The sequence below is a fragment of the Aythya ferina genome (genome assembly GCF_964211825.1).
Source record: "Aythya ferina genome assembly, chromosome: 11".
Classification (NCBI taxonomy): domain Eukaryota; kingdom Metazoa; phylum Chordata; class Aves; order Anseriformes; family Anatidae; genus Aythya; species Aythya ferina.
In genome coordinates, this window is record NC_140307.1 from 18,355,239 (window position 1) to 18,479,608 (window position 124,370).

At 41.3% G+C, this 124,370-nt stretch overlaps 4 protein-coding genes across 13 annotated transcripts; 3 read left to right on the forward strand and 1 right to left on the reverse strand.

The window, feature by feature from the left end:
- The first annotated feature begins 6,471 nt into the window (after positions 1-6,471).
- On the forward strand, positions 6,472-15,181 carry MNS1 (meiosis specific nuclear structural 1). Of its 2 annotated transcripts, XM_084532367.1 has the most exons (9): positions 6,472-6,662; positions 6,760-6,887; positions 8,330-8,432; positions 9,325-9,554; positions 10,349-10,565; positions 10,644-10,751; positions 12,588-12,845; positions 13,768-13,893; positions 14,881-15,181. In XM_084532367.1, exons 1-9 carry the CDS (start codon positions 6,489-6,491, stop codon positions 14,977-14,979), a joined length of 1,443 nt encoding a protein of 480 aa, XP_084388493.1. In that variant the 5' UTR covers positions 6,472-6,488; the 3' UTR covers positions 14,980-15,181. The 2 variants fall into 2 exon arrangements, with proteins under 2 accessions (XP_084388493.1, XP_084388494.1); XM_084532368.1 differs by lacking the exons at positions 6,472-6,662; positions 6,760-6,887 and adding an exon at positions 6,945-7,096.
- A 1,083-nt stretch (positions 15,182-16,264) lies between these two features.
- Positions 16,265-37,073, reverse strand: TEX9 (testis expressed 9). 3 transcript variants are annotated; one of them, XM_084532369.1, is made up of 12 exons: positions 36,218-36,397; positions 36,011-36,096; positions 34,988-35,051; positions 33,405-33,475; positions 29,742-29,790; positions 28,631-28,716; positions 26,969-27,144; positions 26,030-26,112; positions 23,508-23,681; positions 20,706-20,840; positions 20,136-20,270; positions 16,265-16,441 (listed from the first exon to the last, which is right to left on the reverse strand). In XM_084532369.1, exons 1-12 carry the CDS (start codon positions 36,272-36,274, stop codon positions 16,364-16,366), a joined length of 1,194 nt encoding a protein of 397 aa, XP_084388495.1. In that variant the 5' UTR covers positions 36,275-36,397; the 3' UTR covers positions 16,265-16,363. The 3 variants fall into 3 exon arrangements, with proteins under 3 accessions (XP_084388495.1, XP_084388496.1, XP_084388497.1); XM_084532370.1 differs by lacking the exons at positions 36,011-36,096; positions 36,218-36,397 and adding an exon at positions 37,000-37,073; XM_084532371.1 differs by lacking the exons at positions 36,011-36,096; positions 36,218-36,397 and adding an exon at positions 35,880-35,977.
- LOC311442764 (uncharacterized protein) lies at positions 16,448-59,388 on the forward strand. Of its 7 annotated transcripts, none has more exons than XR_014696828.1 (7): positions 16,448-18,011; positions 37,037-37,173; positions 52,293-52,423; positions 53,015-53,218; positions 53,451-53,533; positions 55,136-55,214; positions 59,165-59,388. XR_014696828.1 is itself a non-coding variant. In XM_084532373.1 (7 exons), the coding sequence occupies exons 1-2, from the start codon at positions 36,225-36,227 to the stop codon at positions 37,078-37,080; spliced, it is 462 nt and encodes a 153-aa protein (XP_084388499.1). In that variant the 5' UTR covers positions 36,086-36,224; the 3' UTR covers positions 37,081-37,173; positions 52,293-52,423; positions 53,015-53,218; positions 53,451-53,533; positions 55,136-55,214; positions 59,165-59,388. The 7 variants fall into 7 exon arrangements, 2 of the variants coding, with proteins under 2 accessions (XP_084388499.1, XP_084388498.1); XM_084532373.1 differs by lacking the exon at positions 16,448-18,011 and adding an exon at positions 36,086-36,642; XR_014696831.1 differs by lacking the exon at positions 16,448-18,011 and having other exon boundaries at positions 53,015-53,533.
- A 2,451-nt stretch (positions 59,389-61,839) lies between these two features.
- On the forward strand, positions 61,840-116,339 carry RFX7 (regulatory factor X7). The gene is made up of 9 exons (XM_084532374.1): positions 61,840-62,312; positions 85,658-85,691; positions 93,642-93,724; positions 94,503-94,625; positions 101,722-101,838; positions 104,000-104,084; positions 104,771-104,978; positions 107,843-108,138; positions 109,095-116,339. The coding sequence occupies exons 1-9, from the start codon at positions 62,167-62,169 to the stop codon at positions 112,398-112,400; spliced, it is 4,398 nt and encodes a 1,465-aa protein (XP_084388500.1). The 5' UTR covers positions 61,840-62,166; the 3' UTR covers positions 112,401-116,339.
- Positions 116,340-124,370: the final 8,031 nt, after the last annotated feature.

Genomic DNA, 124,370 nt, shown 5'->3' on the forward strand with positions numbered 1-124,370 from the left:
CCCTTTCCCCATCTTGGCAGATGAGCTGGTTGCAGGATGGTCACTCAAATGTTTCTTCTGAACCCCATGCAGAAAAGACAATGAAAGATAAGAAAATGTAGCATAAATGCAAGTTTGTTACTTAATCTCTGTTTCCAAATTAAATGCTACAAATGGATCTTGTTATCCTGAAGGGCATTTCTTAACAGATAAACAGATCAAAGCGCTCACATAGAAGTCTGAGTAAGCTTCATAAAACTTTCTTGATGAGCTTTTGTAAGCAGAATTGTCATACCATAAACATTTAGATTCTCAACTAAACATCACTGCTCATTGTCATTAAAAAGAAATTGGTCCTTTTGCTTGAACTCGTGATCTCAATTCTTTTTCAGTTTAACTGGGGGAACAAAAGTTTGAATTGAAGTGGATAAAGCTCTTGCTGCACAAACAAGAATGTCATAGTGGTTTTATGATCATCTTGACACAGAACTCTGTTCTGCCTAGGACATTTGCTTAAAAAAAAATATGATTACAGGTAAAGCAGAAAGCCTGGAAATTGCATCTTGTATTTTCCCCTGCGTTTGCTAGTTGGATTAAAAAGAGTGTGGTGGACATGGCTTTCAAATTATTTTTTAATCACTGAATGCTGGGAAAGTTGTGCCAAATACACTTGAGAAATTCTCTGCTCCATAACCTGAGCAGATCTACTAGCCAGGCAGCCAGTTGGCAGGAAAGTTCAGACTGTTGTGTGCTGTAAAAGCTCATTTCCCAGCTCACTGAATGGAACACAATCCTGTTGGCTGTTGTACAAAACTTGGCTGACGTTGATGGTATAGGTAGCCTGAAAAAAGACAGCTATTATAAGAAGCAGTTGAACTCTGTAGTATAGATTAAAATAATAAGAAACTATAGAATATATAGGACACTTACAAAACTACTAAGCAATGTAAATAATGTTGATTGAATGAAGGGTTGCAGAAAGCCACAAACTTAGTTTGGTAGGAGTAATAGGAATAGGACAGAAACTGCAGAGACAGAGGCACCCAGAGAAGATACAAAAGAAAACAGCCAGTGAGTCTAAGGCAGCCTCCCGTCGTAACCCTGAACAAAGCCTGACGGGTTGAATGAAGTTTGGAAAGAGACTTGAAACTTAGTGAAGAAATAGTGTCTTGATTCCCTGCTTTTGTTCACAGCGTCCAAATGAGTTTGGTCTGCATGTTTCAAGAAGCACTTGCGTTTTATGGCACTGCTGATGTGGAAACAAAGAATTGACAAGGATATTATGGAGGTAAGACACCGTGGGATGAAGAATGGTTTTGTCAACATGTAAGCCTGGAAGGGACTATCTGATCATCTACCTGTGTGAAAGCAGGATCAAGTGTCGTTGCACTACCTTACTGGTTTTATTTTTAAAGGTCCTCTCTACAAAATAGCTAATGACTCTGTTTTAATGTAAGTCTGCCCTTTTAATTAAAATAATAATTATTTTGTGTCCAACCAGCAAAAATCCCCTTTATAAGAAACATTGGAGTGCAATGTTATCACTGTGGAGTAAAATTCATCTGTAGTCTTCGGAATTTATGTATTCAGTTTTTTAGAAACTCTGTGCTTCCTCAGAAGAGCAGGTGGGTGCTTTAAGAACTTAAATAAGCCAGTAATAAATATTAATAGGAAATATTAAGAACTCCGAGTTTACTTGGCAATATATGCTGTGTATGATGCTGTGGATATACATTCTAATTGGCTTTGCTACATCAGCCTTTAGATGCTCGCAACATTTACTTTTGACTAATACAGCTGAGCAGAGATGGAGACCTGAAACTGAAGCAAAGAGCATACTGCCCCTGTAAGACTAATTGCTGTTCATGTCCTTTTCACAAACATCCTTTCTGGCCTGAGACTCCGTTTATTCTCTTTATTCTTTGAAAATTATATAGCTAAATATTTATTAAAACCACATTTTCTCAACAGGAGCAGCTGTATTTTTGCTGAACAAATTTGAAGCACAGAATATTTTTGTTCCTTGTAATATTTTTGTTTACAATCTATAATGTCATAAGTAAAAGATCACTTCTGCCTGCTGCTGCCCTGGGACATATTTTCCCTTCTACTGCAGAATAATCCTCCCCCCCAAAAAAAAAATAATTAAAAAAAAAAAAATTGTAGTATTAGTGCTCAGATTTTCGTGACAGTGATAGCCCCTTAGCTGCTAAATCTGCTATCCCATCCATCACTAACATCAAGGAGAGCAAGCATTAGTTTCTCTGTGACTTATCTAGGTCTTTAGTAGATCAATACCACTGCTCAGATGTTTCAGACTCTTCCCTGTTAATTCACATTTATCTTTTCATCTGAAGAAGGTAAATTGTCTCACAGAGACACCATGTTATCCCCAGTAGTGGCTTATACCGTTGCAAAGTCAGCATGACCCACATATCTTATCTCAGCTGGAATGCATTTGTCACTGTCACGTGGTATGATCATCTGGTAAAATGCCCTAGAAAAGAGGTAAACCTGCAAAATGGCATCACTTTTTTCATTTAATGACCTTATCTGCTTTGTGCTCCTGCATAACCTTTGGTTTAAACCCCTAAAGTAAAGGAAACCTTCTCTTTCCCTCTAGTGCTCCATTTTGTTATTTTTATCATGAGCAAAATTGTTGTTCCTCAGCAGTCTTCCTTTCTGCAGTGGTAGGTTGATCAGTAGGTGGTGATACTGAGGCTGAGAACTGAATGGTTTATTAATATGCTCTGTTAACCCTGAGAAAGGGCTGCTGAATTTAACGCTTCACTTGTACAGTTGGCTGCTGGTTTACCTGATGCTTTTCAGGCCCTGGGAGTTTTTAGTGGTGTTAGGGAAAAGGAATGAGAAGCAGGTTGCTGACCAGTAAGCTATAAACAGACTACTGCAAGAAGAAATGCTGTATGAAACAAGGGTTTGATGGTAATTACACAGCTGGGACTCCTTCCTTTCCAAACTGTAGTGAAGTAGACATTTCACTATCTGTTATTCTAAAAACTTGGTAATTTATATTATGGAAAGAAAACATAAGTATAAACACACTTGACAGTAAGGAGTCTGATGTAGCCGGCTGCAAAATGACTATGTTTTCACTCTGTTCTTTCAGATGTGTTGAGCAACTCTGTCCAAGACTACCAGTGTGGCCTTTAACTGAGAAATTAGCTGGTGCCATCCATCAAGGAGGGCTGCTTTTTGACATAAGGAAAAGGTAGGTCCACTTTAAACACAGGGCTAGACTTGTTTGCAAATAAGAATCTACCACAGAGGCCTCTGCTAGGAGCAGTGACCTGCTGTGACCGCACAGCTGGGAGGAGCAGCAAAAGCAGATGCTTCCCGCAGGTGGAAATGGATCATCCAACGGAGACAACCTTCCTGGGGAGAAGGAGAAGTGCTAGGGCAGAGGAGAGAAGTGCTTGCTCAGATGCAGGTGTGCTATCCACATGCCTGCATGGCCAGCAAGTTTGTAGATGACCACAATGAGGGGTGCAGTCAGTTCTTTGGTTGGGGGGGGACAAGACGACTGAGCAGCAGCCTCCCAGAAGCTACAGGGAACGTATAGTGGGAGACTGAGACACTAATGAATCACAGAATCACAGAATCACAGAATTTCTAGGTTGGAAGAGACCTCAAGGTCATCGAGTCCAACCTCCAACCTAACGCTAACAGCCCTCCACTAAACCATATCCCTAAGCTCTACATCTAAGCGTCTTTTGAAGACTTCCAGGGATGGTGACTCCACCACTTCCCTGGGCAGCCTGTTCCAATGCCTCACAACCCTTTCTGTAAAGAAGTTCTTCCTAACATCTAACCTAAAACTCCCCTGGCTCAACTTAAGCCCATTCCCCCTCGTCCTGTCACCAGGCACGTGGGAGAACAGGCCAACCCCCACCTCGCTACAGCCTCCCTTGAGGTACCTAAAAAGAGCGATAAGGTCACCCCTGAGCCTCCTCTTCTCCAGGCTGAACAAGCCCAGCTCCCTCAGCCGCTCCTCGTAGGACTTGTTCTCCAGGCCCCTCACCAGCTTCGTCGCCCTTCTCTGCACCCGCTCAAGCACCTCGATGTCCTTCTTGTAGCGAGGGGCCCAAAACTGAACACAGTACTCGAGGTACGGCCTCACCAGAGCTGAGTACAGGGGGACGATCACCTCCCTAGCCCTGCTGGTCACGCTGTTCCTAATACAAGCCAGGATGCCGTTGGCCTTCTTGGCCACCTGAGCACACTGCTGGCTCATATTCAGCCGACTGTCCACCATCACTCCCAGGTCCTTCTCTGCCTGGCAGCTTTCCAACCATTCCTCTCCCAGCCTGTAGCTCTGCTTGGGGTTATTGCGCCCCAGGTGCAGGACCCGGCACTTGGCCTTGTTAAACTTCATGCAGTTGACCTCAGCCCATCGGTCCAGCCTATCCAGATCCTCCTGCAGAGCTTTCCTACCCTCAAGCAGATCGACACACGCACCTAACTTGGTGTCATCTGCGAACTTACTGAGGGTGCACTCGATGCCCTCGTCCAGATCATCGATGAAGATATTAAAGAGGACCGGCCCCAGCACCGAGCCCTGGGGGACGCCACTAGTGACTGGCCTCCAACTGGACTTGGCTCCATTCACCACGACTCTTTGGGCCCGGCTATCCAGCCAGTTTCTAACCCAACGAAGCGTGCGCCAGTCCAAGCCAAGAGCAGCCAGTTTCTTGAGGAGAATGCTGTGGGAGACGGGGAAAGAAGGGGAAGTTCTGGATATAAAGGGGGAAAAAAAAAAAAAAAACAACACAGACAACCAAGCTTTAGGACAGGAGCCTAAGTATTCTCTAAGTATTTAATTTAATAAAAGGAGTAGGGTAAGGGTTGTTTTTGTGGGGCTTCTAGAGTATTTTCCCCTCACCAATACACTATGTGATTGTAATGGCTGAAAGGTTGCTTTCTGTTTGGAGATCTGTGCACACAGTATGTTTTTTGAACTTCACCATGCTTAAGTTATGTTGGAGAAAACTATGATGGCATTAAAGATAAGAGTTTCTGAACACAAGCTGCCATAAGATTTGAGGATAAAAGAAGTCTCTGGTTGGATTTCTTTTTTTTCTTTACATTATAAAGTCACTGGAGCAAATCTAAAATGTATGGGAAATCAAAGAAAAATGAGGCACTGAGGACTGTAAACCTTCAAGTATTTTCCATACTAGATGTTAGTGCTGTGGTCTGTCCCTTCTGTGAAAGAAACACTGCTCATGAATACTGTTGATACACAAATGCAAGCCACCTCTTAATTTTAAGAAGGACTCTGTGAACTGACTTGCTGGTTTCATGTATGTTTTTCAAACACTTTCAATCCCAGTTTTCTCTCCGAATGCCTTGCTCTCCTGGAGACTGAACCTAGGTATACTTAATGTGCTTTTCTTTAGTGTTGCTGTTCCAAATTAAGGACATGTGTGCAAAAATTAAATTTTACATCTGAAGGCTATTTACTGTTGTTTCCAGAAGTAAGGTGAGGGGAGCTGGTTTTATTTTCTTTGGCAAGAAAGAAAATTCCATTTAACTGAGGCATACAGCTGTTCACTCAGGGAGCAGCAGCGAATGCTCATGGTGTTTCTTGCTGCCCCAGCTCAAGCCCCTGCTCGCAGCAGTTCGGTTCAAGGTGGCCTACAGCTTTTGGGGCAGCTTGTTCTTCTCAAGCGTTGTGGGAGAACGTTTTTCTCTTGAAAGTGTGAAGAATACCCATAGCTTCAGAACGTATTACACTAATCTTGGGCATTCTAATAAAATATTGAAAATTGATTTAAAATAATGAGCATTCCCATCCCACGTATATACAGATTGAAGCATACCTAGTACAGAGTCAATAGAAACAGGCAAACTTTTTGTTTTACCTGTTTCTGAAAGGTTTTTGTCTTAAGGTTAATTGTTTTAATTATCAAATAGGTGACAATGAATTTTAAATACTATTTTAAATGAGCTTAAATGCCTTTAATCTCTCACTCTGTAGAAAGGAGAATAAAGATGAGAGAAGTGGCAAGAGGTAGTTAAGTAGAGTCTGGGTTGATTTCCCTCCAGCAGCAAAGCCATTCGGGAGAAATTCACGGAGTGAGCAGCTGTGTGCTGCATAAGGTGTCTGTGGAGGAGTTAGGGTCAGATTCTCCTTCCTTTTTGCCTGTCGGGTTGGAGCGAGGCGCACTGAGGAGCCTTGCCGGGACTCCCCTCTTGTGGCGAGGGCCATGGCTAACGCTCCGCCACTGCTTCCCCTTGGGCAATCGCCACGAAGGACAGAAATTCCTAATTAAATGCTGCCATCTAGTTCGTGTGCCTAGAGATGCGTGAAGCGAAGTGGTGCTTCAAGTAACACTTTGGGGGGGGAATCGCTCTGGGAGCCCTTCTGGAAGCCCCCCCGCGGCCACCATTTTCCCGAGGCCGCCCCGGAAGGCGAGGCCGGTGCCGCCGGTTGCCATGGCGGCGCGGGCGGCCGCGGGCGGGCCCGGCGGGAGGGATGGTGAGCGGGGATGGCGGGCGGCCGGCGGGCTCCGTCAGGGCTGTGTCGGGGCGGCCCGGCGCCACCGCCTGTCTCTTGTCGCCCGCAGGACGCGGCGGCCGAGGAGCGCGGCGGGCGGCGGCGGGCGGCCCGGCTGTGGGCTGCGGTGGAGCAGGAGCGGCGGCTGGACGAGGCCGTGCGGAGGGTGAGGCCGCGGGGCCGGGGCGGGCGTCGCCTGAGGTGGCTGTGGCAGCGCGCCCCGGGGTGGGGACGAGGTGTGACGGGAGCTCTGCCCCGGCCAGGGCGAGGAGAGGCAGCAGCAGAGGGAGCGGCAGCTGCAGCAGGAGGAGCGGCTGGCGGCTGAGCTGGCCCGGCTCAAGCACGAGAAGCTGAAGGACGAAAAGATGCGGCAGCAAGTGCGGGAGAACAGGTAAACGGGAGAACAACAGGTAATGCCGCCTGGGAAACCCCCACCCATCAGCTGTGCCTGTAAATCAGCCTCAGCCTTGACAACGGTACTGTAGCGTTCAGCCTGTTGCATCTCCCAGGTTTGTTTTTCCTCCTTTAAGTTTGGACTGAGCCTCAGATGCAGCAGGGTTACACTGTGGGATGGTTTCTAGCAATGGAGAGGAGCTCTCAGTACGTTCAAATCCAATACACACAATTTACTATTTTAGAACAGGCTTTAACTTTTTGAACTTCAAAACTTTTCTTTTTCTGGTCTCATATTTGACCAATTTTTTTTTTAATCTAAAGTCAGGCTTTTCCCCTGAGAAATAAAACAAATGTTTTGTTATATATTCCTTTTATTGTTTGTATCACTGGCTTTCCATGTTCTGTATCTGTTAAATTCCCGGTGTATCCTTGTAATATTACTGAAAGAACAGTAAATACAGTATCGTGCTCAGATTTCTTATTTGTACAGATGTCATGGGTGAAAATGTTTATGAAGATAAAAGAAAACCTAAACCTAAACAAAACTAAAACCATTTTCTTTTTCTGTAATACATTCTGAAGAAACTTTCCCAAGGAATTACTTATTTAAGCTTATTTTAAAAGGTATTACCTTGACTTGTTTCAGAATAGTTAGGAGTCTAAGGTAATCCTTGAATGTATCAGTGGAAGAAAGAAGTTCTGTGACTCTTGCAGTGATTACTCTGGGTTATGGGCAGGTTATATATGCCATTAAAATGTTTTGGGAACATTCTGGTAACAGTCCTTGTGTCTTTCCTGACTACTGTAGCTTTTGTCTCTGGGCTCTGCAGATTTCAGCTTCCTGAGTTGCTGCACGTGCAGACACCGATGTTCTCCAGTGGTTTGGCTGGCTGGTTCATATCAACACTCATTTTAACTTTGTTTTGTGTTACTGTGGGCTGAGACTTCACACAAGAAATTTTGTTCTTGACCTCAACAGGATGAGAGATTTAACATGTATATTTAGAAATCTTTCATGAAAATCCTTCTTTTTCCTTCCCTTTGTTGTACGTATGCATGATATGCAATAACATATCTCTAATTTATTTGCACAGCTGAAGAGCATTATCTAATTTCTAGTGAGCTGTTGTGTTACTTAACCTTTATTGTGGATAACATAACAATGATCTACAGTATGAAACAATAATATTCAGTAGCAAATGTTCATCAGTTTATAATTCTTATTGTAGTATTATTTCAAACCAGTTGGTATTTGTGGTTTAGTTTTATTGCCTGTTCAGTGGTTGTCTCATTGTTTCTTTCTGTTTGACAATTTGCGTCATTTCAACTCCTGTAAAGAGATTTGATCTCTCCATATGCTTTCAGTGGTGGAAGTTTCTTTTTTTTTTTCCTATAGATACCTTGTAATAGGATAAACTTCTTTTTTTTTCCCCCTAGTCTTGAACTTCGAGAGTTAGAAAAAAAACTGAAATCTGCTTATATGAATAAGGAGCGAGCTGCACAGATTGCTGAAAAAGAAGCTATACAGTATGAGAAAATGGTAATTAGTTTCAGTGTATCCTAGCATGTGGTTTTCAACTAGTTTCTGAGTCCTATTTTGTTCTCAGAAGCCACCAGAGTGCTTTAACTTTTTGTGTAGATTGTATTAAAAATTCTCTTTGAGACTGGCCTTTTTGTCTAGGTTATTGCTAAGTTTAAGAATTCAGTGTATACTGAAATCTGTTTTTTGCTGTGGAGAACTAACTAGCCATAAGGAAAAGGCTTGCTTTGCCACGACAGCTGAAGTAGTAGTGAATTAAGCTGTGTGAAGGGATATAGTTTTCATTTCACTGTTTTTGTAATGTTTACTGAAGTTGAAACTATTATACACAGTTTTGTGGTGAATCCTTATCTCAGAAGCAGATGGTTGAAAATGCTTTTTACTATTATTAAACATAAACACGTCTGAGTAACTTCAAAAAAGAACTGTTAGCTTTTATATACATACAGGGTAATGTTGGTGATCAGGCAGGTGATTCTAATTAAATTTTGCATCAAACATTAATGTAAGTAAATTGAGTAATTAAGTAAATCCTCACTTTATTGAGGATGTTCTGCATAGTTCTATTACATACTGGTCAATATGCCATTGTGAGCTAGTTTCACTCATATTGTGAATGCTCTACTTGGTCTTAGTAAAATATATGGCTTCCTTGAAGTATTGTTAGTTCTTCTCAAGTTGTTTCAATAATGGGGATTCACTTCAAGGGTTCTACTTAAGGCATGAAGCATGTTAAGGCACTATATGTGTTTGTGTAGAGGGAGAGAGAAAGATTAAGGTGGAAAACATTCTATATCTGTAATGCAATATAATTCTTTTTATATGTGATGTAATTTTTCACTGCAAGTGGAAGCAAAAATGAATCTTAATTGCTTTTTTTTTCCCCTTGTAGAAACGTGATGCTGAAATAGCCCAAAAGATGAAGGAAGAGTATGAAAGGGTAGCAAAAGAAGAAAGTTCTGCAGAACTAAGGCGAAACAAGGAGAAAATAATGTATCAGCAAGAACTGGAGAAACAGCTTGAGGAACAAGAGAGGAAGAGGCAGGATGCTTATGAAGAGTTTCTAAAAGAGAAACTCATGATTGATGAAATCGTAAGGAAGATCTATGAGGAAGACCAAATGTTAGTTACTTTGAATTTTTATTATTTTTTAATTTAAACTTAAAACTGTGTATAATTCTATGCAGAAAAATTAACTTGTATATGCCTATTTCACAGGCCAAGGGCCACTTCAACAAATTACTCCTATTCAAGAAAGATTCTCTTGGTCCCACTTTAGTAACAAGAGAGACACTTGCATAGATTTTGCGATTTTGCTGTGTAAGATTCTTGTCATTTCAGTCAATCTTGTCTTGTTCCCCAGATACAAATTTTTTTTTTTTTTTTTTTCAAGGAGCGCTTCCATTAGGCCTGTCATGCTGGAAATGGCTGCGTATCACAGATTTCTACCTTGCCTTGTGTCCTGACCTTTTCGTGATACCTGTTAAAAATGAAATATGTTGTGTGCCATGTCTTAGGGCCATGGATAAGAAAGGAGTTTTCTGAGGGCATGATGGTAGTGGGGTGAGAGTTTAGTATAAATGAATAAAAAGGTTCAGGGCTTCTGAGGCATTTGGGCTATTGGGCTTCCTTCTCTCTGTTGTTTGGATGGAGCATGTATAAAATAAAGTAGTAGTGAGCACCTGTGTGTTCAGTCTGTCCTGAAGGAAAGGTATTAAACATGAAATTCCCTTTCTGGGGTTCATTAATTAGCATTTATAATTCAGGCATCTGATTTCCTGCTGAATGGGTAAGGAGAGTCATCTAAATCTTCATCTCTGGAATATATTGTTAATGATGAGCATACGGTGTGTTTAATGTCACTGCGGTATGTTAGATGGCTATTTATGCACTTTCACTTTTTTTACCTTATACAGGGAAAAACAACTAAAGTTAGAAAAAATGAGAGCAACTCAGATGTATATTGATGAATTTAAAAAAGAACAAGCTATCTGGAGGCAGAAGAAACGGGAAGAAATGGAAGAAGAAAATAAGAAAATCATGGAGTTTGCCAACCGTCAGCAACAAAGAGAAGAAGATCGGATGGCTAAAGTTCGAGACACAGAGGAGAAAAAGCAAAGACTTCAAGCCATGGTATTGAAATTTGATATTATAAAAGAGTACTTTGTATATTCTTGTCTTCTGTTGAGAAGTCCTTCCTTCTTGTAATAGATTGCCCAGAATCTACAGAGAGAACAACAGAAGCGTGAAGAACTGGAACAACTACGACAAGAGCTGTATATGGAAGAACAAGCTGAGACAGAGAGGAAGAAGGAGATGGTAAGTGTTGGCAGGTAGCTGCAGTAGTACCTCTGTACTGCGTGGGGGGAGATTTGCTTTGCCTGGACTTCTGCAGATACTTGTATGGATGTTTGGCACTTGGCAGGTAACACTTTTTTACATGTAGTACATGTCCTCTGTGCATAAACTGTTTAAGGGAGAATGCAAGTGGAGAGGAGTACTGCAACTTTGCCGTTATTCCTGTAGAAGATTCAGGTTAGTAGAGCTGGTCTGGATGAAACTTCAATAAAATAAAAACATAAGTGTATATGCAGAAAAATATAAAATGTATGTATTACTTACGGGTAAACTAACCTAATTTAAACAGACAGGGTATAGAAATTTTAAGAGAAAGTGAAACCACTTGAATTGCTGATCTGAAAAATAAGTAATAAGGTGAAAGCTGGGGGACAGTATTTTACCCAGTATTTCTCTGTCTGTTCATTTCTGATGTCTGTGTGATGGAGCAGCTCTCCTTTAGTCTCCACGAATTGTCACTACAGCCACAACGCTTACAGAAACATTTTTGTGAGAGTATATCCCATATGCAGTTCCTTCTGCATCTGAGGATGCTCTTCAAAGGCCAAGTAACTCCTGTTTCCAAAACTTTTCTTCTAACAATGCTGGCAGGGTAATTCATGTTTTTTTTTTAATTTATTTTTTTTACACTTTGGATTTTGCAATGTCTCCTGTGTTCATTGTGACTTTGGGATGGTTTTGAGGGACTTCCTTAGGCCCATTTTAGTATGTGAGCTGCCTCAACGCAAAAGCTCAGTTCTGACAGGTTTATTAAATTAACTGAATTTTATAGAATCATAGAATGCTTTGGGTTGGAAGAGACCTTAAGGATCATCTGGTACCACCTCCCTGCCATGGACAGGGACATCTCCCACCAAACCAGGCTGCTCAAAGCCTGTCCAGCCTGGTTTTGGGCACTGCCAGGGTTGGGGCAGCCACAGCTTCTCTGGGCAGCCTGTGCCAGTGCCTCACCACCCTCACAGAAAAAGAGTTTCTTCCTTATAGCTGATCTAAATCTCCCCTCTTTTAGTTTAGGGCTGCCACCCCTTGTCCTGTCACTACACCTCCTGACAGAGTCCCCCTGTAGGTACTGGCAGGTTGCGGTAAGGTCTCCCCGGAGCCTTCTTTTCTCCAGGCTGAATGACCTCAGCTCTCATTCTGTTGTTTCTTCTTTCTGTTCTGGCACAAAGTGTTTCTCTCCAGCAGACTGTATTTCCTAAATGTACCGTGCCAGACAAGCAGTTTGTATGTAAACTCTAGTTTTTGGAGGAAAAATTTCATCTTTTGAATTTCCTTTGCCATCCCTAAGGTTTTTGTTTTTCTTTGAACCAGGAAGACAACTGAAGGTTTAGGATACTCTCATGGTCCCCTTTATACATTGATTTTATCTTAAGAAGAAGCATGACAGTAACTTGCAAGTTCAGGTTTAAGCGAAGCAGCTTAACTGCTTGCTTTTTACACATCTGTTTGCTTTTTCCTGCCTACTCTGACTCTCATCAGATTGTAGATAAAATCCAACACAGATAATACGTGACGCTGTTATTCCCAGGGAGCTTGCAGGAGGAATGTCTTGTTGACCCACTTCATGCTTGTGGAAATTTTTTTTTTTTTTGACTTAATTTTGACAGTCTTAAGACACTTGCCAAACTGGTTAATACTGGAGACCACTGTTAAATATGGAATGCTTGCTCCACTCACGTATGCTAGAAGGTAGCAGCTACAGTAATTTTTATCTGAGACAAATCAGGTAGATTGGCTGAAGTTTAAATTTTCCAAAGTATTTTCAATAAAAAGCATTTTATTGAATTTCCTTTATAGGCAGAAATTGAAAAGAAAATAAGGCAACGTCTAGACTTAAAGCAAACATATGAAGAGCAATTTGCTCTAAAGAAGATAGCGCGACAAGCTATGCAAGAAGAGGAAGAAGCCTTCAGACAACAGATGTTGGCCAAGCTTGCAGAGGATGATCGCATTGAACAGATGAATGCTCAGAAACGAAGAATGAAACAGCTTGAACACAAAAGGGCTGTGGAAAAACTTATTGAAGACCGTCGCAGGCAATTTATTGCAGATAAAGTAAGTGAAATGTTCAGTTTTGCTGTTGGTCTGAGCCAAAACATCTTAATATGAGAATACTTTCTCTATCCTATCTTTCTCTATCCTATGTAACAAGGCTGTTGTTACAATGGAAAGGTGACAAGGGAATTACAGAGAAATGGCTGAGGGCAGAAGGTGGAAAGCAGGCCTTTGTTTTAGTTTGCTGACAAGAAAGAAGTCTTTAGAGACAACTTATTACAGCTGAAAAGGTTAAAGCCTTTAACAGCTGTAGATCCTGGTGTACTTGACATGCTCTGCAAATAGCTCTTCAAGAGCCATATGATCAGTGACACAACTGTTGCCCATTTCAGCCTCCTTCATCAGGCAGTACTGCTCATGATATGTAAGAAGGGGAAAACTCAGCCTTGATTTCAGATTAAGTATTTCCAGGTAGCATCTGAGGAAGAAAAAGCTTGGCATAAACTAAAAACCACGCATGGAATGCTACGCTGTAGTTTTCAGACTGCACGCACAGTATGAACTGCAATTTCTAGTCATCGTCATAAGAACACAGGCCTGGTTTTCCTTTTCCTGGACTAGAGCAGTGAGACAGGAACGGACTAAATCAGCTGAGAGTCCACAAGGAACCAGACCTTGACTTATCAAACTTTTTCAAAGGACTTTTAAATAATTTAATTATAGCCCAAATCTTGGTATTCACTCTTCTATTTTGTCTGAGACTTTTCTTGTAGTTATCACTTATTGTTTAAATAGTCCCTTTTTACGTATGCTTTTTCATCACTTTCAAACTAGTTTTCCCATGATCAGGAGTTAAAATTAATTAAAAGAACTAAATTTACTTCATAAAAAAAGTCTCCATAAGTATAGTATATATTGGTGGGAAATAAATGTTGACAGAGCTGACACTCAGTGGTTAAGAAAATTTACTTCTTTATTGTAGGAACGTGAACTCGAAGAAAGGCAGTTAGAGGAGAAAAGACAAGAAAACATTCGTCTAATTGTTGAAGAAGAGAGACAGAAACTCTTGAAAGAGCACGCATCTAAATTACTGGGTTATCTTCCTAGAGTAAGTAAACTGTATCTGAAACGCTTTAAATGATTTTTTTCTATAAATCACTTTTCTCTGGGCTAGTTCAAGGTAAGGTTGTACAACTGTATAAATTACCTGGAGTCAGTGGGTGTCCTTCTTGTGTCAGCTCTCACGTGTTCACCTTTTCTGAATTAGGCAGCAATGAAAAATACTCCTTATTGCCGTATCACTGCTTGCCATATTGATGCATACGGAGTTTGTTGAAAGCTTCCCCAGCCCTTTTTGCACATACAAAGCTTTTGGGATATGGAATGTAAGTTTTTAAGTAGGGCTCTTCCAGCTAGAAAGGTGTCCACTGTATCTAAAAGCTGGTATGATTCAAAATGCCCGTTTCACTCAAAATGGATAAACACCAAAGTTCTGCCTCATTTTGAAGCCTCTGATACAGCTGTAATTTGTAATGTTTTTTGAAATACTGCAAGATACATTCTGTGGGTCATGTGCATTTTGAGAAAAGGAAAAAGCTGCTTTTTTAGAAAAAAACAATTTTATCAAAAACTTCAATAAGATTTAATTAATGTTTCATGTACTGGTGTTAACTTTTTTTCTTCAGTATGACCACTAGAATTAGGGTTAGAGATTTTAATTTCTGGGTTCCAGTCCGTCCCTTCCCCAAAACACACTTAGTCTTCCAAAGTATAATTCCTGTTCAAGTTGTTCAAGTATCACCTGATTTCCGAAATAATTTCTTTGTGCAGGCTAATTTCAACACAACGTGATAAAGACACGTCTTACCCAGTGCCTCTTTTCAATGTAGTTGCTCGGCAGCTCCAGGTTAGCACCGAGTGCAGCAATTAGAAACTCATCCAGTGAAGTTTGTTGATGGTTTTCAGAGCTGTTTGTTTTTAAAGAGAGTACTGGCACTATGGATAGATAAAAGCTTTACAATTTACACAAAAAGATTTATAATCATCTTTTGAATTTATTTTATCTTCTATGTGTGTTTCTTTCCCCTTATTGCAGGGAATACTCCAAGGTGAAGATGACATTAACATGCTTGGTGAGGAATTCAGGCTGGCTTACCAAAAGAGAAGAGATAATGCATTTTCTGAAGAGGGATGAAATTTCCACCATCTCCTCTCCTGGTTTGCCACTAGATGTCATCTGACTTCTAATGAAAATTTCTGTTGATGTTAACAGCGAGGAGCTCCTTTTTATTGTCAAAAAGCCTCCATTTTAAGACTGGAAGATCTGAGGGACAGCGACTTTCATTTAAATATGTATTTTAGTTGCATTTTTCACCAATAAACTGTTAGGAAGTTGAGTTGTCAGTTACATCGGACAATTGAGTTTGGGGTTGAAGCAATGTTTAAAGATGTTTTCTCTAGCAACTGAACAGAAACTTAAGACCCTGTAAATTCAGATGGATATTTCATAATAGACTATAACATCCTGATGCACTATTTTTGGTTTTAATTTAAATATTTATATTTGCATATAACACTATTAAAACACTACTCTAAATGTTTCTCCTTAGAAATGGTACATCTGAATTACATGTTCAGTGCTAGCTCATTTTACTTTGCTAGTACAATCTAAGGAGAGAGAAGTCTCATTGTGAGGTCAGAATCACCTTATACTATTACTCGTGCACATAAACTTACTGTTTGTTTGTTGTGTTCCTATTAGGTTGCTGTGTGGGAGGAATACATTGAAATAGCTGAGGTTTGACAAAGATTCATGCAGCCAGGAGTGACCTTTATTGCTCCCATTCATTAAGGCACACAGCTCATCTACACTCACATTTTTATCTAGTTCTTGATTATAATGATGACATAATAAAATCTTCAAGGAGATAATGCCAGTAGGGCGCCTGTGAGTATGGAGCCATCACTCCTGACGGTATCCATAAGCAGCAGCTGATGGCCAGGGAAAGAGGCAACTTTTTTTACTTTGACTAAATCAAGTAGAAATTTTGAACAATTCTTCCAGATCTATAGAATCACTCTGGATATCGAGGGGCAATTCTCAGGTATGTTTTTGCCACTCAGGCTGTAAGATGAACAACTAAAACAAGTTACGAATGGTTTTCACAGAAGAGCTGTTAATACTTGAAAAGGATGTGACATTTTTGTTAACTTGTTTCTATTACAATAAGGAATTTTATAAGACTGAACGCTGACTTCTCTTTGGACTGAGCATTACCTTATCTAACAAACATTTCTGAATACTAAAACAAACAAAAATGATAACAGTTCCCTTGTTGGAATCTTGCTTGCATTCCCAGTGCCTCTGCTCACCACAGAATGGACAGTTTGACTTGAAGCTTAGCAATTTGTATTTCAAGTGATACTGCAATATAAGCTAGCAGGCTTCTAAGAGTTAAATAATTGCAACATAAGCAGAATCAACAAAAAACAAATCACTGTGATTTATTAACAAACATTTTTAGTGCCAAAAAGTTGTCTCATCTGACTTGTATTTCAAACTTTTTTTTTTTATTGAATCAGTAATTTCCCCACTCAAGAGCTTTCATGAATTCCTCTTCAGTAAAAGAAAGCATCTTAGCAGCTTCAATGTGCATCTCGAAAGAAATAAAAGAAATCAGGATCAGAAGACATGCTAGTGCGAATGACAAATATAAAGTCCTGTGTAATTGAGATAGCTGAAAGGGGCTTCAAATTTGTTCATATGTCCTGCAAAATTCTCAGTTTTTAGTGTAAGGATATAATTTTATGCTAAATAATGCAACCTCAACTCTAGTCAAGTGGGATCAGTAGTTTTTCTTAGTTCTTTGTATTACTTTAAAAATACGTTTTAACAGGGCATGGAAATTACCAGAAAATTGACACCTCCCATGACCCCCAAAAAAACATCTGAGAAACTGTGTATTCATTCTTTCAAGCTGATCAATATTCAGCTAACTTTAAAGCTAAACACATCATTGATTCATTCACAGTACTAATGCTTCTACTAATGCTTCTAAAATGCATGATTTAATGTTGAGTATTTTAGCAAAGGAATACAGTACCAGTAACAAAGAGCATAATCAGCATAAAACAAAGCATAACATTAATACACCTTGAGAGATATCTGGAGCAGACTACTCTGTTATATTGCCCTGTATCTGGGGTTCATTATGGCATGTCTATATAGGATATAGCATATTATATAGGATACTTTAAACAGAACCTTGAGTGGAACAAACAGAACTTTAAAACTTATTACAAGGCTATTTTCTGTTTAAAAAAAAAAATGTAATTGCTTGGAAGAACATCATCCAGGTGATTGCGGAGAGAACAAGTACTCAATGGCTCGCACATTTGCACAGAGCTGCCAATCAGAAAGGCACAGCAGCCAGGAAGCCCTGCAAGCTCACTGGGTTGCAGCTGCTGTCACAGCATCTAGCACAAATATGCCACATCCCCACACTGCAATAGCCTCTCTTTACTTACCAACACTGCAAGTGGCAAGGACCATGTCCTATCTAAGCAGTTCCCATTCAGAATGCACTTTTTAATAGAATGGCTATGTTTTAAAGAACAGGAAACAGGTCTGGGCTACAAGGTATCTGATCTTTTTCTCACTATACAGACACATTGTCAGTTCCAAACAACAACAAAGAAGCCTAAGCAATTCCCACTGATAGTGTAGCGCCCTCCAGCTCTGTAAAACCCAGATGAACTCCCTAATTTCCTTTTAGAACTAGGATTTTCTATGAGTTTCTCTCTTTCGAGGCAAGCAGAGAATGGTCTAAAGAGTCCAGTTTGGACACCAACACCTCCTTGCTGCCAGCTGCAACTCATCCTACTACTCTGTGTTTTTTTTCCTTTATTTTTCTTCATGTGGTAGCAGCATATCGTAGCATATCCTCACCTCCAGACTATCTGTACCTGCTTTGTGCATCTCACTACACATGAATACTACACCAATGACCCAAACTAGGTTTTCCTCATTAATTCAACAAGAGGTTGATGTAAAATCAACCTGAAGGTCTTCTGGTGATTATGCATATCGGCCTCAGGTGAGTGTTAGTGCACTTCCCAGCTCCTTCTGCTGCCAGGTATAAAAGGCAGTGTCAGCACCATTTTCATTCAGGTTTTTCTACTTGTTGCCTGTTCAGAAAGGTCAACAATTAACAACATCCTTTTTCTGTGAGTACATAATGTTTTTAATAACAGAAGATAAGTTGCTTTCTCTACTATCTGCAGTTCTCTTATGGTATTCAGATTTTTTTAAAAATGTGTTAAGTTTTGTTTCTTAAGTATTTTAAACTATTTTTTTTAAATGTATGGTTTATCTGATACTATGTTTCTGGCTCAGTCAAACAGAAACACTGTCCCTGGACACACGTTTCAGTGAGACACGCATTTCATGTTCCAGAGGACAGTGAGCTAGCTCATGGAAATGATCTTTTGAGTGAATGCTACATTTTGTTGTTGTTGTTCTCAAAATAACATTAAAGAGCTAGAAAGGCCAGACAAGGCTAAGCTAGTAGTATTTCTGTTAGATGAACTCCCAAGATTTCCTCTTAATTCTGCCAGAAAAACTCTTCTACTGGAAGTACATGAGCAGTCCCAGTTGTTCTTATTCCAACTCTCTATTCTCCTTTGTCCCGTGTTGGAGATGTATTCCAAATTCAAGGGTGTATTTCCCCACTGCAGTTCTCCGTTCTTGGGATAAGTATGTGCCTGTTGTTTTATGAAGTTGCCACTTCATACAGGGCTGTTCTTTCTCTCTGGAGGCTCAACAGCTTCACAAGTGTTTACAAAGTGCCTGGTGATCACTGCAGCACTCTGAAGGGCACATGTTCTACTTTCTTACCGTAAAGGCTAGTCCTTCTAAGATCCTTCTGCTCAACAAGTCGCCATTACTTGCTTTCTTTAGCTGACAGCTGTGGTTTGAGTGCAAAAAGCAGAGCCTTAACTCTATCACTGATACTTTCTTCCTACTACACTCTGCAGTTACTGGGATTGATAAAGATTCAGCAGTGAGCAGGAGTGAACCGCTCTACCAGGTTAAGAGCCTATCTAGAGAACTCTGAAGTACAGAGCTCTGCAAACCTTCCATGCAACATCAAAAGGAAAACCGATACAAGTAACAGCACGTGAACCTAACCCAGTCCTTTGAGGGAGAAGTGCGACAGAACTCAGACCTACATGCATTGACAGTAAGGGGAGAGACTTTCTGATTTGGGCAACATCTCTTAATGTATCTTCCTTTCCCTGTAATTCGCTTTCATGAAAACCTACAGGTTCTTTCAATTTGCTCCATGAAAGCTCATTTGATAGGTGTATGCTGAAAATGTATTTGGTATTTGGACACTGCAGAGTAGGTAAACGCATTTTTCAAAGTGTTTCAGGAACAGTCTTCACCAGTGATTCCATTCAAAATGAATTTTTAGCAAGTATTCTACTACCTACTCTATATTCAATTTCAGCTTCACATACTAAAGAAAGCTGAAAGCAGAAGCCCGTCCTTCTTTCTATGCCCTCAGAGAGGAAGTGAAGGAGATATTAAACGAATATACAAACAAATGACTTTCAAAATAAGGCTAGGTGCCAGTGCCATGTAGATAGGGAACCCACGCGGCCATGTAGATGTCATTGTGACTCCAAGAATGCATGACATTCCAGGAGTTAGAAAAGGACGTAGATCAACTCCCATCCTTGACTCTAGTAAATTCACACCTAGGCTAAATACTCTTCCCCTCACCCACTCCTTTTTTTTTTTCCATGACACAAAGGGAGATCTGCACTTAGGCAGATTTGTACATGTGTACAAAGAAGCAGGATTAATTGCAAAGGATGCACTTTGAGAATCCAGGAACAATGCAAGTCTGAAATGTAATGCCTTAATCCTGGGAGGGTGCTATATTATAGCTGATGATATACAAGTAATATGCTGGAGGAAAAAACAAAACAAAAAAACCTCACATGCTAAAATGGATTCTATTGATACAGCACTGCAGGGAGCTGCTGTTACAACCTGAACAATATTTATTCTTGAACATATATTCTTTGTCTCGAAGCTCGTCAGTAGTAATCTTTTACCATAACAGGATATGTTCCAAATTAGGAATGGAGTCAATTCAAAAGAGGACCAGCTTTTACTTTAAAGAAAAACATTAGCAACATGTGCTAATAAAAGCTGCTGTTCCTTTGTATTCCAACTTCCTGGTCTTGGGGCTCTAGCTTACATGTATGTGAGTACGTAACTTGACAACAGACAAATTCAGTTAAGAGTTATCTGAAATACAACAGCATTTGTGTCCTTACCTTTTGTCTCTTTAAAATATCAATTAACTTGAGCTGCTTTTTGAAACCTGCAATTAGCTCTCCTTTTTCTTTCTGCAGTTTCTTGTTTTCTGTTTTTAATTCTTCAATTGCTTTGAGTTCTTGGTTAACTACATCCTACCATGGGAAAAAAATGAGAAATAGATTAGTCAAGTGAAGCTTTAAACAGAGAAACTTGGCATAACATAACAAAATGACAAATAGTAGCCACAAATGACATTTCAGACAAGCAAATGGATGCATCAAAATTAATAATGTGGTTTGCCTGTGTTTTTATTAGTTGTGTATGTGTACTTTCCCCCCTTTCTAGGGACGTCTATTATCCAAAAAAAAAAAAAAAAAAAAGGCAAAAAAAATGAGAGGCTATCATTTTCTTCTATGCATTTCTTCCTCCAGCAGTATCATCAGAGATAAGTTATCAAGCCCCTTGATGACTTGCTGTTAGTAACTTCTGGGACAGTCTGTAAAGGACACCGTACTTCCAAAGCTATTTGTCTCACATCAGCAATATTGAGTAATCACAAATTGAAACTTTCTTCTGAACCACTGTACCTTGTTACTTTGCTTCAGTTTATTAAGCTCCACTTTATATCTTTCTGCTTCTTCCAAGGCCCTATTTAAGCGAACCTCTGTTGCACTCTGACTGGTTGCAGCCTGCTTTTGTACACGCTTTAAATGCTCTAGTTCCTATGTAGGAAGAAAAGGTTAAAAACAAACGTTATGAATCATGGTACTTTAATGAATACCATACAACCAAGACATTTGCAGCAATGCTCATCCCTGAGAACTTAACAGACTTCTGTGGCCTGTGAATAGAATCCAAGACCATTAATACCACTGTTATCCCCTTTTTCCCTCCTCCTTTTAAATCCTGAAAAGTCTTTCTAAGCTCTCTTTTAGCATTCTCTTAGAGTATTGTGGAGCTGATCATGGAAGTCCACAGGATTGATACAGGAGACCACTGCTATGCCCAGTCTGAAAAACGGGGAAAAGTGCTGCCATGTTCAGGCTGTGGCAGACTTCAGAGCAGTGGCTAGTATTCGCAACTGCTTCTTTACCTCTTTTTCTCACAGCTTATCACATGTAATTACAAACTAGAAGTTAAAACAACCTACCCTAATGCCTCAGGGTAGTAACTATTTCATCTAGCAGAAAATAGTTCATCCAGTGTTTATGGCAACAATCAAAACAGTTCCCTCTTATCTCTGATGAGGGTATTTCATAGTGCTGTAAGTGGGGAAATAAGAAAAAGAGACCAAGCTGAGAAACAGAGTAATGAGATTAAAGATCAGAGCATACAGATAAAAGACAAAGTAGAAGAAATAAACAATTCTGGCAGAAAGAGCACATCTTGTCATTTGTGAAAAAGAAAGACTTTTTTTTAAAAAAAAAAAAAAAAAGTGTATCAAATTTTGTGTACAGAAAGATTATTTTAAACAAACTGAGGTTGGGGGAGCATCTTATTTTTAACCCTTTACTCTTAGGCTCTCATGTTCTGAGCAGTTGTTCCATTTCCTTAATTCCACACAAGCTCTTGTGGTGGTTACTTTAAGTAACCATCAGTTATCCAAGAAATACACTTTAGTATGCTTATATTGCACCCAGGTACACATCTAATTGACAAGTATAACCACAAAAAAAAAAAAAAAAAGGTAAATTATGACTGGACTGGGTCTTTCTGGGAAGCTGGAAATCTTCTCCAAAATGGATGAAGAGGAGAGCAAGCTGCATCTCACTAACTCTTCAAAATGGTATTGGTCAATCTACCTCCCCAGCAGCTGGCAAAGATGTTGCTTCAACTTTTTTTTTTTTTTGGTGCTACCCCCATCCCCCATAAAACACTTGAGAGAAGATGTTTAACATTGATTTTCTTCAAGACAAGCCATAAAATCCCTGCACAAAGTCTTGAAAGGATTAAGAGCAAAAGTTTGATGTTTCCCTAAACTTTATATGACATTATAACTAATTTGAGTTAACAAGTGGGAGAGAACATAGAGGAAATAATATTCTTCCAACCAGGCAGCAAACAGAAAATGGTGATAACGCTTATTAGATCACCTAGATGAGGGCAGATGCTTAGAAGACGATAAGAGTCAGGGAGACCAAAAAGCAGAAGAATGAAACATAGAAATAAATTAATTACGATGTTTCAGGTAAATTGTGAAAACTTGGTGAAACTCTTTGCCTAGGTGCGTACAAAAAACCAACTGGGAGATTAATAAAGTTGCTTAAATTGCTGAGAATCTAAGTAAACTTGGTATAGAGACCATATTTTGGATATGGTAGCTGTACAGCAGATGTGAATCAAATTTTAATTGCAATGGATGCATCTTAAATGGTGGGATAAATTTTCTAATTGTGAATATGCAAGAACCAACATATATTTTCCTGACAGAATCAACAATCAAGGTACGTACCTGAGTGAACTCAAAATCTCCAAGTATCTGCGCAGAAACTACACACAAGCTTAGCACATTTTAGTTTTAAAATGCCAGGACTTCGTAACACTAAGATGAAAGAACACCTATACAGTTGCATAGTACAATACAGTGGAGGTATAATGAGGCTTTGTTAAGCTACAGGTTGCGTTCTGCTTTCCCCACGTTCCTGACTAACATTCCTGGTTACATTACATCCATTATACACTACTATATGTAGTGCAGGATTTTGATGTCAACCTCTCTAGCTCTCAGTAATTAAAGAAAAACACATGCTGCTCTTCGATGAAGTTCCAAACAAACAAAGCTGGGTATACAGGCCATCTGCTGTAACTAGGCACGTATACAATTCTGCACATGCGGCCTGCAGGAGGAGCCAGGTTAATTTTGATACATCCAAATTGGAGTGGCTGATTTTCAGATAGTCCATTTCAAAGAATAAAGAGACATCCTTTCCTCTACCTGCAGAGGATACTAAAATGACCTGCAGTTTTTTTTGTTTGTTTGTTTGTTTTTTTAAAAACTTCCACCAGGTTCTGCAATTTACCACAAAAGCATCATTAATTTTTAGCAACTACAATTAAAACCAGAAAAATACAATTTCCCTGTATTTTCAAGATTTCTTTATGGCTTTGACAGCAGTCACAAAAGGTGGCTTTGTCTCCTGCAGATCTTTCACACAATTTTAAAATACAGAATATACGATAGTAGAAACAGAAGAAAAACAATTAACAAAATGTCATTTCTTCTTTCTACAAAGTGATTAGACCATATTAAGATACATTTTCTAAGACTGTTACCAAAGATTGAAATGCTAATGAGATCGTTGGATACTAATCTGCAAAACTAGCCTGAAGAGGGTGATTTGATGCTTTTTTCCCTTTCATGAGATAAATTCGACTAATATTTGCAATACCTTTCCTAGTGCAATGACCTCTTGTTGTAATCCTTCACTTTTTTTGTTTGCTTCTTGTGACAACATTTTGTACTTTTCATTCTGTGACTGTTGCACACTGATTGTTCGTTGCAGCCTAGTCTTTTCTTCCTCAGTATCCTTAAGCTGAGACTTTAAACTCTGATTTTCATCATCCTGTTTGACAGCAATTAGCAAAAAACAAAAAAAAACAAATTAAAATGTTGCAAGGAAGCAGTAGACTATTGTGATAGTAATATTTCGTAAATAAAACTACAAGTCTATATATTGTAGATATAATCATTTTTTAAATGCTGTTATTTTAAAATTTTTAGATGGTGATAGATTTCACAATGCTTTGTAGACAAACTAAAGAAACAGATCATGAGTTTACCAGAGCAGTACTTCAAAAAATATTTTTCTGCTCATCTAATTTTCTGCAGTCTTTAAGTTGGGACTGCCTTGTAGTAATACCTAAAACATATAGTTTCCTGTAACACAAAGGCTGTGAGAACCATCAGAATGTTAAGGAATTATACGAATAACAATGGCACATAGATATTTCGTGACATTTTTGTGAGAATAGCTAAATGCACACAATTAGGAAAAAAATCTAGCAAAAAGAAGGGCATATAATTACTGATAATCCATCCTTTATGTTTTAAAGGATTACCTGGTTTTGACTTAAAAGCAAGCTAATGTTCCAGGATGCATCAAGTATTCAAATCCAGGTTTCTCTCAACATAAAGTGAATCCTGTACTAGCTTCATGACCTACTGGCAATTATATCCCACATTAAGCCTTATAATTTAAAGGCATTTTACATTTATAACCTTTTAAACACTGCAAGTGAATACTAATGTAGGTTATTTCAGAGCTACATTATGCCCTTCATTTCTTTATCAAAAACTAAGAAGGCATGCACAGAAAGTGGAGTTTCTATTAAAAAAAAAAAAAAAAACAAAACACAACAGGAGTCTCTCCTACCCTCCCAGCCCACAGCAATACATGCTTCTCACACAGGAAATGGGTTCTTAATATTGAGTGCTTGGTGAACATATGCACCTCAGATATTCCCATTCTTTATATTTAAAACAGGTTTCTTTATAATAATTGTACTGTGAATTGAAGCAAAACTCACAGTCTGTCTCGAGGCTTTGCAAGTATGTTCTTCCTGAGGCCTTCAGAATGTAATAAAGTTATTTTCACACCACAGAAACTACATACAGAGTCGTATGGAAGCAGAAGTAGGTATGAGGTTTTCTCCTGTCATCTGCTAGAGTAACTGAACTCCATAGTATTTTTGTCACGGAATGCTGAAGTTCTATAGCTACTGACAAAATGGTGTTTAATCTGAAAGTGAAAGTGTCTTGAAAAGCTGATGTTACAGCCTTTTTCTGATCACAGCATAGATATATAGAAATGCAGAAGTAACCACATTGATAAATATTAAATACGGTCTCAAGTACAGATATAAAATATCAAAATCTAATTCCTTCTACAGATTTTCTCTAGGTACCTATCTCCAAAACAATTTTAATATTGTCCTGCTTCTTAACTCTCAATCAAAACTTTGAGAGAAAAAAACATGGGTGGTTTAGCATATGTTCTGAATGTCATCATAAATTTGGGCCTGGGGAAAAGGAGGAAAAAAAAACATTCTGAAGTTAAGAGACCACAGTCAACAATAACGTAATTATATAAAAAAAAAAAAAAGGCAAGTTAGTTCAAAATCCTTGCTTGGTTCCAAATGCATGAAAAAGAAGTGATCCCTCTGGCAGACAGACAAGAACTATTTCAGGTTTTACCTTTCTAGAGGTGTTTTGAGCATCACCTGAAAGTATATTGCCAGACAGTGTAGATCAAAAAACTCTTTTGTAGTACACTGTAGCAGAAGGATACCAGCACAGTCTCCCCTTTCCTTAAATTCATAACGTGATTCACTAAACTTGTAGCCCCAAATGCAGTCCTTCTCAGCAAGAATGGTGTCCTGGGAATGGGAAAGCCTGATTTCCATTTTGTTTACAATATTCCACTGAAAGTGGATCACAAATGAGCTGTTTCCACTTTTTTTTTTTTTTTTTTGTTCCTACCAAGGACCCCCAGAGTACCTGACTAAATTTCACAAACTTGATTTACTTCTCATTCCATCCCTCTCCTTCTATTACCCATCTCTGGGTACTACTCATCTTCCCTCTGTATATATCATGGGTCTGTATTTTGACTCCTCCTCACTGCAGCACCGCAGTGTCCCTACAGCAGGGGCACATCTTCAGTACTAATCATTCATTTCTGTCTCAAATTCTTTTTCATGAAGTATGCTTTAAAAGCTTATAGTTTAAGATTATGTTTATACAGAAATTACTACTCTTGATTTTTTTTTTAATAGAACCTTAGTTCTTTACTAACTGAAGAGAAAAAAAGGAAAAATAGAAAGCCTAATTAAAGATAAAGGGATTCTATTCTGATTATTTGTAAAAGGGGGATATACTCTATTTCTACGGATAAGAAAACTCACATCTTACCTTTTTCCTGCATTCACTCGCTAAGCTGTCCAGCTCTTCCTGCATAACATGTAGCTTGGCCTTAAGAAACCTGATTTGAGCTTCTGTGAACATAAAAATTTATTATTTAATACCCACAAGTACTCATGACTCAATGCAGAGAAGAGGCAAGACCAACACAAGAACAATTCAGTTTCATCATCTTGTTTTCAAAAACACACAATATTGACTGTTTATTAAGAGAAATAGGCAAGATAAAAGTAAGGTTTATAGATAAATGTTTCAAGTTTCTCATTCTTAGAGTTGCTTTAGATAGATTTTTCTTTTTTAATGACTGAACACAGCATATTCAAACTGCAAGAGGCTCTTCTCAAAACAGAAAATTACTGGAAGCTCTTGTCATACTGTACATTATAGTATGTTTTGAGTTTAAAATCAAGGAAACTATATTGCAGGGCATGCCTACATTGCAATCAATCTGTAGCTGTAATTTGTGTAGTTACACAAAAAGTAATTTCATGCTGCTCACAACAAGGAATTACATGTAGACTGCACAACCCTCCTAATAGATTAATACCACTCCTACGCACTAGTGCACTTTCTGTGTACACATAAACACAAGTTTAGCATCATAGGATCATGTATTTTCATTTCCTGAGTGAAATGAATCAAGTTGTATCCACAAATCAACATATGTAAACATTCAAATGTCAACTCAGAAAGGAGGAGATGAGGATAAAAAAAATAAATCAGTTTTTCCCGTGGTTATTCCTATGTGATCTCATCTTTCTTTAGGACTGTATGAGAAGACAAACCTTTTTGTTTTACCATAATATAAATTAAGGACTTCAGAACTTTCCCTGTAATGTCTACTACCCCACCCCACCCCACCCCCTAAAGAAACCATTACTAACAGTCAGGAAGTAAGAATAAAGTATGAAACCATATGAAGAAACCTACCTGCTCCGATTTCGTTTCCAATGTTTGGAATAATGTCATCATCTAGACAATCTGGCAAGCATCCTTTATCTAGTTTTTCTTCAATTTCACTTATTGTTTTTGCTAAAGAAAAATCTATGCAATCCTCCAGTACTGCAACATGATCAGCATTTTGTGCTTCCAGACTTATTTCTGCACTAAAAAAAAATAAAAAAATACACAAGCCCTAGATGTTAAATTTATAATTTAAAAAAATACAAAAATATGAAGTATTTGCTATACCTACAGCAACTTTGTTGCCATTGATGCATCTTAATATGAAAGAAAGCAACTTGCCATTTTCATTATGTAAAATACCTTTATTGTATTCCACATAATTATATCAGTTCATGTATTACACCATGGGGGGCAGAGAACAATACCACTTTCTGCTAAGCTTTTAGTATGGTGTTTTTCTCTGACAATTTCAAAGCTAAATCAGAGTAAGAGAAATAAACAGAAGAATGTTCTTTTGGTCTAAACTACTATCTTCAGCCTTAAATTTGACTATATCTTCTCCATGCTGTTAAACTTCTCCAACTTGGTTCTCTCTACCTACATTCCCACCTTACTGCCACAACTCATATATCATTATGCCTGGGTAGGAAACTTCGTTAATCCTTACAGTTGGATTTACAGTTGGATCCAGAGCCTGTAATGACACTGATGAACACAACATACATGACAGCTGCTACAGAGGCCATCTCCTCAGCTTTCTTTTATAAAACAATGACATTAGTTCCCGCATCATCTGAAGCTCCTAAATCTTACTCAAATGTATCCTTATTACAACGCAGCCTCAAAACCCATGCCAGTTCACTTCTCCCACAACTTTGCGTTCATCTTAAAGGTTCTCCCTGCACAGCTCTGTTTCTAAACCTCATGAGATGGTGCCATCACAACAGCCTCACCTGAGCCAAAGAGGAACAAACGATCCACAAGTGACTTCTAAATCCTAAAAGATAATACTGGCCTGTGCTAAGTTCACATTGTGCCATCTTGTAGACAGTTTCCATCCTATTTTCTAAGTCTGTATGTTCTCTTGTAGCTGCTTTCATTTGCCCCCAAGATTTCTGTCATGACTTTTCTACTCTTCTTTTGTCCAGATCTCGAATTTTTGGTTATATGACCTCAAATTTGCTGTCTACAGAGCTGAAGCTTTTCAGCACTAGGCGAAAACCCCTGAAAGCTGTGATACTATTACCAACTCTTGTCCCGTAAGCCCATGATTCACAAAAATAGCAGGGACCCTAGATAGCATCAGGTATCTGATCACTAATCAGCCTGCAGCACCAAAGTGTGCTCTCTCTCTAGTTGCCCCAGATCTATCTCCCACAAGCATGCTCATTAGGCATCCATTCGCTGAAGGAGTTAGCAGCTTAACTGTTAGCCTTGAGAAGTGCTTGGGCAGAAAGCAACAGTTCAATTGTCATAATCAGCTGTTTGGGAATGATTTCAGGTGCTCCATGCAAGTAAACAGAGACAGCTACACGGTGGAGCTGACTACAGAGGAAACAGTTTGGTGCCTCTGTGTGATAAACCTATACACAGCAGCATATATGAATAAAAATAACCTGCAAGAAAAAAACAGCAATTAAATATTTTATTATAAGCAAAAAAAAAAAAAAGAGATACATAATATACCTTGAAGTTGTTCTGTTCCCCTTACTTCCAGAATATGGTCTATTGTGAGCCATGGGCGCGGAAGCACATTTCTTCTTGTTTAGTGGCTACAAAATTTTCCAGAAAGCAGTGATTTTAATCAGAAATTACTACTTGCTAGTATGTTTTTGTTTGTTTTCCCCTCCTTTTTCATATAGAAAAGTATCCCTGAATTTGAGTAAGAACGATTTTCAAAGCCTCACAATCTCAGGAGAGCACCAAATCTCTTCAGTTTTATTTGTACTAGTGCTTATCTTGCATGTTTTATGTCCATATGCCCAAATTATAACACGTCCAATAGTTACTTGCCTGTGGGACCTCTTTCAGACATACTCATAATAAATGAATGCATAAGCAAGGCTTTCAAATATTATTGAGACATTATTTGTCAACAGACTGCATTTCTTTGGACAGTGCTTATTATGGTTTCAATTTTTTTTTTAGAAGTGTTATTTTAATGTTATAAATTCCCTGTAGAAAAAAACAAACAAAAAAAAAACAACACAATATTTTCTTACTTTCGTCCAAGCAATTAATCTTCCAAAATTAGTTTTCTCTACTGTATTCTGATAAATGACGAAAAACAACGTTTTGGAAACTTTAGCTCACCTCCTAAAAGACTCAATGTAAATTGGAGGCTTTTGAGTTTTTACAGTTTGTTCCTAATCTCAATCCCCTTTTTCCACTTTATTTCCCTTGCTTTAAGTTATTTTGACTATTAGTTTATTAGTACAACTAGAAAACTGCAGCACTGCCTCTAATACTATCCTGAGCAAGGAAGACATGAAATTAGGTTCTAATATTTTGCACTTAGAATTGTTAAATTGATGTTCAAAGCACTGAACACTTCCATGAAGTGACAGATATGCTTTACAGAAGAGAAACTTAAAGAAATTAAATGTGATAGAAGTCCACCTAGCTACAAGTGGCACTGCAGAAAAAAAATACTGGTCCATCTGTCCCTGCAGCACTCAGGTTTGAACACCATTTTTCTTTGGCTTCCCACCCATTTAAGTCCCCTGTGTTGCACAATCTCAAAAACATAACTGATATGTGGAAGAGAAATTAACCAGCATAATTTTGACATTGATACCTTGGCATGTGAGTGTGTAAGACGCGAAACTTCAGGAAAGAGTGGATCTCTGCAGGAACAAAAAAAGAAAATACACTGAATGCGTATATAAAACCATTTTAGGATAAAACTCCACCACCACCTGAATGAGGAGAGTAATGTTTTATATACCTACAATCAGCAATACGTAGGAACATCTACCAAGTTCAATCATCAGCTCACTCGCATTCTGTCATTCCATTCTGTCTCACTCGCCACGTAAATCACCTGGCGAGCCTGAGATGTTTATTCCAGTATGGTCTCCAACATAACAGTTCATTTATGTACTGCAATCTGAATCTCATCTCTTGCCATTCAGGTGACTGCAGCAAACACCGGGTTGTTTGATCCATGATTCCCTGCACCAGGGAGTACTTTGCCAGCTTGTGGAGTGTTAACAGCTTCAACAGCTGGACTGACAAACCATTATCAAAGATCACCAACAGTTCAGTGACTCACACACTTACCTGACATTCAAGCTTCTGAATTAAAGCAAAGAAAATGATGATATAAATCAGTGTCCTCTACGTCCTAGGAGAGAGTGCCATAGTATGCTTAGATTGACTGTTGTTAAGTCAATGGACAGCAACTGTCAAGTGAATACGAGATGGGAGTAATTTATACCAAAAAAAAAAAAAAAAAAAAAAGCCTCAGAATTTTGTCTGAAATGCATATTACAAATACTGTATCCATTTTACAGATAAAAAACAGGAATGAAAGAGCAGCTTTCTTATCTGCTTATTTGGCTGGAAACCATACTTCTTAGCAACTAAACTTCAGGTTAAATGATTATTTTAAAATCTCTTGGAAGCAAGAAGAAAGTATTAGCACGCTATATGCTATTAACTTCAAGTTTCTTGTCATACATATGATTTATTTTTAGCATCTGAGTTCTGTAGATCTGTATTAATGTACAGAAAGATGACTTTTTAACCACCTTTTACAACTTCTAGCTATTCAATTAACATGCAAGCTTATAAAAGGATAAATAAAAATATATGTAACAAAACTTAAAATCTAGGCACATCAAGTCACCTCAATGATTTGGCTCAGCAGATTTGAGCAAATATTTACGTCTTGTCTTTACAAATTTTAGACACCCATCAGTCATCAGCAAGAATTATCTGCACAAAGCTCCAGATTAATCAAAAAATCATCTGTGCGGTTGGCAACAGACTTCAAGAATAGGCTGATTAGTTTTTGTCTGTTTACCCTATTTTCCTCATGCCTCCCTCCTATTGGCTAGTTTCAGGAGCGTGTGGAAGGTGAGGATTTTCTGCCACAGAAATAAGTTGCATATTATTCTGAAAAATATGAAAATCCAGCACTTGATGCTGAGGAAAACAATATTCTTCTTTCCATCCGTAGACTAATTTGATCCTACCATTTCTGCTGTCTCACGGCTGCCTTCACAAGACAAAAATGTAAAACAAAAGCCTCATTGTTCACTGAATTCCTCAAACTCATTTAATATTTTTTTTCTTTTTGCACACAGATGACAATACATTTTTAAAGCCTTGTAATACACTTCTATAGTTGGTAAGTGAAATTAATTGGTTTAAAACCTGAAAAGATATACTAGTAAACAGCCGGGCGATTGTGGTGACACTGAAACAGAAGCTAATGGTTAACAATTCCATCTCGGCATGTAAATACGAGGTGCATGTGCATGAGCAAACCCTTTGTTTGCTAATCCTATTCCAAGCCTATAGCGTGCCTGCCCATGCGCATACAGATCCCAGCGCCATGAGCCTGGCAATGCGCTGAAGAGTGAAAGTGTAAACAAGAGCTGATTTCAATGCAGTGTCACTGGAGCGGCTTTGTCTCCATGTTATTCGAGTTTCTCTGCAAAAAATTAAACTATAAAATCCTGAATGACTTATTTTTAAAACACATGCTGACTTAGAGAGTGGCTTAAATATTTTTACCTTTTCTTTTTAACTTTTCTTACTATTTTTTTTTTTTGCACTTAACCTGTCTTTTTTTTTTCTGATTCTATCTCCTTCTTTGCTTCAACGTTTGCCCCTCTTTCCAGTTGCTTTATCGTTCATTCTCCATAAAGCAAACAATGAAACTGGTTTCAAAATCATCTTAAGTGCTTCCTTTAGATTTGTGGCATATTTGCTTGCATAATTTTGGAAAAAAAAATATTAAATACTTGGAGCTAATCTAATTGAATGGCCTCAATGTTCAGTCATGGATGATCAGCATGCCCAATTCTTTGCACACATTTCTATTATTTTTTTCCCCACTACACCATGGGATTTCAATTCTTCTCTTACATAAATGTTTACTAGAACACAGACTGTGGTTGTTTTAAGACCTATTAATTTACGTAAGTAATTGGTAGATTAGCTGCTACTCTGATGTGCTAATTGCCAACATTTTCCTAATTATTTCAGCACTTCCATTTATTTCAAATGCATACAATCATAGCTGTTAACTCTCTTTGTCAGGCTGATTCCTCTGATCACATTACCTTGTAAAACAGCCCTATAACCAAACTCTGGTTTGAAGTTCCTAAAAATCTTCTGTCCAGTAGTCAAAATCCATCCAGCAGAACACAAAACTAAAGAAAGATCTAGAGTAAATTTGCAAAGCACAGCTCTACTGATAATACATGTGGTTTTTGTTTTCTTCCTCACCTCCACAACTGACGCACACAGCCTCAAAACGGCTCAGGAATAATCATAATTACAGCAGTGAAGTTTTTTGCTGGTGTAGTCAGGCTTCCATCACAGACTCGTAGTCATTCATTTTTTGTGTACTGAAAAGCTTTTTTATGGTCATTGAAAACTTTTTTTCACTTTTACTTTGCACAAAAGTAATTACTTGATCATCTCTAGAAGACTTTCATATACACTACTTCAAAACCATTTCCCAACTGCAGCTTAACATTTGAAACAGCTTGTAATCTGACCCTTGTATCTTTTTAGGAATCTGCCAGCTCAGATCTTTGATTAAACTGCGTATTAGTGTATCTCAAATCCACCCACTTTGTGTGTTATCAATATACAGTCCCTTGAACAACTGAGTAAATAATAATGCCCCTGAACGTCTAAGTAAATATTGTCGGGTATCCAGTCTAGAGGTAACAAATTTGAACATACAGGCCAAAACCTCCAGCTGTGCCCAATTCATACAGACCAAAGGCATGTGGGCCTCAGAAGTGTAATGATATCCAAATACCAGAGGGTGGCAGCTGAAGGTTTGTCTATTTTCATTTTTTGTGTTGTTTGTTATCACACACTTCCTGTCCCATAAGCATTTAAGCCAAGTTAAATTAGAACGAAGAGAACCAGCATTTCTTTGTTTTATCAGCTGAACTGGTTACAAAATATCTACTGCTCAGTGTCTACTGGTTTGTATTGTAAAGAAAACTGCTACTTTTGCTCCTACTTTTACAGATGTCAGAGCTACTTAGCCTCCTAGATAGAGTATTTCAGCAAAATTAAGACTTCCTTGAAAACACAACAAATAGTTGTTTAGTATCAATTATTTCAAATAGCATAAAATCCAGAATCCACTAATACAGTATGCTGCAAAAATAAGACAAAACTGGAGCACAAATAGGGCAAGTCAAGGTGTGCAGATCATGGCCAAAGATTCGCCATGAATTATACAAAGCAATTGTAAAGCACATACCTCTGTCTGTCATCTTCATGTAACTGAGTTTGTACTGAAATTGGTCTAGATAGTGTCTCCTGTTGGCTTTTCTTTATTAAAAAGAAAAGAAAAAAAAAAGAACAGTATAAATCATTAAAGATTAATTGTATATTCTTAAATCATAGATCACAATTATAGTCTATGGAAAAAATGGAAACTTTAATCTACCATAGAAATTAATTTTTCAAACATAGGAAAAGATAGCTAGAAATTAAAATACCGCTGATATCCCCAAGCATTTATTTCTGCTCCACAACATGTAATTACTGCCTTTTTACCATAAAACTTTTGCCCAACTTATCATCTGAGATGCTGTTACCCTTTCTTATTTTTTTCTGAAATGGAAAAGCAAATGCAGAGCAGGTGAAACAAATTTTCAATTTTATTTATTTTAGAGTAACCCTTAAAAATAAATCTTTGTTTTATTTTATGCAATACAGCCATAATTTGGACACTGATATGCTTTATGTACTTAAGGAAACAATTTAGTCTATCTAACACTGCACATTCAGCTAGCTTATGTTTCTAAGTTACAGTTAGAAAACATAACTAAATGCAGTTGTCCTGTTTAGTTTTTCTTTTTTAAACTTAGACTTGTTTTTCTTTTGTTGTTATATCTGTGCAGTCGGGCAGTGCTATGTGGTATATTAAGTGTCCCAAGAATATCTGATCTGCTGCTGCATTTAGAGGAGGGGAAAAAAGTGGTTTTGTTGTTGCTGTTTTTCTAAATGGAAGAAACTAGATGCTATTTTGGATGTTTCACCTGCTTCTGCTCAAATGCCAAGCAGTTACCCTCAGTTTATCAGAACTCAAGAGGGCAACATGTTTTCATAGGACACAAAAACGAAGTTTCAACAGTAGACAAACTACATGTACCTTTCCAGAATATTTAAGGATTTGGGTTCTAGGCCTTTTCTGAAGTGTGACATTATAATAAATATTTCTAATATTCAGAGCACCTTCTCTGAACTGTTTTGGGTATAAACCAGACCACCCCTGCTCCCTTTTTCATAGTTTGCCCAATTTTAATATAAAAATTGGTATACAGCCAAAACAATTTTAAAAGATACTACCAACAAACAGGAAATTTTTCTGTTTTAAGAAAGCTTCCTTTTAACTAACTACATATTTTCTCTTTGTTATTCTTTATATTCCTTTCAGCTTGAACAATGTAGATCTTATTTCACTAGGATTATTGTAGAAGTATCTGGTTTTCAAATACTAAAATAACATTTTATTTAAGACACGGAAACATCTGCAGACACTTTACTTAAACTTCATAAAATGTTTTTATGTGATTTTATGTATAAATCTGCGCAAGTGCTCTATGCATCTGTGAACATCTACCTACCTGATGAACTTACACAGAAATTATTCCTGCATGTGTCTTTAGTAGACGTTCACAATTTTGAAGGAAGAAGAGAATAGGAAGTAAAGTGTAGACTGAATTTGAAACCAAAATACCTTTAGTTGTCATGGTCTAAATAATTTCTTTTGAAACTTGAACCTGTGCGCATGTGAACCAAGGCTAAGTTATGTAACAGTCTGCATAGCATACTCACCATTACTTCTTCAGCCTGACGCACAAGTTTTTCTGTTTTTGCTTCTAATTCTGCATTCAGTCGCCTGAAAGTACAAATGCTTGTCAATGACTTTCTGAAAGATTTGAGATATAAATGTAATTATGACAGTATCCGTCTTAACTAAATGAAATTGTAATAACTCCTACAAATGAACTACCAAATATACTTCAGGATATTATTAAAATTGATTCAGTTTCCTGGGTTTCTGTCAAATCTATAATAAAATACCATATACATATTCAACAGTAAGGTTTAGACTATGATTCTGAGAGGGAGAGGGAGCCCCTTACTTTCTGTTATGTCATTGCTTAATACACATTTAGGTCTTCAATTCCTCAACACTTTTGTTTTTACTTATAATGCTTATCTTACGTGTACTTAGCAGCAGGGGTTGGGTCAGGAGTCACATACCTTTTAATTCATTTAATTGTATCACCATACATATACACAGATTAAAATATGCTCATGTTTTTGCATGTGTCATTTTATGGCTTTTCACGTAGTGTAATGGGACACTGGATCACCTCCCTGCTTACAGGAGCTGGGCACTGAGGGGAAGGAGTGCGCGTGCTTTTACACCAGGGCAGCAAGGTGTTTACTGGTCTAATTGGGGCTGCCTTTCGGGATCCTCGCGTCTCTCTGAAGCTTCAGAACTTTTAAGCCTTTTTTAAAACAGTCTTAAGCACTTAGATCTTCCTAACTTAAAAGTAATACCTCTTTTATTACTATTTTTAAGCAGAAAAATCTAATGCCCATGAGTGATTTAAGGCCTAGCGCAGCACGCAGTCAACCCCGATGCTCCTGTGCAAAACGGCGGTAGGAAGGCTGCACTGCAGCAGCAGGAGGAAAAAAAAAAAAGTTCCAACCCCACTTTTAGTACTCTCATCCGTGCATTTGGTAAAAGCGGTTGAGAGATTCCGACGCCGGGGATGAACCGCAAGCCCCGCTGAGCGAGCGGGGTCCGGCGAGGCGCTGAGGGACCGCCGCCCCCCGCCTCCTTACTTGTACTCCGCCTCCTTGGCCAGCAGCGCGCCGCTCAGCACGCTGCTCCCAGCGGGCGGCGAGGGGCCGCCGGGCGCTCTCCGCACCTGCAGCGAGGATGAGTCAGAAAACGGGACGGGACGGGACGGGGCCCGGCTGAGGCCGCCTGCCCCTCGCCGTGCCCGCCGCCCCGCGCCCGAGCCCGAGCCCGAGCCGCCACCGCCTCACCCCGGGCATGCCGCTGCCGCTGCCCCGCCGGACCCCGCTCTTGCCGCCCGCCGCCATTTTGTTCGCGCGGCGGCTGCTGCGCGGCGTCGCCCTCGCCCGGGCAACCGGCGGGCGCCGCTTCTTCTCCGGCCGCGCCGCCGGTGTGTTTGTCGTCCCCACCGCGGGCCGTAGCCCTTGGCGAGTCTCCTCTGGCGCCGCTGGGTCCCGGGGGCGGGGGCAGTGCCCGTTGCGGCACGTTAGGGCACTGCTGCAGCCAGGTTTCGGCCCCGGCTGCCAGGCGGCTGGGAGCGCTTGGTCGGCCGTTTCCTCACACACACCGTGTCCGGAGCCCCCTGACAGAACCTGCGGCCTAAGGGGGACCGGCTCCCTGAGCAGAGGACAGGGATCAAGCGGCTCCCAGCATCGCTGGGCTGCCAAGAGTTTGGGTGAGGGAGAAGTGGTGAGGTCTGAGGTGGCATTACACCCGTCGTTGCACTAAATAGTTATTAGAACTCTCCCCTTAAGCCTTTTGGCCTCACGTATCATCCGTCATCACCTTTTCAATATGGCAATTGTTCCACTCCTACCCCATTTACTGCACTCGTGCTCTCTCATCTGTGCATTTTCTGTTCTTAGTTTTCTGTGATTGTTGTCTCTTTTTAGCCTTGTCCTCTGCTATGTTTTTGAATCTTTCCATTATTTTTGTCCCTCACACCCACGCTGTTTGATTTTGATGCATTTCTCCCTCCCAGTCAGCTACTGGCTCGTTCCCCTTTTCACACGTGGTTTGTACTCCCACTCACCTGCTCATTCAGCTGTTTTCCTTTCACACGTTTCTAGATGATGATGCCCTACTGTTGATTTCCCTCCCTGGCAGTTTCTGAACCCTGCACCTCTGAGGAAGGATCAGAAAAGCAACAGTCTGAGCTGCATTGAGCCTAAGGGTCAGAGATCTGGATCTGGATGGCCTTGATGGGGTTAGTTCATTAACATTTCTGTCTCTGCAACACATGTACAGTCACATACGTATACCTGGATGTCTATACAGTAACAATAGTATACCCTGAATTATATAGACTATGCTTTTAATGAAGAGATATGCACAGAAGAAATCACAGGGACTTAACTGACTAAACACAGAGGGTCCATATAGTTGAAGAATACTTCTGATTTCTGATATATAATACTTCTGAATACTTCTGATTTCTGCAGAAGTATTAGTTGCAAAACAGAAGAAATGCTTGGAGATTAACTTTGAGCACCAAGACATGAATTGTAATGGGATAAATGGCGATGAAATGAAAGACGGGACAAATGTGATTAGCGGAAGGCAAAAAATACAAATATCAATATAGAAAATGAAAGTACTTAATGTTAACATTGGTATTGATACAAAGGGGAAAGGGATGAGCCTATGAAAAAGAAATTGCAGAGCTTTTGGAAAAAACAATCAGACAAGAATTCAGTCCGTTACAGGCTTTTTTTTTTTTTTTTTTTGGTCAGTGAGAATGGCAAGAGGTTAATGGGTGGTGGCCTTTGAAAAACAAGATGCAGAATTTAATGGTTAGGCTTTTGATTTGGAGAAACAAGGAAGAGAGAGGTCAGTAGACGAAACTGGAGCTACACCAAGGGAAAGACAGGTTTTGTTAAGTAATAAATTGTCAATTCCAAGAGAGATTAAAGCATCATAACCAAAATGAGGTTTTGGGGGACTTTAAGAGAAACAGAAAAGCTAGAGAATACCAACAAGGTGAAAGCTATAATGCCAGTATGAAAGCTATAAGGTTGAACATGCTCGTTCCAAATGGTAACAATTTATTTTTTTTTTTCAAAAGAAAAGTATTTTTTATTCTTTTTGCAGACAAATATTTTGGTAATATACCCACTGTTTTTGAAGTTTTCATCCAATATAACTGTAAAAGATCATGACGTTAAAAATGGCATAAACATTAGCTAGAGGATCTCTGCTAGTTAGGTATGCAGGCAACAAGATCACTGGTTGAGATTAGAGAGATTAGAGCCACTTTTTTTAGCCAGCTTTTAGCTAACTTGATAAACAAAAGTGGGGTAATTGTATCATAAATGATTAAATATGTTAACAAACACAGCAACACAGTTCTTTTTGTGTAGAGCCCTCTGGGAATGATAACATACATACGTATTAGGATTGCAGATTTGCACATTTCTCTATGATCCACAACATGATTTATTTAATACGATTTATTTTATTGAAATATTTAAATCCAGTTGTACTGGATTTAAAATTCAAGTACCTATATTTAAAATAATATGAAAAGATGAATATGTTTAGATAAGTATTTCTTGGTGAACTATAAAGTATTTCTCCAGAGATGCAGAAAACAGAAATAAAGAGATTGTTATATTCTTTATCCCTTACTCCATTAAGGTTTTACCACTTTGATGTTGACTTGATGTGACCTTAACAGTTGTGGTTAATTCTATAATACTTAGTTGGTAACTGGGTAGAGAATAGGCTTATATTAGAAGGGACAACCAATAGCGAGATACTTACAGAGCTAGCAGAATTTATTTAATTTATCTGAAAAAAGCACTTGAAAACAAAACATTGGTATGGTCTGAGATTTATCTGACATTATTTGTTAGCAGATTCCCAGTTTCCCTTTAATCATTTCTAAAACGTTAACCTAAAAATCATGATTATAATACCACGTTTTTGTCATTTTGAAACAGAGTGCAGATTTCAAATGGATCAATATTTGTGATCATTTTGAGCAATAGTTGAGATCTATTGCTAGTATCCCTCCATGATTAGTGGCTGTAAATCTTCATTCTTCTGTAGCTTCCAAGTACTGCATTATTTTTAATTTTATAAGGTTTCTTCAGGATGATGTTGTTCTCATAACCCAATGGCTCTAACAAAAATGCATGCATTCCAAGTTAAGTGGTTCACTGCATTGCCATTGTTGATCTTTCAGCAAAGGAGGAGGCAGATCATAGAACAAAAGAGCTCGATCAGTATAGCTGGTAGGAGTGGTTCAGGACAGAAGGGTATGTGTTGCTGATATGCTGTTAGAATAGTTTATTGCAGAAGACAGCTGAGGATCAATATACAGTGTTTGCTTTTGATTAGATCAAAGAACATGCATTATTTGTTACCTATGGCCTTCTTCTTTCTGCAGGCACAAGTGTGGACTACTTTCCTTTTCAAAATAAAAATATAAAAACTTGAGTTTTATATATTAACCTGTTCTTTTTACAAGTTTAGATTTATTTTTTTTTTTCCTCCTAGTATATTCTTATTGGCTTAGTGTCTTCAACATTCATTATATAGAATTTTCCATGCCTCTCATAAAAGTTGTGACATTTAGTAGAGACTTGAATACCATCCATAGCTAACAGTGTAGGAAAGCACAGGATTTCCATGCATGTGCATACTACTTGTCAGAAACAGAGGAACAATAGTGTTTAGGAGAAGATGTTCCTCCATAAAAATCCTTGCAAATGCATCAGGTCAAAGAGACAGCAACTGATACCATTGCTGAGGATGTGTTTTGTTTATTTTTAGGCCCGTGATAAACAAATAGCCTAAATAGCATCACATATATGCAAAAGGCTTACCATTTTTAGATCAACAATCATATTAAGGGTTGTATATTGTCCTTGGTAATGTGGTAGAGCTAAATTCAATTGAACTCGCATATATGAGAGAGGCCTGTGATAAAATATTACCTGAGTACAACTCTAGAAGGAAATGGCTTTTACAGGACTTACTGCAGCCTGTTGAACCCTCCATACTAGGAAAGAGGGATGCTTTACAGAGGCAAACTGTGTCATTCTTACATGTACGCAAGTTTCTTTGACCAGTACAGTCTGTACTGCTTAGATTACCCAGCTCTGGGTTGAGCAGTCATGAATAGACTGTTTACTGCACTATGTTTACATTCTCAGCTCTGAATACTGGTACTTTTCTCAGTCAACACCCACGTTTTTAGGCAAGTGAATCCAAAGCAATCCAATCCACTCTCAAAGGAGGTCTGTGTTACTGGGGCTGCCTCTGTTGCAGCAGTGTGCCACACAACGCTGCCATATCTCGTGGTCCACGTGACATAAGCTGCCGTTCACACCATGCCTCTTATCTGCTTGCTTCACAAGCAGGGCATGCACAGGGAGCCTCACACAGAACAAAAACCACAGCCTGTGCAGGCTGAACCAAGCAACGAGGAAGTAAACTAGAGACAGGCTGACTGTAGCACATGCAGACAGGCAAGGAATGTAAAGCTAACAGGCAATGTTCATCTATCTGTCTATCTATCTATCTATCTATCTATCTACCTACCTATCTATCTATCATTCTATCCTAAACGTACCACAGAGGATGTCAAACTTGCATCCAATCACATCATTGTAACATTAGCCACTGCAACACTTGCACCCACCCACTTCACACTAGAATAGTTTCCCTACCTTAAATTTTTGTTTCATTTTTTCTAGTTCCAATTTCCTGGAGGGGCAAGGAGGAAGAGCAGAATTTTGGAATGAGTTGTATGTGAAATTTCGTATTTAGCAGTTTTCTGAAAAGTCAGGGGGGTTGGCTGCACTGACCCGTCTTAGTTTTTACTTTAAAAGATAGAATTGGTATTTTGTACATACTGTGTGGAGTACTTTAGGAGTAGTAACAGCCAATCTCACCCCCAAATCAGGCTAATTTTAATAAAATACGTAATTTTGTGCAATTACAGAGAAAATAGTACAAACTTGTTTACCAACAATCATTTTCAAACATTAGTGGAGTGGTAGGATCTAGACAACGTTAAGCTATTTAATCAATAATCCAGACACTGAGGGAATTCCCAGACAGCTGTTGGATTTTTCTCCCAAAATCAGTAACAATAATCCAGTGGTGTTTGAAATGGCATGATTGCATATTGTAATGTATTAAAATACCTTTTGTAATGTATAAAAATACATGCTGATATTTCCTCGTGGCTCTCTAATTCCTCCACAAGTATTATTAATAGCCACGTATTTCTTATGGAAAAGCTGCTAACTGCTTGGGCATAGGAAGTCTGCAAAAAAATCTTTTGATTTTACCAGCAAATACCCTAAAACGGTTTACTGTCAGTATAGACTGTTATCACATGTTTTTTAGTGTACTGACACTGATGGATGTTAGTTGTTATGCATCAAGTTTGTGTGGCAGAAGCAGAGGAGGTGTGCGTGAACCGACCACATGGATTTCGAGGGACAACAGGCCTGGGGGATGGGCAAGCTGACCTAGTAAGTCTTTTCCATATCCAGTGCCTCCAGTTCTGCTTTCGTATGGGTTTCGGTTTGATGGAAATACTTGTCTTGTTTCCAGTAGCTACGTAGACACATACAACATCTAGTTGCTATGTTGTTCTAGATGATGATTATATAGCTGTAACTAGCTCGCTTAGGGTGTTCAGAATGCTGTTTACAAATACAAACATTTTTCTTCTTCTCTGCTTTGCTATTGGAGCTTACGTATTTCTGTGTCATCCTTTCTAACCTAATCCAAACAATAACCTTGGCTCAACAATTTAAACATATTGAATCCCCAAACAGAGTAGTTTTTCCTAGTAATACTCTGATTACAGCAGCTTTTATGTCTGAACAGGAAAGGACCTTAAACACTAAATCTCATCAGAACTGTAAAAAATAAGTGGTGAGCATCAGTCACATTTTCTTGAAATACCACAAGTCTTTCTTGAGGCCTAATCCTTTAATCTCTGGATTTTGGGCACTTCTGTTCTGATTACTAGGGATCAAAAGGTTTGGCAAATACTCTTCAGACCGTTCTTCAAAGTGGCCACTGTAATGTTACCAGGTTATGACAAGTTTATGATTTTTTTGTTGTAGTAGTAGCTGGTGGATTTTTTATTTTTTGGGGGGGGGGGGGGGGGGGACAAAAACAAGCAAACCAAAGCCAAGAAAAACAAGATAATCAGTCTGTCTCACTGAAAATTAATAATAATTAAAAAGCACGTGGTCCTCCAGTGTGGTGGTTCAGAAGATTCCAGAAGACAGCAACATTAAAGTAAGAGAACTATCTTTCACTGATGATGGCAATTCCTCCTACTGCGTAAGACATAACATTTTCTAGTTGATGGTACCCCTAAAGAGCTGCCAGGATGTATACAAACATTTTTCCTAGCTTGTTCCCAAAGCAACAATTCATTTTACTTAAATTAGAAATCTTACACTATTTCCTATCTGAAATGCTGTCATGTGTGAAGTTGCATTTAAAAAAAAGTGTTTTGCAACCTTAGGCCGCAATCAGTCCCTTAGACCTGGCCCTTAGATAATTCTGTCGAATGTTCTCTGGAAAAGTACACCTTTTTTTTTTTTTTCTCTCCAAATCAGGTTATTTCTTCATCCTATTTCAAACAAAGGCTACATAAGTTGAAATAAATCAGTGATTCCTTCTTCCAAAATTTAATTTTCATTATAGAAAACCAGAAGTAACATAGGGCTAAATATTTTTCCAAATATTTCTTACTTAATCATTGGAACTAAGACTGCCAGTTTATATGTTCGTTTCTCTGTCTAAAGAACACAATTCCATCTCCCTTAATTTTAAGGGAGGCAACAAGCTGCTATGAAGCAGAAATCACCTTTCAAAAGAATGGCATGCTACTGACATGGTAAACTTTGAAAAAGAAACCATCTTGTCACCCAGTGCAGAGCCCTGCAGTCACTACAGGAGCAAATGCAAATCTGGCCATGCTGTTCCTGCTGATCCCATTAATCATCATTAACCTGCATTTATTTTACTGTCCATGCTGTTGTCAGTGAGAAATATAATCATGTATTTAGTACCAACAACCATATAATCTGAAAGAGCCAAATACTCTTCTGTTCTTTTAATGCGTATTTTATTTGCATAGGTGTGTTGTGACTTGTATCCAATTCTTTTCCACTTGGAAGAGTATGTTCTGCGCATGCTATGCGGCATAAAAGTTATTTAGAAAACACATTTTTTTTATCGTTGCTTTTATGAGACTTGCCACGTTGTATATTTGAGTGTGCATATCAAGGATGAATGCAGATGAAGTCTTAAAATCGCTATGCCATGTTGACAACAGCAAACCAGGTCTGCCTTTTACTACTAACTTGCGTATTTTTATTAACTTTTCATTTGGTGCAGAGTAAGATGTAATCTAAAATATTTGGTGACTATAGTGTGGCATCACCGAGCAAATTAGTATTATCTAACAAGTACAAACAAGTTCTAACGTTTTAAAAGTGTCAGTGTTAGCATTCACAAATAATATATTCTCAGTGTAGCCTTAAACTAGAATAACACGTTTTGGTATTTGCTCATTCTACGTTGCTCGATAAAAGAAATGCTAATTCAGTCTGCATTGTCAGTTCAGCCCTTGGCTCCTCTGTTAATTCCCTCTCTGCGATAGAAAACCCATAACAGTGTAATAAAATGAAGTGAAAGTCCACCTGCATGCTCCTGTGTAAAACTGCCAGTGTGAATGCATGTGACTCGTTAGTGCACTAAACTGCTTTGGGAAATTATTTCAGCTTAGGTGAGGCACAAACGTTTTCACTGAATATAACTATATGTATAGTTCAGTGTGGGGCAGAGCAGAGAATATTCGTTTGTTATTTTTTTTACCTGTTTTCATAAACAAATGCCAACAGTGATTGTTATTATTTGCAGAGCCAGCAAAAATTCATTTGATTTTTTTCTTCTTCTGCCACACGAAAAAGAGATGTTATTTTAACAACACAGTGTTTGATAGCTTTTAAAAATACATGGCCTAATTTTTAGGCATGCTGAGCACCCACAATTGCAATTGAAGTCAGCTCTAGCTGAAGATGCCCCACAGCACTCTGAGGCAGTCCCTCAGATTTGAGATCCAAGTACAACATTAATGAACGTCTCTGATGTGAGGGTAGCTTCCAGGAAAAGCACAAGGGGGTTTGTTTTCAGTTCATGGACTAAACTTCGGCTGAGTCTTTTGAGAAATACATATATTGAGCACGTCCAAAAGCTTGGCCAAGGTATCATCGCAGCAATCTAACTTAGCAGCAATTTGTAAGTTAGCTTAAACTGAATCAGGACTTCACTAATGGGAATTACTTTGTGAGGGAAAATGCATAGATCAGGATCTGGACATCTACTGTGGGACAGTAAGGCACAGCTAAGCATCTGTCTTTCAAAGAAACTACCTTGCCATGGCAAAAATAACCTTGGACTGAATACTGTACTGAATTTGCAGGCTAGGACCATTTGGCAGGGATTTAAAGGTTTTTGTTGTATAGTCACAACTTTTTTTTTCCTTAGAGCAGCTACGATTTTCCCAGGATTCATGCTTCAGCAGGCAACAGCAGATAACTGGGAAGGCCTCCCAGAAAAATAAATGACACAAAAAAATTCAAATCCCTGACAAAAACAAATACATAAATACAAACTTTCCTAGATGTAAATGCAACAAAGTGGAAAAACGTCCTCGCTTCTGTCTCATCACTCCTTACAGTCCTCTTTTCCAAGCGGAGTTGAATCCCTGCTGTCATTTAGGTATTGTACATGTATTGAGTGCCACAGGACAGATGTACAAGCAGTATAGTGGCAAGTGAAAGGCTGTATGTTCCTTTAAAATTTATTGTCAAATAACTTATTAGCATTATTAAATGAACTGCTGTGTTCACATGCTCTGAACTTTTGGTTAACAGAGTAGTGGGAGAGGAGAAAAACTGGCTAACGTTAATTTTGAATGAATCAGCTTTTATGCCTTTGGCTGTCCTGAGTAAAAAGAGCACTCCAAAGGCATTTAAGTTCAAAGGCTGCATTGTGGGTTCTTTTCCCTAAAACCTGATCAAAAGAAAAAGATCCATTGGAACAGCTATTTTGTTTACTTAGATTTAAACAATCTTCTCCAGTGTTTGCAACTCAGATTTTGCAAGATCGTGCCACTGCATAAGGAACACAAAGGGGAATGTAGAGATGAAAGCGATTGTTATCAAAGAAAAGTTGAATCCTCACTGTAAACATATAGCTCGAATAGTGAAAATATTCATTGTAAAATTATTTCTGGTTTCAATAAATTAAGCAGTTCACACTTAAACATTAGGTGTAAAGTTAAACTTAATCCATTTTAAATTATATAAATCAACATATTAAGTGTCTGTGGTTATAACCATGTAGTGCTGCCTTTCACTTACATTGAGTCTTAAAATGTATTTAAATAGAATTAAAAGTCAAAATAATAAAATTCTGCTCTGAGATGGACATAAGCTTTTGTCATACCTCCCGCATGGTGACCTCACTTCTGTGAAGATCACTTGCCTGTCATTGCGTAAACAGAACTAACAGCTGTATTGTAAATGATAGTTTTAGAACAAAAAGAAAGTCCAAAATTGCACTAAGCCAAAATAACGGATACTGTTCACCATGAAAACTTTCTGTATTCATTGTGAAAACACTGTTTGTAGAGGAGGCCATTATCACTGGCATGAGCTTTAATGTATTCCGTCACAAATGTATTTGAGATTCCTCACTTAGGGACGCTCTCATTAAAAGTAATGTGTCACGCTGGTCATGTAAAGTTGCTGAGGTCTCTTTATTAATCTTTCAGACCTCAGAAGAGAACTTTATAGTTTAAATTTGAAATCTTATTAAGAAGATATTGAATACAGTAAAATCATCTTAATAGTTTTTAATAAACTAACTCTTGTCAGAGGATTTGAGCAAACCCCCAAATAACCAGGTGTTTGCTCTCGTACAACATTGCATGTGAAAGAGAAAAAAAGCAGCTTATGACAATGAAAAATAAGTTATTTTTTCCTTTATCTTTGAAGTCAGTACTGCATGAACAATCATGGGTCCTTTCCCTGTGTTGCTCTGGCGCCATGACTAAGTGTTGGCCTGTGTTAGAGAAACCACCTCCACAAAGGTTGTGCTTTATTTTCCATGCAGCTTTTCCAACGGTGTTGACATTAGCAGTAAAGCTGCAAATGATGTTATTCCATGCCATGGATAGCTGTGTTCCTTATGCAGTCAGCAGGCCAATAGGAAACGAACATAAACTGCCCCTTTCCTGGGTCGTGTTGAACAACCATGAGATAACTGCTGGCCTCTTGTGTCTGCACATTGAGCGCTTTGTGGAGGAGTGTCCAGGTTTGTGCCAGCGGAATTCTACAAAGCTACCTATGTGACAATGATGGTTGGTGCTCTGCTAGAGCTACAGGAGGCTCTGCTCAGGGAACAACTGAAAACATATTCTTCCCTACCTGCCTACCATTTTTGTAGATCTCCTCTGAAAAGATCTGAGTTTTGTTGGAGATTTATGTCAAACTGGAATACTTTTTCAGGAAAGTGGTTAAGCTCATATATAGTGTTAAGCATGTGAGCTGTTATCTAACTGCAGTACTGAATCAGATTTCTAAATTTGTTTCATCTCCTTTTGAATGGAAATTGATCCATCTTCTGAAATATTGCTCATGCTAACCAAAACATATCTTTGTTTCCAGAAAGACATGCTAGTTGAGTTAATATTTGCCTTTAAAGTTTGGTTTGTCCAACCAAACTTTGGGGAATAGTTTAAATTATGTCTGGGTTACAGTAGAACAAATTTCATAATGAATACATAAGAAATGGGGAGAACCAAATCTAGCATTCCTGCAAGAAATATGAAGTGCCCTATTTTATTGTTTGATCTATAGTTGTGCAATGCTGTTTGAGATTAATAAATTTACTTCTTTCACTTCAAATCTTTTCTTAATGTTTTAATCCCACAAAGTATTTATTCTTTAAATTAGTAATATAGTATGAAACCCAAATGTCTCTTTCCAAATTCTTTTAGAATTTAATTTCATATGTTTAGCTCATTTTTAAGACCTCATGTAAGCCCATTGCAACCTGTACTCTTGCATTTGCTGCATCCGTTTTTCACGTTTTTCTATCCTGTATGTTATCTTTATGGCAGAGACCACCTTTCGTACTGATCCTGTGTAGACTGGAGTCTTTGCAATGTGTTTTGAAGGAGTTGTAGACACAGAGTAGACCCGAGCTCATTACCTCAGCTTTCCACCCTTGCAGTGATACTTGTGGCTAGGTGGCTTTAACCTTAATCTGAAAATACCTCGATGTTACTGCTGCTGGTTCAGCTCCCTGAGACCCCTACTCTGGAGACAGTTCATGTGAAAGCTTTTGTGTTTTAGGTCAGCTAGTACCCAGACATTCATCACAAAAGCAGGTAGAGTAGTGGGAGAAATTGTAAGAAATGACTCCTTTGGTTGAGGGAGAACAGCTGAAGAGCAGAACCCACATTTCCTTGTCAAACACCAAAGAAGGCTGACAATGCAAATCTCTTCCCACATAAGCACTGTTTGAGAGTAACAGCTATCATGCCCAAATGTCAATGGCATGTATTCAGGATAGCCTCTCCTCAGCAGAAAAGCAACATTTTGGTGCTCTTTCTAAATTTGATACCTGCTGCAAATGTTGGATCTTAAAAGCCGGATGTGGCTGAACTCTCTGGCTAAGGCCTATTCTTTTATTTGTTCGTACTTTGACCAAAGGATTACACTGACAGTTTCACAGGATCCAAAATTGCATTTAATCTGTTTACAGAGCTACATACCTGATTTGAATGTGAAAGAAGGAAATGAAAGTGACTATTTCTATGTCATCTGATATCTGTTCACAGGGAGCAGAAATTACTGTCTAGCCTTCTTCCCCAGGAAAGCCTACCCGACTGTGCCGTGTAACTGTGTGGTGCTTGAACATGCAGTATAGCCACACAAAATACCAAAAAAAGCACTAGCGAGCAGTAAAAGGACTAATGCACACAAGTAGAGTTACAGGAATTAGAATAATCCCTGCATGACCATAACTGAAGGTAATTTCACTTGCAGTTGTCAAACTGAGCTAAACTGGCAACCAAAGGAATGTGTATTTGTAATCCCTAGCGGTGCACTTGCAGTAAAAGAGACTCAGGCATGGCACACTCAGACAATATCACCTCTTCCAAATTCACTCAGCCTGTGCAGTACCCTGCACTTTTTCTCTTTGCTTTTTTTGGTCGCAGCTCACACATCTGTGAATCATTCAAGGGGAAATTTTGAGAGATGCTATGTGTCAGGTCAATCCAGGTTCATTCACTGTATGTCCTTAGAAAGCCAGAAATTCTGGTGTGTAAACAACGGGGGAGGGGAGAGGAAGGTTTAATAAGACAGCCAGAGTTGACTTTTTCTCTACATATTGCGTAGAGATATTTGGTTTTCTGATTTGCACTAAACTACAGTTGTATTTTCTTTAATTCAGTTATACAAATGCAGAAGTCAATTAATATTCCTGCACTGTGTGTTATGAAGATTGCACAGAGAAAACCTTTGTTATTTTTCTGCTGCTAAAGGAGCTGTTCAAGTTAAACCGTATTCCTCTACACAGCAACAGCAAAGTAAATGACAGCATTAATTCAATCCAGAGTGCTTGATAAATTGAGAGGGGTTGTTTACCTAGTGTATTAAAAAGTCTCTTGGGATGGATTTTATTGTGATCTGCATAGTCATCCATCTTCCTATACTGTCTGTGCTCATGTTTGTGAGTAAAACATATACAGTAATTTAGCATTCAGATAATCCCACAGCTATAATCCAGACAGAGTTAGCTCAAATTTTTCCAGGATTTCTATTATCTAGATTTAGCTGCGTGGTGTTGACTGGATATTTTAAATTGCCGCAAATGCTTTTTTCTGCAATAAACAACATATTTTGATGATCTCATAATTGAAGCTGTGGATTCTTCCTGGCATTAACCACATTGAAAAAAAAAAAAAGAAAAAAAAAAAAAAAGTATCTTTGTGAGGACTCTGATTGCACAGCTGGAGCATGGTTTTAATGGATTCCAGCTATTTGACTACATACTATATAAGATCATACAATGTTTATGCGAAAATCAATGTAAAATGTTCCTTCCCTGTAGTAGTGCAGGTAATCTGAAGAATGTTCATCTCCACAGATCATCTATTTGAAAATGAACTCAACTGCTTCAATTTTAATAATGTTTTGCTACACTATATTTTACAACATAATAATACAGAGCCTGGCTCTTTTATAGCACTTTCAATAAACAGATTGGAGAGCTTTTATTGTTTTCAGTTTCCTCAGACAGAACTTCTACTTTTTCTCATTCAGCAGTTCCTAGGAAACAAGGGAGTCCAGGAGGAGGGAAAGCATCATTATCTGAATGAAATAAGGGTATATTGAAGTCCAAGTGCACTGGATACCTTTCGCAGTAGACCACCCTTTGTAGTAGGTTCCTCTGATTAATTGCAAATGTATTCAAGGGAGCAGAGCAGACATTGTTGAGAGAGTCCAAATATGCTTGTACCAAAAATGCCAGACCTCCCACACTTGCTAGCATTGGTGGAGCTGCAGGAGTAAGAATGCTTACTTATGTGGGAGATTTTGGGGAGGGAAGTGTACTGTGGAGAAAATTTTAACGCTGCTGTTTTTACCAGAGTGGAGCATCTGAACTGAGGCAAACAGCAGGACAGGGCAGTGCATGCAGTGTGCTGTGCCTAGCAATTCTGTTGTAAATGTGAAAAGTACATTATTAACCCTAAGGACAGATCTTTTGGGAAGCGGCTTGTGCGCACCTGGCAATACTTTGATGCTAAGATTGTCTATAAGTGTCTGAGAAATTCAAAAGAAGCAAACTATATGAAACCCTTTGTGAGATTCGGGATGCCCTGAGTCATACTATTGCTCCCCAGACTGGAGGATTCAGATGCAAGTTCACTGGGTAAATTCAGGTATGCTCCTCCTGAAACCATTGTGCTGTGTTTCAGATACCTTCTCTGACCGTACACTATTGCCAGTCCTAAAAACTTTAAAAATCTTAAAAGGGGTTTTAAATGTGAAAAGAGAGAGAGGATGCTCATGTAATTGCTTGTGATAAAGCTGTTGAAGATACAATACTTTGCTTAGTCCCCAGACTTCAGGTTTGCCAAAACTATGGAAAAAAAAGAAAAAAAAAAAGAGAGAGAGAGAGAAATACACCACATATATGTGGCAATACTTTTGGTTTCGTACTTGCTGTGAGTTATTCTTTGCTGTAAATGCTATAGTAATTGGGTTTCAGATGCAGCAGTGCTTACGTACTTGCAACGAAAAAGAAACTAACAGACCATTCACTCACCTCACCCATCTGCTGCCCCTGGTAAAGCAGTGGGACTTCTGCTGTTGCGCTAAAGAGAAAGCCCCGACTTCTGGTGAGAGAAATATTTATGCTCAAATATCTATCGATATCCAAGTTGCATCCCCAGTAAGTCAGAACTATGAAGCTGTAAAGCCAGTAAGATGGAAAAGCAACCCGATAGCTCTTAAACTGCTCTTTCTTCCTGACAGTGCCTGGGACACCAGTTGCTGTCCCAGTTGAAACAGTGGTTGGGAGTTTTCAAGCCCCAATTCCTTCCTGAAAATAATTTCCTTAGACCCCTAAAAAGTGGTGTCAAAACCATAGATGAGCAGATTTAAAAATAGCTCTGATATTCTTATGTCATAACTGCATCTTGATTTGAACAGAAATTCAAAACGATCTTAAATTTTACAATCAGAGTCTAAGGAAGTTGCAGATGTACCCACAGGCCTTCTTGTTGCTACACATAGGGGATTTTTTTTCTACCCTATTATATCCTGATCCCTCTTTCAGCAATTACTTTGAACCATGCTAAGGACACTTTTTCTTACTCCATTTAGATTCTCACTTGCTAACGCAAATGCATCTTAAAATATCATCTTCCCAAGTTATTAGATCTAGAGCTTGATGCTGCATACTGGACTAAGTTGAAGCATCAGACTAGCAAAGAAAGACCAAGACATGAAAGAACATCATGTAAATATTGACATATTGTTTTTATGACTAACCTATGATTATTCTTTAACTTGCCTATGCTTTCAGAACTAAAGGGAGGAAATTTGTATAGCAGAGCAATGTTTTTCTACAAATAGTGACTAAATAGTATGAGTATAAAACTTTCTGTTCAAGCAATCCTTCAAAAAAAAAGTTTAGAACAACAAAAAAAAAATCTTAGAGTGGGGTGGATCTGGTATGTTTAAATGTCACATCACTATTTTCTGTCTGCATATGCCATTTGAGATTAAGTGCATTGTGAACAAAATTTAAAACATCGTATTTTCTAATTATCTACCAAGCCTTTTATAGTATTTTGTTTCCTTTTTAACAGATTGGTAGTAACGAAGCTCTGTATCTCTGCTTTGATGGTGTTTGTCCTCAGAGATGGTTGTGCCACTATATCATACGCTATAAGCTGCAGCAGCACAAATAGGGCAGAATTTGGGCCTGTAGCATCTAGTTAATTGCTCTGCGTGCCTTCAGCTGAACTGATACCGTTCTGCCCCCTCCCCTACCTCAGTGCCGGAAGAATAAAGCAACTCAAAGTCAAACTAGTCAGTTGCTGTAATTCTGGAAAGATTTTTTGTGCAAGAAGTTGCCAATTGCACAATCATCCATTTTCTCATCAAGTTGCAAACAGCCAGAAGGTACCAAGCCCCTCTCCCTGCATTGCAGAGTGAGGAATCTCAAACATCGCTTTGGTAGCTGTGCCCTGCTGTTTTAACCCATTGAGGTATTTTCTAAAGATGCTCTTATTTCCATGTGCTTGGCTGGTGTTATGGTGACCATGAGTGCATAGATCAAGTTACTGGTATGGGAGCAGCCTTGCCAGGAAGCCAGAGGGCATATTCAGTGCAAACTGTTTTTAGAAGCCTAAATAGGCACAGCTCTAAGTTGGGTGCCTGCTATGTTAATAAAAGGACTAGACATTATTTCTGGCCAACCTACCTCCTGAATGTGGATAAAACACAGCCTGTATCTGGGAAAAGGATTGGTCCTGGGCTGATATCACATTTAGCTATCTGGCCCTCACAGGACTGTGTAAATGGCAGTATCTTAAACTTGGCTTAAATGGTTGGATTCCTCAGCTTGAGTTCTGCCAGAATTCAGGGAGAGGACTTTGTTAAAACCTGAAAGGAGAAGTAAGCAAACCTCAACCAAACAAAACTGCCTAACGTGAAATTTTAATTAACAGAATGTGATCAACTCACTCTACAGGTTAAAGTGAAAATGAAGAGCAGAGGGAAAGCTGCCCCTGCTCCCTCTCTTACTGATGTTGAAAGAGATCTCTATTCCTTACTTCCTAAAGGAAAGAAAATGATCTGCCGCAGGAAAATGAAGTTAGCAAGGTGACCTGATTTATTTATTTTCTCCTTCTTGTTTGTAATGGTAGTGGTAATAAAACACCCAGATCTGAAATGCGCTGGTTTGTAAACTGAGCTGCTCCCGTAGAGCTTATTCAGATTAAAACTGCTGAAAATCTCTGAGTGCTATCCCAAAGAGTAAAATCCATGATTTTATCCATTTTAATCCCCACACTTTGCTCCTATGCTCAAATTATATCAGTTGTAAACTGGGAGCTTTTATCTGAATTTCTATAATTTCACACATAACGTTAATTAAAAAGCTATTTAAATATATCAGCCGTCTCTTGGGTTCACTTTAAAAATAACAGAGGACATGAAGTCCTCTCTCATATTGATGTTTATACTTTGGTCTATTTTTCTTTTGAATTGTTAGAGAAATGTTAGAAGCCTGAGAGTCTGAGAACGGCTGTTTCTTGGCTGTATGTGGTATTGATTTGTAAGAGCAGTGACATTGTAACTGTTAAACTAATTAGAAGTTTTGGCAATAAACTGTTAAGACATTGATAAAGCATCTTGATAAAGGATGCCATTCTTCTCCTATCTAAACTGATTTGCTATTGATTTTTTTGCTAGGTTGAGGATCCAACCCAAACACATTGGTTACGACCGCAAAGATTGTTGAGTACCGAGAAGTCTGTGACCACCGCTGCTGACTCATTCACTGCCACACTCATCTGACATGGGAGCCCATGCCTCCCCTCCCACCTCCATTCACAAATTATCTGCTCATGGACTGGGTTCCCTCAAAAGTTATCTGGCTTCATCCCCATCTCAGTGGTACCTTTCTGATACCTTGATTTTGACTCTGAGCTAAACCCATTGCCTAGGAAGGATAAGTGTGAGTTCAGCCAGATGAATTATGAGCAACATTTTCTTTTCAATTTTCTTGTCTCCAATCCCACAGAAGATTATTTTAGTCCAACAGAATACGATCCTGTCCTTCAGGTAGATGAGCCAGTCATTTTACATCAGCATGCAGTGTAATTATCCTGTGTGTTCCCTATAACAGGTATTCTACTCAGAGTTTTTTTCCACCTGAAATCTGGATGTGCTGCTGACTTCAGGATCACATAGTGTGAACTTTCTGCAAAAGTAGGTGAAGGCATTAAGAATCTAGACCTCTGTATAATGTCATAAACAGAATTAAACAGTCTCTCATTTCTTACATTGCACCCTGATAAGAAAAAATAATGTGCATGCTCCATTGAGCTCTATGCTGGTGAGGAGAACTCCGTGTGAAGTTTATAAACACATTCAATCCAAGTAGATAACATGACTATTTTTTCCCAACTTGATTCAGATTATTAGTCCCCAAGTCCTCACTGAGTAATACGGCATTTTTAATTTATGCTGAGGAAGACTTTTCAGTGGGATTATTTGCAAAATAAGACTTTGTCAGCTATTAGAGATGGGATCATTGCAGAGTTACTAACGTTTTGTTGCTACTTACCACAGGCAGCACAAATCTGCCTAGCATCTCTGCTAATTATTTAGATTGTAGCAGACAGAAAGTTAATAGAATTGCTATTGGAAGAATTTGTCGTCTATTATGTAGTGAAAGTGATTTTGATCTATGAGCAGTGTTGGAAGGAATCATCAGTGCAAAAACTCAACCCAGATCTGTGTGCACAATATTCTTGTCTTGCAGGAAGTAGTGGGAGTTCACATGTGAAAAAGAACTGTTCACAAACCAGTATCCCTGGGAGCTCTCTGAATGACTTTCCCTGCACTTTGTGGTATTCTGCAAAGAGAAATATCCCCTTTCTTCTTCATGTGCCTTTTTATGGCACAAACCATTCACAGAAAGCCACATGTGTAGCAGTTCACACTGGTTCATCTGCAGAGGATGCAGATTAGGATCAGGTACAAAACACAGGTTCTAGTCCATAGCGGTGACTACAACTACTATCCTTAAAGCAAAGGTATTCTCAAAACAGTCTTCATTGTTAAGTGATAGGACATGAGGAAACGGTCTCAAGTTGTGCCAAGGGAGCTTTAGATCAGGAAGAATTGTTCACAGAGAGGGTGATCAAGTGTTGGAACAGTCTGCCTAGGAAAGTGGTGAAATCCCCATCCTTGGAGATGTTTAAGAGGTGTGTGGACATGGCACTAAGTGACATGGTTTAGCATTGAGACTTAGTAGGTCAGGCTAATGGTTGGATTTAAAGATCTTGAAGGTCTTTTCCAACCTAAATGGTTCTATGATTCTATGATTAAAGTCTTTCCAAATTATAGTGTGATGAATGCTTGGGAAGCTTTTGCCTTGCCTTTAATCACAGCTTAACTGGAATCATGAACAGTTTTCATAATGAAGTCCACAGCTTGCAAAAGATTTGTATACCAAGTGTATGTGTAGACCTTGTTGTTCCAGATAGTACTTCTTCCTTGAAGCATGCAGTGACAAGCTCTTGAGTATGTTTATTACTGTACAACACCGTGAGCCAACTAGTGTTTATTACGGGCTGTGCATTGGGTCAGTGCAGAGTTTCACCACAAGAAGGTACATTCTAGATGGATTGTGCCTGAAGGGCACTATCCCTTATGGATCAACCCAGTGGGGTGAAGAACCTCTATCTTAATAACGATGCACCGAGCTCCCACCTCTGCCTCAGGGGAGAGTAGGTAGAGTGACAAGTCCTGTCTGTGTACTTCCCAAGCACAACCAGTCTTGATTTGTACTTGGTCTTTTTCCAGAGCTCTGGGATGGAGAAAATCCTACTCATGTCATGTCTTACTCCATATGGCTGCGCTAAAGCCAACTTCAATTACTGCTGTGAGTATTACGTTGAGTAATTAAGTCTATGTAATGCCATTATATATGCGTGCATTGCACCTATGTTCTCAGAGCAAAGGTGCATCCATAAATATAGGTACCAGACTGCTACATACGTAGAAGAGAAATGGTATTTATTCTACATTAATTAATGTTGCATGCAGAATTTCCCACCTTTTTAAACATCTTGAATGCCCATTTTTAGACTCTAAATGTACACATTGCTTTGACAACTGACCATTGTAATCTATCTTCTTTCAACATATGTAGCCATACTTTGTTCATTTAAGTACTATCTTGTGCATCCTCAATCTAAGTGCCATTATTGTATTTCTGTTTCTACTTAAATAAAAATAATCAATTGATTTAATCAATTTCAATATGGAAAGCAAGTAGTGGTACTCCCAGGACTCCAGGGAGTTAATAGGTCAAGTTTGACAGGAGTCAGGTGTGCAGGTGTTGGCTTTATTGGTCATCGCCTTCATTTATAGTTTGTTTTTTCTTAGCTGCTTGTTTCAGATTAACATTACACATTAAGGATAAAATGTGGCCACCGCTGGGATTTTACTGTTCAGAGTAACTTGTTCAGAAACATTGCTTGAGATACGCAGTCTTTGCCATTGTATTCTTCTGCTTGAACATTTCTGCCTTAAGACTACAGTTATACACAGACATAGCTAAAAACAAAAATGCAATGGCACTATCATGGATATTAAACCCTGTTGCTTTAAGGGGCACCCTCAACAAAACTAGGCCAAAAACTTGACCTATTTTAAAATACATGGCAATCTGTTCTTTTAAAAAATCATTCACACTTCATTGAGTCCTTCTCTCTCTCTTATGCCATGAAAAATACCATACAGGAGCAACATTCAGAACTCTTCTGTCTGTACAGTTTCCCAAACATGTATTGCAAGCTTAATTCTCCAGTTTGACAATTTAATTTTTCTCCATCACTGATCTTGAGAAAGAAACCATCTTAAATACTGGCAAATGCGTAAATTGAACTAATTAGCCGAGCAAAATGGCTACATCAGTACACTCTCTCCCTGTTATTTACTGTGATGAACCCATTTGGCAACCAAGGTCTTAGGATCCATACAAGATTTTTGCTTCTAGGGGCTTCCATGTCTTGAATTTGAAAACTGGGAGCAGCGAGCCATATTTCTCAGTTATTTTGTAGTTTGAAATCTGGCTGTGAAACTCTATTTACTTTGTGTTGGACTCCTGCCAGAGGAGGCCTGGTTTTAGCAGATGGTCGTGGAGTGGATGCCAGACGTTTCCTGCTGCATCCTGACCAGGCACCGACAGCAACGCTCCTGGGCCCAGGCAGTGCTGCCTTCAGCAGCCACCGATGCTGAAGTTACAGTGACTGCTGGCACAAATGCTGTGAAGAGTTGCATGATGCAGGCCTTCGGGCTAAAGGCTGTGTGGAGGAGAGGGTCCTGACAGCTTGGAGTGTGCGCACGAATAGACATGGTGCTTGGAGGTGGTGGAGCTGTGCGCCAGAAGACAAGCAGGAGGAGAGCTGAAGTTTTGACCAAAAAGAACCGAAGTGTTAAAAACAGATGGACAGGAACCAGTAGCGATGAGATGGGTACTTAGATCTTAGGCAAGACACATTACTGTCTTGTTGGGAACTTGAAGAAGAAAGAGATGAGATGAAACACGAGGCTATGGCATCACAGCGATGTGTGAGGTTATCTGTCTGCTCTGTAAGCACAATGTGCAGGTAGTAGTTTCCTTTCCCTTAGTTTCTGGGGAGCAACTTCTCTGAGAACAAAAATCTTGAATGTGTCCTCAGGCTGGTGTTTGATCTTTGAAGACACTTCCTGCTCACCAGATGGGGAATCAAAGGACAACTGTTGTAATCACAAGCACTTGGGTCTCGCTGGATCACTGTCTTGTCCATTTACATACAGGAGAAAATGCAAACAAATTTCTCAGGAGGCTGTAGGACTTGGAAATCCTCCAGAATTCCTTCAGGCAGCAATTAAGGACATCCATCATTTATTTATTATTGCAGCTCTTGGCCCAACATAACTGAAATTGATGGTTTCTTGGGCTAGGGCCTGTGCCACATGGCTCTGAGTCTGGGGATTTGGTGCTCTCCCATCCTCTCCTATCCCGTCTGGAATTACTGTATTACCATGTTATGCAGTGAGCTTCTCTGGGTCACGTTTCTGTGCAGGTGGCCACCACTGCATGCAGCAAGGCAATTCGCAGGAGGTGCTGAGCCCCCGCAGACAGGGGCCGACCCAGTCCTTGCAGTCAAGCCATTTCAGGCAGGCAACATTTACTTTTGAATCCTCCTGCCTTTCCAGAATACTACTGAATCTCAAGAGGAAAAGAATTAAAGACTGAGGTGTTGTTTGCTTTGTTGCATGAAACTTGCATGCATTTCTCTCTCCTTGTCTTTGATTTTGTTAGTCTCCCTAAAACTGAGCTTCTGGGTCAGCATGAAAGACAGCTGACAAGGTCAGGCATTTGCATAGGGGTCTGACTAAAAATATTTTCACCCCTAACTTTTACCAGCAAGGTTATCAAATATTCAACATAACTGAAAATGGAAAGATGTCAGTGCAGAACCTGATTCAGTTAAGTATCAAACTCTGGTATTTCTGTCAGTGACAACCTTCCTTCCTACTTACCAGCCTTGCTGTAAAGGACAGTCCGAATCATTACTTTCATGACCCACTGTCCCTTTTTAAGTAGTTTTCTTAGGCTGCAGTAGTTAGTGCCTATTTCTTCTTTATTGATGCCTCGCAGCCTGAAGACAGCTATGTGATACATAGGAACACCATACTCATAACTTTCTCAAACTCAGCACCTGATCCCATTTGAAATTAAATTGAGACAAAGATTTGCCCCAGAAAACTTTACAGATGAGGCAGTCTATGGAAACAAAAAGTTTCAAACTGTCTGTATCATTGAAGAACTTGGACGGACCTTGGGAATTTCATCAGGTTATCGTGACTTCCAGGATGTGAGTGATCTGTATGGTATCCCAGCAAGACACCACACTCCTTGTCTGGCCTGTCATGGTAAGCTATAGCCAGGCCTGTGTGAACCTAGACCCTCGGTATCTTGCTTCTGATGATCATCTTAATCTGCATGGAGTAAGGGCTGCACAACCGTTCCATTAACATCTTACACACACTGCTCAGATGCTGCAAGAACCAGGACAGTTTGGCAAACTCCTGGCCAAGCGGGCTATCCTTCAAATTCAGATAGCCCCTTTGTCACGGTGAGGTTTGAGCGCAGCCCAGTTTCTCCTGTCAGTTGATGTGACAAGAGTTTGAAGATTTTCTAGGTAAATTAGATTTTTTAAAATAATTGAAAACATAAAAGCTAAATTACAGATGAAAATTGGTTAGGTGTACTATTAGTTATTGCACTCTCATTTTACTAGTGCTACACATGAATAGAGATAAGAAAACAGTCAGAACTGGGGGGAGATGTCTTGGGCATAGCTCAGGAGACCTGGAGACAGACAACTTTAGGGAGGAAGAGTTGCAAAGAAGGCATCAAAATGAGGTTCAGTTGAACCAGTGTTTAAAGCTTTTAGGAAGTGCCTTTTTTAGCAAGGTTTTAAAGGCAGTTATCCTCGCAGAATTTGTTTTATGCTTGTCTTGAGGATGAAGATAGCAATATTCCATTATTTATCTGCCTCTTACCCTCAGTGTAGTCTCTGAATGTGCAGGCCTCTCCTTGGCCCTGCGTTGGACACAGGATGGCAGATCTGTTGCTATTGACAGGAAACGGGGAAGAGCACTCGCCCCTCGGTCCTGGCTGCTCAGCAAGGACAGCAAGACGTTACTCCTTGAGAGCATGAGACAGTACATTCCCCAGCTGGCAGAGACAATAGGCTCCAGCGCAATAAGCTTCCAGCACTTCTGAGTTAGAAAAGACAGGAATTTTAGCACTAATACAAAAACATCCCTTTCTAGATGAGCAAAAACTGTCTGCAGAAAGGGAATGTCTGGAAACAGAGGCACAAGACCAGAAGGCCCCTATCCTACCTTGTCTGAGTTCAGCTGCTGCACTCCTTGAAAGACATTTGGGAAATGGGAAAGTAAAAGTAAGATTCCAGTCCTGCAAATACTGGTCAGGTTTCTGACATGCTTAAACTTAACCACGTGCTTTTGTTTACAATAAAGGGACCTAAAATTAACCTCTTTATGTTTTTATTATTATTTATTTTTATTTTTTATTGTACTGACCAGGAGCCTCAATCTACATGTCCAACAAAACTATTCAAAGCCAGAAAGTACAAGGGCTGCAGTAGAGGGTTGCAGTGGTCCTAGGTGGATATTCCTGGAAGGTCTTCAGTGCTCTGTCAGCTCATCTGAGAACAGGTTAGTCTCTTAGCAGTTAAATAATCCTCCTCAGCGTCTTCAAGTTAATTGTGTCAGCACAAGCTCCTCTTTGTTTAAACAATTATTCTGGATCTATTTCTTCTTTGTTTTAGTTGTATATTACCATGTAAACTGCATATAAGAAGCTGCCATTTTTCTTTCATGCATTTTGCAGAGGTACAAAGGCCGTATGAAATACAAGGCAAGTTCAGCTGGTTGTGCAGGAGCCAGCTAAGTGGCCTCCATTTATTGGCCTACCTAATACATAAAGGGAAGAAGCCCTCATCCAGTGTTAATACAGGTGTATAAAAAACCTGGGGCAAACCTTGTGCTTTATGGGAATGTGAGAAAAACACTGCAGTAGAGTTACTCCTAACATAAAAAAAAAGCTTTTGAAGAGCAGAGCACAGCCCTCTGTGCTGATGCTATTCTATTCTATAACAGACCTCTCTGGATTTTGTCCTTTAAATCTTTAGCAGCAGTAACTCCCATCGGCTGAATCAGTCATGGGGGAGGCTCCAAGCAGGCCAAACAACCTGAAAGATAGTTTATGCTCAGGTAGCACAGGGGGCAGTTTGGTGTGGCCGTGTGCCCCGGGCAGCTCTCTGGGGCACCTCTCCTACCCAATGTGTGCTGTGCAGTCCCTCTGGTCATGCCACCAGCCACCGGTGACCTTGCTGGAGCTGGAGCATGCCCCCTTTCTTTCAAGATCTGGCTGAAAAAAACTGTTACATTTTTCTTTACTGCTAGGTCTAAAAAGGAAGTATTTTCTTTACACCCAATTTTATTTGGGGCCTCTGCGTGTTCCATCAGAACTACTCAAACCCAGCAAGCAACAGAAATGGACTTACAGCTGAAAGGCTTCACATCAAAAAAGCACAGGAAAAAGTATTAAAAAAAAAGGTGAACTGATGGTGAGATATGGGAGTACAGAAGTAGCTTTTGAAGCCTAGTGACCACTTCCACCACAAAAATGCAAGCTGGGAGTCTGGCCCACTTAATTAATTTGGTGCCAATTTAATCACATTCTGCCCTAAAACACCAGGTGTGATTACAGGGTGGCAGTGGTGGTGCTGTGGTGCCTGTGTGTGTCCAGCGCAGCAGATTTTACAGAGTAGATGTGACTAATTTCTTTTTTGGTCATCTGACGCCAATACAGCTATAAATAAGTATGATCACAATTTGACGTTGCTGGGAACTAAATTCTCAAGGAACTAAATAATAAATATGTCCTCCAACTGTTGGTTTAGGCTGAAAGCAACACTGAAATTACATATATTTTTTTCGGTTTATTGTAATAGTCTCTGGTCCTGCAACCATGATGCACATCTGTTGAACCTTATTCTGATGTGTGGGCCCATCGATTTCAATTAAGGGGAGATATGCATTTGCTCGAATCTTTTTAGGGCTGGGATCCAAGTAGGTTAAGCTCCGGCTCAGATTTCACGGGGTCAAACAAAAGATCTCAACAGAGGCAACCCTGACCCTGTTGATACAATTTGTATTAAGTGGAAACCAAACTAGAAAACATCACCAGGAACACCTTTGTTTCATTTTACCAGCTTAGAAGTGTGTTGATGTAGTTTTCCTTGCAAAAAGCATAATAGGTAGGGATTTTGAATCGATTGCCTTTTTGTTTACTTCTGATTACAATTTTTATCTTTCTTCTCTTCTTGGATGCCCTTCAGAAATTTCCAATTAAAGTTAAAAAAAAAATGCTTTTAGTAGAAGAGAGGAACAAGAGAAAGCCGTTTTCGTAATTCTGAGGAGAGGTTTTACGAGGAGCAGAAAATCACCATCCTTGGCACAGCCGCTAATGACCTTACTTCGCAGCAGTGGGAATGGGAGCGGAGATGCACTTTTTGAAACACTTGCTTTGGGTGGTGACACCGGCATTTTCCAATACCGGCCTCCTAAATCGCACAATGCCGTGTGTAGGTAGCGCTTTACCAGCTGCGTTCAGGCCTGCATTTTCTGGGAGCGGCGTGAGCCGGGCAGTCACCCGCTCACCCTCAGGGGCAGGGAGCGCGAGCACCCATCCCTCAGCCCCGGGCCGAGCACCCGCACCCGTCCGGCGCTCCCTGGGGACGGCACCGGGGCTCCCCTGGGGCCCCCCCGAGCCCCGTCCCCGTCCCCGTCCCAGCCCCCCCGGCCGCGGCCCGCCCGCTGAGGCAGCGCCGAGCCTGCGCACTGCGCGCCCGGCCGGGCAGGGCGGCCGCGGGGCGAGGAGCGGCGGCGGCGGCGGCGCGGGGCGGGTCGGGCCAGGTGCTGCGGGGCGGGGGAAGCGCCCGGGCACCCTGCGCCGAGCGGCAGCGGGAGGAGGAACGGCAGCGGGAGGAGGAGGAGGAGGAGGAGGAGGAGGAGGAGGCCGGGCCGCCATGCGCCGTGCCGCGGGCCGGGCTCGCCATCCTGCGGCGTAGCGGCGGGACGCGGCTCGGCTCCCCGCCCGTGATGTCCCCCGGGCGGCGGGGGAAGGCGACTGACGCGAGGGCTGCGGCAGAGGCCTAGTGCCCGCAGCGGGCAGCGCCGCGCCGCCACCCCGCCCGCCCGGCCCGGCCCGGCCCGGCCCCCGCCGCCGCCGCCGCCTCGCCCCCATGGCGGAGGAGCAGCAGGCGGAGGGGCAGCCCCCGCGGCGGCCGCCCGGCACCCCCGCGCCCCCCGGGGCCCTGCCGGCCCTGGTGCCCGGGCTGCAGGGCGGCGAGGCCAGCGCGCTGCAGCACAAGATCCGCAGCTCCATCTGGTAAGGGAAGGGCCGGGGGGCGCCGCGATGGGGGCGAGGGGAGGGGAAGGGGAAGGGGAAGGGAAGGGGGGGGGCCGCGGCCGCTTTGTGCTCCCCCCCCCAAAACACAGGTGTGCCCCTGCCCGGCTGCCAGCCCCGCGCCTCGTCACGTTTTGGTGGTGTTTATTTCTTCGATTTCTGCCCCCCCACCCCCCCACGGACGGCCCCGTGCGCTGAGGGGCTGCCGGGCTCTGGGCTCACCTGCTGAAGGCGTTTCGCTGAGGCGGCGCCTGGCGCAGCCCCTGTGCTCGCACGGCCACCGCTCGCTTTGGGGCTCGCCCCCCGGCGCGGCGCGGTGCTGCATTCCTCGCTGCAGAGCCTTGCAGCACGAGGGCATTTTTCCAGCCTCCTCGTGCACCCCTGCTCGCTGAGTTTTTCCAGGCTGGCGATCGAAATGCAGTTTTGGCCGAAACTTGTCACGATGGCTCGCACGTTACTGCCCGGTAACCCGTCCCTCCCACCCCCCAATTAAATAAAAACTCACAGAAAACCAGCGTTTCGCTTAAAAATATTAATTCTGCATGCGTTTGGGGTGAAGAGATGAATTGAGTTTAACTTGCTCTGCAGAGGAAATATTTTGTCATTCCCCCCCCAGCCCCAATCCATAAGAGGCTACCACCTGCAGTATTTACATTTTCTGTATGCTTTTAAAAGCTGCTTTTGGCTGAGGGGGCTGATACAGTATTGTGAAACTGGGGAATTGTAAATATAGGTTACTCATCATAGATCATACTTTCCATATATACGCACCGTGTATATAATATGGCTAAATACGTGTGTTCGTCCTAATAAAAACATACTGATGTAGCGTGCATCTCAATTGATACTATAGTTAGCTTTTATGTTTTGAATCCGTGTGGCTGTCAAAGAAAAAAAATCCAAATATAATTTTCCCTTCAGGTTATTTTACTGAATGGCATACTGAAATTGTGTCTATTGTTTGGTGGTTGGTTTTTTTTTAGAATTGAAACAGTAAGCGATAATTCACCCGTCCTTAATCAACACTTGCTACCTTTTGTTTTGTTTTGTTTTTTTTCTGCAACATGACCTAGAGAAGAAATACACACTGCAGAATTTCCTGTCTGTTTAGATCATGAAATCTTCACGCTGTCCTAATTTATTACGGTATTTTGTGACGTCCTTTTTAGATTTTCTTCTCTTTCCATGAACGTGCTGTTTGGAAATGAGCCTTAGAGAGCATGTTTACATTACATTCAGATTAGGTATCATGTCCAAGTTGAAGACAAAATGGCTACTAAGCAAAACCTCCCCTTTTATTCTGGGCTTTCTTTTCAAGGAAAAAGAGCGCATACGTTAGCATTTTAAATGAAGATTGCTTATTTGATTCAGGTACACTTGATGAATGGCCTGCCTGCCTGTTCGGTACAAAGGAATGCAGAGTTTTACCCGATGTGAGTGGCTCGCCTGGTGCCAAGTGCCTGTGACCAGCAGAGGTTTTGCCAGCACCTTGCAGCCCTGTCTCCTGGGGTAGTTTCACAGACATTCCTCCCATGAGCGTGACCTTTCCTCCCTGGCTACCTGACAGCTCTCTGCACGGGGCTGGAACTTCCCTGCCACTTTCAGACAGTGTCAGTTCCTCGCAGGTTTTGCTGCGGAAATGCAGTATTTGGAGATCAGGTCATTTCTGCAACATAACCTGTTCTCTGGCATCTCCAGAGCTTTTGTCTGTGACTGCTCCGAGTTGTGTGTGTTTCCCTATTTCTGTATTGCCGTCAGCCAGACCTCGTTTGGAGCTCGAGTTCTGTGTCAATTCGCGCTGTAGTGTAGATGCAGTTGTTGTTTTTGAGGAGCAAGGCTGAGGAGCATTGCCAGGGACATCGTGCATCCTGCACCCAGAGAAAAGAGTGGCAAGTCGCCTCTCCTGCAGTTGCAGTCCAGGATCTGTTGTCCTGTTTGGTAGGAGCCATGTGCTGGTAATGAATACACAGTGTGAGAGACTGTGGGGAGGGCTTGTGAAAATGGCAGAGCTCTGCTGCTACCAGAGCTAGGTGCAACGTGCAGAAGAGCTTCCTCTTTTCTGCTTTCCCTTCTCTTCCTCCCCTCCTCCTGTGCCTTGCCAGTTGTGTGTGCTGGCCAGTTGGCATGCCGGAGTCCTCGTTTCCTTCCCCAAGGATTTAGCACACCTAGATAAGCACTCGTCTGGATTTATTTTTGCCTCTTTTCTCACAGGCGTTTGTGTGCACCGAAGGGATATTTTTAGTTTTGTTTTGTTTCTTTAAAAAAAGGTTTTAGTCTTCAAAATGTATTGTCAATGAAAATAGTGGAGCAAAATATAGCAGCTACTGAGCTACTGGACTTGAGGCTCACAAACAAGTCTGTGCATGTCCTTCCACCGTACAGACAAATATAAATATAGTATGTGATGTAGGCCTCAAGGGGGACAATGAGTTATTCAGCATTTCAACTCATACTTAATTTATTCTGTTTATTAGATTAAAATGGAGTTTGACAAAAGTAGCTCCAGTAATTGTGAACATGCAGAGTCCCTTAAAATCAAACAATAGGTTAAGTCCTGCTGGTTAAAACTGAAGGCCCAGTCAGCATATGTGCTGAAGATTTTAAAATGTGCTTGGTAGGAGTCCAGTCTGGGCTTTGTTTTGTTTTCCCTTCTATATAAAGCGACTATGAGTGTGGACTGAGGAAGGGGAGAGAAGGAGTGTCTTAGCTGTGCATAAGAACAGATCGGGAAGCATTTGTTCACGTTACAGCACCGTGCGCAGATGAGAGCGGGTGTGCTGCGCGCTTGCCGCCGATGAATTATTTGTAGCCAAACCCAAGTGAAAAGTTCATCGCTGCCTCGCTGTGTTTTTCCTAGCTGCCCCACTCGAGCACATCCAACCCCGCCGTGTCTGTTTTTGTTCGCGTTAAGCGTGTGACTTGCTCAGACAGTCGGACGTGTTCTTACGGTGTCGATGAAAAGGACAGAAATAATATTAGATGTCTTTTCCCACTGACGGATTAGAAGTCTAGACTAAGAAGAATACATCTTTGCGGAGCCCAGACGACCTGATTAATGTCAGTTTGGGCGGGTTCGTGAGTTGCCCTGGTCTTCCCTGGACACTGGGCCTTAATCTGCCTGTTTGTATTTCCCTTAGATTCATTTTCGAGCTTTTATATTTATTAATAGCGTTTTGTGCAGACGTTGGAGCCCGAGGCGGGAGAACCTCCCCAGTCAGCTGTCTGAGCATATAGACTAATGGGGTTTCAATTATTTTCTTGGGGTGAGGGTACTGTATTTACAAACATGTGATGTTTGTATGGGATATTTCTGTACCCAGACAGATGCTGGTGAAGACCGAGTCTACTCCTTATCGCATTAAGGTGCCAAAAAACATCCTGTAGCTGAAGGCAGCTGGTAACGTACCTAAAGGCACGTGGCATGAGGACTGGGACAAGGAGATCCCCAGGGAGAAAGGTGGTGGCTGAGGTTCTCTGCTCCTGCTGGGGGGGATGAAAAGGACCAACAGCTTCAGGCAATTTCATCCTTTTGCTCACTGCATTAATCACAAATTCAGTCCATAGCTACGAGAACGGAAGAAATGGATGGGTTTGTTTTCTTGATCACCATTGCAAATAACTGGTGATGGCTCTTAAATGAGTACTTGTTTACTGGTGTAAATAGTAATCTGGTGCTTGCGTCTGTGTGCGAGCTGGTCCCGCTTGCTTTCAGTTAGCCAGGATCTCAGCTCTTTGTCCTAAAGGCATCTGTTGGGATTTGAGTGTCGTAATTCTGCCCCAGAGATTAATTTCTCACCTCCCCGTCCCCAATATCTCCTGTGTGAACCGTGCTGAGGACTGGGCAGCAGTCGCAAACTCCAAGCATTGCTTTTCTGGTCTTTTGAACTGGATGTGGGTGTAGGCTTCAGATCTGTAATTTTTGTCTTCAAATCCCTCCCCTAGCTAGAAGTTGTACTGGAAAACCATGTGAGCTGGTCCACATAATGCTAAATTACGTGGGTCTAAGGCCCGGTTTGTCTCCTGTTGAAGGGGCAGGAGGAGGGAAATTGTGCCTCGGTGAGTTCTGGGCTTTTTGTATTGAGCTGGAAAACCAGATTCGCTGAATTGAATATCACTATTTTCTAATCTTTGGGAAGTGCCATTCTTTGTCATGACTTAGGTCACTCCTGCTCCCGCAGTTGCATCTCTCACTCCTCGTTAGTTCTTGTCGGCAAGGGTGCGTCGCCACTGAGGCTGCTGGCTTAGTAAATGCTCCCCAGTTTGGGAAATGCCATTGAGGGTTTTCGTAATAGGAATTACTACTTATTTGTGTGGTTGGGTGAGTGGAAAAAATGATTGACAGTCTTAATATTTTTAACAAGATACCTGACAATGAAGAGGGAAGCTGAGAGCGTGTTTCAGGCTTTGAGAAAACGTGGCTGCAAACACCTTTTTGGTAGTTTTCTTCTACAGTTGAATTTCCCATAAAACCCCTTATGTATATTTTTTAAGATTCTTCTTTTTTTGAGCCAGGTTGGATTCATCTATAGACTAATCCATCTGCTTGTACAATTTTTCAGTTTTCTGTAGCTTGAGAGAGGAAGACGGGGAATAAAAGCAAAAGCAAAAAAAAAAAAGCCTCTACATTTTGTTAAACGGTCTATTGAAATTGTGTGGAGAGCTGGAGTTCCTGTAAGTGATTACAGGCTCTTCCTGGTTATTCTGTGCCCCCAGCCCAGAGAGCACCAAGCCCTCCTTCCTTCTGGCCAGTTCGTTGCTGAGGATGTAAAACAAAGTTTTTGTAATTCTTTAAGAATAAAAAAATCTTTAATAAAAGGTTATTGATGAGTTTGAGGAAGAGCTAAAATAGTTGTTGACAAATGTACAGGCTACGCTTAATCCAGTAAGTCTAAGTAACATCAGAGGTGTGTTTAGCCCCTTGGAAAAAGTAATTCCAGCTCCTCAACTGAGAGGTATTGTGAAACTCCAAATATTTCTTGTCACTAACTCAGTTTTCCCTGTCCTTGTGGTCTGTTGTTTGCAGGTGATTGTGAGACTTCCCCGTCCTGAATGTATTTCCCAACGTAGTATATAAGCAGTGAAATACACAGGCAAAAACTGAGCTATGGACCAGATTTTAGAGTAGTTCATGGTGATTTCAGGAGAGGTTGGCCTTCGTGGACAGAGCACCTAGCAGCATCTCATTGTTCTTCATGCTCTGCTTCCTCAAATGGGGAGGGACAGGCTGCGGGGTTTGTTACACTCGACTCCTTCTGTTTCCACGTGCATTGCTCGAGGTCGCTCCCGTGTTGCTGTTGCAGAGAAAACCACGCTTGGAAGGTGAGAGCCATCTCCTAGGGACGCTGTTGCCATAAACCCATTTGTCTGATCATTTTCTGGGCCTGTTTCTCCTCGACCATAAGCAAATCCTGAACAGTGCCAGCGTGTAACCATCTGTGGTGCAGATCTCTTGAGGTGGGCTAAATAAAACCTGCGCCTTTTGGGGGGAAACCTTCCTTTTGGGGGAAAGCTCTGCTGGAAGAATCCCTTCTCCCTGCAGGGGCTTGAAGGAAGAGTTGCCCTCTGCTGCAACGCCCCCCTTGCTGTGGAGAAAGCCTTCCTCCCTCCCCAACCCGCCGGGCACGCGGCGCTCGGTGCCAGGGCGCTGTGGGAGGAGCAGCAGCTTGCCAGAACGGGGCACGGCCACCATGCTGCTGGCGTTTCTAGGTCAGCAGGTGTGGAAGCCAATTTGGTCTGCAGGCATTTTTACAAGGTTAGAAAATAAACCCGAATAAAATGAATGCTGACCTTTCGGTAACCTTTGGAGAATGGAGTTGAGGTTTTATTGAATATCCTGGCTCTGAGTTGGGTGGAACGGCTTTGCGGAGAGACGAGCTCTGTAAAGCTGCCTTTAGGAAGAGTGGGGTTTTCACCCTTGTTCGTGGGCTTTGTTTTTCTTTGTTCCTTGAAACAATAGGATCTAATAAAGTATGTGGGGAGAAAAGCAGTATTCAAATAGTAAGACTCGGCTAAGTTCTACTGCTGTTCATTTAAAATGCATAGGAGCACGTGAAATTGTTGACTTCACAGGACCAAACATACGCAATTCCTTGTTTCAGCAGCGTTTTCCTTACCACCACAGGATGTCTTGCTGTTGAAGCAAGTCAGACAGTGTGACATTGTGGTTTTCAGGGTGGCATTTCTAATGAGTTCTTAATAAGCACAGAATTGCAGGTCTGTTACCTCAGGCCTCTGCAGGTGGGTTGCTTGCAGTTTGAAGCAATTGTGTGTGATTTGCACATGTGTACACCGTGGCAGGTAGGAATCCACACTCAGAGCCATCCCCCAAGTTTTCTGAATGCTCTTTAAAGGAAAAATAAAAATAAAAACAATACAACTGGTTAAGATGTCAGTATTTCTCAGGTTTGGGTGATCAGATTCATACTGAAGCTCTGATTAATCTTTTTATTAATTGGGGCTTGGGGTGTTTTGTGTGTGTATGTGGTTGAGCACAGGGGTTGAGCTTAATGTTTTTATACAGATCCCATAACTTATGTATGTTGCCTTCTCTTGTTACTCCACTCTGCAGCTTGCCAAACAGAAGTATTTGGAGAAGGGCCAGAGCTGCAAAATTCAGATCACGATCCAAATTTGGATTTTTGGTTCAAGCCTTTCTAATATCTAATATTGCAAAGCTTCATATATAAAGAAGAATCTCATTATTTCAAAATTCAAAGTAGGAAATGGATGTCACTTCATAGCATTCCTCTAGAGCAGTCCAGATAGAGTGCTGGACTGCATGTTTGAAAGATTATTGTTGGATGATTTAAAAGGTAAATTAAGTAGATAAAATTGCAATGATCTGTCATCCAGAAAGAGCCCAGACAGAAGGCTGGCACAAATCGGTTCTTTCAAGCCAGTGAGAAAAATCCCCTAAATACATCTAAAAATTCCAGAGTTGTTGGAATGCTGTCTTGTGCTCCTCAGATCTATGGGAATTTTAAGATTTGGTTTTGTTTTGAGTGGAGTTAGCCGGTATCTCAATTTTAATGCTTTCTTGATTTAATGGAAAAAGGATTATCTGTCATCAGGTAGGGCGCTTGTTATCGGTTGCTGTACCATCAACAAGCTCTCAGTAAGCTGCCAAGTATTTTCTGGTTTTGAATATTTAATCATTAAGACAGTGGAAGAACATTCAAAACTTCCTGAATATTTTCCCTGTTGCTTGTTTTTAATTGCTTCTGGTTGATGCGGTGACATTGTAGCAGTGGAAGGGCAGGGAGGCTCCCCTTTCTTGCAGCCCTGGTAGCTGGGGGTGGTCTCTGCTGGTGACCCCCGCTGCAGGAAGCCAGGCAGAGGGGACCTGAGTGGGTGAGAGACGTGCAAAGCTCTCCTTGTACAGCTGCTTGGGAGTACACCTAGTGAGTGGTGCAGGTTTTCAGCTGAGAGCAGGAGGGGTAGGCTTAGGGTACACAACCTATTTGTAGTGTAAAATGAATTGCATGTGTTGTTTAACAGCCTTACAATACCCAAGTCTTGCTTGCTGTGTAACATGTAGTATTAGTTGGAGTTGGGTTAGTTGGCGGGGCTGGGGGGCTGTTGCTGTATGCCATTTGGTAAGAGCTGGAAATGACCCTGAAGACAGGGTGGATTCTGGTGGATTTCTCCTGAGGCTCCCCACCCCCAAAGTGGCCATTTAGAGAGGGATAATTTTAAGTCTGTTCTTCAGTACAGAAATTCAATATAATGTGCTCTCAGCGCTGTAGGAGCAGGTGAGGATGGGAACCTTTTGCCTGTATTGCTTTAAATATTTTTTCTTTCCCTTTCCCAATTCCTAAAAATTCCCAAGTCACTTAGGAAACAAACAATCCCTAGTAGCTGGGATTAGGTTTAAAAATCTGCCTGAATAACTAGCTTACATTTTTTTTTTTTTTCATATGAACCAAGTTCTCTTTTTTTACATAAACAGGTATATTTCTGTGCTTCATCGCCTGCATTAGTTCTAGAAAATTGAGGTGTGTTTTGGTTCCACCTGTCAACATCAGACTGTGGCTTGGGGCTGCGTATGGGCTGGCTGAGTGCTTACAGTGGGCTGTAGATGTATTAACGTGAGCTGGAGCACCCGTGCCACCTTCATCATCTTGGGTAACAGCACATTTTAAGCACATCTTCTGTATTTAATGATCCTCCGGTACAGCTGCAGGAGAAGGAGCTTTTTATTTTGGTTTTAGTTGAACCCTGTATGGTAGCTATGGTCAGGAGCAACTTCCTGCTTGCTGAGAGTGCGTCGGCTGCCTGCTCGCTGAGCTGAGGCCGTCACGAAATTCAGCTCGGGGGTGAACTTGGGGTACTTTTGGTGTGTTGAGAGTGACAGTCTCCTGGTGTGGCTTCTGTGTAAAGGAGGTTGACGCGGTGGACACTGTCCAGGGTTTACAACGTGGCATCATTTCAAGTTTTTATCTTGTCCTTACATATTGCTGAGGTTGCATCAGCTGTTACCTTTTTCTAGCAGCAGCCTGTAAGCGTATTGCGTGGTGAAAGGCGGGGCTGTTGCAGAGTGGGGGGATGCATCTAAGGAGGTGTGTTTCTCAGGATGCACCCGTGCTCCTCCAGAATGACAGATCCTGCAAAGCTTTTCCCTGGAGCTGGACGTGGACGGTGTCGCCTACTGCTTGTCAGGTACTTCAAGTCTGGGAAGAAAATCTTGTTACTGGGGAGAACTCATTTATTGAGGCATCTTTGTATCTCCCCTTAGAGGAAATTTGTGGTTTAATGTCAACGTCCGTAATGTATGGCTGTCCTTTTTGATGGATAGTCTCACGGGCATGGAGGCAATCCATATTTCTTAGTCAAAAATTCCTAAGTGCCAGTAAAAAGGTTGTTGGGACTTTTGCCAGTGGAAAAGTTGGATTGCATTGGACAGGAGGAATTCCAGTTCATTACTTTGGTTGCCTATAAAAGAGTGAATTAACTTATTTTTAAAGCTGTCAGCAATACAGACAAACTGTTGGAACTTTTTTCTTAATATGAGGTTGCCTGCAAGTGTCTGCCTCAAGAACATCTCTTAGACAAAAAAGAATTAGCTTGTGACTGAGGTGTGCTGGATTATAGGATGGGCAATTTGTTCTTCATTTTCCTCTGCAGCTTCTTGCCCTTGTTTGGAAGTCACCTGGAAACACTTGGAGTATATAATAGTCTTTGTGACTTCTGTGTGCTTTCTCCCTTCCTCTCCAGAAACATTGCCACACGGAAATACAGAAGGCAGTTTTTCAGTACCAGAAGTTAACAAGTTTTAAGGTATATTTAATGCAATGTTTTTGTGGATGGAATTTTAACTCCTGTTTGGAAAAACAGTGAATCCCCCCGCCTCTAGTACCACGTGCTGTTTTTATTGCCAATTCCATCAAGCAGCTTGGGCGTGCGTTAAGGTTGTGGGAGAGCTGGGCACAGTGCTGCTGGCTGGATGCTGACGAGCAGGGCCTGAGGTGTGTGGAGGCAATCTGAAAGTGGGACTTGAGGTTTCAGCTTCAGGGTCAGACAGACGGCCATTACACAGGACCTTTTGGTCTTTGGTGACATTGATGTGCAGGGTGTAGTTCCTCTGGCAGAGCATGCAGGCATCTGGTGCTGCCCCGTGAGAGGCCCCCCTGCAGGACGGGTACCTAGCTGAAGCAACCTGTCTTGATTCTGACCCAGCATCATCATCCACCTACTCCTGCAGTCTCCTACGCTGTGGATTTTGTTGTTTCATCCTTCTGGCAGTGTTTCTCAACAAAAGGTAAACAACCACTCCGCAATTCTGGGGCTGGGATATAGGAAAGCCCATAGCTGCAGGTAGGGCCCTGTGACGTCTCCTGCTTCCCGTGTATGGAAGCTGCAGCTCTTTCTACTGGGATGAGAGGGTCTGAAACAAAGGCCAAAAATCATTAAACCTTGTATCCAAGCTCTGAAATACAGCCTTCCTTTTATAAAGGATACATAAAAAGCTTGCCTGTTTCTTTTGTTTTTATTTATTTTTATTAAGTCTGCATTTTAAATGAGAAGCTGTGTTAGGGACTACAGTTGCTATTAGTAGTCATGTAAACTTATTAGGTGGTTGATATTTAAGAGTCAAATTAACTTGCTGTCAGTAATCGCTAGCAGCACACCTGGCACCCCAGCGTGCTTAAGCATTGGGGCAGCTTTTGGCTCCAGGAGCCTGTTCGGCAAAGGTACATTTGTTAATGCTTGACTCTGATGGTCCTGTTCAGTGATGAACTTGTTAAAAGTTGAGAAATTAATCGGCAGCTGAGAGAAGAGTGTGTTTGTCTCTTCCATTCCACAGGTGAGTGAAGCGGGATTGTCACATCTAGTTCCAAACACGTCAATAGGGATATTCTGAGCAGAAACCATTAATTGAATTCAACAACTAGAGAGAGCTTACTGACTGAGTCAAACTGGAAAAAAAAGGCATCAACAAATGTGCTTAAGGCATAAGAAGAAAGACTTTCTTTTTACAGCAATTTGGAAATGTTGGCTTCTGTGTGCTACATTGGGCAAAAGTTTGTCTAAATGCACTTTATAGTGAATTATCAATTAAAAAAACCTATCTTGTAAATTATCATTTTCTTATGCAAAAAGTGCTAGAAGCTGACCGTGAAGATTTATTAACCTATGTAATTAAGTTCCTGATCCATGAATATATTCAGACAGCTATCTCTGTACCCTATAAATAGTCAGTTTTCCTGGTTAATGAAAGCAAAAAGAAATTGTTGTACCATTGACAAGAAAAATGAAATCCACAATTTTTTGTTCTTCTATTCAGTGCCACCGAGTTTAAGCTGTCCCTATCCAGCTTTCATTGCACATATTCCCACGGACTGCATCTCTCTTTTCCATTCTTTTAGCTTACTTCTCTTGGAGGGATTAAGAACAAGGTCCCTGTACCATCGTGGTTGTACTTGTTGAAGTTGGTGAAACTTGCAGCTAAAATAAACTAAGAAGTTCAATCGCTTGAATGAGTGGAAGCCCTGTTTCTGTAATCCCAGACACATGCCTATGGACTTGGATCTTGCCTGGCAGTAGCTCCAGATGTTCAGGGTGAAAATATTTACCGTGGGGAAATGTTTTCAGTGCAGAATCTAGTAATTGTTATTTGTCTATTCAGAGTGATTCTTGGCACTTCAGAGAATTTCATAGTTACCACTGAATACTTTAAATACCAGTAGCTCTGTGTCAAATTCGGCTCAAGGTAGGAGCAGGAGATAGCTCAAGTGCATTCTTCTGGAAGACATGGGCCTACCTAAATTTGTCAAACTCAGGTGAGGTTGACTTGATTAGTTCAGCTACTCAGTAAAGGAGTGGAAAAGCAGCAAATAGCTCACCTTAAAAATTGAAGACAAACTGCTAATGATTGGGAAAAGACGTTTTCATTCCTTTAGTGCAGACATCTGCTCTCCTGCTGGCATGTTTACACATTGTGGCTCACAGGAATGAAAATCCAGACCAATGACTTCTGTAGTGTTGTTAGACCACGTCTTTCTGGAGGGATCCATCAGACAAGACATCGTGGTTCACGTTAGTGTGGGAACAAACGTAGCTCAGCAGGTTGTTAGATGCTCAGAGGTGTTAGCCAGTTGTGTGCTGCAGCCTACAGGTGAATTTCAATGGTGCGGTTGTCTCAGTGAGTATTGCTTTAGTAACTTTCTGTCTATATCCAACCTACGCTTAATTTTCTGGTGCACTGATTTGGGGGAAATTCAGAAACTTAATGTAGTTTTTCTTAAATCTGTAAATCTGCTTCAGATTTAATCGAGGACAACCTTTTTTTCTTTCTGACTAAATAAGCTGTGGTATAACTGTGCAGGTCTTTGGGACATTTGGCATGGCCGTATTGTGAGTAAAGACTCCATGGAACTGTTCTGCATTCACAACATCTGCAGTTGTCCTAGGAGGGTGCTGAACTCAGTTTCTGACCTGCAAGGCTGCGGTTTCAGTACTTCAAACAAGGGCAGGTCACATGCCCTCTGTTTTTAAAAGAAAAATTTAACAAAACGAGAACTTTTAAAATAGATACCAGAGTGCTTATGGAGCAACAAGCCCCAACGGGGAATACTGAGTTCTGGTTAGTTGCCTGCTGTCGATGCTACCCATTTAGAAGTTACGTGCTAGAAGAAATAAATCATCTGATAAACTTGTTTGTTCATTCATTGCAGTTGCAGTGAAGGAGGCTGTGGGTGGAGTGAGGGTGACTTGAATGAATGATGCCTGCCTGCCCTGCACTTGTAGTCTGAGCCAGTGCAGCTGTCCAGGCTGAGCTCTGTAGGTACAAATTGAAATAGATGTGTGCAGGTATGAACTTACATGGCTTTAGCTTAATTAAATTTTGTGCAGCTTTAATTTTAATCAAGTGCAGCTTGCAGGTTTAGACAAGCTCTTGAGTCTGCAAGTAAACTAAAGTTCACCTGGGCTGCAGGCTAAGGGAGCTCAAACTTTCCAAACCAAACCCTTGAGATGTGGAGTAGCTTGTGTTTGTTACTCTTCTTAAGATCTTGGTTTTGGAATTAAATAGTAGGGTGGAAAGCTTACAGGATGTACTGCTGTGGTGTTCAGTGAAATGACGTTTGAGGTAGGCAAGAGACTTCTGGCTGCTTGTGACTTTTTGTACCATGCAGTTCCTGTGTCTGGAGTGTGCTGAAGCCTGGAAGTGGAGGTGAGAGAAACACCCCCGGGTGCAAGTGTGAGGCTGAAGGATGGAGGCTGGAAGGAACCCGTGGCTCTTGAACAGCAACGAGGAACTGAGAGGGGTGTATGGCTGCTGCTGCAGGCAGTGGTGCTGTGGTAATCCTGCATGTAGTCAGTTTTTAAATTTTGACCCCTACAAAAACGCCAGGGGTAGGAGCAGGGTTACAGGATGTGCCAGCAAACGGCGTGGCCCACGGCAGGGAGAGGCCTTGCTTTTCCCATGGTCGAGCACCCATGCCCACCTAGCCCGAAAGAAGTGTAGGCAGATGCGTGGAGAACACTCCCTGTATCCTGGGGCAGTCAGGACTCCTTCCCAGGTGGGTGACGGGAAGCCTGCAGTTGTTGATCCTGCTGGGTTTGGAGTGGGGACGGGTGTGTGGGGCACCCGAGCTCTGTGGGATCCATCCAGTGGCGGTGGCGGTGCCCAGCGCTGGGGCTCGCTCAGGATAGAGCTGGGGTACAGCACTGCTCAGCAGGTGGTAACCATCCTGGCTGCCAAATTAATAGGATAAAGAAGAGGTACAACCAGGAGCCAACCTGTCTGATACCAACAAGCAGCTAGGATGGCTGCAGGTTGTGGAAACGTCTAAAGGAACTACGAGAAATGAACAAAAACTCACCTGTTACCAGCAGGCATAGATACGCTGTCCTGGCACCTGTGCCAGCACTGGAAAACGTGTCCTCCCAGTCTGGAGCCCTTGTGGTAGCACTGGTAACGCTGGGGGCTTGGATGTGTTTGATGGCCTGAGCTTTGTGTAACTCTGCACAATAACCATAAACCAGTACACATTCACACGTTTCTGGTTGTGCGTTAGGTGTAAGCAGTGTGCACCATTCCCTGTTTCTCGTGGGTGTATGCACACCACGGCACCTTGTCACCAGCCTTTTGTGGCCGTGCTTTGTAGAGGAGAAGGTGGGGAGGCAGGGCTGCATCCTGCGTTATGCTGCGCCCTGTCCTGGTGCTCCGCAGGCAGGTGATGTGCTTTTGTCTTTCTCAAGCTGATGGTACGGAGGGGTCTGTGCATCTCTGTTTTGTGGCTGTGTTTCCTTGTTTCTGTTCTTTCAAGTGCTGCCACCCCTTCGGTTTCCCTAGGCATCCTTTCGTAGAGCCATGTGGGAGAAAGGCTTGAGACAAACCTCGTCGTGCTTCCTAGCATCTCCCAGTCAGGCCCTTTAGAAATACAAGCCCTGAGGAATCAAGTTGGAACTGGATTGGGCTCCTGCTGACCAGAGCTGGAACTGCAGCAGCAGATCTCACAGCTATCTACGACTGAATTCAGGAACAACAATGGTTGGTTGGTTGGTTTCTAATTAGTTTTAAAGGCAGTTTTCATTGTGAAATCTGTGACCCGTTGTGATAGGTGATTTGCCATTTAGCCACAAACCTTTCTGCTTTTAGCAGGACATGCTGCAGACACAAAGACTTGATTCATGTAGTTTTCAGGAGGACTTGGTTCATGTAGTTTTATGTAGATCACCCTGTGCTTTCTGTGTTGGGGCTTTCCAGGCAATTGATCCACGCAGACTGATCTTGGAATACCCTGCAGTGCCTCATATGGGTTGTCAGCAATAAATACAGGATGCAGCTCCTCTGAAGGCGTTATCATCTGCCCACATAATGTGCAGAGGGCATCACAGCTTTGGTACAGAGTCCTGCCTGAAAGTAACAATATACACTGACTTTAATTTAGATCAGTGCTGAAAAAAACAGAGGTGAGAAACATATAAGACCATTTTCTTGTTTCTTCTAAGAGTTCATTCAAGTAGTTTGTAGCCAAAAAGTGTATTTTAGTAATTTAAAAGAGAAATACAAAACAGGAACTTCAGTGACTGTTGTGTTGCTGGAATAGAGCACCTGGCATGCTGTGGCTGTGGCAGGCTTTTCCCAGTTATTTTAAGAATTGTGGAAATGAGTCTTCAGCATTTGCATAGAGCTAGAGTTCCTCAGAAAGCTAAAAGAGATGTTAATATATTTAATTTTCAGGCCCAGGTATTCTCATGTCTGCCAACTGATTATTTCTCAGCAGTTCTTACTTGGCAGTTCATTTTAAGGGGCTACATGGGAGATGGGTATTTCATTAGCAGCCTTATCTTCCTTCTTTGTTCAGCTGTTTGTATTGTTGGCATTATTTAATAATGTATAAAATAATCATAGTCTCAGGAATTAGTAGGGATTAAATAATTTTTATCCTATATGCAATATTTTTCTTGCATTTATATTAGTAACAAGTGTTGAAGTCATGCGTTTGACTAATTTTAACCTGCAGTAACTTAAAATGTAGTGGCATGCTGATCTAGTGGTTTTTTCAGCTGCGTGGTCCAGTGTTGCCCCTTTTTGTGTCTAATTTAAACCCGACCTTGGGTTTTCTCTTCTGCAAGTGGAAGGACATAGATTAGGTTACATGGAAGATCAGTTGGTCGCAGCTCGGCTTGGCCCACTCTTTTATCAGTTTGGTGTTTCTCTTGCTTCCTTATATTGCAAAGAAGAGTGTTTTGGCTTGGATTAAAGGAGTCTGCCTTCAAGCTGAAGAGCCAATATTTACAAATTGGTGGTAGCTTTCTGTATTTACTTTTTTGAGGCCTTAGTTAGATACTTTGGTACATTTCCAGCGGACAGAACTCTGGCTATTTTTACGTGTATGCTTTAGGGAAATAACAATACTTCATGTGCTTCCAAGACAGAGTTACAGTCCCTGTACCTTCTATCTGAAATGAGAATATACTTGCTTTTGAGTACTGGGAGATTTAATTTGTCTCGTATTAAATGTTTTGGTTGTGTTGGCTTGTGTTTGTGCTAGGTTCAAGTAGTTTAATTGAATAGATTGAGGTATGTTCGCTGTTACTGGCAGTTCTCTTGTTTACAGATCTGGGTCTGTTCACGTCCAAATCTGTCTTCCTTTGTGACAGTTTCATGATACGACAGCGCAAATTGGCATTTGAGAAGTCAGCTGTGCGAGCTTAAAGGTGAAATGCGTGGCAGGGGACAAGGTACAACCAGATTTGATAGAAAACTGCTATTGCACATAAGGTCCATTTCTGCGATTCATTTCAAGATTAACATCCTTATTGAAGAAAATCTTTCCAAAAAGTTGTTGAGAGAACCTGGGAGAAAACACAAAATAGGATAATGGCATCTTTTCTGCAAGTAAGTTGAGCTCTGTGCCTGGAAAGACTTGTCACTTGTCTGATGAAGATTTTATTCCCTGTTTTAAAGGAGTCTTCAAATACAGGCAGAAGAGTTAAGTCCCTGTCTTCAAAACTTGTCATCTGAATCTCACTGCTCAGTTGCTGTTTTTTGTTGTTGTTGGTTTTAAGTGTTTGAAATAGTGTCAGACCTAATCACTGTCTCCTCTGATAGCTCGCTGTGGCATCACTAGGAGGGTATTGGAAAGTTAGGCTGCCAATGAGCTGGTTGTGAGCCATCGCCGAAATGCTGGAACCTGCAGCTCTGCGGGCTCTGCCTCCCGTTGGATCCCGGGGTTGTGGGATGAGCTGCTTCAGTTAATTGATTCGGTGGGAAGCTCGTCTGCATTAATGAGATGATAAATTTTCTGTTGGATCAGCAAACAGATCCGACTCAATGAAATCCAGCTCAGCTCAGGCTGTACAATTTGCATGGTCTGACATAAAGGCACTGACACAGAAAGGAAAACGAACTGGTCAGCTGAGAAACAGCTTGCAGTTCAGCTGGGTGCTGCTGCTTGAAATGGCCTCTACAGGTGAACACGGAGGCTGTGACTTCATCTTTATACTGCCGTGGGCTGTTTTTCCCAGGGCTGTGGTCCCTCGGTTGCTTTTTTAAGTAGGCACTTGGAAAAGCTCAGCTTTTGTGGCGGGTTCAGCCATCCCATGGCACACTATCACCTAAGGCACTGAGAGCTGCAGGATTTTACAGGTCCCCAAAACAGCCTGTAGTATTTTGTACTTTGCCTTTAAGACATCAAGTTGAATTATCTGCAGGAGAGAAAGTGCAGGCAGGGAGAGAGCCCCTAGGTGGCATCAGAAGCCCTGCTTTTTGGCTCTTCCATGCCTCACTGTGAGAGGTGAGGGTGGGAGGGGATGCAGTGACTGATGCCAAGGTTGCCTTGTGGAAATGCCCTGCTTGGGTGTGCTTTCCTTTCACAAGAGCTGTTCCGTACTGGCCTGTGCTAGCGAAAGCTCTGCCTCCGTTAGCTAAGCAGTGTAGTCATCAGTGCAGTAATTGAAACAGATTTCAGCCTTCTGCAGCTCTGCTTTCTAAATATTTAGTTGAAATGCTTTTACAACCATTTTACTTCTTTATCGATATGAGCCAAGCCAGACAACGTAACATGGCATATGTTAAGATGTTAATTGAGTAGCAACAGACATAGGCGGCTGTTTTCATAATTTTCTCCTTAGATGATCCTTGGCTCCAGTTTAACATTTCTTTGTGCTTCTGAATGGAAGGTTCTATAAAGATATTTTTAGAGCTGTTACTCGAAGAGAAGCATTAATTCAGTCAGCCTAAGAATTAAGGGCCGAATCCCGCAGGCAGGCAGTGTGATGATAATACCTCTCTGAGGGTGCCACTTGCTGTCGTGTGGTTGGTGGGCCTGTTGCTGAGTGCTTCCTCGCAGCATTCAAAATAAATGGACTTCTGTGAAATGTCGTCTGATGTCCCCAGCATCCTGGAAGAGAGATCTGAGTCTTTTGGAAAGGGTGGGTGTTCAGTTTAATAATTAAATTAATTAATTTAATAATTATCCCTTCTGTTTTGACATGGCTTTCAGAAAAATGACTTGCCCTGAATTGGCACGGTTGGTATTTAGTAACGGAGGCTGACTTGTCCTTGGGAACTAATGAGGTTTTTGGAAGAGGCAAAGAGGCAGCAGGAAACTGAACAGGAAGAACTCTGGGTTGCTGCCAACGCTGAAATACCTGTGCCTGGGAGACAGCAAGAGGGGCTGCTGCTCGCTTGGTGCTGTTCCTCCACAGAAGGAACAAGACTACCTGCAGACCCTGTCGTTGAGTAGTTTGGCAGACAACCCTTGAAGATGGTACGAGGGAAGGCTTGGTGCAGTGAGAAATGGAGACTTTGCGTAGCTGGATAATTTGTAAGGGGCCATGTGACCAAAATAACTCTTCCTTGGCAGCCAGCTCTCTTACCTAAGTACCTTCCACTTTCACACAGAAGGCTTATTTTCGGGTATCTGCCTAAAAATATTGGGGTAGCAGCATGTTGCCGTACACGTGGGCTACAGGTGACTTTCTGGGAAATCTCCTGGTGGCTGCTGAGCAGCCTCTGAAGCTGCACCACGTTGGTGCTGGTTTTGTGCTGAGCTCTCCAGAGAAAAAGCTTGTGGTCATCCCCCCACTTCTCCAAAGGAAGCTTATTTTAGAGCTTTATAAACCTCCCTCTTGGCATAATTTGTCTGAACTGGTAACTGCTTTATCATCTCTGATGGTAACTAATTAGCAGTGCTGGGAGGTACCTGCACGCTGGGGTTTTGGTTTTCTAGTTGCAACTTTTCTTCCTGCATCCCCATGTCGGGTAATGATGGATCTCAGCATGTGTGCTCTGGGAGCTCTGCAGTGGGAAATGCTTCTGCCTGCTCAGGTTGTGTCCCATCTCTGTAAGGTACGGCATAGCTCTGGGCACTGATGGCAAGTTGTTCCTTGGCATAACCTGCAGTAGGGTTAGGCAGAAATAATGTTTTTCCTGGGCTGTCCAAAACGCACCAAGCACGTGAAGCAGAGCTCTGGAGCCCGTTCTCAGGAGGCTGTTGCAGTCTGTGCAGGTGTTTGCAGGACTGTGCTGAAGAGGATACAGAGACTTGTTTCAATCTCACTGCTGGAGTTAAAGCCATAATGAAGAAGGGGCTCCAGGCTTCCTGAGGCACCTTACTCAAACCATTACAGGATTTTGCACTGTAAATCCTGGCTGCACTTGTCTCCCGAACTCTGTGAGGCTGGGCTTCTGTTGCAGTTGTGTACAACTTCCTCCATCCGAGGATTAAGTCTGCAGCTAGTGCCTGAATGATGGGAGCCACGTCCTGTGCGGCATTTGAGGCTGGGATGTCCTTTGCTGGGGTAAAAGGCAGTGTCATGGAGGTGCTGCTGTCCTGCTCCTGCCCGGCACAGGACCGAGAGCCCCTTTGCTGGTGTCCTTTGTGCACGGTGGCTCCCCGAAGAGGAGCTGCGCTGCAGCGGCCGGGCGCTCACGGGGCGTTTGCAGCACATGCATAGATGCTCCTCCAGCATTCACTGCGCTGATACTAAACCAATAACTCACTGTTGGAAAGCTGGTGTTAGTTCCAGTGGTTGTGCTGACTTGGAGAAGGTTTATGGATTTAACTGAGCAGCAGCTAGCAAGTTGGAGGGCTTTGTTTTACCCCTCCCAGCTGCCTTCCTCTTTCTGATCTCACAGGCATAAGGCTTCTCATATACCCTGTGATGATACGGCCTGTACTCTACAGCACTGAGGAAACAGTAAATGTGCTCAGAGCAACTGAGTGCTGCCATATCTTACAATAAGATACTCCCATACTGCTCAGAGTGCATCAGCTACGTGTCCCTGTACCCAGGGTGTTGCTTAGAGCAACGTTTCAGGAGGTTGCCAGCAAGGCTCCAGCATTCAGGAGCTTCAGTTGCTGCAACATTGAACAGTGAGTGTGCAGGAGCTGTCACAGGGCTTGGGCCCAAAGACCGAGTCAGGAGCCGAGTCCATGAAAACTGCTGAGAGGCTGTCCAGTAAGGCTTTGGTCTGCGACATGAAAGCTGCCCGTGTATTCCTGGGGAAGATGTAGGGCTGGGGGGCTCTGTGAAAGACAGAGGCTTTGCAGGGAGCTGCTGGTCCGCTTCTGTAAAGCACAGGCTGAATAATCCCCCTTTGCCTTGCTCTTCAGCTCATTAGAAGAAGCTGGGCTCTTGGTTTTGAGTGTTCCAGCTGGCGGCTAAGGGTAGTTCTTCAGAGGGGAACTGTTTCAGGCTGGTGTTTTGGGCAGAGCTGGTGTTTTTGAGAGGCATTTCTGTAGGCAGTGGGGCTGAAACACATCTTCCTGGAGTAGCTGCGTGTATCTGAACTGTCAGCCTGCTTCGCAGCATCCACTGAGTAAATACTTCACCACTGATTGCAGTAGGGTCACTTCGTCTGTTTTGCAAAGGTTGTAGCTTTGCTCCCAGGTGCTCGTGGAGGATCAGGACCTCACGCAAGCTGGTGACTGAAGGCAGCTGTCAAAAACAAGCGCCTTTGTTATCGCCCCTACGGGACAGCTGTCCCCTCAGTCAGAGGAGCTGCTGCTTTCCCTGGATTCAACTGCTTGGAGCAGCCTGCATGAAGTTGTAGATGGGGTAAGGGAACTCGCTGGACTCGAGGGAGACTTTCAGCATAGGGGGCTGCAGAAGAACGGGTGCCGTAACTGTGCCGCGTGCTGCGGGCACTCGCTGGCACGGAGGGTGGAGCAGCTGCCCAGGAGGAGCAGCACTAGCAGCGTGGCCTCTGAAAACTAAAATGAGGTGGACGTAGGTCACTAATAGATGCAAATGGTTATTTTCCTTAGCAAGAACATCTGTCACTTTGGGTGCTCTTCCACAGCTGGTACTGGACACCTAGCAAAGTGCATGGGTAACAGCCCCAAAATCCAAGTGTTAGGCGTAGGTCTGTGGGCAGGGTCTGAGGCTGCCTTGCTGTTGTGATCGCGGGTGGGAGAGCGACCAAATGAACTTTTGCCAGAAGTCTCCCAAGATAGTTGACCAAATTAAATTTTTGTGCCTGTAAAGCTGAGCCCGACTGGTGCAGTTACTGCCATTAAAGTAGTTATTAGGTAATAGATGCATTTGGCAGAGACAGAATCAGGCTTATTTATTGAGAATTTGAAAACTGTCAGCTTTCAAAACACATCTGTCTTGTAAGCTAGCGAAGGAAGAAGTGGCATAAAATAAATAACATTGTCAAATACATCTTAACTGGGGTGGCTGTTACTTCACCACATTTGTCACTTGTCCTTTTATCTCCTGGTAAGATGGAGATGCTTCATCTTGTAATTTCACCAGAAGGAGCTTTTCTGTGCAGTGCTCAGGACCATGCAAAGATCGCTGTCCCAGCACGTTCCCGGCCAAAGGGCTGGTTCTGCAGAGGGCTGTTGTTGCTGTACTTTGATGTGGATCAACTCCCCTGCAAGGTAAATAAGAAGTGTTTCTCATCAGGCACAGGCTTTATGAAGTCAGCCTGTGTGAACCTGGGATATGGTTAGGGTAAAAGAAGCCTCAGTTTACCAGTGACAAATTAGAATAATGTCCTTCTAGAATACCAAGGAGCACACAGTGGGAGGTGAAAAAATGTCTGTTAAAATAGACGTCGTGCTTACTCCTGCCTGAGCCCTGGGACCTTTGCCTTGTAAAATGTCACAACATCTGTGTGGGGATTAGAGGACACGAACTCAACTATCCTTTTTGTGCCACCAGTTGACAAAAAGGGAACAGAGAAACTGCACTCACTGGTCTAATTATTGCTCTTTTGCTGTTGCTTCTAGACAGTGTTGATCAGTGCTGTCGGAGCAGGGGTCACAACTGGAAGAGTCTGAACTGAATTTGAGAATTTACATTTACTGACTCAGCCTGATCTTTGGAGATAAAAGGACAACTCCAGGGATCTCCTGCCCAGCTGCCTCCTGGCAGTTTGCCTCTTTCTTTTTTTTTTTGCAAGAAGAAAATATTAATGCAAATGGGCATGCTTATGGGCAGTTTGGCAGAATCTGCCCAGGCTGTCAACTGTGCTGGCAGAAGCACATCCTTCTGAAAAACCCAGCACAAAACATCGTGAGCGAGTCTGCAGAGAAAAGGCGGTGTTTGGACTAAGTTTGGTCTGCCTGTCCCCTGCGTCCCCTTATCCTCTGTGTTGCTTTTCTGCATTAAGCTCTCACATGAAGCCATGGAAAGGCTTCGGTGCGAAAGTGGGCACGTGTTGTCTGCTGCTTTATGAAAGAGGCTGCGGATCCGTAGCAGAAGAAGCATTGTGAAACCCTGCTAGGGGCAGGAGGCAGTGGGGCAAGGTGGAGTCCAGGGCGAGAGCTGTGCTCTGGGAGCAGCCCTGAGCTTCAGTACTGCTTGGCTCAGCGTTGAGTCAGATGCAGTGAGACCTCTGAGCAGCAGCAGGTTTCCACGCTTGGTGTCCGTTGACTTTCTGGTAAGATGGTGGTTTATGAAGAGTGAGATGGCATCTGGATGCCCTTCTCCGATTGTTCCAGTAGGTGGGAGCCCCTTCATCTAGGCAGGGAGAAACTTCCACTTCACTGCCTTTAGCTCTCGGTGTTTGCACAAATCCCCAGCCGCTCAGCTTCACTCCTGCCTTAGCATTCCCAGGCATCTTCCCAGCTGCTTGTCCTAACAGCAGGCCAGCAACAGCGGACACGGCCGTTGGATCTCCATCGGTGGCCTTGCTAGCCAGTTTTGCCTGTTGATGCTTGTTGTTGTATTGCCATTATTGCCGTATCTGCTGCTTGTACGGGAAGGGGGGTGGAGGGGATCGGTAACAGCAGCTCCTGCAGGACATACTTTAGACCTTCTGGTTTCAAAATGCGATGCTGTAATAACCAGGACAGCCAGGCTCCTGCCTCTTGGAACATTGGACGTAACATAGGAGCTAGAGCTGATTCAGCACCTATTTCCACCGGGCACTAGAGCTGTTTGGCTTGTTTTAGCTGTGATTTTAGTATGTCCATTGGATACCTTACTTGGCCTTTCTTTTGGATGTGGTAGCACCTGCACAAAAGTAAAACAACTGGAAATTCTCTGTTTAGTTCTGCTAACAGGATGTTTCATTATGTTCTATCCTACCAGCAGCGAAGTGTTTGCTAAACTCACACTGGTTGTTCAGTGCTTGTTCAGTAAGTTTTCAGCAGTAAGGACTATTTATTTCCGCATGTTAAAGCTCATTCTCATGTTCAGAGGGATGATTAAATGCCTTCAACTGACCCGCAGTCCAGCCGAGCACACAGCATACAGTACTCTTCAAGAAACACAAAAGCTGCTTATGGGTGTGTTTATGTGAAGTATAATAAGTTCCATACTGTACCTTGGCACATCTACTGAGGTCGTTTATGGCAATTTTTATTTCAGTCCCCACCCTGTCCCTTCTTAATAAGCCAGCTGGGAGGTAGTGAGACTAGAGGGGAAAACTTCTAAGTAAGTTGTCAGTGGGATACCGATTGTCTGCTTTGTAGCAGCTCTTTGGAAAACTGGTAATAAATGCATTGAAGTGGTGGGATTTAGTGAAGTGTGGGGAAAGGGGGGGGGGGTGTTAATTGTGTTTACAGATGAACAAATAAAATGCATCTGAATTGTGGAAGAGTTAACAATAAAAGTAGTGAGATCCATCCTGGCTGCTTTGCAGCTTGGGATAATAGTTCCCAGTTGCAATGATATTTCATTTTAAATACACTTCTTATATAAAAGGGTAAAACAGCAAAAATTCTAACAAATAGCTTTGTTTGCAATGACTTTCTACCAAAAACGTTGCAGATGAAGTATACTTCCATAGGCTGTCATTGCATTTTGTAGCAGGAGATTAAGCCTATAGTGATAGCACTTCTAATATGTAATATTTTTGTTGTTACTGCTTAGATTAATTCAAGATTTCTATTCTCTCTTTCTTCCCTCACGTCTAGCAAAACTGTACAATCTAAAGTGGACTGCATTTTGGTAAGTACAACTCCAGAATGCTTTTTAATATTTGATAGAACTGTAAGACCAAAATAGACAGCTCTGGAGACCGAGAGTTGTTATCATGTCGTTCCTTGGCAATACTTTAAGGTACTACCTCTAAATCTGTTCAAAAGTAGTTCACGTTGCCCACCCCCCAAAACAATGCATGGTGTAGGTTTGGTACTCATTTTCCAGGGAAGCATTGCCCTCTTTCTAGCAACAGCAAATGATTTCCCTTTGCAGAGGCTATCAGTATAGATATGACTTAGAAAGATGCCTTACTGCTTTTGTCCACATGTTTTTGTTAAAAGAGGTATTATGGATTGCACAGATCAGAATCTGCAAGAAGCTAATTGTGCCTTCAGGTTCCATTGCTCTTTAGGTTGCTAATGACAATGATTATTGCTCTTGTTGTTTCCTTGAATAGTTAATTCATGGCCAGTGCCACATTTTAAGGAAGGAACTAGATTGAACTGCATGTTTGCACAAAGCCTGTCAGATGAATGCCCTGGTCCGTGAAAGTCTTGCTCATGTCATAATTGTCAGATTATTTGTTTATTTTAAATCTTGCCAGCCCCTGAAGTTGTGCACTATCTTGACTACCTTCCCAGAAGTGAGCAATGCTGCAGGTCCTGTTAGTTCAGCTGTACGTTAAACAGATGCTTCATTCCTTGAAGAAAGGAAAGCCCTTGAAATACATCAAGATCACATTCCTTTGTGCAATAAAATAACAGAATCCTAGCCAGTGAGTAGAGGTAATTTCTGGGAAGCAAATATCTAGGACAAACTGAGAGGATTTGTTTGTATTTAATAGTGAGCAATAGGTTTCAAGTTTCTTTAAATCAGAGTCTGAGTTCATAAGTCTTACGACTGGAAGGGACTGCTTATTCTGACTTCCTACCTTTGGCATTTCATCCAGAAGTACCAGCGGGTAAGATAAAAACATGACATAGACAACCATCTGGATACTATCAAATAGAATCTGTTCCGCTATATGGCTGAGCTAAATCAGAATATTCCTTGAAGTCGTGTTGTCAAAGGCTAATTCAGATGGCACTGAATTCTGTTTCCTTTAAATGTTACCTTAATTTGTCATGGTGAGAGATTTCAAGGAAGCTTTATTGTTGTTTTGCAAGCAGACTTTGGACCTGGTTTTACCTATGCTTAAAAGAATTCCTGGATGCATCCAACTACACGTGATGCATAATGTCATTTTTGTCCTATTTATTCCCCAGTGGTGTCTGCGGATACAAAGCAGGTGAATATAAAATATTTTGTACATGAGCCTTCGTTTGCAAGAGGGCAAACTGCACCTGTAAAATTCTTAACACCAGCTTTTTCTGCAGTGAAATAAAAGTCTGGTAGGAGTTCTTAAGTAGCATCAGAGAATGAATAAACAAGCAGCAGTTAACTTGTCACCTGCTCTTGGAAACCTGTTTTAAGAAAACGGAATTTACAGTAGGACTGTTCTTGCATTAAATTCTGCAGATTCATGAATCTAGGATACTTAAGTAGAGATTTACAGTCGGTGTGAGCCAGTGTTACCATTCATCTGCACGAGTCGATGGTGACCATCCACCAGGTGTTTTTCTGAACAGTGCTCTTGCACGCAAAGCAATCTCCATAGCTTGGCTTGGGACAGAGCAGGGATTTCCTGATGGCCCGATTTTCTGTTCCAGTTGCTTTCTTGTCTGTCCTGCTGATGAGTTCAGAGGAGTCCTCTCAACAGTGGAAAGGTGACTGTAGGGCAGCAAAGGTAGATCAAATGCTGTTCAGGTAGTTTGAAAAAGCAAAATCTAAGACCAGAATAGTTTCAAGAAACAAAAATGAAGCTGAATCATGTCAGAACAGTTTCTGCATTTTACATGCTTTTGGAAAGCTGTAAGCTGCAAGACAGAATGTAGAAGTACGTTAAGCTAAAAGGCTGTGACCACACACCTGGAGATGAATTGTTTGGAGCTTCCTTGCAGACCTATCCAGTGTTGGCCTGTAGAAGGCAGGATGAGGAGGTTTCCTCGCTGTTGGACTGTGTATGGGTTTGTCCAAACGGCCTGTGACTGCAGTGTTTGGACCTGACCAGTACCAGCTGCTTGCTGCCCAAGGTTACAGGCAGGTCAGAATGCTTCCTTCAAGTGCACTTCCTTAGATTTGCGTCAGACAGCAACGATCTCAGGGCCCCTGAATCAGTCTCATGAGGTATAAAGGGCCAATGCTCATCCCTTGCATCTTTTACTGTAAAGGGGAGATCTGTGACCGGCTTTCAGTTATGTTGAGAGGTACTGGTAATGGCTTAAAGCATTTAAACTTTACCAGTTTGCTAGTAATTGTAAAAAAGAAATACATAAAAAAATAAATAACAAAGCTCAGACTCTGCTTGTTGCCATTTGTGTTTGGTAGCCGCAGCCGCGATGTGCAGAGCAGCACATGGATGCCCTTTAGAACATCGGCTGCCTAACACAGGATAGGAAGAAAAAGGGAGAAGAAACAAAGGTGATGGCAGTTGTCTCTGCGGCGGGGAGGACTGCAGAAAACAGCTAGTGTAAGGGCACTAGGACTGTAATTTTTATTTATACAAGAGACGAAAGTTATCTGCCTCTTACTTGTTACATTGCACCATTTACAGCTGACATACTGTCAGTTTCTGGAAGATCATAAGAATATTGTATGCGGTGCAATCCAAAAAAAAAGGTAATTAGCAAGAATTGTGGTGTAAACAGCCATTAAAAATTCATTATAACATCTTTTTAACTGTAGTAAACATGTCTGGAAGTCTCCTATGACTTTGCTTGTTATATTTCTTGCCACATACTAACTGAACTCTTGAACCTGCTGTAACGAAGTGTACGCTCCATGTAGTTGCTTAGCAAGAAGGCTAAGGCTGCTTTCCTTAGTCCTCTGAAAAGAGCTGAGTGCTGGTGAGAGGTGGCTGGATCCATGGCAGTGCAAACCAAAGCTGCCAGTGGCCGGAGCAGTGGCAGTGTGGGCAGCAGCAGTGAGTGCGCTGTGCTGGTGAAGCAACCTGCCTCCGTCCTGCTGTGCTCAAGGTGGGGGCTTGGTGCTTTTTGGCACTACAGGAACCAGGCAGAAGCTCTGGGTAGCTTTGGCTGCTGGCAGCTGTACTTGGACACTGTCGGTGCTGAGCTGCCATGTATTTTTAGGGCTTGTTTTGGAATATTTAGCACCTGAAATACGTTTCTGCTTCTGTTCATCTCAAGCCTACAAAATATGTTTATGAGCATCTCTTTAGAATAATAGGTTCTGTTTCAATTTAGCTATCTGCTTTCTGGAGCATTTTTCCAACAAACCATCTGACCTTGAGCAAATTATTTAACCTTTGCTTCTTGTTTCTCTCTTCACACAGTGGGGAGATGATTGCTTGACTACTCCGCTATTCTTAGTCTGGTTGTTAAATAATAGATGTTTGTTCTTTTGAAATATGACAGGTTTTAGAACCAGTCTGCCAGTATGTGCAAGTTACATTGCCATTGGCATAGCCTTTTTTACTTAGATTAGAATATAGTTATATATAAATACTCAAAATGTGGAGAGAAATACTAAGATCAGTCCATGCTCTCTAAAATAGTAGTATTGCAAAATGCTTGCAGCGGTGCCCCTGGCCTTCAGCTCATTTTCACCAGAACCTTAGGACAGAAATAACCTGTAATTCTACCTTCATTGTAAAGTGTAAAATAAGTCAAAGTTAAATTCAGCCTTCAAGAAACTGTAATTCTGGTAATTGTTGCTTAGTGTTTTTTCCCTCTATCTCATTTTAAGTTGGGCCTGACTTAATGTTTTCTTAAAAAACAAAAAACAAAACAAAACTATTCCTTGGAGTTTTCCATGGTAATCCATTCTGGCAACAATAAGATGAATTTTGAGTAACACTTGTGACCTGCCAGTGGATCAGCAGTTGGAGAAAAACAGATAGAAAGATTCAATCCATCGAAGTCAGGAAACTTCAAGTGATATTATGTGAATCTGGAGACTCAAGTTGAAGTCTGGCTTCTCCAAGCAGGACCGTGAGTCTCATGTTTCCTGCATTACAGATGAATTCCTTAGCTACGTTCTGTGTTGAACTGATCGTTTGTCTCTTTGTGCCATGAAAAATTTCGTGTCTAGCTAGTGTCAGTATGGAACCAGATGTCAAAAACTATTTTTGATTAAAAAAAAGTTACTATTACTTTACAGCTGCTTATTTGCTCAAAGAAAATGCCTGTTGGAATTAAAAAGAAACTTGCTTGTGTTCCTAAGAGGTCCTTGTTCTGTATTGTTCGTAGTCAGTAAAAGGACAGAATCATTTGGACCAGATCTATATTGTTTGTATGCACAAATGGATTTCTGGTTTAATTTATTTGCTCCATATTTTGTTCATTTCTTTGGTGAACTGTCTGTCTTGGGTGACTACCAAAATGAAGAAAAATGCCAGAGACTTCTACTTCTTTATATATTACCGTAAGGCTTTCCTTGTCTGTGACTTGAGATTTCTAGTTCTTTGTCCTGTTTTTCCTCTGTAAAATTACTAAAATGTTTTGAATACTTGATGTGTTTTTTTGGTTAAATTGAAGCCAAATTGTAAGAAATAAGTATGAACGCTCCTTGCTCCCCATCTTCACAGTATCTTCCTTTGTTTGATGTGGTTCCAATTACAGGAGATAAATATAATGTGTGAAGACCCAGAATAGCAGAGTGGGGCTTTGTGATGGCTTTACACCTCAGCCATACAACCAGTTTAGCGCTCTCATGCGTCTTTCTAATGCAGCTTCAAGAAGTAAGGTTTATAAATAACCTTTGGAGAATTAAACATTCTTCAGCTGATTTGATAGAAACAGTTAAGGTCTGTTAAATTCAAGCAAAAGATGTACTTAGGTCCTTTTAAGTAGTGAGGAAAGATTCCCCAGACATTTTACATTCTGCGTGGATATTAAAACTACTGTAGCATAAACTTTAAGTGGCTACACAAAGGGGAATTTGTCCAAGATGATGCCAGCATTGCAGTTTTCCTTTTGATGCTCTGACTCTTTTCCCCTCTGTTCCAAGTTTAGATTTCTGCCAAACATGATATTGACCTATTTTCTTAGTGGGAAATAAGAAGAAAATTGGTATGTTTTGTGTTGTGCTTTCTTTTCATTCATTTTCATATGTATCCAACTTAAGACAAAGTGAAATTCAGGATGCATTAACTTTTTTGTTGTTTTTTTTTTTGAACTTGGTCAGAGATCTGTTGTCAGTAGGCCAGCTGAAATGTTCCTCTGCTTTCCCAAATGCTTTTCTGATTGCATTAAGAATTAGAAAGTTTTGATACTTGGAGCAGTCACAGTAACAGAGAGACTACTGAATTCACTGGAGCCTTACCACTGAGAGCTGGTAGGTAAGGGCTAAGGTTCGGTAAGAAGTTGTACTTAATGAGGCTGTAAATAAAGTTTTGAGAGTTTTAGGAACATTCAGAGAAAACAGCCTAACAAAACATAATGTTCAGACTTTTTTAAGCAAAACATTGTTCCCCAAATCTATTAGCAGCGCCACATTCAATGCCTTTGGTGCAACTTCTTCAGCTTTGAGATGTTTTTGTCTAAATAGATTCAGTCTCATTTAATAAGCTTAGCTTTATCTAATTATCACCCACGTAGGATTACCTCCAGGAACTTGCTCTGCATCCTGGCTGCGTGTTTTCTCTCCCGTTTGATGGCAGGGCCTGCCTCCCCTGGAGCTCTGCACAGCCATCGCTGCAAGCTGGGGGAGCTGTGCAGGAAGTGCAGCCTGTGGAGAAGAGTGGGTTTTCAGTGAAAGCAGAGGGAAAATGCTACTGTCTGGCCTCTCTGCTGAGGACATGAGAGCCCTAATCCTCAGCTGCCTTAGCTCCATGGATAGAGTTGCGCTGGTGAGAGTCGTTGGTTCACTGGCAACTTCTGAAAAAGGTTCTGCTAACATAATCCCATCAGATTTCTTCTCTACACGTAAATCAGGTTTTGTTTGAACGAATGCTTGTCAGAGGGGACCTGCATAGCAGTGTCTGCAGCACTGGCAGGGCCTTCGTGTGCAGCCCTTTCCTTCAGCTGGGAGACAGCAGAAGTTGCTCCAGCTGCAGTGGGCGCTGAGGCTGCTTCAGCATTTTCTGGTGAAAGTCTAAAACCAGCCCTTACGCTGCAAAGTAGCACGTTAGATTTGGAAACAAGAGGTTGTTTTCCACTTCAATATCAGGGTCAGTAGGGCTTTTTTGTTTGTTTTGCAGAGGATCTCACCTGACCCATGTCTTTTGGTGATCTTTAAAATCCCTCCCAGCCCATGCTGTGATTCTCTTGATTCTAAGCACATGGAAAACAAGGAAGTCTAATAAACAAGTGGGAATTTTCTTGCAGCTGTTTCATTCCTACCTTTTCATAAATGTTTATTTTCTCTAAAATGTTTCTTTGGAGAATGATCTCGGTAGTGTTTTTTAATAAAACCAAACCATTAAACCATTATTGATGGTGGAAGGACCACCATTGCAAATGCCATCATGTGTGCGGGGAAGGAAGAACAGAGAGAATTTTACGAAACACACCTGTTCAGAAATACCGCTTTGGATCTTTGGTGGTCTGTGCACCATTGCTGTGTAAGCTGTTATAGATGACAGACATCAGTGTCAGCACATCTCAGGAGTGTGTGGGGGGGTGGGGTTGAACAAAAACCTAATGTTGTGGCTTGCTGAAGCTTACACAAATAAAAGCAACAATACAGTGCCTGTTCCCTGGCTGCTGTTGGCAATGTTTCTGTGAGCTCTGAGAGTATCTGTCCTAGTGCTCTGCTTATTTTATTGCAAGACCAGCAAGGAGGAGGGGGGAGCTCACCTCTGGCTAGTTCTCTTCTTAACTTTGTGCCAGTGGAAGTGAGATACTTCTTGACTGGAATGGGTAGGGACCCCAGTTGGAAATGAAGTTCAGGATTTATTTTCCCCACTCTGTTTGTTGTTGAAATAAACAGACAGGCTTCACTGGCTGCCGGTCCCATTCTCTTCCTTTTGGAAAAGGTTATGTTGACAGTAAGACAGCAGTAAAGGAAAATAGAATGAACTGTAATCAAAAAGCTATATTCTGAATTAAAAAGAGATTATGGTATTCTTAGCCTCTGTACTGGCAGTGCACCTCTCACATGGGTTCTGCAGCATCTTCCGGAAAGAATCTGTACTCGTTGCTGCGTGGCTTTGCTCTGGCTGCTGCTGAGCAGGCTGGAATACCTTACCTCAGCTGATGCTGCTGGTATGTCGGAGTCGATGTGGGAGATCTGGAATGACCCCAAAGTGGCTCATACCTAGCATTCACTGTTTGCATACAGCAGGTAAAACTCCCTCTTGTGTCTGCTGCTCTGCTGGGATCTTCTGGAGTAGGACTCAGGCATCGTAGGGATTCATGGTAACAGAATGGCTTATTTTCAGTAGTTGTACAATAATTCTGATTCAAAGGAAGCAAATACATCATGTATTTGAACGACATTGAGGTCTGTGACACAACTATTGCTGTGGTGGTGTGGGTTACAGGATCGGGACTGACATTCTGCATAGTTACAGCCTAGCTGTATTTTGATGCTTTGTTCTCAGAGGTGCTTCAAATGAGCTCTGAGAATATAATGGAGGTTTTCATGTTACATGTCCAGTTACAAAAGTGTCCTCTTACTGTCATTTCTCCAGATCCTGCTTTTATTGTGTATGAATTTTGTAATGGTATTGTGGAGCTGGCATTGTGGACAAGTGTTTTCTAGTGTGTAGTGGTGTACAAACAGAAAATCATAGTTCTAGGCCCAGAGTACTCACAGTAGCATTCTTTCACATAAGTATTTTTCTGTTTGAAAGTATATTATTTTGGAATACAATGTTGGATGACAATTTTAGCTGTCAAGCTCAACTCTTACTGTTTGCTCTTTCTACCCCCACCCTCTTCTTTTGTTTTTAACCAAAACACCTTTGTTATCTAGCAAGAAGTTGAGAAGTTTACAGACCTAGAGAAACTCTACCTCTACCTTCAGCTGCCTTCGGGTCCCAACAATGGAGACAAAAGGTATGTGTGTGGTAAAGGTAAGCAGCTGGTGCTGAAAACACAGCTTCCTGTGGCACTCACTCACTGAGCATGCATTTACGTGACGTGTTTGGTAGCAGAAGCTGTCTTCAAATATTAAGAACTTATTTTTTGGTGAAGATTGTTTTTAATATTTGAACTTTATTGCTCAAATACCTTGTAAATATAAACCTCCTAAAATGCATGGCTCATCAAAGAATATCTTTTGCAGCCTAAGTGCAATCGTTCTTTCACATTTTACATAGGAAGTGATAATATAGCAACATAAATGTGATGCTGGGGGAAAGAAAGAACTAACGGTATTTCTGGTAGCATTTGTTTGATTAAAGGAAGCTCTAGAAAAACAACCTGAAGATCACAACATCATGAAATTAGCATCTGTTCCCAGCAGGCTGCCTACAGGAAGCACTCTGAGCACTTGCTGAGAAAGTTGAGTATTTGCAAAGGGCAGTTGGCAGACGGAGTGGGCAGAAGCTTAAGAATGGTCAGCAAAAATAAATAAATCAATCAGGAGGCAGGCACACTCTAGCCCATCACTCTGTGTGTGGCTGTGTATCAGGCAAGAACCAGAGTATGGAGTCTCTGTTGAATTGTGTACAAAAAAGGGAGATAATGCTTCCTTAGCCTTAAAGAATAGCTGCATGTTTGAGGTACCGGCCTTTGTTGGCTGTCATCTTTCTGCCTGTGCAAATACAAAAACTAGAACTGAGGAGGAACTATGGAGTGAAGTCCTCATCAGAGCTGTTTCTTCTTTCACTAGTGATCAGATCTCCATGTCATCCAGCCGTGCACAGCAGATGCATGCCTTCTCTTGGATACGGAATACCTTGGAAGAGCACCCTGAGACATCCCTTCCCAAACAGGAGGTTTATGATGAATACAAGTGAGTGCTTCGGGTAGTGCTTTCTGCATAGTGCTTACAAAGTTGTAAGTAGTTCTGTGACACGGGCTCTACAAGTGCTCCGTTGACATACATACACAAGTGCATGTGGAAGAACAAGGCCTTCTGTGCTTGGGTGCTAACCTAACTGAGGCCAACTCTATTCAGTAGCTGTGCCACTGAAGATAGGACTGTGCTGGTTGAGTGGTGCATTACGTATGCTGAAGTAAACGTGCAAGTATTTCTTAGCAAGGAAATATCAGTATGAATATTGTTTTTATTTTTTGGACAGAGCGGCACAAATTAAAAGTGCCACTTGCTGTCTTAGAGTGCTTTTTGTTCTAATTATATATACGTGCACATGTAAATGACTGTCTTAACAAGGATGAAGGGCTGAATTGTTCCTCCTGGAAAGGCAGGTATTTGGCACATAAGATCTAGACAATGGTACCTTTCTCTCCAGAATAATACATAAGTATTGGGCTTTCCTGCAGCAAACCTGATTTCTACAAAGGCACAGTATACCTGAATATGCATGAAACCAGTAACCAAGGCCACTGAGAGTCTGTTTTGTCAAGTCTCGAAGCTATCATGTAATGAGAGCGATTAGAAGCAAGGGAGGGCGAGCTGTCTGGCAAAAGTTGGATTTGGATTCATTTACAAAATGTTCCCCATAGGGGAAAAAAAAAAAAAAAAGGCCCAGATGCCTGAAGATGAATAACAGATTCCTGACCTAGTATGAATATTTCCATAATCTGAATGATTGCAGTAATTTGCAGGGAGTTGAGTGCCTTCACCTCACAAATGCCTACAGGATTCAGCCCTTGGTAGTTGTTGCAGCGCTGCATTATGTGAATGCCTCCTTTTAATTAACTCTCTCTGGCAGAGTTGTTTTGCTCTGACTGAGCTGCAGCATGATGGCATTCGCTTGCCTGGGGTTGATAAACACGCAGACACCTATTTCTGAAGTCTCCCCATTGAGCTGAGCGGTGACGCAGCCTGGAAGCGGGGCCAATAGCACAGACGTGCCAGGGCAGCCAATCCCCGAGCAGGAGCTGCTCCCGCAGACACAGCAACAGCGGCAGCTGCTGTGCGGGAGAGAAATGGAAGCGTTATTCTGAAATATATTTCTTATTTAATAATTTATGGCCTGCTTCAGCAACAAATCTGCTTGGCTTCCATGCTGTGCCAAGCTGCAGATGCCCAGAAAAATCATCATCTACAGATTGTTGAGTGTGAAATTTGGATGGCTTTTGGATGTAGCTGCATCAAGTATTTGTGTATTGTATTTTTTTGCCTAACAAAATAAGGGTGGAAAGCAAATATTCAGGAAAATATCAAATGTTTGGAATCTGTTCTCTTTTGAAAGCATCTGTTCTGTTTTTAAAACATGTAGTTTCTGTGAGTGTATTTATGAGCTATTCTTGCACACCAAAGGAAGAATAGCTTTGGAGTGGGAGGTGGGGAAGAGGCGTATAAATAGATGAGTTAGTTTTGATAAGTCATTTTTCTTTACCTAGGGGCGTTAAGTCCTCTCAAATCTCACTTCTCTCTTATTTACAAGTTATAATTTCTCTCCTCTGTGTGCAAAGATAAATGTTGCATGAGCTCATAGTGAGGAAACTTGTGCACTCTGCACATAATAAATCGAAGTTAAAAGGCTTCAGAAGAGTGCTGCATCATAGCAGCGTTTCAATGCCTGCTGTAAATTTTGGTCGAAATATTTTTATTTTTTTTTTATAAAAATACTGCTCTTCTGTATCACCTTTGTGTTTTTCTTTTTTCTATTGAGAGAAAAAAGAAGCTTACAGTGCACACCGATCCAGCGCTGGCAAACGTTGATAGCATTTCCAGCTCCTTCACATTTCAGTAGTCTTGCATCCCTCATCTAAGTTAACACAATGATGCTTCTTTTTGGTTTCTTACTCTTTTTAATTGTAAATTCACATCTCTAGCTAGGTAAAAGTGAATGACTATATCACTTATTTTACCCCCTTCAAAAGGGAGATAAATGCATCGTAATATGAGCCAGTAGCACTTGGGACGGTTGAGAGCTTGCAGCTGAATTTCAGAAAGGAGGTAAATGAGAGCTATTTCACCTCTCTTGTTGGCACCGCAATACCACTTGCACTGACAGAATATGCTGTGCTGTAAGAAGCTGTGTTCCAGTGCACGTGGTGCTTCTGCCAGCTTCCTTTGGAAGTTATAGGGGAATACAGTCTGGAATATATTATTGGGACTCATGGTGAGCTGCCTAATCTCTTCTGTAGAGATCTTCTCTTCTGTAGCCTGAAGAGAATAGTTGCTGCTTCCCATCAAATAAATCCTTTCAGTGTTTTCTCGTCAGTCAGTTTTACTTACATATCTTTGCTTTATTAGTAAACACCCTTCTGGAGGCTGCCAGGTGTAGATTAAGCTGAGTTTAGAGAATTAAGATTTCAAGTCTGGCAGTACTTACACAGAAAAAAAATCCTTGTTTGTCCACAAAATGATTTTTGAGCCTTCAGTAAGCACTTTGATCCTCTTGCTGCTACTGCAATGATGCAAGAAAAGGAAGTTATGTTGTTCATATTTATGCTTGGTGCCCTGAAGATTCACTTAATACACTTTAATGTAGGTTAGGAGGTCTTTGAGTGAGCTTGTATCTCTTATCTGGTCTGTAAATCATTAATCCTTGATTTACTGGCTGCTGGGCCACTTGATGCATAGGTTGTGTGTGTTAGTGTTAAAGATGTTAACTAGCAAGTGGAAGAAGACTATTGAGAAGCTGGAACAGAAGAGGGCAGTAGGTACAGGGCTACCATGGACATTAAACAAATTAAAGATGTGAGATTCATGCTAAGCTTGTTTGATAGCTTTTAACCAGTGTTTTACTTAAAAACTCCCTGATAGGAACTGCATGGGACCTGTTGTGTTGTCAAGTCTTCTGTTGTAACTGAGTAACTATGTATTTCTTTTAAAAGCTGATCAAACTCCCATCTAAAGCAACTGTTTCCTGGCTTTGTTACTAGTCCTAAGAATCTGATACAGAATTCCATTTCTTTGATGGTTTTAAGACATCTCTATTCCATCCTATGTGATTTCTAGGACTTCTTTGCCAGCATTGTTCGTTAGCTTAAGGAGAGCCTGCCTCTTCCTAAGGTTTTGTTCTAACCCATTTTTTAGAAATCAGTTACTTCGGGTGGATTGGATAAGCCAAGATCTTTGTTTTGTTTCATGCAATAGGTTCTTCCCTACTATTCATAGGGTTCTTTCTGCACCCATCTTGTGTTGAGTTCAGCTTTCTTGAACAGGGTGTGCAGAATATGTACCATGTTCTCTGTGGGATTTAGCCTGTACGTACAGTGACAGAAAAATTCTCCTCAAGTAATGCTGCTGTTTTACTCTAAGATTGTATCCACCTTGTTATCAGCTGCTATGGATATATCATAATTAACAACAGGATGACTAACATATCCATTTTATCTTCCGCTGCATTCAGTCGATGAGTGCCTACTTCACAGCAGCAGCACTTGTTAATTCTTGTGCATTAGTTTGCATCTCGAGCTATTTAATTCCATCTTTTTTTCTATTCTTGTCTTTTCAGTTTTTGCATGTAACACCCCAGTCATTTTGTTTCAGTGATGCCTCCAGAATCAGATGGTTTTGCCACATTTTTTTCTGACAATTTAATACGATATTAAGTAAGGAAGACAGATTTTGAGGAACTGTGCGTAGCTTTCCTCTGAGCCTTCTGTCTCAGTGTAATCCATTACCTCCATCTTATCCAGTTCTTTGCCCGGGAAGCTAGTTAAGCTGGGCTGCCTAGACTGACCATCCTTGTTGGCTTGTAGTTGGTTAATCTTTTTTGTGGTCTAACTCAAGCGCACTCCCGTTGTATTTTCTGTCTTGAGTACATGTAATTCGAAAATGGACTTCCCTTGCCAAATTTACTGCGTAGGTGCGCTCTTTGTAGACCTTCCCTCCCCCATCTGTTTCCCACCCACCCTTCAAATAAGCAAAAGAGCTCCTGGGCTCAGCGATGTACCAAGAGTGCAAGTAGCAGAGAGAAGAGCTTCAGGGAAGAGACTCCTGGTATGTCTTGTCAAGTCAATGAGAGATCACAGATGGACATATAGGATTCTCGGCCAAGCCAGGAGGAGGAGGGGCCATATGGAAGGATCTGTCTGAAAACTGAAATTACAGGATGATAATAAGAGCTCAGAAATCACAAGCTTGCAGGAGCTGCCAGTATGGATTCAGGGGGACCATATAACTGGACACTTGGTGCTGCTAGCAAGTAATTGTCTTGAAACAGATGTGCTTGACTCGAGGAACTGATTTTTTTTCTTTTTTCTTTATTCTTTTTTTTTTTTTTTTTTTTTGGAGAGGGAATAATTTTATCTTTGAAGTTGATTGATTGATAGGTTCCTAATTGTGTTGTTTTGCTATTTTAGGTTTTTTGTTTTGTTTTGCTGACATTGTTGAGTTTCAGTCAAAAATACTGCTGACTGCAGCAGAGAAATTTGGAGAGCCCCCCTTTACATGGTGGTTGAGACTTCAAGCCCTGTAATCAGCCTTAGAAAGTGACAAAGACCCACCTTTTAGGATTTTTCAGAGGGAAGTTAAAATCCAGTGGAGTCTGGTAAGACTTGAGATAAAAAAGCACAGAGACGTGTCTAGAACAGCATTATGCATGAAGCAGCCTCTGATTCCTAAGAAGGTGCAGCAAGGCTGGAGCAGCATTCCTTTGTATCAACTTCAAAGGGACAAATCCAGAATCCAGAGAGTGTGACTGACATGCAGTGAAATGAATTTTGTTGGTATATAAATCAGGTAAAAATTTTCCTGATGTCTGATACAGAAACATCAAGTAGTTGGAGGGAACCTCTGGAGGTTACCAGGTCCAACCCCTCACTCAGAGCAGGGCCAGCTTTTGATGTTTTGTGATGTTGCCTTATCCCAGACCATTTATGAATGAGGGAAATCAAGGACTGGAATGGGAGCCCAAAGAGGGTGTGAAATCTTTCTGCCTGTTTTTAGGACTGGGCGAAGCCGAGCAGCCTGGTTTTGACCTCAAAGCTGAGCCTCTTGTGGGCTGGTGTTTAGACTGAAGTCTAAAAGGGTGCTACCAAGTGCCATTCCCACTCTAATCCGTGATGCTGTGCCTCCTAAGGTGGAGCTTCCAGTGTCCAGCAGCTCCTGTTCCTGTGGTCTGTCCACTTTCATTGGGAATGTGTTGGGGGCGTTGTGTCCCATCCCCTTGCTTCCTTTTAAATAAAGAAGAAAAAAGTGAGAGTTGTCACAAAAATGGGCTGAAAGTTTTGGTAAGACTGGCTCCTCTGCACTACACTGCATTTCCTTCTTCATTTTGGAAGGAGAAACAAAGGTCTTTTATTTCTGTCCCATGGATAACAGCAGTCTACACAAGTTTGCAGACAGAGCTGGGGAAAGTAAGGGCACACAAGCTCTATGGAAGAATGGTAGAACCAAATAGAAAAACCTTGCTGTTTATCATCAAAATCATAACATTTGTGGCAGTGCTTTGCAAAAGGAGGATACCTACATACAGCCAAGGTAAAAGCAGCATATAGCTGCTCTGTAATAACTGATATTTGTACAGAGAAAATAAATGCAGTGGAAATATCTCAAAAATATCTCTCTGTGTAGCTACAGTTTTCAGAGAAGGCTGTTTGTCTGGACTCCTTGGATGCAGGTGCCATTGCTGATTGTGACTGGTTCTACCATGTGATGCTGGGAATTAAACCTCTGTTTCAGGAGTGCTGCTTTTCGTTTTCTTCCTTGATGAACAGAGATTTGTTTGCCTGCATGTACCCAAGTTAGAGTAGTGAGCAATGTAGTGTGTGAAGTGATTGTCTTGATGCTCTCTGCTGTGTTGCCCACACAGAGCTGTGTACAGTCACCTCTTCTGTTCAGAGACAGCTTGGTTCTGTGTATTGCTGGTGGGCTGCCCACAGGAAAGGAGCTATTGCTGTGGTGCTGACTCTGTGACCATAGGAAGTCTGAAAGAGAACACTTTACCGGTGTGCTTTTGGGCCTGAGCATGTCAACAGCTGTGAAATACTACGGTGCTCTTGAACAAAAGGCAATCAATATGTAGTAGTGTTGGTATCTTTGTGCAGCCTCAAGCACTTGCTGCGTAGCTGAGCGTTCCAGAGCAGGTTGTTTTTCTCCTTTGCTTTCACGTGATTGTGATTTCTCAGAATGTTCACACTTGGCAGTGTAATCAACAATTCTTGCTCTCTGCCTTAAGGAGATATTTTTCTGAATACGTCAGGTGTTGAAACAAAATTCCTTCTGGTGTTCTTGAGAACTGAAGACAGATAATGGTACCCATTTTACTAGAAAGTAAATTTAGCAAAATGAATAGCTTCTGTTGCTTTTTTTCCTGTGTCATCAACTTGTTTACTCAGTGTGCGAAGATTAGCAGATCCGCATTTGTAGAGGCAGTAGAAATCTGTGAATTTAGGGCTGGTAATTCATGTAAGGATATCTATAATTAAGCAGATCTTATAGTTCAGTGTAGGCAAACAGTTGCTAGGAGGACTAGGTCCTCGATACCTGTTTTTTGTGTTACACCTATAAAGGTGAAGCTGGTTCCATGGGAAGCTACGCCTCATGAAAATCTGTTTGCTAAGTTGTCTCAAGTTGCAGCTGTGCAGGCAGACAAATCTCGGACCTGCTGCTCTTCAAATACTCCAATAGGACTTCAGGCCTTCCCACACACTCAAGCCATACCTCTGGCTAGAGAATGTCACTGCTAAGTCCTACAGTAAGTGAATTGAAACATAATAGCTTCAAACTAAGTTGTGGAGAGAATCTTAACTGTGCTCTAGTTAATGCCACTACTTGTTAAATCTCCACATGACTTGTCTTTGAACTCAGTAGAGAACAAGGCAAAACCGATGGTATTAATAGCTCTGTGTATACATTTTTTATGTATTCAGTTCGTTGTGGATAGCTTCATTAATGTTATATGTGGTTCTAAATATGGATGGGTTTGAGTGTTTTCTTTTTGAAAACCTTTGGAGTCTAGCATGCAGGCTGGCCTTTTGTATTAACTTTGATTCCATTCACGTTTTATTTCTCTTTGTTGCAGGAGCTATTGTGACAATCTTGGCTATCACCCATTAAGTGCTGCTGACTTCGGAAAGATCATGAAAAATGTCTTTCCGAATATGAAGGCCCGTCGTCTAGGCACAAGAGGCAAATCAAAATATCCTTTGCTTGAACACTTCTCAGTAACTTCTTCTGCAATTGCCTGGAGAACATCTGCTGTTACAGCTCAACTACCAGCTAAATTTAGAAGTAATGTTAAATAAAATATGCAGACACTTTCCCAAAAATCTTTAAAGATTATTAAATGCTATAGTGTTAAGTTGCAAGATACCACTTAAGAAACAAGATAGTAAATTTAGGTTACACTGTCTTTCTGGGAAGCTTAGTTGTCACAACAGTGAGGAACCAAAAAAGCCTTATCACATAGTGTGAAGAGGAATATAGAAGTAGAGGAACTTGACTCACGTACATACAATAGTATTTTATTAGCAGTTCAGAATTATCAAAACATTTCTTGCTTCATTATATACTTGTGCACACCAGTACTTTAAAAGTTAGTTGTAAAGCCACAGATCCTTCTTAAGAGGTGCTACAAATCTCTCATAAAACTGCAGCTCCTCAATCCACTGTTTCAATTGTTTGAAAGAGAAAAGGGGATTACTGGGAAGCAGTCAAAAAGCTGATTATAGACTTGGAAGTCACTTATTGATGGCATGTCCTGCAGGGGTGAGGGGAACAGGCTGCTTCCTTCGTTGCCTGGTGCATACTTCCTGAGACAGAAAAGACAATTCAGAGCAAGTGCTAGGATGAGAAGCGATGTCTCTCTCCATTGACTGTGGTCTCGTTCCCTGTGCCCACAACTGGAGTCCGCTTCTTTCCCTTTTTGCCTGTGGTAGAGAAATTCACTCTCCCGAAGGGTATGCAAAAATACTATCCTGTTCAGCTGTAACTTAAAGCAGAGCCTGAAGTATACAGCAAATTGGTGTTGTCATAGTGTAGGTAAAGATAATGTTACAGGCATAAGTATGCACAGTTAAATGTTGAGACAGAGTAGTTTATCAGCTAACAGGCAGCCGCTATGAACAAGTCAGGGCAAGTACTATGGAAAAGAGTCAGCTTATATCACTGGTGGTTCTGCTGTTTCAGTTTAGGGACAAGAAGCACTGCTGGGAAAGAAGTGCAGTAATCAAATCAAAAGGCAACAAGGATGTAAATTTTTCTCAGGCTTTTCTGAGATGAAGCTATGGTTTGTATTTATTGCACAGGTAACTGCTTCTGTCTAGTCTTTAGCAAGCTGAGGTATTCCATTAAAAAACAGAAACTGTTACTGATTTTCAAAGTAAGCATTTTAATCCGCAAGAATTTAGTCTTTTCCAAGTTGAGAATTGCACTTTCCCTTGAGAATCTTCGGAAACTGCCATGAAGCAACCTGCTGCCTGCTGTGTCCCACAGGGCCAGCTCTTGCTCCATCAGTGTGTTGCTCTGATGCAGTGGATAGATTGAGCTACTGCAGAAAGTGAGGGTGGGTTTTAAAGGGTGAAAGACCTCAAGGAGGTTGTACGTTCTAATTAAAAAACAATCAAAAGAACTAGCTGTAATGATACGGACTCACTGTAATACTGTCTTTTGCCAAGGTTTTACTCTAAGCATGGTAAGCAAAGAGAATTAATGCTAGCGGGTAGCCCAGGATTATTTGTCATCTTCAGAGGGGACCAAAAAGAAACACACATAATTGTACATGAAGAAATTATGTCCATTAAATTTTTCATTAAGTACAGTGTTGGATTATCTAGTAATGGAGTCCAAAACTTTATAGCAGCATTCTGGATGGAGCTAGACAAATTTTAAGGAAGAAATTATATGATGTAATTATAGCTTGACTGGATTGTCTTTCAGTTCTGTTTCCTAAGTTTCTAATTCAGAATGATTAAAATATGACTTCATAAGTCAAATATGACTTTCACGCTTGCCTTAATACCTAACCACCCTACATTTAATTTACCGTAGTTATGCTCCATCCACGTTAGTGTAAGAAAATGTAAACTCTGTGGTCTAGGGAAGAGAAATACACATGTAGAGAAAATGAAAAATCAGTGATTTTGCCAAGGATTTGCTCATCATAGAGAAGAGACACTGTATGTGAACTTTTAGGCTTTGGATTCTGGGCTGTTGTGAGGTTATGTTTAATGACACTGAATTTGAGAGCTGTGGCTGAGTTTGAGTATAAAGTTTATGAGAGGTATAGGAGGAATTACTGCCCGTCCTCCCTACATGCCACCTAACAAGCAGAGATGATGTGGACCTTAATTCTTGATCACATATTGCTACAGTGGACTGAGGAAGAAGGCTTTTGTTCATATGCCAACACTGCCCAACCTTGACTTTCATAAAACTGGAGATGGGGTATGTTATATACTTCTACATATTTGTGCAAATTAACATTTATTATGTTACTTTTACTGTCTTAAGTTTTTCTTACTATCTTAAGTTTTCCAAGCAAATTGAAGAGCTGTGTAGCTTTTAATAATTTCTTTATGATGCTCAGATTCTAAATCATTGTTTGTTTGTTTGTTTTCTATAAAAATCTAGAAAGAATTGTAGTACTAGTATAAAAAAAATAATACATCAGAGGTGAAGCAGAATTCCATAGTACTGCTACCTACAAGGTGTGTTTATATATGTATTTAACTCTGATCCCGTTTTGGCTTTACTGTATATTGATAATAATAATTCAACGTTAGAGGAGAATCCCCTGGGAAAGAAGCAGTTCATGGGGATCAACGGCTGCTGCGGTGACAAGACTCTGGTTGCAAGGAGGATCAACTGTAGGTGGTCTGAATGTTGGGATTCTTGCTTTGATTTTCTTCCAGAAGCAGCAATTCCACATGGTACCTTTGGAAACAAGCAGCAGCATATAATGTTTAGTAGCATGGATGTTGTGGTCTCATTCTCCCAATTTCATGAAGAACTGTGAACATCCGCATTCAGCTTGCTGTGTGCTTTTGATCATCGTTTGCTCTGTGTTCCTGTGTTCACTCCTTAGTGGCCTTTAATAATGAAAGTAACCATTCCTTCTTTGTTTGTTGTAGTTGGATGGGACAGAGCCGTCTGGGCAGCTACAAAGTGCCGATGAGGAAGTTGTCTCTGCGGCCTGCCGGCTTGTTTGCGAATGGGCCCAGAAAGTGCTAAGCCAGCCTTTTGATACAGTCCTGGAATTGGCTCGTTTCCTTGTAAAAAGTCACTACATCGGCACCAAGTCAATGGCAGCTTTAACAGTAATGGCAGGGGCACCAGCAGGTAATGAGTTAACTTCATTCTGAATCGATGAAATGGGGGGTGTTTTTTCTGAGAGTAAGGCATTTTAAGTCAGAGGGATTTCTTTTAATCTTAATCTGGGGTGACCAGGAGGAGTTGAGGTGTCTGGACAGCTCTGGACCTTTAGGGATCGATTGGGTTTGTCTCCCCTGCTTTGAGTAGGAACGTGTCCCACTTCAGACCTTGGCATTTTAGTCCTCTCCAACAGATGTTAGCTGAACCAGACTGATTTCAGTCTGCGTTGCTTTAAATTATTTTCTTGAAAGTAGTCTGGGTAGGAAGATTTGAAAATAAGCAGTGGCTTCAGCTTTAGTTTGTGATGGTAACCTTTTGCTTGCCTGACAACTTCTTGCTGCAGTTTAGATTTGTGTTAATGGTCGCGTAAGGACTGGGTATAAAAATGTCTGGTAAAATAGAGTCGTGCTTCTTGAGAACTGCTTGCTGCCTGAGGGAGAGGTAAAGGGAAGGGAAGTGAGGGAAGAGAAACCTCAGTTGGTCTTAAAGCTACTACGTAATCACAGTCAGTGTGAAGTGTGGGGCTGGTCATTGAAGAGACTTCAGCAATTTCTCTAGAAGTCCTTACAGTTGAGTAAACAATTCAGCAACAGAAATTGAAGCAAGAAATTCTCTGTCAAGGAAATTACTAATGATACAATTTGAGTGGTCTTGTTCAAGTTGGTTTCCTAGCTCATATTCTCTGAGGTAATGAAAGGTAGGCGTTCATGCATGGTGGGAAGCAGTCAGGATGTGGGGCTTCCAGTCCATCTTGGCCGTTCAGGTCAAAAACCCCTGCACGGAAGGCAAGGATGTGTGCGTGGTGCTGTCATGAGCTGACTGGTGATTCCTGGGACACGGCCTGCAGTGATTGCCTGTGGCACTTGGATGGACACCTGTCTCCCCAGACTCTTTCCAAGGTCTTCTCCAATTCCTCTGATGAGGACCCTGGTCTTATGAAGCACTCAAAGGCAGGGTTAACTTGAGTTAACCCTCCATGCAAGTAATTGTACCGAGCTGTACTATGCTAGATCAGGATTTGGGTGCCCTGACAGTGGGGGTTTGTAGGCACGCTGCTGGTGTAGCTGTGTTTGTTTGATGACTTGTCCTCATTTGGAAACAATTGTCCATCTGAATTTTCTCTCCCGAGCAGATTTTCTTACAGGCATTTCTGGTATGTCAGATGCAAATTTTCCTGAGATGTTTGATCTGTGTCAGGTAGTAAAAGTGTGTCAGCTGTTGTTTTTATAGATTGTACTAGAGATTATGGTTTGAGGGGCACTGAGAGGGACAGGAGAGCCCCCTCCAGAGGCAGTTTGTGTAACTGGGATTCCAGCACTTGATGTCAGATCTTTGTTAAAGATCAAGGTAAAGAGGAAAGTTACTTTGTATTTCACTACATCTCAGAGAAATGGATTTCAAATTCACGCATTTCAAATCGAAACTGGTGGTCAAGGCTGAAGACAGGGGTGATCCCCTTCTGGATCCCCTTACTTCCTTGAGGAGAAGGTGGTGTTTCAAGGAAAAAGGTGGTTATTTCCAATGCATGCCTGTGGAGCTCAGGTACTCATTTCAGGAGAGGTTCTATGGTCTGGCATGGTAAATAAAATATTCATTCCCATTCCTCTTTATCATGAGGAACTATAGTGTCTCTGTGTACTAACTGGTAGGGAAAAAAATAAAGCTTTTTTTTTTTTTTTAAGGTAAAATTGTGGTGTTATTTTCCTGACAAACATTACTTGCTTTCAGTATTCAGACCACATATTTTCCAGTAATAGCAATATATTTGCGTGTTTCACTGCTCTGTGAAGAAGGAATTGAACACTTAATGTGGAGACGTGTTGTAGAGTTCAGGCTCTTGTGGTCCATGCAGGCTGCTGCTCAAAGGATGGGCTCCCAGAAGACGGTGTTTGAGCTTATACTGGGGATCTAAACCCAAATTACTGCCCTTAAATGGTGATGAGTGATTTATAATCGAGTTCTTTTAAAGTAATGGAGAAGCCTATGGAAATATAAATTAAACTGGTAAAGCATATTTAGAAGGGCAATTCAAGAGAATTGGGCCATTCTTGAGAGAGTGTGCTTATCCTCTTAATGTTAATGAATGAAAGATCATAGATGCGACGTGATTTTGTAACAGGAATTGGTACCAGCTCCACAGACAAGACCAACTCCATAGTGTTCTCCTTGGAAGCACCATTGCTTGCTTGTGATTAGCAAAGGCATTGTCTCCAGAAAATAAATAAATAAATAATTCTAATTTCCCTCATTTTTCACCTTTTTCCTTCTTTTGTTTTCTTTTCCTCCCTTGTCACTACTCTTCTTGCCCTTCTTTCACCGCTGTCCATGATCACGTGCTGGTTGCAGTCCATTCTGACATTACATGTAGGTAGTATCTGTTCAGAGCTGTTCCTCTGTGACACAGACCCACAGCTTTCTGGAAAGATTTTTCATTTTTAAAACTGCTTTCAAGATAGGTAACAACAAAAACATGGTAGATGATGGATTTTAAAGATTCCTCTGAAATATATCCACTGCCCTCTACTGTCAGTTAAATTAATTGCATTGTTTTTAGATGTAATTCAAAATACGTAGCTTGGGGTTACTAGAAAAAAGATGCCAATACATAAAATTTATCAGCTAGTGGCCAGCTTGCCTAACAGATAGGAGTTTAGACACAGATACGGAAAGAAACTGAAACACTGAATAGATTTGAGCATGCACAAATAGATGAGGTGTTCCCTGAATGGTTGTGGAGATGCCTGCTATGTATCTGCAGTTGGATACAGAAGTGGCACTACAACAGACTGCGTATGTGTTGTTATAATTCATTCTTCTTCTTCTGTGTTCAGGAATAAAAGGGATCCCCCAGCCCTCAGCTTTTATGCCTACTGCTGAAAGCAATTCCTTCCAACCACAAGTGAAAACTCTGTCATCTCCTGTTGATGCCAAGCAGCAGCTGCAGCGTAAGATCCAGAAGAAGCAGCAAGAACAGAAACTGCAGTCTCCTTTGCCAGGAGAGTCCCCAGCAAAGAAAACGGAAGGCACTGCAACCAATGGTGTGACGAGTATATCGAATGGAAGCCCTGCAATCCTGTCTCCTCAGCCCATTGGTATTGTTGTGGCAGCTGTCCCCAGCCCGATACCGGTAATCTTCTCCAGCAATTCTAGAGAAACCCCCTTATGAAAGTAGTTAAGTAGATATGTCAGTGGGAGGGAAGAATGTTGGTTTTCATTCAGACTTGGGTCCCTCGATGCTGTTCTGTCCCAGTGACTGTTACACCACGAGTGGTGTAACGATGTGACTGAGTTTGGGTGAGATAAGGAGGCAGCAGCATTCTGATCATATCACATAGGTCTTGTTCATCTTTGAAATCATTGATAGTGGGATTTCAGCTACCAATATTGGTTATATGTGGGCATAATGACCCTTGGGATGAAGCTCAACCAGATGGGAGAGCCAGCACAGGTCATGTGGCTCACTGAACCCCTCATTTGGAATCCAAATTGACTTGCATTGGCCCAGCATACTTAGGTGACACCAGCAATTTTGTTTTTGCATGAAACTGAAAATATGGAGCTTCTTTGTCTTTCAGACAAAAAAAAAAAAAAAGAAAAAAAAAGGGGGGGGGTTGGGAGGAAGGTTATTTGTTTTTAGGTTTTTATTTTTTATTAGCTGTGCTGTTTATTTCAATAGATAAGGGAGTTTTTCTGCCTGATACTCAGCTTAGATTTGATTTGCTTTTGAAATCTTGAAAATGAGCAGTTTTGAATGCATCTTCTCCTCTTTGTCTTTTGTATTTCTGTCTTTTGTTCTATTTGGTGAAGGACTGTATGATAATAATCCTTTCTTAAGCCTAATGTGTAGGCCAGTGCCTTGTCCCTTAAAAACTGAGGCCATGTGTCTGCCCACCAATCCTAGGCAGACAGATACCAATTGCCTGGTACGCAGTTGAAGAGCTTGCTTTGTTTTGAAGCCACTAGCTTTGCTGTGTTGAGCTGCGTTGTCCTTCACCTTTTGAAATGCGTGGGGATGAAGTAGTCTGTGGGCCTGGAGGACTTTCTTGCTTCATTACCACACCGTGTCTCTTCCTCTTTGAACAGGTGCCAAGGACCAGGCAGTTGGTGACATCTCCAAGTCCTATGGGATCGTCAGACAGCAAGGTCCTGCCGCTCAACGTTCAGGTGGTCACTCAGCACATGCAATCAGTCAAGCAGTCACCAAAGACTCCCCAGAATGTTCCTGCCAGCCCCGTTGGTGACCGCTCTGCCCGACATCGCTACCCGCAGATCTTACCGAAGCCAGCAAATACCAGTGCTCTCACCATCCGCTCTCCCACAACGGTGCTTTTTACCAGTAGCCCAATCAAGACTGTTGTGCCAGCTCCACATGTGAATTCCTTAAATGTGGTAAAAATGACAGCAATATCTCTCGCCCCAAGCAGCGGTAGTGTGCCTGTCAAACAGACACCTTCAGTTAATAGTACTGCGGGAGCAGTGGAAGAGGGGAGAGCTGCTCCACAGATGAAAAATGGATCTCTTGTCTCACTTCAGTCCCCAGGATCCAAACCTAGCACTGTTGTAGCTGCATCTGCAGTTGAGATCAAAATGGAACCAGAAGCACTGCTGGATGAGAACCCAGTACAGGGCCAAGAGAGCTCTGATGTATCTAAATCTATAAAGGCAGCCCCTGGCCTGCCTCCTGCTCAACAAATAAATTTTGAGGTCACAACCTTGAAGGTTTCAGCTGATGGTGTTGTGGAGGCAAAAACAGTTAAGGGCTGCGATCAGGGAGCTGAAGAAGCAGGGACCAAATATAAAACCCAGTCTAATGAGACGACACCGGTTTCTTCAGCAGGCAATAATCAAAGCACTCAAAAGCTCTCAGTTGCCAGTCACTTGTCCAGCACCAGCATTGGTTCACCTCCTACTGGTGAGTCTACGATTAAAGACAAAGTATGCACTAAAAGTCCAAGAAAGCGACAACCTTCTACACTTCAAGATTCCCAGGTACCACCTGTAAAGAAACCACTGGTGGGGCAGCTTTCAGCTGGTAATGCTGTGGAGGGTCAAAAAGCAAACAGCGTTAAGAAGGCCCCAAAGGTTGTATCGTTAGCTAGCGGTGACAATACTGCAACACTTGCTCAAGTTCCCAGCAAGGTACCTGTAAATGTACCCGTACCTTCCACAGCTCCAGCAAACGTAGCGACAGACTGTTCCTTGAGCACCAATTTAAATACCAGTGATCCTACTCTAGGACAGCAGCTTGCATCAGCATCATCTCCAGATATAAAAGTGAAATTGGAAGGAAACATGTTTATCATAGAAAATGATTCAAAATCTGATGGCAGCTTTAACCCGAATGCGTGGCACCATATCACCAAAACCTCTGACTTTGCATCTGTGAATTGTGACCAGCAGCAGGATATCAGTGTTATGACTATCGCAGGACATTCTGGCTCTAGTGACTTACAGGAGTCTGCGTGGGAGCCGGTGCACTGTGAGGGCATGCAGCAGGATGTGTACAACCAGCAGCTACAGAGCCAGCTCCAGGACTCCTCCTTGGGTCAAATACAAGCACAGTCTTCGAATCAGTTACCTCTGCAGTCCGAGCTGAAAGAGTTTGAACATACAGTCCCCCAGTCGAATGAGAACTTCTTCTCATTTGATGATGACCTTACCCAGGACAGCATTGTGGAGGAGCTGGTGCTCATGGAGGAGCAGATGTCAATGAATAATCCTCATCCTTACGGGGGTTGTCTAGGAATGGCACTTCAGAGCCAGACAGCAGCTCAAGGAGCTCCTGTGTCATCTCATCCCAGCAGCACACACTTCTACCATTCAATCCATAACAACAGCACTCCGATCCACACTCCTACTCCTACCCCCACCCCAACTCCTACTCCCACCCCGACTCCGACCCCCACCTCAGAAATGATCTCTGGATCTCAGAACGTGTCACGAGAGAGCCCTTGCTCCAGGCTGGCTCAGACGACTCCCGTAGACAGCGCCCTGGGAAGCAGCCGGCACACGCCCATAGGCACGCCGCATTCCAACTGCAGCAGCAGCGTCCCTCCGAGTCCTGTGGAGTGCCGAAACCCGTTTGCGTTTACTCCCATAAGCTCCAGTATGGCTTACCACGATGCCAGCATTGTTTCCAGTAGCCCCGTGAAGCCGATGCAGCGGCCTATGGCTACCCACCCGGACAAAACCAAACTCGAGTGGATGAATAACGGGTACGGTGGCGTCACCAATTCATCAGTTGCAAACCACGGCATCCTTACGAGCTACCAGGAGCTGGTGGAGGATCGCTTCAGGAAACCTCACGCGTTTGCAGTTCCTGGCCAGTCATACCAGTCTCAGCCACGCCACCACGATACTCACTTTGGTCGCGTGACTCCCGTTTCACCTGTGCAGCACCAGGCAGCCCCTGTAAGTAACACTACCAAGCAAGAGGGTTTTGCTGTTCCTGCTCCTCTGGACAACAAAGGAGCCAGTTCCACTCTCAATAACAGTCTGAGATGCCGGAGCGTGAGCCCTGCTGTCCATCGCCAGCGTAATCTCAGTGGAAGCACCGTTTACCCTGTTTCAAATATACCGCGCTCCAACGTGACGCCTTTTGGGAGCCCGGTGACTCCAGAAGTTCACAATGTCTTTACGAATATCCATGCAGACACCAGTGCCAATAACATAGCGCAGAGAAGCCAGTCGGTCCCGTTGACTGTAATGATGCAGACAGCCTTCCCGTCTCTTCAGAAACAAACAAACACTAAAAAAATAACCAACGTGTTGTTAAGCAAACTTGATTCTGACAGCGATGATGCAGTGAGAGGTTTGGGAATGAACAACATGCCCTCAAATTACACGGCCAGGATGAATCTCACTCAGATTTTAGAGACATCCACTGCTTTTCCTAGTGCCAACCCGCAAAATATGATTAATTCCAGCACTTCAGTTTATGAATTCCAAACACCAAATTACCTCACAAAAAACAGCAGCACCGATCAGATCAGTTTCTCTTCTGGAGATAACCAAGCACAATCAGACATCGGAGAGCAGCAATTAGATTTTAGCAGCACTGTAAAAGACCTTTTAGGGGAGGACAGTCTGCCAACAAACCAGCAGCTGGTGAATCAGGTGGCATCAGATCTGAACGTTACATCTGTCTTTTCCAGCGACATCAGGTTGTCTTCCGAACTCTCAGGCAGCATTAACGATCTGAACACTTTAGACACAAATCTACTGTTCGATCCAGGTCGTCAGCAGGGACAAGATGATGATGCTACACTGGAGGAATTAAAAAATGACCCCTTGTTTCAACAAATCTGCAATGAATCCATTAACTCAATGACTTCAGGTTTTGAGTGGATGGAGAGCAAGGATCATCCTGCTGTTGAAATGTTGGGTTAATCTTGTTTTATAATATGTATGTAGCACACTGTATCTGAAAGACAGACGTATTGTATTTGTCTTAATGGAAGTGCCTCCTGCAGCAGAAACACTTGCTATGTTTTGTGGCATTTAAAAAAAAAGTTTGCTGTAACAGTTGCTCATACTTGAGCAATGAAAAGGCAGTCTTACCAATTTTAAACAAATCTCTGAAGGTGATGGGCTATCGAAGAGCCAGTATTAAAATTTGAATTTTATAGTGTTTCCCATTCAACATTTATTATTGTAGTAAATAAAGAAGTGGTGAATAGCCAGCCAGCAGTGACAGCAATGGTTGAGGCTTTGGGTGGGTGTTAAGTCAAGCTTGTTAGCAGGCTTTCCATACTCCGCATTGCTTGTTACTTCTAGTAGATGATCCTTACTGACCTCTGTTGGTGAGGTCTGAAGGGCAGGGTGCCTGCAGCTGTGTAGGTGATGGGGAGTGGGTAGAGGTGGAGCAGGTGACGTGCAGGTGCCTGACCATTGTGTAGCCATCTTGAGTACTGCTCAGTGGTGAGCTGTGGAAAATCTCCGTAGCACTGGTGCCATTTACATCTCTAGTAAGATGCAGAGACAGGAAAACTAACAGGAATGATCAAGGAAAAAAGAAAGATGCACTAAACTTTTTATTTAAGAGATACAGATCTATGTAGTTATTTTATCCATTAATGTTCCTGACGTTATACTTGGTATTTTAGTGTTCATTTCAGTGTTTTTATATTAGGTAAAATTCATGGGAAAAGATTTTGAGCACTGAGATGTAATCTAGGAGTAACACTCTATTTTAAAATGATAGGTACTATTTGATTATTTATCAGAGCTAAAGAAGTAATGTGATGTTTTTCCCTCTTTTTAAAAACAAAAGAGCTGTTGGAGCTCATTAAAATACTATTTTTAAAGATTCGATTTTAAATTTGCTCTTTTTTAACATAGTGGAGGGTGTAGGAAGATGTTATTTTCTCTATGTTTCAGTAGGTTGAGCCTTTCTGTCTTTCTGTTTTAAACAAAATACAACTAAAATATTAGAAAATGTGGTTGATCTAAAAAGACTTCATATAGAGCCATAATACTGCCAGGCACTTTACAGATACACAGTCAGATGTGATCTTTCTTTGGGTAAAACTTTTTAAAGTGCTTACTGTTTTAGAAGGCTGAATTCCATTTTCATTGAATGATTTGGGAGGACAGATGAATCTAATTTTTGCTAATACTCCTTAGCTAGAGAATGGGATTTAGACTTCTACCTTACTAGTTCCCTTAACGAAACAAAAAAGACCTGTTGTTTTATCAGCATGAGATGGTTTTCCCTAATGATGAAAAGAGAGTTTCTTAACTAGCCCGTGACCCTGTTGTTAGAAAGAGGACTTGCAGGGGCAAGCTTTTACAAAAGAACTGTACTAAGGATGCTACAGTACCATCCCTTACGCTTAGTATAAAATCGATTATTTATCTTGTGAACTGGTATGTACAAAACTGAAAGTAGAACTGAAAACATTTTCCTCTCTTGCATTCCTTCTTTGAATGAGCTGTCATGAATTTATGAATAGGAAGGCACAGTAAGCCCTCCTAGATTTATTGAGGAAGAGATGCTCACATTTTTAGGTGACTTTTTTTCCCCTCCTTCTTGAGATTCTGGTAATGTCGTGATCTCAGGACTGGATTTTTTTATTTTTTGGCTGTGCTTGATTCAAATTGTGATGTTGCATTGGCACTCCAGGTGTACCATGGCTTCTTTTGCTCTTGCTCTGATTGACACCCAGTCTGTGGCCTCTTCTTCAGGGATGAGCAGTTGCGATAAGCTATAGCACCTTACATGTGGCCTGATTTCACTGTGCTTGCATCAGAAGTTTTGACGCTTCATTAGGAACAGACTTGGAGAGTTTGGATCCTTCCTTAAAACGCAGATGTGCGATGGTGCGGTTTACTTTCAGACCAAGTGACACTTTTAATTTTTTTTAAGGAAGTGGGACTCCAAAAACCGCAGTGTAGAGTTCTGTTAGTTGTCTGTCAGTAAGGCTGGAACCATTTTTCCTTTAGATATAAGTTGCCGAAGGCAGGGCTTGAATTCTCTACCTGCCTGTGGCCTTTAGCCAGAAAGGTGCTGACCATCCTCTTGTTGACTTCACTGGATCTGAGACACATCCAGCACCTCTCTTTTCTGACCCTGTGCAAAGTGCTGTGAATACGTAAACCCTACCTGCCAGGGGAGAGTGGTGGGCAGGACAGGACGTCTGTGCTGCAGCCATCTGCGTCTGCGTGCCGTGCTGGCCTCACCTCTGCGGCGCTGGCACTGAGACCGACGCGGGCTTGGTGTAAACAAGTTTTTGTCTAACTTCTGGTTCTTCAGAACATTTCTCAGTAAAGCAAGAGTAGATTTAAAAAGCTGATGCACTCTAAATTATGCAGCCGTCACCAAAGGTTTTTAAAAGTACCTTTTAAATTATTTTTAAATACAAACATTATATTGAAGCTAACACATGACTTAATTAGCAGGTATATTCTATAATCAGTGGATTTAAAGCAAATGTATATTAAATTTAAGAAACGTTCAATTCAGTAAGGATTCTTTCAAGTGAAACCCAAGGCATAGGCACAGCTTTGTACATAGGTGTGTGTTAATTTATAGGTGTTCATATGTTGGTGTTACAACTAATATTCTGTTAGGTCCCTATACTTAGTGCTAGTTAGTTCTTTACATTGAGACAGAGCACTACTGCACACCAAAGTATGCAATACCCAAAGGAAAATTCTCTGATTTTTAACAAATGGAAGCCTGTGTCAGATACTCCAAAACTAAGAATTTGAGACAGTTCTGACCCCTTGTTTACATAATTGGCTTCCTAATAACATTAGAAATGAATTATTTTGCTAGCAATTTTTGCTAAAGTATATGAACTAGTGAATTTGTACCCTGTGTACTGTATTGCAGCAAACACTTTAAATTTGGTTGGTTAGTCCAGCAAACTTTCTGGGTTCATATATTGCACTAAAATTCTGTTGAACCTGTGGCAGGCACATTCCTTAGGATAAATGCAACAAATACAGCCCACAGATTAAAAAAATAATAATAAAATAACAAAAAACACAAAACAAAAAAAAACACACTCAAAAAAAATTAAAAAATAAAACAAAAAAAACTTTCTAATGTGTTTCATTATTAAAAGGCAAAATGTCATTAAAAGTGACAGGTGAAATTGTCTTATGTAGCAATGTGCATTGATCTCAATGAGATGTCTATTTCTTATTCTCTTACATGAGAATATTACAGCAGGAAAAATTAAGTTTAGTTTGCTTCACCATGTTAATACATGATCACAAAATGTGCATGAGTGTTAATGACTTAATCTTGTACAGTACTAGATATATTCCTGTAACCACTTTTATTTTTTTTTATTTTGCTGTATTGAAACTGGTTAACCAGTGTTAACCATGTGAGCATAGTTATTCACAAGTTATTTACTTTTTTATGTTAACTAATTCAGCTTAGTTATTGTTGAATATGTTCTTTTCTTGGATTATTTTTTATTGTTCGGGTGTTGAGAAACATTTTTGCATCATTTTATCATGATAAGAATTCATGAAGTAAATAATTTGCAAATAATTGCAATAAGCACTGACTTCTGAACTGAAAAGAAGGAAAGCATTTCTTGTGCAGTGCATCTGACGTTCATATAATAGTCTTGTACTATACTGTGCTTTATTTACTGCACCGTAAAGGAAGAAAAATCCCTGTTCCATGTTTTCATCTAATGCAGGAAATCCAGTTTTCCCCCTCTTCCCCAGTGTTTTGTTGTCTGTTGTACTGCTGAAACTACAGTAGTTGAATATTGCAGTAGCATTTCAGTTATTTTTTTTATTGAAAGTGCTCAAAAATTGTTTTTTAAATGTTTTCAAAAACAATAAAAACATTTTATATTAAAATGATTTCTGGATTTTTTTTCTTCATGTGTATGTTAAGGCGGGCCTAAGATACAGAGCATCCTAGTTTGTGTGAAGACATCACAGCTGTGTGGTTGTACTGACTGGCTGCAGGTGCTGAGCCCAGGCTTACACTGCAATCTGTGCATGAAGGTGAATCTTCCTGCCTTGGAAACCTTGAGTAGTTTGTGCCGTCAGAATAATCTGTTGAGAGAATTTGCAGAATTTATGTGCCAGTTCTGCAGTTACCCCTTTTTAATGTGGAAATTTCTTGTGTGACAATACTATTGAATTTGGAGGGAAAAAAGAGGTTGAAACGGACAGGTCAAATATACCACCAGACGTGAAAATATTGTTGTCTGAGGCTGTACTTCAGAACATGGTGGTGATAGTTCTGCCAGTTGCCTTGTGCAGCTTCTCAGTGCTACAGGAATCTCAGTGTGGATTCGGGTTCAAGTATTAGATTTGTGTCTGGGTGGTGGATTTTGCTGCCATCCTACAACATAGCGGTGCTGCTAGAGTCATCCGCTATGGCAGTGCTTGGCTGGTTTACTTCTCTATACTGGTAAAGCAGTCTTACAAGACACTGTTATGATCCATCTTGACTCGCCGTAGTGGAAAAATATGCTGTTGTGATGTATGGAGTCCTTTACTCGTGTTATAAAAGCAAGCAATGCTGCCAGCATAGCCTACATAAATACAACAGAGAAGTACTGCCGTGGAGTAAAAGCTGGCGCTGAGAAAATGAACGTGAGGATAGATACTCAGGTTTTGATGCCCAAAAGATGGCACAGACTCCATCCTAGACTATGGAAGTAGTCACATGAGTTGGCAGGTGGCAGATTTGATGGTGGCAAAAGTAACTTAGTTCAGTCCACAACAGAGAATCGTCAGGGAGACATAAATGAAGCAGCATGAATGAAGAAGCATCAGAAAGATGAATTTTACTATAACACCAGAGGGGATACTGTTAATACATCTCACTGGGTTCTAAATTAACATTCCCCCAAAAAACATTTTCCACTATTACAAACAATATGCTGACACTCTTTAACCATGTTCCACAGTCATAAAAAAATGCAAACTAAAATTTGCCAAGGAATGGAGTGGAAAATAGTGTAGGAGATACAAAAACTTTTTTTTTTTTTTAAATGTTTTTAAACATTTAAAAAAAAAAAAAACATTTGGTAGATCATCTGAAGTTTTAATCATAAGAGCAAACAAAGCTGTGCATGGAAATGGAATAGAAATGACTAGATGTTGGTGTTTAACCAAGACCATCCAGAGTAAATTGTATAAAAAAAATAAAAACCAACACCATCACCACCAACAAAAACCACTGCTTGGAAGTATTTTCACATCTCCAGAAATACCAATCTGCATCTGAATGCAGCCGGTATTCTAGTAAACAGAATTTGCCCTCTAGGATGATAAGGACTGCTGCATTAGTCAGTGGTTCATGTAGTCTATACGGTGACTCTGGGATTCGGTAACATCACCTTCTCCAGAAAAAGAAGCCCTGCGTTATGAGGTGGTTGCAGAATAAACCACCTCCACAAATGCTGCTCTCCCAGACCCAGTAACTGGATGCCCAACCTTGATACAGTAGTAGATTAGAGCAGGGTCTGGGATTAGGTGACCTTCTTTTCAGCCTAGCTCCATCAGTTTGTGTATCAAATTGGAGAGCTGAGGAAATCTAACTGAATCTGGCTTTGTAGCATGGCTGCTCTCAGTCAGACGAAGCTTAAGCACAATATTTGATGATCATCAATTCAATTGCCAGCAAGCTTTTAATTATTTAAGCTTCATGTGATGGATAAGACAGAAATAATCAATACTTGGATCTTGGCTGCCCTCTTCCCCCCTGTTAAAAATGAGTGAGTTAAGCTTGGATAAGGAGATGAAGCACATGATGAATGCATAGTGAGACTTAGAAATTGTGCAATAACTGAAAACCAATTTCAGACTTAAGAAATCAGCAGTGACCTGATGATGCTTAAGACGTTTCTAAACAATGCTTACACGGAAGTGCAAGGAAACTTACTGTTCTGGTGGTGTATATAGTGTTGACCTGCGTGGTGTTTCCAATAGTTACCTGTAGCAATCCTGACATGAAGACTGCTGCACAACGAGGAGTTAGTGCTACACATAACACTTAATCTGAATAGGTGCAGGGTGCTGTCTGTACAGCTTGGATTCATGCCTGCGTTCTGCACATAACCCCTGGTTGCAGGGGAAATTTGGCAAGGTAATTGTAATAGAGGGGCCTGCCTGCAGCTCCCATGTGGTATTGGTGATTACACCGCCTGTGTGTCCTTGTCTTTATTTAAAAGTGCAGCAACTTATGTGAACGTCCTTTCTACTTGACAGTAGAAATGATGAACAGGGTTGTTTTCTTGTAAGATTTTTTTTTTTAATAGCCCAAGTGACCAAAATGGGGTAAGTTTTCAACAGACAGTGTCTGCACAGCATGCTCTATGTGAATTGGAGGCATGTTCATAGCATAGTTTGGTCTTCACAGCATCTGAAAGTATGTAGAACTATCTGTGCTGTCCTCGCTTTCTTCATAGTGCTAGCTCTAATAGCATTTTAAGCAATACTTTACAGTACCTCTGCCATTGCCAACATAACAAACCAGCACCTCCTGCTACCTAATTGACATTGACTAATAAAATTGCATATCTGTTAGCTAAAAAAAAGGTAAAATATAAACTAAGCAAAGCTGATTCAGTTCAGTCAAAAGTCAGTTCAGTTGAAAGTGAACGGAGCACATGAGAAGTTTGCTTAGAAAATGTATAGTGCTGAAAAGACTGCAATTATTCAGTGTTTAAATACTCAAAATACAAGACTACCTTGATATAACGCAGAATTTTATAACCCAGTGGTTATAGTTCTTGATAGGTCATAACATTTCTGCTACGTGCTTTGAATATGCAGGAGATATCCTACTGGTGATGTCAATACTCAAGATGGTTGCCTTGGAACATTTGCATATCTATTCACCAATTGCTTTGTCGTCTATTCTCCCTCAGCCTGCCTACCTGTTTTCTAAATCTGGTAATGCCTCATCTCTGCAATTATTAAAAGGTTCTATTTTTGCCCCCGTGGTTCATCTTTCCTCCATTGTCATCTTCCTTTAATAAACTGCTGCTTTTTTATGGACTATTGTAAATTATGTATCATTTGAAACTTTGCCTGTCCATACCAGCTGATCAGATGATGTCCATTAGAGTCATATTTTCAGTGGACTTCAAGCTGCTCTTTCAAATGTTTTTAATTTGCAATATGCTACTGATCTGGAATGAATTCTATTGTATGTGCATTTTTTTCAACCCAAACTTTAAAACTGTACTGGAAAAGCTAGTCCAAGGGTGGAAATGAGTCTGAGCACTGAAAGAAGGGAAGTGGTCACTGCAGGCTTCTTTGAGGAGGTGACCTACTCAGCTCTACAACTTTGGGCTTCTCAGCACGCTTACTTTACAGAGCTATTGGGCTCCCTCTTCTCAAATATCCTTGGTTTGTTTTTGTTTTTCAGTATGGATGGATACCCACAGATCTATAAATGTATATCTTTGTACACTAACTGATTAGGACTCACTCATCTGCTTTCTCCAACAAAAGTATCCCTGAGTCTTCAAAGCACCTGCTCCGTATCAGTACTGCAAGAGGAGAGCTGTGTTCCAAGGGCAGTGATAATCAGACCCCAGAGAGTAAAGCCCAGTTCCTCCTTGCCGTGAGACAAGAAGTGGAATGCACTCTGAAATGCACTGTTCAAAACGCTTTGCATAAGCAATGATTATTTCTGACCAGAACAAACTGCTACTTGTTTCTGTTACACGCTGCTTTGAACATCCAGACAATCTCTCCTCCTATGTACGTGTGGATAGAGGGGAGACAAAGCTCCTGTGTCCAAGAGGCCCCCATTCAGAGGTTCTTGAGCAAATGGAATAACTAAAATCTACCCTGACTAGGATTACTCGTGGAAAGAACAATTTACGCAGAGAGAGAAGTAAAGACAGGAATGCATAAATGCTGCTCAGTCACCCACCCAGTCAGAGCAGTAGCTTCCTGTAGTCTTAGCAATGTTTTAGGCACTAGCAAAGAGCATCCAATATGTACTACTTCAAACACATATGGAGAATGATAATCTTAAGATATCTGAAGAAGAGAAGTCCAAATACATAATCTCTGGAAAGATCTTACTTCTGTGACATTATGAAGGGTTGAGCTGCTAGCAAAAATATCCACAAAGACTGTGTTAACCATGGGCTCACTGGCGGTGAATTAAGCTGGGAACAGTGACAGCAGTTGACTGGAGCTCAGCACCTCCGGTTTCTGTTCTGGCAGCTCTCCTCCCCCTCAAGCTGAAAATAGAGAGAGAAAAATGACATCTGAGTGATGGTGATTCAGACAAGTGTTTACTGCTTCATTCAAATGCATATGCACAAGATGAGTATGACTTCCACCTCCACCATAGTTGCTCTTCTTACTATGCAGGTTTGCTCATCAATCTAGAGAGATTTCTAAAATTGCTTGTAAACTGTTATACTAGTCACAGAAATTAGGAAAAATGTTTCTTACTGTACATCTTCCCCTTCTCATAGCCTCCCCCAGTGAAAGCTGGAGATTTCAGCAGCTTTCCCAGGGGATGGGGATCTCCGTGGGGGGTGACAGAAGGAGCTGGCCTGGAGCAGGTGTTAGTGTCTCGGGAACATGGGCCCACACTTAGGGAGCAGTGTGTGGAGAGGTGCTTGCTGCTGGTGTTAAATTTGGTGTGCAGGCAGCCCTGAAAAGGAGATACTTGAGTGGGGAATTTCTGGTTCACATCTAGTCCTTGGGAATAACAACCCAAAATGGGTTGAGAGGGAGGAAAACTCAGGGGGTGGAGCTATATTTTTTCTTGTAATAGCTGCGGCCATTTGCAGTCGGCCATTTCACTGAAGGTTGGCCCAGCAGTGACACTGCAAGTCAGGAAAAGTTCTTCCCGTGCAGCAAAAGGTGCCCAGACAGGGGTGGCCCCATACTGTTAATGTGTATGAGGCATGCAAATGCTTCACACGCTTGTTGTATTTGGGGAATCCTGAAGTGATTTTGTACATCTTCATTCTAGCTTTAGTCTTGGTCTGGTATCTAGGCCCTGAGGTGCTTGGATTGCTACGTTTGGGAAAATTGCCTTTGTTCCTTGAAGTACCGCTAAAAGCCCTTATCTTGGTCTCTTCCATCTGCAGTCAGTGCAAGTGCAGTGCCTCTGCTGGGCCCCTGTTAGCAAAAGGGCAGAAACTACCCAAGCAATGCAATCGTCTTTGTTTCCTACTGGGCCCAGCCTGGAGCTGGGCACTGTCCCAGGGTGCTGCTCACGCCTTGCTGCCCCTCAGCCTGGACAGACGGGACTGCTGGGTTTCAGGCAGCTGCAGGAAGTGCCGTGGCACCGTGCAATGCACAAAGCAACAAGCATCCAAACAGAAGACGTGTTGCTTTTAAGGGAAAGAAAGGTAAGTTGAAGAAAGCAGAAGTAGTGACTTAGGAGAAATGAGAATGAAAAAGGACCAGTAAGGGACTGGGAAAACCTGAGAGGGGTTAATAACAGTCTAGGTAAAATGCAACTCAGACAATAGTCAATCTAGGGTCACTTTTACCAGGCTGAAATTCTTTCTTCCAAAATTTAAGCTTTCATCTTTGTATCAGTGTTGCATCATGGTGTTTGAAATCTAGTACCAAGTGCCAGGAGCTGTTATGTATTCGCACTTAACTGTGTAGCCAAGAAGAGTGCGAAGTCTTGGGCTCTTAACTCTCTCTGACATTAGTCTTGTTGGTGAGTCATTGTCACTGTAGTAGAGAAATTGAGATTACAAGGCTATCAATAGGTATTTACTTATCTTAGTCAGAGCAATGACTCACTAACAAGATATATATTTTCTGCTAATTTCCTCTTACATGTAGTCTTCCATTTACCTGTCACTGTGATGCCATGAGTGGATCTTTGTACCGTTTCCTATTGTATGACTCAGTAGAACAAAAGATAATAGGATAAAAATCTATATGTGTGTTATTTGCATCGGGCTGATTTGTGTTGTAGCTGCAGTTAAAACTACTTCTAATTCCTTTGGTTTAAAGCATGAACAATGAAGATAATTTATCTGATTTAACTTAAAACCCTCTACAGCAAAACTGTATCCTATTAATATAGGACATACATTGATGTCACTTAATGTCCTACTGGTAATTTAACCACGATCATGGTTTATATATATTATTAAACTAAAGATTATTTTATTATGATAACCCTTTGGAAATCTGAAACAAATCTTCTTTTCCAACATTATTTCCTCCTTAATGACTGTTTTGTGTTTTTTTTTCAAAGCGGTTCAGTACTAGAATGTATGGATTCTCTTCAGTCCATAAACGCATCTACTATAAAGAAAGAAGTAAACTAAATATTGTAAATCAATATAGAATCTTGACCATAAATTGAGTCTGTCAGGTTGGATGCCATCATCCAAGAGACGGAAAATATTTTTAAAATGTTTTTTTTTTTTTTTTTTTGGTTTTGTTTTTTTGATATTTCACGTCAGACAAGGTTAATGTAGATGGCAAGGGAAGTCAAATTTCTCTGTTACCAGATGAGAACACACCACTGGGACAGAGTAATGAGATTAAATATTCATATGTTTTTAATGGTCTTGATATGCAGTTAAAGAGTTCTATTGCACTTAGATGATCCAAATGCAGGTAATTCTGTGTAGCTGACCATCAATTATCTGCAGAAAGAAAAGGAAAATCTCTCAGAAGAGTTCTTTTCCTATTTGTCTGTAATTGCGTAAGACCATAAAATATTAAATGCTGGAGGTATGTATCTTATATAAGAACTGAATGTTTGTTAACAAACAGATTGTGGTTTATTTTCCCATGTTTTTAAGTAAAAGATAGTTTAAATTAAAATTCCTCTATTTTGAGTGAACTGCTTGATGTCTTGCTGGAATATTGAAGATAGTTCTTGACCACAGTGAAAATGTACATAGACCTTAACTTAGCAAATTGATGTCTCTGTCCTTATCTCAACCCTTGAGCCCTTTCCATCGTATTTTCTCCCCCTTTTCTTTCAAGGAGGGGAAGTGAGAGAACAGCTGTGGTGGAACTCAGCTGCCCAGCTGGGTAAAACCATCACACCATTAGAGAAGACGACTAACTTTCTTTTGATGATTGGTGCATTAAGCTTTTGCAGAAAGTAACTGATGCATGAAATGCCTTGTTGCCTGAGTATTACTGTAGGTAAGGTTTTAAACAGAAGACATGGGGTGCAACTGACCACAGGGCCAATGACTACGTATCCTCTACAGCCGACTAATTAGAGATGAAAACTTCCTATCTCCAGACAATCTATCAGAGTGATGACTCTGTGGAATGGGACGTGCAAACCCTGCACGAGCTTGCCCATGAGCTGCTCAGGGCTTGTCCCATCCCCATAACACGCAGCAGCTGTCGGGCTGCAAGGGAGCAATCAAAGAGAGCATAGGTTCACTGGTGGGAGAACAAGCATCCTGGGAGGTCTAGCTCTTGTCAAGATTATGTTTGCTCAGAGCTTCCTGCTAGCCCTGGGAGGAGACCAGGAGTGTATGCGATAACTGGCATAGGCCTGGGAAGTTTCGGGAAGTGTTACTTACCAAGATTTTGTCAGTCTGCTTGGGGCATAGTCCAACGAGCTGAGCCTGTCTGTGTTTGCTTTGGAAAAGGTGGGATTTCTCATCCGAGGATGAGAGAGCTTGGTCATACAGGTCATGATGGGCCGGCTGGATGAGCTGAGAGATGATGAAAGAAATTGTTTCCCTGCCAACATTTTTCCCTGCCATATTTGCCCATTTTTTTTTTTTTTTTTTTTAGCAATGCACATGATTTTCCACACATTCCCCTAAAATGAAGTTAAACTCTCTGCTGTCGCAGGCTGCTCAGCACTTGGAGGAGTTTGGCTTGCAGACAGGCTCACAGCTACGGAGCTCAGCCCAAACCACCTACTTTAATGATGGGTTTCTTACCACA

What these genes read in the sequence shown, in the direction of transcription:
- MNS1 (XM_084532367.1), top strand. Translation starts at nt 6,489, where the DNA reads ATGGCGGGCGGCCGGCGGGCTCCGTCAGGGCTGTGTCGGGGCGGCCCG. An exon ending in TGGACGAGGCCGTGCGGAGG is followed by an intron (nt 6,663 to 6,759) that starts GTGAGGCCGCGG and finishes TGCCCCGGCCAG; the next exon opens with GGCGAGGAGAGGCAGCAGCA. An exon ending in CAGCAAGTGCGGGAGAACAG is followed by an intron (nt 6,888 to 8,329) that starts GTAAACGGGAGA and finishes TTTTCCCCCTAG; the next exon opens with TCTTGAACTTCGAGAGTTAG.
- LOC311442764 (XM_084532373.1), top strand. Translation starts at nt 36,225, where the DNA reads ATGCCGCTGCCGCTGCCCCGCCGGACCCCGCTCTTGCCGCCCGCCGCC. An exon ending in CTGGGCTGCCAAGAGTTTGG is followed by an intron (nt 36,643 to 37,036) that starts GTGAGGGAGAAG and finishes ACACGTTTCTAG; the next exon opens with ATGATGATGCCCTACTGTTG.
- TEX9 (XM_084532369.1), bottom strand. Translation starts at nt 36,274, where the DNA reads ATGGCGGCGGGCGGCAAGAGCGGGGTCCGGCGGGGCAGCGGCAGCGGC. An exon ending in GCGGCAGCGGCATGCCCGGG is followed by an intron (nt 36,097 to 36,217) that starts GTGAGGCGGTGG and finishes TCCTCGCTGCAG; the next exon opens with GTGCGGAGAGCGCCCGGCGG. An exon ending in ATATTTTAAAGAGACAAAAG is followed by an intron (nt 16,442 to 20,135) that starts GTAAGGACACAA and finishes ATTTCTTTCGAG; the next exon opens with ATGCACATTGAAGCTGCTAA.
- RFX7 (XM_084532374.1), top strand. Translation starts at nt 62,167, where the DNA reads ATGGCGGAGGAGCAGCAGGCGGAGGGGCAGCCCCCGCGGCGGCCGCCC. An exon ending in AAGATCCGCAGCTCCATCTG is followed by an intron (nt 62,313 to 85,657) that starts GTAAGGGAAGGG and finishes CCTCACGTCTAG; the next exon opens with CAAAACTGTACAATCTAAAG. An exon ending in GAGGTTTATGATGAATACAA is followed by an intron (nt 94,626 to 101,721) that starts GTGAGTGCTTCG and finishes TCTTTGTTGCAG; the next exon opens with GAGCTATTGTGACAATCTTG.